This window comes from Manis pentadactyla, chromosome X (genome assembly GCF_030020395.1).
Source record: "Manis pentadactyla isolate mManPen7 chromosome X, mManPen7.hap1, whole genome shotgun sequence".
NCBI lineage: Eukaryota > Metazoa > Chordata > Mammalia > Pholidota > Manidae > Manis > Manis pentadactyla.
Window position 1 is genome coordinate 106881100 of NC_080038.1, and position 107608 is coordinate 106988707.

Here is a 107608-nt window from a genome sequence, read left to right on the forward strand (position 1 = left end):
TCTAGATGTTTCTGGTTTTTAGGATAGCCCTTCTAAAATGCAGCATGCTTAAACTGCATACCCTGTGTGCTTGTTTCAAACTTCTAGACTCCTGTTCAATGAATCGTAATATATGGAGATAGGAAGTGAGACACTGGAATTTGCACTTTTTACAAATTCATCAGGTGATGGATAGATAGTACTGCTGTAGAGAATATAGACTAAAAGAGCAGATAAGATAAACTTGTTTCCTAGACTACCACAGAATTGAGAAGTAATTGCAAATAAATTGTCTAGGGAAATTTGTAGACAGGTTTAGCTATAGACATTTGAGATTGAACAGATGCAGAAAGAAGCCTTCTCAGAACTTCCATTATCTGACTAAAAGATGAAACTTCTGAGAAATGAGGATTGCCATAAATTCCCTCTTTGGGGAGGCTTCTACTCCCAGGACAAAGACCATGAGTTAACCCACCATAAATCTCTCTAGGGGAGTTTCATGGCCATGAGGAAGACAGAAAGACCACTTACAGCTTCATAAACAAAATTATCACAAACTTTCTTATCTCATATTTGTTCTTCTAGAAACTAATTTGTCTTTCCTAAAGAAACCTATTTGTTCTTTCCATAGTAAGTTAGGTATATAAGCTCCCAATTCAAACTACCCCTTTGAGTTGCTCATCACTAAGTACTCCCTCATATATGCACATTGCACGTATAAATAAACTGTTTTTTTCTCTTGCTAATCTATCTTTTGTCAGTTTGATTCACACATCCCCAGACAATTAACCCAAGAGGGTGGAGGAAAAGTTTTCTTCCCGTACACCTGCAAAATGCAATACACTGATATCTATTATTGTATGAACCCACCTTTCTCTTAAAATTCTATGAATAATTGTGAATCACAAAACACATATGTGTTTTGTGAATTCTTACTAAGAAATCACCTAAGAATCACTCATTTTGGGCTCTAAAACCCTAAATTATCCTATGAAAACTCTTCCCTAATTTCTCCATTTTGGGACAGTACTAAGACTGTCATGGTGGCTTTCTCTCATACCACAGTAAGTCTAATAAACTTACCATTGCTTCATCAACAGGTTGTTCTGTAGAAATTGTGGAACACCAAAAAAAAAAGGCAAACTATTACTAGTCCTTTCAATGGAATTCTGATGTTGTCCAGCAGACCCTTAGGGATTATCTGATTCTATTAAGATATATGCTTTTCCCTCTCTGTGGGCTGTTTTAAATTCTCTATGTTATAGAAAAATGATAATAATGCAAACTATTTTTATCCACAAAGATGCAAATGTCTTTTTTTTTCTGATTGGGGATGCAACTGATTGAATAAGAGATGATTCCACACATTACATTTTATTTCCCTGTAACTGTTGTTCAGTTTTGCATCTATTAGGCAATTCATTTAATTACTTAGATAGGTACCTGTTCTTTTCATTCTTGTTTGAACCAGTACTAATATCTTACTTGTTCAATCACTAATCATAGTGAGTTAAATAAAGCCTTTGGTGTGTGTTTATTTTATATTTGTATAAATCATGACTTCAACTTTTTGAAATTATCCTGTAATACTGATGATCTTTTAGGGAGTCAAGAGTCAACCCTACGATGGAACAAATCAAGGGAATGAGACTTGGTTAAAAATCTAGGTGAGAGATATGCCAGAACTAAAGGGTGAATCAAAAGGAAGAGATTTAAGATTTTGTACTTCGGACCATGATAAGTGAAGCAGGCTTTATTAATCAGGGTTCTCCAGGCAAACAGAGAGAGAAATCAATTTGCTTCACATGACTGTGGGGCCTGGCAAATCTGAAATTTGTAGGGCAAGCAGGATTGCTGAAAATTCAGATACAGCTGATGTTGCAGTCTTGAATGTGAAAACTGCAGTGCAGGCCAGTAGGTGGGAAACTCAGGCAGGGTATCCTCTGTGTTGCAGTCTTAAGGCAGAATGGCTTCTTCTATGGGATACCTCAGTTTTGATATGAAGATCATCAACTGATTAAACGAGGCCCATCCACATTATGCAGGGTAATCTGCTTTACTTAAAGTCTATTGATTGTAAATGTTAATCATATCTAAAGGAATACCTTCCAACAACATCTACACTGATGTTGGACCATTTGCTGGGTACCATAGCCTAGCCATGTTGACACATAAAGTTAACCATCATAGACCCCAAACTTCATATACTTACAGTTGAGTAATCATTCTCTTTGTACATTGTCTATAGCAGGGCTTCTCAAGCTTTAATGCACAAAAAAATCACCTATGAATCATGCTTAATACACATTCTGATTCAATAGACCTGAGGTAAGCCCTAACTAGCTTCCAGATGATGCTAATGATGCTGGTCCTTAGGCCACACTTTGAGTAGCAAGGATCTAAACAGGTATTTCACAATAGAAATATTATCCAAGCCACAAATGTGAGCCACATATGTATTATAAAATTTTCTAGTGGCTACATTAAAAATGTAAAAAGAAATAAGTGAAATTCATTTTAATAACTTATTTAGCCCAAAAGACAAAAAAATTACAACATGTAATATAAAAATGTTTAATGAGATATTTTACATTCTTCTTTTTCATACTAAGTCTTTGAAACCAGTATGTATTTTATACTCAGCACATCTCAGTCCATATGGATTGCATTTCATGTATTCAATAGCTACATTCAGCTGTTGGCTATCATAGCGGACAGTGCAGGATTAAGCCTTCCATGTAGGAGCCATAAAGGAGCATCTGGATGAGTATCTGGGACACTTCCTTTACTCACCTTCTTTCTTCTTTCAGATAAGACTTTATTAAATGAGGTTAGTATTCAAGAATCCAAGTACATTTCAGTACTGACATTAACAACATCCAAGCAAAATGGCAGCGTTTGATTCATTTTCTCTAAGAAGTAGAGAAACATCTACATTCAGCAAAAGACATGGTAAGATGTGAAACTATTCCATCATTCCCTGATGGTTGACTGCACAGAGATATTTGCCCAACTTTCTCTTGGTTCTGCAAGCTGACACTAGCATCAATGCAAGGATTCTAGACCATGATTCTGACATTTCAGAAAATCTGATCAAGAAACCTGGCCAAAGATGTCCAAAGGCAACCCCAATCCCATTCCAGTGTCCCAACACTCTCTTATACCCCAGTATTGATGCCTTTCAATATTATATCCCATAGCAGAGCAAAAGATCCCATATGCTGAGAAGAGGAAATAGATCATGAAATGCTTCACTGAGGGGTTGCATTAGAGCTGGCACTAGATAGATTGGCAAAAAGTTTGCAAGAAATGTTGGAAGGAAATAATCCAGAAATAAGGAAAACAATGAACACAGGTATATAAGCTTAGAGGTGAAGAGGAAGGTCTTGAGTTTGAATCTTTGCTCTAACACTTACAAATACTACTGTGACTTCTATCCCATTTACACATCAATGTGAAATTCCTGCCTTAGTCCTTCTAGTTTCTTGATCCCCTGTTAGATAACCCTATACCTATAGCACATGCTTAGTTACCTGTTTGTTTTCTGTCTCTGGGTAGGAAAATTCCCATATGTTATTTTCTCCCTTTCCCTACCACCTCTTATTGCACAGGTGAAGTTACCTATTGGGCAACCATTTTATCTCACTCCCTGGTATACAAAAAAAAAAAAAAGCAACTAGATTTGATTCAGAAGGATTATGTTTACTATCTTTTTTTACTGATGTTGCTTTAGATAATTAATTTAACCTCTTTGAACTATTTTCTTCATTTATGCAACAGTGATAAGAAAGTCTCCATAATTTTGTTAGCATTAAACATAGTATGTTAAGTAGAAATGACTAGCAATTAGTAGATCCTCAATAAATTATTTTGTCACCTTTTAAAAATATGTGTAAGAGAAATTCACAACTTTTGGAAGGCAGGTATCAAAATATGGATCTTAGACCTTTCTGAGATTATCTAAGGATTAAAGGTATATTTCAGTTAATTTTTCTTCAACTTTTTACCTACTGGGAAGATTACTTATATGTATTTACAGTTAATACTTAATTGTAAATAGTCATGTAATAATGCATAATTGTAAATAATAAAAATTAAAATATGTTACATACATCTAAAAATGTAAAAATGGTCATGAGAGTAAATGAAATTGTATGTTGCTGAATTTGTCTTATAATAAGGTGGGATTGGCATGAGATAGAATTGCAAAGTCAACTCTTCAGGAATTTGTCTAGGGTCAAAATGCCAGTGGTGTACAGTGTATTTTATTTACTCAAATTGAAGTTGGGGAATGAGCTGGGTCAAGGAGATAAGACTCGGTCTTGTACTCCAGAAAGACTCATAAACTAAAAGGAAAGAAGTTAATAAAGGGCCAGGCACCCAACTCTGGTCAGGATACTGGTGGTTAAGCATAAATTTCCTGGACATACACATACAGTGATTATTTTTCTAAATAAGTGAAGTTGGCATTGTTCTCTGCTCAAAGCAATTAATTTATTTCACAATATTTTCTTCAAATGAAATTATGTTTTTAATGAAACAGTGTATTATTAGTGTATAGAATATGTATATATGCATGTTCTTTTCCAGTTTGGTAGGATTTACAGGAATTTTAAGTAGATGTTTATAAAATATATATTCTACAGGCTTTCAGCAATTTTATATAAATATACACAGACTCATTTAGCAATTTGCAATATACGGTTCATGACAATGAGAAAAGTTTAGTATGAGAACATTGTAGCTAGAATAGACCCAAAGGAAAATTGGTAATAGAGATACTTTGAGAATACTGAAAGAATGCTATGTTGACCTTCAGCCATGCCATTTAATTTTGATAAGGACAATTACTGAAAATGATATGTGTGAGTTTGGTATAGGGACCAGAGTCATTTAAAGTCTCTGAACATTTGGAGTAACCACTAGAAAAATCATAAGCGAGAAGTTTGATCACCTGTTTACTATTCCTTGGGTCACATTCAATACTCTTGGCCAAAATAGAATCGCTTAATATGATATCCTTGGTTTAAAAAATCTCCATTTGGGAAAATAGGCCCAGCAGCAAATGAAATAATGGTCAACTGAAGTCCAAATCAGGGTTTTTTGGTGATTGTTGTTGTTTTTCCTTCTCCAACAATTTACTATTGAGCTCTCAACCATTAAAGGGAGGGATTACATTTTATGCACTTGAAATTTTGGCAACCAATACAATGCTATTTTCAGGACCACTGAAAAGGACCTTTAGAAGAAAAGGTTTCCAAAGTGGATGTGTACAGGGTGTTCCATAAGACATAGGAAGGAAAACAAGAACTTTTCTTTAGATTTTCAATTTATTTTATTGTTTGCACAGCTTTATTGAGATAACTTACATACAACAAAATTCCCCTGTTTAAAGTATGAAGTCAATGTTTTTTTAGAATATTCACATTTGTGCAACCATCAGCAGAATCTATTTTAAATACTCCAAAATGTTAATACTCCAAAAAGAAACCCCATACCCATTAGCAGTTACCCCCAACCCACCCTTCCACCTTTGTCCCATCTCCAGGAAACCACTAATCTACTCTCTTTATTGATTTCCTGTATAGGACATTTCACATAAATGCAATCATATAATATGTGGTCTTTTATGATGGACTCTTTCACTTAGCATACAGTTTCCAAGGTTTATCCACATTGTATCCTGTATCAATATTTTGTTTTTTTTAAAGCCAAAAAATAAATAGTTATTGCATAAATGCCACATTTTATTTAGCCATTCATCTGTGGATGAAAATTTGGGTTGTTTCCACTTTTTACCTAGTATGAATAATGTTGCTATGAACATTCATGTAGTTCTTGTGCGGACATAACTTTTCAGTTCTCTTGGGTATATACCTAGGAGTGAAATTGTGGATTGTAGGTTATATACTTAACATTTTAAGGAACTGCCAGACTGTTTTACATGGCAGCTGCATCATTTTACGTTTCTTTCAGCAATGTATAAAGGTTCCATTTTCTCTTTCTTGCCAACATGTTATTTTCTGTTTGTTTGATTACAGTTACCTAGTTGTGTGCAGTGGTATCACATTGTGGTTTTGATTTATATTTCACTAATGACATTGTGCACCTTTTCATGTATTTATTGGCCTTTTTGTTTGCCTTTTTTGGAGATATGTCTATTCAAATCCTTTGCCCATTTTCAAATTGGGATGTCTTTTTATTGTTGAATTTTAAGAATTCTTTATATATTCTTGATACCTGTCTCTTCTGTTTGTATTTATTTTTATCTTGTTTTACAATTTCCAATTTTTGAATATGTTTCATAATGAAAATAATAGTACCATAATAAGTGTGTATTATTATAACTAAATTTGGGGGACTACAAAGTATTTTTAATGTTGGAGGCCTGCAAGTAAAAGTCTATAGAGCACTGTGTTAGAGAAAAATAATTTTTTTCCTCCTCCTTCTTTGGGGTTTGCAAGAAGGGAAAGCAGAGTGTGCTAAAGACAAACTTTAGCTTTTACATCTTCTAGTCACTGTCCTATTAAACTGTGCCTGGTAAATACAAAATATTTTAGGTTATGTTAGATGATGAACACTTATAGCTTAAGAAACCCTAAATATAAGAGACGAGGAAGGGTAACTAAAATGTCAGTGCTACTACGTAGTGACTTCTCCAGTAAATATCAGTCAAGGTAAACATGATTATATTGATTCTACAGATTAGGAGATGAAAAACAATGTTAAGTAACATAGACAAGGTCATACAATTCATGAATGGTTAAGGCTGGAATTTGAATTCAAGTTGACTCCAAAGTCCATTGTTTTCTATGTGGCACTGCCTATCAGTCAAATTACAGGTGAGATTTCTGCAATGAGTGGGAAATTGAATAGATGACTTCCCTTCCAATTCTGATCTATGACAACATTTTGATGTAAAGAATCATTCAGGTCTGTGTCAGTGGTGATTATCATAGCTAATAAACATCTAGGGGCAAGAACCATCTTATCATACCGCCCGTGAATAATAGCCAATACAGTGATGTGTTTAAGTGGAATTAATAACTGTCTACAATGGTAAGCCAACATTGACTTAAAGAGAAAACACATATAATTACTATTTATGGAGTTTTAAATCATTACTTATGTAATAATAAATTTTATTTATACTTATTGTATTTAGAATGTGACTTTGTATTTACTATATAAATTGCACTTGTACTTAATCAAAATAGATTCCATAAAAATAAATGTGACAAGGAGGATTCAAGATAGGAGCATGAGAGGTGAGATAGAGAATTCCTCCCAAAACCACAAATAGTTTGAAAATGTAGTTAAATGATACAACTAACCCTAAAACAGCAAAAAGGAAGAAGGCTGAACCAGACTGGATACAGACCTCATGAACAGAAAAGACCTCACGGAACAGGGTAATGTATGAAAGCCTTAATCAGGCAGGACCCAAGCCCTTCCCCAACCCCAGCTCACTGGCGGGAGGAAGAGAAATGGAGCAGGGGAGGGGGTGGAAGCCTAGAACTGCTGAAAGCCCAGCTCTGGAGGTCTGCTTTTGGAGCAGAAACATACACTGTGTGGTGCTCTGGACATCGGAAGCTCAGGTGGAGTGCTTGAGAGACAGATTCTTGCCTTTTGTGGAGGAAGGGATCCACACCCAGCCGCTCTGGGACAAGGGAAAGGCAGGCAGACTGAGAGGCCTTCTAGCAGAGAGAGGGCTGCTGAAGGAGCGGGGTTTGCACGGAGCTTGCTGTGCGGGGGAGGGGAGAGCTGGACAAGGTTGTCTGGGTGCAGTCTGCCCAGCTGGTTGAGAACTTCAGTTGCCCCATTCCCCTGGCTGCCTACTCAGCTCCGAGGCCCCCCACTGTGACATGCAGCCTGCTGGGCCTTCCTCCTAACCTGCCAACACCAGTTCACACACCTGCAGTCACTGTGCTGGCATCAGGTCAGCCAGAGGGAGGCCCACCTACGACAGCTAGAGACACAAAGCACAGAGGCTTACACCTGTGTGCTTGGCCCACTGGCTCTGACACCGGAGACAGGCACTGCAAATGGGAATCAGAAAACAGATCTTTCCTTCCCCCACAGGCACCAGCTCTGCTCCCCTATGATCCCCAACCTTACTCTAGGGGCTGAGAAGCTCCAGAATCTGGAGCTACTGGGCACTAGTGGGCACCACACAGAAATACGAAACATCAAAAGAACATGATTCAGACCAAAATCTCATAAACCCCAGAAAAGGGGTCAAATGAAACTGAACTCACCAATTGGCCTGAAAGAGAGTTCAAAATAAAAATCATAAACATGCTTATGGAGGTACAGAAAAATATTCAAGAACTCAGGAATGAATTTAACTCAGAGACTCAATCATTAAGGAATTCCATACCTGAAATGAAACAACCAATGGAGGGATTTAAAAGCAGATTAGATGTAGTAGAAGAGACAGTAAATGGAATAGAAATTAGAGAAGGAGAATACAAAGAAGCTGAGGCAAAGAGAGAAAAAAATCTCTAAGAATGAAAGAATATTGAGAGAACTGTGTGACCAATCCAAACATTGGAACAATATTTATATTATAGGGGTACCAGAAGAAGAAGAGAGAGAGAAAGGGATAGAAAGTATCATTGAGGAGGAAATTGCTGAAAACATCCCCAATCTGGGGAAGGAGATAGTATCTCAAGCCATGTAGGTGCACAGATCTCCCAACACAAGGGACCCAAGGAAGACAACATCAAGACATATAATAATTAAAATGGCAAAGATCAAGGATAAAGACAGACTTTTAAAAGCAGCTAGAGAGAGAAAAAAGATCACATACAAAGGAAAATCCATCAGGCTATCATCAGACTTCTCAACAGAAACCTTTCAGGCCAGAAGGGAGTGGCATGATATATTTAATGCAATGAAGCAGAAGGGCCTTGAAACAAGAATACTATATCTGGCAAGGTTATCATTTAAATTTGAAGGAGGCATTAAACAATTATCAGATAAGAAAAAGTTGAGAGAATTTACCACCCACAAACCACACTACAGTGCATTTTGGAGGGACTCCTATATATGGAAGTATTCCTAAGGCTAAACAGATGTCACCTGAGGGATAGACAAAGAGTACAGAATATGATTCAAAACATACAAAGAATGGAAGAGGAAGAAAAAGGAGGGAAAAAAAAGAACATTTAGGTTGTGTTTGTAATAGCACACAAAGTGAGTTAAATTAGACTGTTAGATAATAAGAGAATTACCCTTGAACCTTTGGTAACCATGAATCTAAAGCCTGCAATGGCAATAAGTACATACCTATTGATAATCACCCTAAATGTAAATGGTCTGAATGCACCAATCAAAAGGAATAGAGTCACTGAATGGATTAAAAAACAAGACCCGTCTATATGCTGCCTACAAGAGACTCACTTCAAACCCAAAGACATACACAGACTCAAAGTAAGGGATGAAAAAAGATATTTCATGCAACTAATAGGGAGAAAAAAGCAGGAGTTGCAGTACTTGTATCAGACAAAATAGACTTCAAAACAAACAGTCACAAGAGACAAAGAAGGACATTACTTAATGATAAAGGGGTCAATCCAACAAGAGGATATAACTATTATAAATATCTATGTGCCCAACGCAGGATCACCTACATATGTGAAACAAATACTAACAGAATTAAAGGGGGAAATAGAATGCAATGCATTAATTTTGGGAGACTTCAAGACACCACTCACTCCAAAGGACAGATCAACCAGACAGAAAATAAGTAAAGAGACAGAGGCATTGAACAATGTATTAGAACAGATGGACCTAACAGACATCTACAGAACACTCCATCCAAAAGCAACAGGATACACATTCTTCTCAAGTGCACATGGAACATTTTCAAGAATAGGTCATATAGTAGGCCACAAAAAGAACCTGAGCAAATTCTAAAAGATTGAAATTGTACCAACCAGCTTCTCAGATCACAAAGGTATGCAACTAGAAATAAATTGTACAAAGAGAATGAAAAAGCCCACAAACATATGGAGGCTTCACAACATGCTTCTAAATAATCAATGGATCAATGACCAAATAAAAACAGAGATCAAGCAATATATGGAGACAAATTACAATGATAATTCAACAACACAAAATCTGTGGGACACAGCAAAGGCCGTGCTAAGAGGGAAATATATTGCAATACAGGCCTACTTCAGGAAAGAAGAACAATCCCAAATGAATAGTCTAAACTCACAATTAATGAAACTAGAAAAAGAAGAACAAATGAGGCCCAAAGTCAATAGAAGGAGGGACATAAAAAAGATTCAAGCATAAATAAATGAAATTGAGAAGAATAAAACAATAGAAAGAATCAATGAAAGCAAGAGCTGGTTGTACGAGAAAATAAACAAAATAGATAAACCCCTAGCCAGACTTATCAAGAAAAAAAGAGAGCCTACACACATAAACAGAAACAGAAATGAGAAAGAAAAAATCACTACAGACACCACAGAAATACAAAGAATTATGAGAGAATACTATGAAAAATTATATGCCAACAAACTGGATAACCTAGAAGAAATGGACAACTTTCAAGAAAAATACAACCTTCCAAGACTGACCCAGGAAGAAACAGAAAATCTGATAGACCAATTACCAGCAAAGATATTGAATTGGTAATGAAAAAAGTACCTAAGAACAAAACTCCTGGACCAGATGGTTTCACTGCTGAATTTTATCAAACATTTAGTGAAGACCTAATACCCATCCTCCATAAAGTTTTCCAAAAAATAGAAGAGGAGGGAATACTCCCAAACTCATTCTATGAGGCCAATATCACTATAATACCAAAAGCAGGCAAAGACACCACAAAAAAAGAAAATTACAGACCAATATCCCTGATGAACATAGATGCAAAAATACTCAACAAAATATTAGCAAACCAAATTCAAAAATACATCAAAAAGATCATCCATCATGATCAAGTGGGATTCATCCCAGGGATGCAAGGATGGTACAGCATTCAAAAATCCATCAACATAATCCACCACATCAATAAAAAGAAGGACAAAAACCACATGACATCTCCACAGATGCTGAAAAAGCATTTGACAAAATTCAACATCCATTCATGATAAAAACTCTCAGCAAAATGGGTACAGAGGGCAAGTACCTGAACATAATAAAGGCAATATATGACAAACCAACAGGCAAAATTATACTTAACAGCGAGAAGCTGAAAGCTTTTCCTTTAAGATCAGGAATAATACAAGTATGCCCAGTCTCCCCACTTTTATTCAACATAGTTCTGGAGGTCCTAGCCTGGCAATCAGACAACACAAAGAATAAAAGGCATCCAGACTGGCAAGGAAGAAGTCAAACTGTCCCTGTTCGCAGATGACATGACATTGTACATAAAAAACTCTAAAGAATCCACTCCAAAACTACTAGATCTAGTATCTGAATTCAGCAAAGTTGCAGGATACAAAATTAATACACAGAAATCTGTTGCATTCCTATACACTAATGATGAACTAGCAGAAAGAGAAACCAGGAAAACAATTCCATTCACAGTTGCATCAAAAAGAATAAAATACCTAGGAATAAACCTAACCAAGGAAGTGAAAGACCTATGCCCTGAAAACTACAGGACACTCTTAAGAGAAATTAAAGAGGACAGTAATAAATGGAAACTCATCCCATGCTCTTGGCTAGGAAGAATTAATATTGTCAAAATGGCCATCCTGCCTAAAGCAATCTACAGATTCAATGCAGTCCCTATCAAAATACCTACAGCATTCTTCAGTGAACTAGAGCAAATAGTTCTAAAATTCATATGGAACCACCAAAGACCCCAAATAGCCAAAGAAATCCTGGGAAGGAAGAATAAAACCAGGGGAATTATGCTCCCTGACTTCAAGCTCTACTACAAAGCCACATTAATCAAGACAATCTGGTACTGGCACAAGAACAGACCCATAGACCAGTGGAACAGAATAGAGAGTCCAGATATAAACCCAAGCATATATGGTCAGTTAATAGATGATAAAGTAGCCATGGATATACAATGGGGAAATGACAGCCTCTTCAACAGCTGGTGTTGGCAAAACTGGACAGCTACATGTAAGAGAATGAAACTGGATTATTGTCTAACCCCGTACACAAAAGTAAATTTGAAATGGATCAAAGACCTGAATGTAAGTCATGAAACCATAAAACTCTTAGAAAAAAATATAGGTGAAAATCTCTTGTACATAAACATGAGCAGATTCTTCATGAACATATCTCCCCAGGCAAGGGAAACAAAAGGAAAAATGACCAATTGGGTCTATATCAAACTAAAAAGCTTCTGTACAGCAAAGGACACCATCAGTAGAACAAAAAGACATCCTACAGTATGGGAGAATATACTCATAAATGACATATCTGATAAGGGGTTGACATTCAAATTATATAAAGAGCTCACACACCTCAACAAACAAAAAGCAAATAAGCCAATTAAAAAAATGGGCAGAAGAGCTGAACAGACAGTTCTCCAAAGAAGAAATTCAGATGGCCAACAGACACATGAAAAGATGCTCCACATCACTAATCATCAGAGAAATGCAAATTAAAACCACCATGAGATATCACCTTACAGCAGTTAGGATGGCCACCATCCAAAAGACAAACAACAACAAATGTTGGCAAGGTTGTGGAGAAAGGGGAACCCTCCTACACTGCTGGTGGGAATGTAAATTAGTTCAACCATTGTGGAAAGCAGTATGGAGGTTCCTCAAAAAACTCAAAATAGAAATACCATTTGACCCAGTAATTCCACTTCTAGGAATTTACCCTAAGAATGCAGCAGCCCAGTTCAAAAAAGACAGATGCACCTCTATGTTTATCGTAGCACTATTTACAATAGCCAAGAATTGGAAGCAACCTAAGTGTCCATCAGTAGATTAATGGATAAAGAAGATGTGGTACATATACACAATGGAATATTATTCAGCCATAAGAAGAAAACAAATCCTACCATTTGCAAAAACATGGATGGAGCTAGAGGGTATTATGCTCAGAGAAATAAGCCAAACGGAGAAAGACAAATACAGAATGATTCCACTCATATGTGGAGTATAAGAACAAAGGAAAAACTGAAGGAACAAAACAGCAGCAGAATCACTGAACCCAAGAATGGACTAAAAGGTACCATAGGGAAAGGGACTGGGGATGATGAGTGGGTAGTGAGGGATAAGGGGGGGGAGAAGAAAGGGGGTATTATGATTAGCATGCATAATGTGGGGGGTGGGAGAAAGGGGAGGGCTGTGCAACACAGAGAAGACAAGTAGTGATTCTACAACATTTTGCTATGCTGATGGACAGTGACTGTAATGGGGCTTGTGGGGGAGACTTGGTATAGGGGAGAGCCTAGTAAACATAATATTCTTCATGTAATTGTAGATTAATGATAACAAAAAAAAAGAGAAAGAAAAGGGGGATTACTCCCTGATAGGATAAAACTAACTGCAAGTCAATGATTAATGCATGCTTTACATATCCTTAATTTTGATCTTTTAAAGGGTGTCAGACGATCAGCTATGGAAGTACATTTTTCTGATAATATTCCTTTCTCTTAAAAAAAAAGCAGTTCCTGTGTGGTAATCTCCAATAGGTTCTTCACAGTGGTATAAAGGTCATATCAAAGTGTGGGCAAAGGGTTTGTTTGTGTTTATACAGAGGATCAAAGCCTAATTTGGCTACCCAGAAAATGAATTAAGATACAATATGAAGAAGAACTTCCAACATCAACATCCTCTGAAAGTGTCATTCCAGAAGATGATCATCAAAGAACTTCAGCAAAGATCCTGGCGCTGTTGCAGTTGTAGCTGCATTCATCCCACTGGTTCCTGGACTTGCCATTGGAATGAAGAAGGAGATATCTAAGCTGGCCTGTGCATACAGTAAAACAACAAATTTGACTGGATCTATACTGTCGGAACTCAACCAAGAATTAGGAGAAGTGCAAGTTGCAGTGCTCCAGAATCGTCCGACTATAGACTATCTACTGTTAAAAGAACATATGGAATGTGAACAGTTCACAGGAATGTGTTGTTTTAATTTGTCGGATTTTTCTCAAACTATTCAAATTCAGTTAGACAATATCCATCATATCATTGATAAGTTTTCACCAATGCCTAGGGTACCTAACTGGTTTTCTTGATTTCACTGGATATGGCTGGTAATTGTAGGTCTGCTTTTGTTATGTAGCTGTATTCCTATTATGTTAATGTGTGTACGCAATTTAATTAGTAGTTTGTTAAAACCTATACATGCTTATGTTACTCTACAAGAAGATATGTCAAAGAAATAATCAATCTTCCCATGTTTTCTTCCGTCTGCTACTTCTATAGCTTTTCTTCTTCCTTCCTAATTACAATCCTTTAGTAGAATTCGTGCCTCATATTGAAAATTACCGAGTATCATAATTCTTCCAAGTGGTAAAGATACCTCAAGACAAATGCTGGGCATAGAAGCCAGCCACAGGGCATAAATCTGCAAAGAAGTAAAAAGCTAACCTTTTCAAACAATATTGCTTCTCTCTCACTTACCAACTTTACATTTCCCTGTATGGCCCGGGAAGATGACTGGTTAGCCAGAGACGGGTAAGTTTCCTCAAGGGAGGAACAACCTAAGACAGGCACAGTCGCAGGGGGGCCATCAGGTGAGAAATTGGGGATCAACAGAGGTGAGGCTTAGAACCTCACCCCCTCTGTTTTGAGAGAAATCTTCTGCATCCGTGGATGTTTTGTTGCCCTTGTCTATCTAGGATTAATACTTAGTCTATAGGCACAGACCTGATCATCTACATTTGCCCTCTTATAGCACTAAATTATGTTTTCTACCTTTATCTTGCATCTACCTACCACTTCAGCATTTTATTAAAAATAATAATAATAATAATAATAAGGGAGAAATGTGGGATTCACATATAAATCAAGTATAAAAATCAAACGAATAATCATATCTGACTTGACTGTTTATAGTTCATGATGCGTGATCAAAACTGAAAGTTTTTGTGATATGACTGCCCTTGCACTATTCACCATGTAAGAACTTATTCACTATGTAAGAACTTGTTCACCATGTAAGAACTTGTTCATTATGCTTCAGAAGATTGGAGACTGTTGAGAATTAGGCTTGGGGTTGATTAATGATTGTGCATTGAGTCCCCCATAATTTTATTGTTGTTAACAACCATTTGATCAATAAATATGAGAGATGCCCTCAAAAAAAAAAGAAACATATTAAAATAAACATATACACATATCTCTTTGAAACCAATAATTTTTCCCCTAGTGTGCTAAGAGTGGCAGCTCTTTTTCTAGACTTTCTGTACCTGATCTGGTTTTAATGTTTGCAGCTGTTGTCAAAGGACAGCATGCATGAATATATTATACAAAGAAACACATATATTTGGAATGTTAGCTACATAATTCATTCTATTTATATTGCAAGTTGACAAAACAAAAATAAAAATATTTTGTGTGATCTATGTGGGTCACATATAGTAGTTATTTTGCATATGTCTTATATTCAACACTAGATTATGAGCTTCTTGATAAAATGAACAGCATCTTAGACATTTTTATATCCTTTTTCCACAATGCCTATCACAAAGATGTCCTTGTCCTAATCCTTGAACCTGTGAATATGTTACCTTATGTGGTAAAAGGGATTCTGCAGATTTGATTAAGTTAAGGATCTTGAGATGTGGTGATTATTCTTGGTTTTCTGGATAGGCCTAATGTAACCAAAAGGGTTCTTATAACAGGGAGGCAGGAAGATCAAAGTTACAAAAAGGAGATGTAAAAACAGAAGTGGGAGTTGTAGTGATAATCTCTAAAGAAGCAAGAAGGAGCCAGAGCCAAGGAATACAGGTGGCTATGGAAACTAAAAGGCAAGGAAAATGATTCTCCCCTATAGCTTGTAAAGGGAACTAGCTTTGCCAACACCTTGGCTTTAGTGTATTGAAAGTAAATTCAGATTTCTAATTGAAAGAGAATAAATTTGTGTTGTCTTGAGCCACCAAGTTCGGCATACGTTATTATAGTAGCAGTAGGAAACTAATACACCAACCTAGAATTCTATATCAGTTGAACTAACAATCAAATTAGAGCAAGGTATTTACAGACATGCAAAATCTCAGAAAATTTGCCATCTTTGTCATAAAGGTATCAGTGGTATTTGTCCACCAAAATGAGGAAGTTAAAGCAAAAATGAGGGAAAAGTAGGGTCCAGAAAATAGGATAAAACACAAAGGCAAAAAACATTTTCAGGATAAGGATGAGGTGATAACCCAGAAAGACAGCTATTCAGAAAGACTAAACCAGTTCAGATTGGAACAGAGGTATAAAAATCCCCATCGCAGACATCTTTTAAAAAAATGAACATTATAGATAATCTGATGTATTTGAACATACAGAAAGATATATAGAGTTCTTGGGAAGACCTGTTATGGGACGAGCAAGTGATAGATTCTTTTAAGAAAATCCAAAGCAAATAAAAATTAAATAAAATGTGGCAAAACAAAATTTTTATAGGACAGAAAATATAATAATATACTCAATATACGGTTAAACTCTGAATGTTTACAAATTCATAGAAATATAATCACTGAATATTGATTTCACTAAAAATTGTGGAGAAGTGTGTGTTTACTGGTGCATAAGAGAGCTGAATTCCCACCTTTCATGATAGAGATTAAATAGATATTACCTAAAAAGCTAAAAATAATCAAGAAATAGCATATATATAAGCATGTTACATAGAAATATGGTAGTAAATACTATAGGGAACAGCTAAAATTGTTTAAAGTCATTGCCTTTCAGAAATGAGAATCAGGAAAGGAGAGGGATAGGATAAGGGGACTGTTCTTTTTTCCTGTACTGTTTTTTAAAAATCTATGTACATGGTATTAATAAAATTAAAATTTTAATTAAAAAATGAATAATTCCTATGAACAATACATTTTTGTGCTTAATTTCTTCCGTGATGCATTGTGTGCATGTTCTAATGTAGATATCAATTTTTGAAACAAGTGAAAATCCTCATATTTATTTTGGTACATTTGCCTCTAAGTTTTTGAGGAAAACAAATAAAAATCCTTACCATCACCTGTAGGTCTTGTTGAATTCTCCAATCTCATTGCATGCCACTGGTTCTTTTGTGTATTATGCTCTATATACACTGTCCTTTTTCATTTCTCTGTTTAAACAAGGAAAGCACCTTTCCTCATGACCTGCCTGTAATGTATTCACTTTGCTTGGAAGACTGTTCCCCCAGTCTTCTGGTTGGTTCCTTATCATTCAAGCCTCAGCTTATATGTCATTTCTGTAGAGAAGCTTTCTCCAATCATTGAATTTTAAGTAGGTACCCATGCCAAATCCACACTTCCTGTTTTTTTTTGTTGCATTTCTTCTTTTTTTATTGCACTTTATCACAATTTGTAAACACATATGTGTATATCTGTTTTTGTTTTCACTAGACTCTAAATTGTCTAGTGTGTCTGTGTTTAACAGAGGGACTTATATAAAAGTGCTCAATGAACATTTTTAATGAATTTGTTTTTAAGTGATATATCTATGTCTCTGACATTTATAAACAGTGGCATATTCTGTAGTTTTTGCATAAGGCAGCAAAAATTAGTCAAAAAGGGTTAAATAAAAAGAAAGTAATACAATTCAGACCTTTTGAAAACTTGAATTTTTTAACCTTAAAAATAAAAAGTCCCTTATTTTACCAGCAAAAATGGGTTTATACAGGAATAGCAGAGAATTGCAATTCAGGACATGCAAGCAACAGCAAAAGCATACGCAAGTCCACACAACAGAGGGGAATGTTCTTTTATAGAGGAAAGGGCGGACTTGGGAGGGGCTGTTATAAACAAAAAGTTCACTGGAGTAAACTGGGAGCTCTAAGCATAGTGGCTTGTCATTGACTGAGTTGTGACAGTCTCTAATTGGCTAGGATGTTGTTGGGCAGTAAAGTAGTAGCTAAAGCAGTATTGTCTTGCAATGTCCCTTTCTTCTCTTCAGATTGGGTCTGTAATTAAAGACAAGTGATGGGGCCCAGGAGCTCCCCCTGCTGGCTTTTCAACACCGTATCAGTACGGTTTCCCTTTAATTTTCACCAAGTTCTTTTTAAAAAATCCAAGTCTTAACACCTTTGGTCTCATGTAATCATTAGCTCTCTTTTATACAATAGATTATAAGCAATTTCTGGAATTACATTTTACTCTGTAAAGTCTTCTTTAATCAAACATTTTCTCATTTATTTGTAGTTAAGCTGATTATGATAATTTTATACAACAGAGGATTAACAATATCACTGATCAATACAAGAGGCATATATTCATATAATCAGATCACATAAATGTCTTTTCCTTCTTCCTAAAATAATTGGTAATGAGATGTATAACTTAGTCTGGTAGTCATTATAATAAAATTAAATGCTACTTTGGTGCCAGTTTCATGTAAACATGTATGTATGCTAAGTCATGGTGTTCAGTGTATTTCTTACCATGGGTCTCTCTCAAACCCTGGCTCTTTATTCCCAAAATCCTGAAGAAAAGATCTATGTGGGATATCTCAGATGTTAAGAATAGAGTATTTACCCAAATCGAAACAAAAAAAAAGAATTAGATCCTTCATTTAGGTGACCTGTTCCACAATAAATTGGATTTTACTAACAAAAAGCATTTCATAATTATTTTTTTTATATTTATTTTATTTTGGTATCATTACTCTACAATTACATGAAGAACACTATGTTTACTAGGCTCTCCCCCTCACCAAGTCCCCCCCACAAACCTCATTACAGTCACTGTCCATCAGCATAGCAAGATGCTGTAGAATCACCACTCGTCCCCTCCATGTTGTACAGCCCTCCCTATGCCCCTCCACACACCATACAAGCTAATCGCAATGCCCCCTTTCATTTTCCCTGCCCTTATCCCTCCCTTCCCACCCATGCTCCCCAGTCCCTTTCCCTTTGGTAACTGTTAGTGCATTCTTGGGTTCTGTGATTTTGCTGCTGTTTTGTTCCTTCAGTTTTTCTTTGTTCTTATACTCCACATATGAGTGAAATCATTAGGTATTGTGTTTCTCTGCCTGACTTATTTCACTGAGCATAATACCCTCTAGCTCCATCCATGTTGTTGCAAATGGTACGATTTGTTTCCTTATGTCTGAATAATATTCCATTGTGTATATGTACCACATCTTCTTTATCCATTCATCTACTGATGGACACTTAGGTTGCTTCCATTTCTTGGTTGTTGTAAATAGTGCTGTGATAAACATAGGGCTGCATCTGTCTTTTTCAAACTGGGTTGCTGCATTCTGAGGGTAAATTCCTAGAAGTGGAATTCCTGGGTCAAATGGTAAGTCTATTTTGAACATTTTGAGGAACCTCCATACTGCTTTCGACAATGGTTGAACTAATTTACATTCCCACCAGCAGTGTAGGAGGGTTCCCCTTTCTCCACAACCTCACCAACATTTGTTGTTGTTTGTCTTTTGGAAGGTGGCGATCCTTACTGGTGTGAGGTGATATCTCATTGTGGTTTTAATTTGCAATTCTCTGATAACTAGCGATGTGGAGCATCTTTTCATGTGTCTGTTGGCCATCTGAATTTCTTCTTTAGAGAACTGTCTATTCAGCTCCTCTGCCCATTTTTTAATTGGATTATTTGCTTTTTGTTTGTTGAGGTATGTGAGCTCTTTATATATTTTGGATGTCAACCCTTTATTGGATCTGTCATTTATGAATATATTCTCCCATACTGTAGGGTACCTTTTTGTTCTATTGATGGTGTCCTTTGCTGTACAGAAGCTTTTCAGCTTGATATAGTCCCACTTGTTCATTTTTGCTTTTGCTTCCCTTGCCCAGGGAGATATGTTCATGAAGAAGTGACTCATGTTTATGTCTAAGAGATTTTGCCTATGTTTTTTTCTAAGAGTTTTATGGTTTCATGACTTACATTCAGGTCTTTGATCCATTTTGAATTTACTTTTGTGTACAGGGTTAGACGATAATCCAGTTTCATTCTCTTACATGCAGCTGTCCAGTTTTGCCAGCACCATCTGTTGAAGAGACTGTCATTTCTCCATTGTATGTCCATGGCTCCTTTATCATATATTACTTGACCATATATGCTTAGGTTAATATCTGGACTCTCTATTCAGTTCCACTGGTCTGTGGCTCTGTTCTTGTGCCAGTACCAAATTGTCTTGATTACTGTGGTTTTGTAGTAGAGCTTGAAGTTGGGGCTCGAGATCCCCCCCACTTTATTCTTCCTTCTCAGGATTGCTTTGGCTATTTGGGGTCTTTGGTGATTCCATATGAATTTTTGAACTATTTGTTCCAGTTCGTTGAAGAATGCTGTTGGTAATTTGATAGGGATTGCATTGAATCCTTAGATTGCTTTGGGCAGGATGGCCATTTTGACAATATAAATTCTTCCTAGCCAGGAGCATGGGAAGAGTTTCCATTTGTTAGTGTCCTCTTTAATTTCTCTTAAGAGTGTCTTATAGTTTTCAGGGTATAGGTCTTTCACTTCCTTGGTTAGGTTTATTCCTAGGTATTTTATTCTTTTTGATGGTATTGTGAATGGAATTGTTTTCCTGATTTTTCTATCTATTAGTTCATTGTTAGTGTATAGGAAAGCCGCAGATTTGTGTGTGTTATTTTTGTATCCTGCAACTTTGCTGTATTCCGATATTAGTTCTAGTAGTTTTGTAGTGGAGTCTTTAGGGTTTTTTATGTACAATATCATGTCATCTGCAAATAGTGACAGTTTAATTTCTTCTTTACTAATCTAGATTCCTTGTATTTCCTTGTTTTGTCTAATTGCCGTGTCTAGGACCTCCAGTACTATGTTGAATAACAGTGGGGAGAGTGGGCATCCCTGTCTTGTTCCCGATCTCAGAGGAAAAGTTTTCAGCTTCTCGCTGTTCAGTATGATGTTGGCTGTAGGTTTATCATTAATGGCCTTTATTATGTTGAGGTACTTGCCCTCTATACCCATTTTGTTGAGTTTTTATCATGAATGGATGTTGAATTTTGCTGAATGTTTTTTCAGCATCTATGGACATGATCATGTGGTTTTTGTCCTTCTTTTTGTTTATGTGGTGGATGATGTTGATGGATTTTTGAATGTTGTACCATCCTTGCATCCCTAGGATGAATCCCACTTGGTCGTCGTGTATGATCCTTTTGATATATTTTTGAATTCGGTTTGCTAATATTTTATTGAGTATTTTTGCATCTACATTCATCAGAGATATTGGTCTGTAATTTTCTTTTTTGGTGGGGTCTTTGACTGGTTTTGGTATTAGGGTGATGTTGGCTTCATAGAATGAGTTTGGGAGTATTCCCTCCTCTTCTATTTTTTGGAAAACTTTAAGGAAAATGGGTATTATGTCTTCTCTGTATGTCTCATAAAATTCCAAGGTAAATCTGTCTGGCCCAGGGGTTGTGTTCTTGGGTAGTTTTTTGATTACCACTTCAATTTCTTTCCTCGTAATTGATTTGTTTAACTTTGGGTTTCTTCCTTGGTCAATCTTTGAAGGTTGTATTTTTCTAGGAAGTTGTCCATTTCTTCTAGGTTTTCCAGCTTGTTAGCATATAAGTTTTCATAGTAGTCTTTAATAATTCTTTGTATTTATGTGGAGTCTGTCGTGATTTTTCCATTCTCGTTTCTGATTCCGTTGATGTGTATTGATTCTCTTTTTCTCTTAATAAGTTTGGCTAGAGGCTTATCTATTTTGTTTATATTCTCAAAGAACCAGCTCTTGGTTTCATTGATTTCTGCTATTCTTTTATTCTTCTCAATTTTGCTTATTTCTTCTCTGATCTTTATTATGTCCCTCCTTCTAATGACTTTAGGCCTCATTTGTTCTTCTTTCTCCAGTTTCAATAATTGTGATGTTAGACTATTCATTTGGGATTGTTCTTCCTTCTTTAAGTATGACTGGATTGCTATATACTTACCTCGTAAGACTGCTTTCGCTGCGTCTCACAGAAATTGGGTCTTTGTGTTGTTGTTGTCATTTGTTTCCATATATTCCTTGATCTCTATTTTAATTTGTTCATTGATCCATTTATTATTTAGGAGCATGTTGTTAAGCCTCCACGTGTTTGTGAGCCTTTTTGTTGTCTTTGTACAATTTATTTCTAGTTTTATACCTTTGTGGTCTGAAAAGTTGGTTAGTAGAATTTCAATCTTTTTGAATTTACTGAGGCTCTTTTTGTGGCCTAATATGTGGTCTATTCTGGAGAATGTTCCATGTGCACTTGAGAAGAATGTGTATCCTGTTGCTTTTGGATGTAGAGTTCTATAGATGCCTATTAGGTCCCTCTGTTCTAGTGTGTTGTTCAGTGCCTCTGTGTCCTTACTTATTTTCTGTCCGGTGGATCTATCCTTTGGGGTGAGTGGCATGTTCAAGTCTTCTAAAATGAATGCATTGCATTCTATTTCCTCCTTGAGTTCTGTTAGTATTTGTTTCACATGTGCTGGTGCTCCTGTGTTGGGTACATATATATTTATAATGGTTATATCCTCTTGTTGGACTGACCCCTTTATCATTATGTAATGTCCTTCTTTATCTCTTGTTACTTTCTTTGTTTTGAAGTCTATTTTGTCTGATGCTAGTACTGCAACACCTGCTTTTTTCTCCCTATTGTTTGCATGAAATATCTTTTTCCATCCGTTGACTTTTAGTCTGTGCATGTCTTTGGGTTTGAGGTGAGTTTCTTGTAAGCAGCATATAGATGGGTCTTGCTTTTTTATCCATTCTATTACTCTGTGTCTTTTGATTGGTGCATTCAGTCCATTTACATTCAGGGTGACTATTGAAAGATATGTACTTATTGCCATTGCAGGCTTTAGATTCATGGTTACCAAAGGTTCAAGGTTAGATTCTTTAGTATCTTACTGTCTAACTTAACTCACTTATTGAGCTGTTATAAACACTGTCTCGTGATTCTTTACATCTCTCCCTTCTTATTCTTCCTCCTCCATTCTTTATATGTTGGTTGTTTTATTCTGTGCTGTTTTGTGTTTCCTTTAACTGCTTTTGTGTGTAGTTGATTTTATTTTTTGCCTTTAGTTAGTATTTGGTTGGTGTGCTTTCTTTGCTGTGACTTTATTTTCTCTGGTGACATCTGTTTAGTCTTAGGAGTGCTCCCATCTTGAACAGTCCCTCTAAAATACCCTGTAGAGGTGGTTTGTGGGAGGCAAATTCCCTCAACTTTTGCTTGTCCAGGGGTTGTTTAATCCCTCCTTCATATTTAAATGATAATTGTGCTGGATACAGTATTCTTGGCTTAAGGCCCTTCTGTTTCATTGCATTAAATATATCATGCCATTCTCCTCTGGCCTGTAAGGTTTCTGTTGAGAAGTCTGATGATAGCCTGATGGGTTTTCCTTTGAAGGTGACCTTTTTCCTCTCTCTAGCTGCCTTTAAAACTCTGTCCTTGTCCTTGATCTTTGCCATTTTAATTATTATGTGTCTTGGTTTTGTCCTCCTTGGGTCCCTTCTGTTGGGAGTTCTGTGTACTTCCATGGTCTGATTGATTATTTCCTCCCCAGTTTGGGGAAATTTTCAGCAATTATTTCTTCAAAGACACTTTCTATCCCTTTTTCTCTCTCTTCTTCATCTGGTACCCCTATAATGCGGATATTGTTCCTTTTGGATTGGTCACACAGTTCTCTTAATATTGTTTCCTTCCTGGAGATCCTTTTATCTCTCTCTACATCAGGTTCTGTGCATTCCTGTTCTCTGGTTTCTATTCTGTCAGTGGCCTCTTGCATCTTATCCACTCTGCTTATAAATCCTTCCAGAGATTGTTTCCTTTCTGTAATCTCCCTCCAGACGTCATCCCTTAGCTCTTGTATATTTCTCTGCAGCTCCATCAGCATGGTTGTGACCTTTATTTTGAATTCTTTTTCAGGAAGACTGGTTAGGTCTATCTCCTTCTCAGGGGTTGACTCTGTGATTTTGGTCTGCCTCAAATTCTGCCTTTTCATGGCAATAGAGATAGTTTGTGGAGTTTGCGCTTGTGACGGCTGGGAGAACGCCCCGTCTTGTTGGTTTGTGGCTTTCCTCTTCTGGGAGAACAGCAACCTCTAGCGGCTTCTGCTGGGCAGATGCATGCAGACAGGGCTTCTGATTCTTGCCTGGCTGCTATGGAGTTTAGCTCTGTGGTTGTTGTGGGCGTGGCCTGCCTCAGGCTGCTGCTCCGATATGGCGGAGCTGCATTGGAGGGGAAACGGCAAGGATGCTGTTTATCTCTGTGAGGGGCCTCTAAGGTGCGCTGCTGCCCAGGGGGTTAGGGTGTCCGGAGTTCCCTGGGATTCCCAGCTGCTGGGTAAGTGTCCTGGGTCACTTCAGTCCAGCTGTGGGGTCCCTGTCCCTTTAAGACTTTCAAAAAGCATTCGCTTTTCTTTGTCCCCAGGGCACCAGCTGCAGGTACCCGCTCACAGGTCTTACTGTCCTGTTTCCCTAGTTTCAAGCACCCCACACATGCACTGTGTCTGCGCTCTGGTGCGGATGGCTAGGGCTGGCTATTTAGCAGTCCTGGGCTCCCTCTCCCTCCCCGCTCTGACTCCTCTCCTCCTGCCGGGAGCTGGGGTGAGGGGTGCTCAGGTCCCGCGGGGCTGCAGCTTATATCTTACCCCCTTCGCGAGGTGCTGAGTTTTCACAGAAGGATGTAGTCTGGCTGTTGTCCTGTGTCTTCTGGTCTCTCTTTTAGGAAGAGTTGTATTTGTTGTATTTTCAAAAATATATGTGGTTTTGGGAGGAGATTTCCACTGCTCTACTCACCCTGCCATCTTGGCTCCACCGGTAGGTTTGTTAATATTTTGTTGAGTATTTTTGCATCTATGTTCATCAGGGACATTGGTCTGTAATTTTCTTTTTTTGTGGTATCTTTCCCTGGTTTTGCTATTAGAGTGATGCTGGCTTCATAGAATGAGTTTGGGAGTATGCCCTCCTCCTCTATTTTTTGGAAAACTTTAAGGAGAATGAGTATTACGTCTTCTCTGTATGTCTGATAAAATTCTGAGGTAAATCCATCTGGCCCGGGGGGTTTTGTTCTTGGGTAGTTTTTTGATTACCGCTTCAATTTCGTTGCTGGTAATTGGTTCGAATTCATAATTTTTTGTCATTGTTTTTGTAGCCTGAGAAGGAATGTGGAGTGAAAATCAGAAAGGTTCATTTTAATTATTTTAGCAATATTGTAGCTTTAGTATGATTTGGAGAGTAATTTCTTATAAGCAGCAAACTCACATACAGATAGGATTTTTAAAACCTTATAATTTAAGCCTGATATAAAGAGATCAGACATGTAATATGTCTACCACCATGCTTGGCACATTAGGAGTGTTCAGTAAAAATTAGTTTTTTTCCCTGCCTTTAATAACTCAAATAGTGTTGCTGCCGAACAGCTGCGTCTGGAAAGGTCTCTCCCTGTGCACTAGGCAAAGCACTAGGAGAAACCTGAACCTGGAGGGGGGCGAGTGTTTGACTCTGGTCGAGAAAGAATTTTCAAGCAGGTCAGATGAGTGTAGGTAAGGAAGGAATTCATTAAAACAAGAGCAGCAGGGAAGGGCAGCTGCCTTGCAGGCAGCAGAGAACAGGAAAGTGCAGAGGGAAAGTTCTTGGCCTAGGGAAGATTCCCTTGCCAACTCCTGAAGCCAGAGTCATCTGGCATCCTGTGTCCGCTTGGGTCTGCATGGCATGGGGACTAGCCACTACCACTCCAGGATTTGGAGGAGCCATGGAGCACAGGATGGAGTGAGATTATGTTCTGAGAACTTCCCAAAGAAAGGAGATTTCCAGGTCAGCTACCAAGAGCAGATCGCACAGCTGCAGTTTCATCCATCCAGGTCACCCAGGCGACAGAAACATGCAGGTCTAAATCTGAGCTTTCAGCAGCGCCTTCCTACTTAATAGGAGTAAAGTAGAGACAGAGTGACGACTTGGAAATAAAATGAAATAGCAAAGAGACAAATCGCAATAATTTGAGCAGTGAGAAAGCTTTATTTGAAAGTATGCACTTAAAGAAAGGAAAATGCAGGCATTCACAGAGAGGAGGCACACTGAAAGTTTGGGGATTCTGTCTTTTTTACACAACAGGGGGTTAACAATACCATACAAGAGGCATATACTCAAGTAGTGTTGTTGCACTAGGAGAAATCTCAACTTTTACATACCAAACTTTACAAAACTAAGTAAGTTTAAAAGAAATGTAATGGGGCAAAGGGCAGGGGGGTGGTTGTTGGGCATAGGCGTGACTTGCGGTCTCAAGGTGTTTATCTTTGGTGAGAGACACAGTGTCTCCTCCTTTCCTTTATTATCAGTCCTCCAGCTAATTCTGCTAAATAAACCTAACACAAGGGGTTTATTTATCCTGTTCTTCTCCAAGATAGTAGTTACTCTCAAGCAGTGAGGACATATCCGTTAAGACTGCTTGCTCTGCTTTGAGGTAGACTGTGAGGTTATTGTCTAATTACCAGAGAATATGTTAGGAATTTTACTTTTCAACTCTCTGCTTTTGAAAATGGAATATTAGTCTTAAGATGGGGTCACTCCTGTTCTTACTATACTGTTTATATCTCAGCATTTTTCATCATAGCCAGGAAAAGTTAATCATGATGCTTGTCCCATGTCCTTGGCCCTACCTCATTGTTGCGACCAGCTGTCATTCATCACAGCCCATTAAAAACCCAGTTTTATACTTGTATAGTTTTTCAACCTAAGCCTAACACTTGGATCCAATTTATTTGAATTAATTGCTTCTGCTTCTTCATTTATTCTTATATATTTTTAAATATCTTTTTGAATCTTGATTTTATTAGCTCTCTTGAACACTCTTGGGTAAATGAAGTCCTTCATTTTACTCACTAGTATCTTTAAGAAACTAGGTAACCTAGCCTGAACTTTTAAAATACCATTGAAATAAAAATATTGATTAGTAAACCATAGTGGAAAAAATCTGTTTTGGCCCTTTATCTTTCTAGGTTCTCCACCTGGAACCTTGCAAATTTAGACTGGCAAAATACAGATCAACAAAAGAAAAGCAAACAGAAGTTTATTAATATGTGCATTATGCACACACATAGGAGTACTCAATGATGAGTACCTAAAGGAGTAGTTATAACTTGAGCTTATATAAAGCATCTCAACCAAAAATACATTTTAAGAGAAGAGACAAGACAAAGGAAAAGGACTGTGAGTTTCTTGGGTGGCAAATTGTTGGAAGGTAAACAAATGGGAGAAATGGATCCTAAGGGTTAATTAGTAAAGTTTGCTATGTAGATATGTAGAGATTCCTATGGTATTCCTATGTAGAATTATCTCTGGTGGTTAGCTTCTTCCTTCCTGGTAGAGGGGAGGGAACACCTTTATGATAACTTCAAGGCAAATAAAGGTAAGCAGAGTGTTTTTTTCATGTATCTGCTTCTTCCCAATAGCCTTCAGCTTAAAATAATCCTTATGTCAAAGCACCATATTTTGGGGTGGGGTATTTTGCTACCCTTTAAAATTAAACCATTTTCTTTATGGTTCTCCCAAAATTGACTCATAATTTTGTAGTATTATTTTAATCCAAGATTTGACCTGTGTAGCCAAGAAATAATTATTTTGGTGTCCCTAAAAGTAAGATAATTGGCATCAACATTTGTGAAGAGGGGGAGGAAAGGGAGACTCAAATTTTGGCAACTTTTCAAGAACATAATGGACCCACAAACCAGAGATTAAAAACAAATGTTTCACAACATGCAACTTTCTGCCTGGTTATCTGATTCTATAGTGGTTTGTGCATTTTATTGGATTATGAAAGAGCCCTGGAAATGTTGCCTCAGTTCACTGGTATGCTCTGAATGTTATCTAAGTGATATTGTTAAGCAGAAAGACAGAAATGAACAGGATGGAAAGGAGAAAGGGCCCCCCAAAGATGACTCAGGGACTTGATCAAATAGAATCAGAAAGACAAAAATGACACAGAGAGTTAATCAGATGAAGCCATAGGGTCCAAGAGTGACTCAGGAAATGTCCAGTGTCCCCCCAGATAAGAAACATCAGAAGCACAGACACAGCACAGCCCCCATTTCCCAATCAGAACAAGCTTAGAGAGCTGACAGCTCTCAATCACGGACCTCTCTGCCCTGCCAAAACCACATAAAAGAAGCCTCAGAATGAGCACCCCGGCCTGTCTCACCTTAGGCAGGCCTGCTCTGTTACTCTATGCAGAGTGCACTGAAACGTACTTTGCTTTCTTGACTTTGGTCTCTCGCCTCACTATATCTGATTTCCCAGCGACACCGAGCCGATTCCTTTCCTTCCTAACAAACTCATTTCAGAACCCTGAACCCCAAAGTCTATTCTTTGAAGTTCCAATCACTTCAAGTACTTGGTATGGTTCTTTTCTATGAGGTTGAAACTGTTCTTTGTTGAAGATACAAATTCTAGTAGTTTATGGTAGAAGCATCAGGTAAGCTTTAGAGTAAACAAGAACATTAACAGATTTAATGTCTGTAGTTAATTTATTGCTATTGCCAATTCTATCTTAATAGAGAGAAGTTAAATTCAGTATTGGAGTACAGTATATAACAATTTCTTAGGAGTTTTGATGAGGTGAGGGTTGCCCCTGAAGGCAAAACAGTATTACCTCTGAAGGACATGGAGGGCACTGACAAATCATCAGGGACTTCCCATAAAGCATATAATTTCTGAAATGTTAAAGTAATAATATTTTATTACTTAATTAATATTTCAAAATAAACTTAATTTAGGGGAGGTTGAATGTCTCTTGATCTGATAGCTCTTCCCATGCGACATGATAATAGTAATACATTAAACAAACATAATTATTTCCCAATATCTCTTTATAAGGATAGCAAGTCTTGGTGATTCCAGAGGCCCTCTGAGAAGTCTTCATGGTTTTATGTATAAAATTTTTAGTTTTAGGTATAAAGTATACCCTGAAATTTTTATTTGTTCTAAATTTAGGAACTGATTTTGGGAAGGCAAAATTAAGAGTTTCCAGAGATTTGAGCACTTGATTAGACAGGCTCATGAGTGAAAAACCAATTTAATCAAAGCACAGCAGTCCCCCTTACTGGTGGGGGATTCCTAAACCCCAAGTGGGTGCAGGAAACTCTGGACAGTACTAAACCCTATATATACTGTTTTTTCCTGTATTTACATACTCATGATAAAGTTTAACTTATAAATTAGGCACAGTACAGATTAACAATAATTAACAATAACAGAACAATTATAACAATATATTATAATAAAAGTTATGTGAATGTGGTCCCTCTCACAATATCTTATTGTACTGTACTTACCCTTCTTCTTGCGATAAGTGAGGTGATAAAATTCCTATATGATGAGATGAAGTGAGGAGAACAATGTAGGCATAATGCACATATTAATAAACTTCTGTTTGCTTTTCTCTTGTTGATCTGTCTTTTGCCAGTCTAAATTTGCAAGGTTCCAGGTGGAGAACCTAGAAAGATAAAGGGACAAAAAAGATTTTTTCCTCAATGGTTTACTAATCAATATTTTTATTTCAACGGTATTTTAAAAGTTCAGGCTAGGTTACCTAGTCTCTTAAAGATATGTCAGCAAGATAATCTGCTTCTGGACCATACTTAAAAGTGGGTAACAAACTGTAGAAAGTGAAACCATGGATGAGATGGGGATTACTGTACAAATAAAGATTTGAAAAGAAATAGAAGATAACACTATTGTAAGTGAAGAGACTCTGTGCTCTGGGGTTTTTTTCCCCTTAAATTATTAAGGACATGATAAAGGCAACTTTTTAATTTTTATTTTTTATTGAAGTATAGTTGATATACAATATTATATTGGTTTCAAGTATAAAAAATTCAATAGTTACACGCATTAAATCCTCACCCCCCCCCACCGAATACAGTTTTTAACATTGAAAGATGTTACAGAACCAGACTACATTCTCCATGCTGCACTTCCATCCCCATGACCAACTTATATTACAATTGAGATTTGGTGCCCCTTTATCCCCCTCACCCACCCTACCCACTTACCCCAACCCCTCTCCCATGATAACCTCCAGCCACTTCTCAGTGTCTATGAGTCTACTACTGTTTTGTTCATTCTGTTTTGTTTTTAGATTTTAAAGGCAACTTAAATCATAGAAAATTATTCTTGTAAGACATAGAATCTCTATCTAGGCAAGATTACACTTAAAGAATGACCTTTCATACTGTAGGAGGAAACATTCATTACTAAATAAAGGAAACAAGACTATTTAAACTGAGGGAGTACTGTAAACATTTTAATATATTTCATAGCTTTGTTTCAGGCTCAGGTATTATAAACCAAGGTAAATAAAATTTACTTTCTAAACTTTGTCCTTTTTTATACTCTCCTGTATTCTTTTAGAGGATCTGTGAGGTCAAAATGATTTTCATAGTAATACTAAAATGTTATTTGTCTTTTTGACTCTCACCCTTTCATGAGCATACAGTATTTTCCAGAGGCTATGATATTGCAATAGATTAAATGCAGAAGCAGATACAAGGATCCATTTCTCTTCTGTGAGCTCAGATAGTAAAGAGATTTGCAAAAAATGTGAAACAATGCTTTTCTTTTCAGGAAAATTCTGGTTTGAAAATATAGTTATTTTTCATAAAAATTAGGTCATTTAGATTAACATGCAATGTGTTCATCATTGCTACTTTCCAATGAATCAATATTTTTAAACTTTCTCATTTTTAGTCTCATATGGTAAATATCAATAGTTATAACTCACATTATAATCCACATAACCAAGAGCTCTTTGAGGTTCTCAACAATTTTTAAGAGTATAAAGGAGTCTGGAAACCAAAACTCTGCTTTAGAAAAAAAACTTCTTTTTCCTTGAAAAACCAAAGTACATACACATATACTGTTGTAATTCTCTGTCACTGTTACTCCTTGAAGACCCTCAACCACCTATATTAATTCTAAATTTTAACCAAAGTGGCTAACTGTGGGTAAAATTGCAGTATTTCCAGAATCTCTCTCCCCCCCTCCCCCGGCTTTAGTGCATTTCCATATCAACAGGGGTTCCTAAGGGGTGGAGAAAGGTAGTTCATCTCCATATTAATTGGTAATTACCTGGGCAACCCAGGGCTTATCTGAACCTGAGAGGTTGGAGGGAACGGGTATTCGCTGGCTTCTGATGGAGCAGGAGAGAGACGACCCCGGACAGCTGTTTGTAAACAATAAATGGGTTTTAAACTTTTATTTTTCCCTTTGACTGATTTCGGTTTCAGCTAGGTATTTTGCCCCGGGATATCCTCTCCCCGGAGTTACACTAACCTTTATTATTAAAAGACAAGTGCAGGGTAGATAATTGAGAACTGTCTGATTTATGCAAGCATTTTAACAGACGAGCAGAGCTTTAGAATGTACATGACAAAATTTTCTATAGCCATCAAAACTTTTTCATAACTTCTTAAAATGGTGAAAATGAACATATTCCACAACTCCAAGATATAGCTTCTCTATAGCATTTCAAAGTATGAAGCAAAAGGATATCAATTTAGCATTATGCTTAGTATAAACCAGTGTTTCAACATTTTACTTATAAAGTAGCTGTGCAATGATTAACCATTAATTTACTCAATTTAATGTCAGGCCACAACTTTTAGTTGCTTAAAGATTTTGGAAATTATCCTCAAGCTGTTATACTATAAAACAGTTGTTATTGAAATAAAGTTTGTCAGAATACGGATTTAATGTAGTTGAAAACAAATTTCTATTTTTCATAATTATAAACATTTTCAAAGTAACATTAATTTATTTGATCAGTAAGCATGTATGAGTTTAGGAAAAACACCCAAGTAAAATAAAATGCATGCTTGTATTACATTTAACACTAATATAACAGAGAAAAGACTTGCTAAAATTTTCCATTAATTATGTAATCTTGGATTCTTAAAACATTTGTGGATCAGCTTGTGCAATATGTTTTATTAAGTCTAGCACATTTAAATTATAAGTTCAATTTTCCTATTCTCTGGAAATTTAAGTCTATTTGATTTATATATATGTTTATTCACTCTATGAGCTAATTAAACAGTGCTCCTTTAATATTTTTCAGATATATGAAAAGGTCTTACAGACACAAGAGGTAAAGGCCTTTCTGATTTTCCGAATACTTTGGAATATTTGTTGTCTTTATAGTTTAATAAGTACTCATAGTTTATTAGTCTTATTGGGCAGAAAATATAACTATGCTTATGTTTTACTATTTAACCACAGTCTTTCTACATTTGTCATTATGAACCTTAGCTGCACTGCATCATTAGTTCATGAAATTTGGCATCAAGAAAAGGATAGCAAAATACCACTCCTCAAAAAGGCAATTAAACAAGCTACAAGATATATAAAGAATCCAGCAGAAATAGACTTGAGGTTTTTTCAGCATATGTTTTAGCCCTAATTCACCTCCAATCCTCTTTCTCTTTTAAAATAATTTCTTCTCACAGCTTTCTTCCTGTATATGATCAGGCAGGACAAAGCATAAATATGGGTTAAAGGGAGATTTTAATCAGGAAATACTGAAGACATTAGAATGAAAAAGAGCACTTGATGATCTAATGCTAGTAGAAGTCTTGAGAAATCACCTCTCCTGTACTTGGCTACCTGAGTGTAATTATCTGTGCTGTTTATTCATGCTAATATATAACTTTAAATTGCATCATACTTTATCATAACTTTACATTTTAAATGGTTCAATGGATGGGTTCAATGAATTATAGATGTAGGTTTCAGGCCTTAACGCCTCTATTTTACACACAAAACTTGTTAATGGAGTTTGACTCTGCAGCTTCCCAGAGACCCCATAAGGGCTCTGGATTCTTGAGAACCACATTTGTAAGAGACCATTTCCAATGCTTTTGAAATGGCATTTTTTTTTGGAATGCAGTCAACAGACTTGAGGCAAGACCATCACTAAAATGTATATGGGCAAAACATGTTCGCAAATAAAGAATCCCAAACCTTAGTATCATTGAAAAGATTTGTGGTATCCAACCAATTATGTAAACTCTTAGGATAGGGTATGAGGCTTCACTGTTCTTTCTTAACCACGAAGTTTGAAGAGGTAAATTAAGTCTGTCAATTCCCTCCTCCTCCTCCTCGTGACGCTGCCCTGACTTTTACACGCAAAGGGTTGTCATCAGTGGCCGGCTCGTAGGCCATAAGTAATCTTTGACTCCACCCTCCCTGCCTCAAGGATCTGATTTCCATCGCCCTATGGCGGCCGTGGCAGACTTCCGCCTCCCGCACCCCCTGCGGCCACTGCGCGCCTGGATTCTGCTACGTCATATCCGGCCCTTGAGATTCAGGGAACGAACTCACGCGATGAAGTGTCTTTTCGTCACTGTAGGGACCACCAGCTTTGACGACCTCATCGCGTGCGTATCGGCGCACGCCAGTCGGCAAGTGAGTCGGGGAGGCGAGCGGGTGGGCAGCGTCTTTGTTCGGGGCGCTCGTCGCTCGTGGCTTGTAGCTTGCCACCACCAGCCTTACCGCTGGCCTCGGTAACCTTGCCTGACCGCAGCGCTCACTCAGGTGCCGCCGCCCGCTTTGCTAGCTCCTCTCCGCGCCCGGCTGGGCCCTCTTCCGGCTCCTCCGCCCCTCAGGGCCCTCTGCCTCCTCGGATCGCTCCCCCGCCCTTTTCCAGCGCCTTCTCCCCGCCCCCGGCTTTTTTCCTCGGGTTCTCCGCCTCCGCCTCTCTGCCCAATAACTTCGCCCCTTCTTCCGAAGGGCCGGGGCTGCTCTCGCCGGCTCCTCCGCTGGCTCGCTTTGGGCCGCGTGGTGGGCGCCGGCCTACTCCGCGCGCTCCGCTGGGCCTGCCAGGCACGTCGTCCCCCCTCAGCCCCGCCCAGCCGGAGCCGCGGCCGCGCTTGGCCGCCTCAGGCGCCCTCGCGGCCGGCGTTTTTGGGCGCGCGGTGTGCTCTGAGCGCGCCTTCTCTTCAGGGCTCGTGGTTGGCGCAGCCCCATCCGGGAGGCCGAGCGGGCCAATTACTTGGTCTCCTCACTAGTTTTCGACACCCTTTTCAGAGTCTTTGCCTGATCTCATGCCTCTCGAGTGGCCAGTTCGTTCACGGCTTGGTTAGCCAGGTCGCTTACGTCCATTCCGGCTAAGTGAGGTAACTTGTCGGGCCCAGTACAGGGAAAAGTCGTTTTGGAAAACTTCCGTAGGGTTCGTTGTTACTGCTGTTTTCACAGTAGCCTGTTGAAAAAGCCCGTTTTTTTTCTTTTTTCTCTATTTAGATAATCAAGAGACTTGGTTACAACCGGCTTGTCCTGCAAATAGGTAGAGGAAAAGTGGTACCTGAGCCATTCAGTACCGAGTCATTTACTCTGGATGTTTACAGGTACAAGAATTCCTTGAAAGAAGACCTTGAGAAAGCAGATCTTGTTATTAGTCATGCAGGTAAAGTGTTTTAGAATCTTAAAGAGTTTGGTTTTTGGTAGACAGTAACAAATCTTAACTTTTGAGGTAGAGTCAAGTCACTAGAGGAACTCACTGTAGCCCTTTTGAATGTAATGCTCGAATATAACAATTGAGAACATTAGTGGAGAGAATTTGTTTCTGGGTGATAGAAGGATGAGAAAAATTAAATCACTATAACCCAACTTTAAGAAACCCTTAACACAGAGGGGCAAAATAATTTACCTGATGACACATGCAAAGAGTTGTCAAACTTGAAATTGATATTTGGGCTTAAGCTGCAGGAGTGTTCAGCCAGCTAATTGATTGGATTGGTCATGGAGAAATTAGCTTTGAAAGATTTTGTACATTTTTGTTAAAATTGAGTGTGAAATGAATGCTTTCAAAAATGTTCTTTAACAATCACATACTGTGTAACTCATTGCTAGCTTTTTAGAGAACCATCCTGTTGTAGTTAGATTGCTAGTACCTTCAAAAGAACTGTTTTTGGGGAGGATTGCAATTTTGACTGCTGGAAAAGTAAGGGAGTAAGTTTCTTGGTTTTTAAAAAGCCTAGTTTGAAGAGAGGTCTTTCGAAATAGACATTACTGCCAGATTTGGTGATTAGAAATGTATACGATAGTAACAGCTTTTGGTATGGTTTTGCATGCTTTGTGTATATAACTTGTTGAATTCTCCCAAACAGTCCTATGAACTGTAGTGTCTGCATTTCACAGGAAGAAACCGAGACACAGCGGTTAAGTAACTTGTCTAGTCAGTAAATGGTAAACAGTCTGGTGCTAGAGTTTGTTTTAACTACTACCCTAGCGTCATCTAAAGATTTTGCCTAGTCACTTATCAGTCTCTTTGCTCCCATTTAAAATAGCTAAATGATTTTAGATTTCAAAGTTGAATTGACCCAAGTATTGTATATATGCACATTAGTGGAGATTTATTCTTGACTATTTTTAGGGTGGTACCTCACAGGCAGAATCATGAACAGTGTTACAAATTTTTCTTTATTGGTGCGTCTTACTATTGAAGGCTTGCTTTTTCTACTTGTGTTTGAATGGAAGTGCAGTCAGTTTCATGTACAGTGTGTTGAACCTGAGTCTGATTTAGATTCGAGGCTCATACTTAGGGCATAGTACTAGAGGGCAGGTGGCAGAGCACTCAGTCATGGGTCATCAGTGGTAAAGAATATGTTTTTCAAGTCAGTTTTATAACACTTCATTAGAGAGCAACTGATAATTACATTTTTGTCATTTTAAATGTATATAATTAAAAGGCCTGGATTGTAGTGTTGCGACTAAGTTTTTTATCTTTTGAGTCCTAGCTGTAAAGCTTGGTGCAACACCTTAATTTTTTTTAAAACTGTATTAACACATTTGATTTATTTTTGTAGGTGCAGGAAGTTGTTTAGAGACTCTTGAAAAAGGAAAGCCACTTATAGTGGTTGTAAACGAAAAGTTGATGAACAATCATCAGCTGGAATTGGCAAAGCAGCTCCACAAAGACGGGCATCTCCTCTATTGTACCTGCAGGTATGCTAGAGGCTGATGATTTGACCTCTTTAATCTCTCCCTAGCTCTTCTTGCCCACCTGCCTAACCTTTCTGTCTTTTTGACCTCTTACCTTTTCCCACTTCAACTGTCATTTCTGTGTTGTATTTCTTGCAAGTATCTGCGCCTATTTCATTGCATGTGAGTATCTGTGTGTGTGTGTGTGCACATGTATGTATGTTCATCTGGGCATGCAAGTCACAAGAATATAGTTTTTGAATTTGTTTAGATTTTCGTTATTCAAGGAATGCATTTGCTTGTTAATTGAAGTTTTGCTTTCAGTAAATGCACTGGAATCCCTAAGTTAAGTTTTTACTCATTCATTAATTCAACTAAACCTAATAAGTGGCAGCCATTACCTTAGGTGCTATGGGTACAGGGGAAATACAAGAGAAAAAGTCCCTTCTCTCATGGTGCTTATGTTCTAGTTGTGGGAGTTAGTAAACAGTTCATAAATAAGCCATCAAGATAGTTTCACATGGTGAAATGTGTTATGAAGAAAATAAGGCAGGATGATGGAATGGCTGTGGTGAGTGAAGACTAATTAGATAAATTCAGGGAAGCCATGACTGGGTATATCATGTTTGAGCTGATACCTCAGTGACAAGGAAGAACTAGTAATGGGAAGCTCTAGAGGCAGAAAGAACAGCAGCAATTGCAAAAGGCCCTAAGTTAGGATTGAGCTTGGAGTTTGGTGCGTTTGAGGAACAGAGGTAAAGTTAGTGTGACAGAAGTATAGTGAGCAAGGAAGAATGTAGTATAAAAAGAGGTTGGGTGGGGACAGCTCATATAAGAGTAATGATTTTATTCTATGTTTAATGAGAAGCCATTGGAATATTTTAAGCAGAGGCATTACTTTATGGTAAGGAGTATTATTTTCTAGAAGTATATTAGAATTCTGCAAGAACTGATCAGCATCACAATGGAAGGATGAAGAAAATTGCTGGTTTGTTTTCTTACTAATGCTTCTTGAGACAATAGAAGCTTGACAAAGGGTCAGGTCAGTAATTGCCAATTGTTTGAGTTTAAAAGCTATCCTAATTTGATGTTGTAAAAAGTAAAGACCTCAGTGAAGTATTACAAAATAGATAATTTTTAAGTTAAAATAAATTGAAATTAAGATAAATGAATCTTAGAAGAAACTGACTAGAACATATTGAGCTTTTCTTTCAACTTTACTGTGTCTCTTAGGCAATTTAAAATAAAAATAAACAGCTGTTTATCATTAAATATTTATTGGGTGCCTACTATGTGCCAGGCATTATTATAGACACTTAGCATACATCACTGAACAAAACAGATTCCTATTCTCATGGAGAGGAGACAGATTTATTGATTGTTTCAAGAGCAGTTGTTGGTGTCCTATTCCCTATAATGATGGAGAAGAGGGAATGTCAGCGTGGTTTTATAATAATAGAAGCCATTCTAGAAAGGATTGTGAGTCAGGGGAGAAACTAGTTAATCAAAATTATGTGGGCTTCAGATAATGGACATATCTGTCCCTGGGTAGTTGAGATTATTAGTGGTTAACAGGCATTTCTAAAGAGAATAAACTCTCACTTTCCTAATTGGATTATGCAAATCAGTTTTTCCCAGTCACTTTTTTTTTGTTTGTTTGTTTTTGAGAGGGCATCTCTCATATTTATTGATCAAATGGTTGTTAACAACAATAAAATTCTGTATAGGGGACTCAATGCACAATCATTAATCAACCCCAAGCCTAATTCTCAACAGTCTCCAATCTTCTGAAGCATAACGAACAAGTTCTTACATGGTGAACAAGTTCTTACATAGTGAATAAGTTCTTACATGGTGAACAGTGCAAGGGCAGTCATATCACAGAAACTTTCGGTTTTGACCACGCATCATGGACTATAAACAATCAAGTCAGATATGATGATCGTTTGATTTTTATACTTGATTTATATGTGAATCCCACATTTCTCCCTTATTATTATTTTTATTATTTTTTAATAAAATGCTGAAGAGGTAGGTAGATGCAAGATAAAGGTAGAAAACATAATTTAGTGCTATAAGAGGGCAAATGTAGATGATCAGGTCTGTGCCTATAGATTAAGTATTAATCCAAGCTAGAGAAGGGCAACAAAACATCCACGATGCAGAAGATTTCTCTCAAAACAGAGGGGGTGAGGTTCTAAGTCTCACCTCTGTTGATCCCCAATTTCTCACCTGATGGACCCCCTGCGCCCAGTCACTTTTGATGAGTATTTTCATTCTAAATGTTGAATCACCTTTGATTTTATGTCGGTACATTAAAAAAGAGAAAACATTGTTTTCACAAACATATCCTCTTTACTTTGGTTGAAGAGAGGAAGCTATACAAGTCTCCACTTTATTCATTTTTTACAGTTTTTTAGAAGTCTTTTGTTATTTTAATTTCAAGAAAGTCATACACACAAATGCCATAAGAATCAGTAATTGGTTGTATTTTTGTTTTAGGTATATCATTTATTTGCCCCAAATCTGGGCTGGGTGGTTGTACGTCTGTTCTAATTTAAGTGACTGGTTTAATTAAATTTCTGAATAGCTGTATGTTGTGATTTGGGACCTTATTACCAATGTGCATGGTGGCTGTGCATTGCTTAATTGTATATGTATTTATGATAGCAAATTATTGGCAAAAAAAGTTTTTCCACAATCTTCATGCATGGTCTGGTAGTCTCCCCAGCTTATTGTTCTTGTCTGGTAGCTGTTACTTTAAGTTGCATTTATCCTGTTTTCATAAATTAATTTTACTTCTGATTACATATGCCCAGTCCTGAGAAGTGTTCCAAAGCCATGTGACCACATCTTCTATGAAATAACATTTCTGAAATATTTTCAGTTGACATAAGAGAAAAAGTATGTGTTGGATTGATATTGACATATAGTCTCTTCATGCTGCTTTAATCTTAGTATGTATATCTGTAGTATTAAAATACTTTAAAATTCATGTGCAGTTTGAGAAGCATCACAATGTGCTTGGAAGTTAGATTCAGTCATCAAGTGGGTAGCAGATGAATTATGGGATTTTCTCCCATGTTATATAATATTTTTCTTCTTTTGTTTTAGCACACTTCCTGGGCTGTTACAGTCAATGGACTTATCAACACTGAAATGTTTTCCTCCTGGCCAGCCAGAAAAATTTTCTGCATTTTTGGATAAAGTTGTTGGATTACAAAAATAAACACTTAAAACTCTGAACACTTAAAAAACCCCCTCCAAATCCACCCTCCAAATATTATCCCAAAATGTTGAATATTCTAAACGTTCGACTGGGGATGCATTATGTGATGTTTTTGTAGATTTATTTTCCTGATTGTGTTTTACTTAAGCTAATGTTTATTAAAAATAAACTCTTATTAATGGTAGAAGGTGGTGGCTAAGAAGTACTCTGGGTAGCAGGAGGAAGCCAACTTGGATTAAAATTTTGCTGAGAATAAGCTTAAAAGTGAGTAATTTTCATCTATATGGGTAGGAATTCACAGCACCATAATCATAATTGTATAGTATTTTGATGTGCTTATGTTGTAGTAAAGGCCCTATTCAAATATATGGGTTGAATTTGATTTCTGGGCTTCTAAAGTGTTTCTCTAGTTTGAGAAAAACAATTGTGGCTTAAAATTTATGTTTACTCAATCTTTAATCATTTTATGTCATGAAGGACTAACCATAGAGAAACAGGAACAAGTGAAAGGGTTTACTTAAAACATCAGACAGCTAAAAAGCAGCATAGGGCCCCACATCCTTGGCTTTTTTCTTTCCCTAAGAATACATAACCTAGATTCCATTTTTTTGTTTAGCAGAAGCTTAAGCTAATGGTGTCAACTGTGTATAATGACATCCCTTTGATTATATATTTGTGAGAATTATATCAGTTGTGGGGTTTAAAAATCAAAGGATATCTTCGCATCAATTTGATTTGGCGGGAATCCTCAAGATCGTCTAGTCCAATCTCATCTTCTCAGTTGAGAAAGAAGGCTGGAGGTTATGATTTGTCTAACAGCCTTTGGCAGAGCTGCCATTAGAAGCAGCTCCTCAACTCCTACTCCTGTGCTCTTTCTACCATACCATAATATATGGTGTAAGCTTTTTGTTTCTTTATAGTTTTGTTTAGTGTTTAGTTACTTTAATCTTCAGAGGAAACTTGTTCATTTCCAGAAGCTGTTCAGCTCATTTCAGTTGGAATTGAACACTTTGCGTATTTAAGTTTTCTGTTGGTGTATGACAACCTTACCTCAGACTTAGAAATCTGTGATTCCTGAGTGTTTGAAATCTAGCAAGATGCCCTGAGTGGGACTGGTACTAGATTGAATGAGTGAAGGCTTTAAGACAAATAACTAGATTTTTGGAGTTGGAAGAGAATTTTAAATATACCTGATGCAAACCACTCATTTTAAGGAAAGAGGCAAAGATGAATTAATTGCCAAGTTTACATGGCATTGGTCCTTACGAAAAAATTGATAATCAAAATTCTATTAGAAATAATTTGCTCAGTGGAGTAAAATCAGTTTGGTGTTATTACAAGACAGAGCTTCAGGTTCTTGAAAGCAATGAGTAAGTGGAGTGCACTTTATTTAATAGCAGCTTTCTGCTGCATGTATTTCGAGTTCCAGGAATAAGGAAGCAATAGAGAAAGGTTAGTATTTTGAGAAATTTGCATCATGGATAGGTTCAGAGGTGGAAAAGTAATAGAAAGTTGATGTTGGAGTAGATAAAAGATGATGTGAAGTTATAGGATGATAGGAAGGATTTTAGATTACTGTGCTTACAATTTGGGAGGAAAAGTAAGAGCTAGTAGGATTTGGTGGTAGTTAAGAAAGTATATGAAAGTACTATCAGGTGTTTTTAATTTCAGGCACCTTAGAGCACTACTTTGTACGCCTTTAATGGCAAATCATGCAGACACAGGGCAGTGTAAAAATATGTTCACTCTTATATTTTTAGTCTTAGAAACTCCTCCTTAGACTAAGTCATTAATGACTAGCAGTGATCTAGATAATTTTCTTGGCCCTTTATTATGGTATAAGCACTTAATCTCAGTGATTTGTTCACATATAAAATTTGCAGAGATGACCAAAAATCTTTACACAGTCTGAGAAATGAGATGTATCGGTGAATTATTGGAAATTAATTTTTGAGAACAATTTGGAATGGGTAGTCCTGATAGCTATGCAGTAATCAATTTTCTGCTGTATAATTAGTTTCACATTTCTGTGGGGGAGTAGGGAATGAAAAATAATGCCTGTTGTGTGCTTAGTAATATATCAGGTACTATTCAGAGCACTTTACACATATGAGTTCATTTAATCTTTACAATAACCCTATGAAATAGTTACTATTGTCCCATTTTACAAATAAGGAGAATGGGCTCAGAGCATAATGTGAAAAAGGAGTTTCATGTTAAATGAAGTGTCCAAAAGATGGCTTTGGAATTGTAATTGGAACACTGAATTATATTTCCATCATTTATGGGGATAAGAAGAGAATATTTGAAATCAGAAGACTACTACAAGAAATTTTGATTGTATGATAGTCACAGATACTTAATATACTTCAATTTTTACATTGCCATTTAAAATCATAAAATTCATGTGGAGAAATTATCCCGGTAGGTTTACCTGGTTAGAAGTTCTTTACTGGTTCTTTTGTTTTCTCTTTCAATATTTGTGTTTTAGGTTCTATTTTTGTTCTTTAATGTACTTATTTTTCCTTGGTGTTTTTATCACTTCCACAGCTTCTACTACTGATTGCCCTATCTATAGTCCTCCATTCTGATTTGATTTTCTGAGTGGTATTTCCAGTTGCCTGTTGGTGTTGTTTGTCTGTTAACTCTCTAGGCACCTTAAACTTGATGTGCCCCAAACTAAAATCATATTTCTCCTTTTCATCCTTCTGAGATCCTTATCACCATTTAGTGGTAATAATGGTGTCACTATTTAGTCAGTCCACCACGCTTTAACTCTTAATCCCCAACTCTGTATTGGTCACCATGTATTCTGAGCTTTACTTCCTAAGTGTCTCACACCCATTTATTTCCTCATTTAGTCTTTTAACAAAAATGCATAGTAAGACTTTACTTTTTGTATCACAGGACTCAAGACAGGATTCCTGCCCTGGAGGAACACTCATACAGTGTAGTTGAGGATGAACTATGTTTTATTCATTCTTGAAGCCTCTGCCTGAAACACTGTAGGCTTTCCATAAATAAGTGTACTTTTGTAACTTAATATTCTTTTCTCATTATCTTGCTTAGGAGTAGGTACTGGTTTTAGAAAATACTGTCATCATGCACATACTTATTTCATACAGTCTTTGACTTGACTCCGAAGTATTATGTCTCTTGTTCAGGAGGAAGATGTGTCCCTCACATTGTATGGTGAGTTTGTAGGATCAAGCATTTACAGGAGTAGCATCTAAAACATAGCAGTGCTGATCCTGTGTAATGTCTTAATGGTATTTAAGGGTCTGTCATAATGGTGCTTATTGGAGATATTTTGGTAAAACGTGGTGTAAATTCGGTTTATTAAAAGCAGTAGCTATAGTGTTTTCCAGTAAAAGATTATGTGGAGAAAGGTTAAGGATAACTGTTGAATGACATTTAATTTGGTTCCCTGTTAGTTGGTTAATTCCTGGAATATTTTAGCGCAATCTTAATATTGTATGGTCTTTTAATTCTTATAATTTTTGTAGGTGACTAGACAAAAGGCGAGCAAATCTAGTTAGCTTCCAAAAGGAATGTAGAATATATGCTTCTTGATTGATACTAATCCCTGAAAAATATTTTGAGAGGTTTATATATTGTTATATACCATCTATTTTAATATTTCAGAAACTTTTAGATCTTTATTGTCTTTATGAATTTTTACCACATTCTGGTCAAAATTATTTATTATGATTGACACTGATTTTATTTTAATGGCTACAGTCCTATTCTTTAAGGCAGTAGTTCTTAAGCTTCCTTGGGTTGTGCAGTCCTTCAAAATATTTAAAACTATTGCTTTTCTCCCTACTGACACATATACACATTTTGCAGTGAATGAAATTTCAGGGAGTTTAAAGGTGCCTTGAGGCCCTAAGTAAAGAATCCTTAGACTAAGGCCCACTTCAGTAACTTCATTCCTGATTGTAGGAATTATAGGTCATTGCTTATTATAATTATTATGCTCCTTTATAATTAAATTCTTTCATTAAGTACATTTAAGTTTAGTAATTCCCAGTTTTTAAAATAATACAGCAAATTATAAACTTTTCTCATTAAGTTTAACACATAAGCAAATAACATGTTTTGAAATTAACCTTCATATTATTAACCCAGTATTTATAACCTATAATGGCTTGTGTAGCACTGTTCCTAATTGGTAAAAGGAACTAAATGGAATTTAGTAATTAGTTTTAGGGTATACTGAATTAGGCTATTTGGTAAACCTGTACAGTAATTGACTTATTAACTGTCAAGTGTGCTTCTAAAGTATTTGTTTCCTGAGCTCGTAGTCACTGTTGGAGCTGTCTGTGAGAAGCCACATAGTGCATCTTTTTCACTGTTCATTTTCCCTTTTGTACAGAACGTACTGGTTGTTTCTCCACTGCCAGTGTGAAGTGGGTGGATAATAAGTGCACCAAATTTAGGAGTGAAAAATATTCCTAAATCCTTAGCCTAAGTAATATTCTGGATCTCAGTTTCCCCATTTGTGAATTAGTAAAACTAACTTCCTTCACTGGTGATTTCTAAGACATAAAACCAATTATGTGGAATGTTTGAAAATAAATGTCAAAATAAGACATTTTCTCTTGGTTAAGAGTTTTTGTTTTAAGAAATAGGAATAGTCTTAGAGATATTTCCCTAGAATTCACAGTAGACAGTCCTAAGTAATACAGAAAGCAAAGTCCTCATTGACACTGAATTTCATATTTAAATTCATATTCAGTCTCTGGTTGGGGTTATAGAAAATTGAAGTGAATGGGTATTTGTAGTGCATCAAAACAAAAGAATGGTCTGGTCTTTATTCTCCCTTTCCTCAGTGCTCCGTCTGTCTATAGAGTGATGACACATTGCAAATAACATAAATCAAAAATGAAACCAAAACAAAAATCCTCAGTATTTCTGTGTAAATATGATATATTTTTAAACAAGTACCGTTTTCCTTTTTTTCTTATCTATATTAGCATGCTTCAGGTAGAAGTGGGGAGGAGAAGAAAATGAAAGCAAGTAGTTCTTGGTAATGTTTCTTCTGTTTTGTATATCTGAGAAGGATCACTGCTTTACTGGAAATCAATTCTTCCTTGTCTTTATTGTCTTCATAAAACCTGAGGAGAAGGTTGAATAGGGCTGTGTGGCCATATTTTGTTGCAGAACCATTGTGTTCCCTTACAAATAGTGCCTTACTAATTCTGTTTAAATGTCTACCATGAAAGAAAGTGATGGGTTCTAGTTGAGGGTGCTGTTAAAAAGTGTTTTTAAAAAACTTTACCATCATATTTTTAATTAATGAAAGACATTAAAAAGAAGTTATCTAGAGTAGACGTATTCCCTGAATTGGCCCCATATTTTTTGGTGCTAAAAATAATTGAAATAAATGATTTACTATTAGTTTCTAAAATACCGATTGTCTTTTCAGCACGTTCTGCCGCAAGTTGTTATATACATGTGTCTGTTATCTCTATTTTTTCCAGTTTTATTTAGATACAATTGACATAATACAATTGACTTATATACTTGTATTTAAGGTGTACAACAAAATGTTTTGGTATATGTATATATTGCAAAAAGATTACCATAGTAAGTTTAGTTAATACCCATCACCCCACAGTTACAAGTTTTGTTGTCTTTTTAAAAATCTAGGTCTATTTCTTTCATTTAGTAATGCAAGATTTATTACTCATTTTTATGTGGGCGAGACAAACCTACATTTTGCTAAAATGTTAATTCCTCTATAGGCTATTTTCATGGTTAATGTGGATCATTAATTTGACCATCTAAATCTATTATCCATCATTGAATCACAGAATCAGAGTTCCTTAGACTTGAAGGGGTGCTTAGAGATCATGCAGCCCATCTCCTTTATTTTACAAATGAGGAAGCTGACCCAGAGAGATTAAAGTGGTATAATCAAGTTCATAACACTCTTTTCATGGTACCATGTTGCCTCTCAGAAACTAAATAACTAAAGAGCATCATGTCCCGTATACATTTACAACTATACTTTGTATATTACAGGTAATACATGCTTTAGAAATATTCCAAGCATATACCTCATTTGTTTGAAATGTGAAGGAGTGTTCTTAGAGTTAAAATGCTAGTATTCATATGATGTACTACAAAGAAGAAACAGTTTTAGAAATTAAAACAAATTACATTTTTAAAAATTTTGGTATCATTACTCTACAATTACATGAGGAACATTGTTTACTAGACTCCCCCCATCACCAAGTTCCCCCCACATTCCCCATTGTAGTCATTGTCCATCAGCGTTGTAAGATGTTGTAGAATCACTACTTGTCTTCTCTGTGTTGTACAACCCTCCCCGTGCAACCCCCTGCCACATTATACATGCTAATAATAATGCCCCCTTTCTCCCCTGCTCCCCCTTATCCCTCCCTTCCCACCCATCTTCCCTGGTCCTTTTCCCTTAAGTAACTGTTAGTCCATTCTTGGGTTCTGTGAGTCTTCTGGTGTTTTGCTCCTTCAGTTTTTCCTTTGTACTTATACTCCACAGATGAGTGAAATCATTTGATGCTTGTCTTTCTCCATCTGGCTTATTTCATTGAGCATAATACCCTCTAGCTCCATCCATGTTGTTGCAAATGGTAGAATTTGTTTTCTTCTTATGGCTGAATAACATTCCATTGTGTATATGTACCACATGTTCTTTATCCATTCATCTACTGATGGACACTTAGGTTGCTTCCATTTCTTGGCTATTGTGAATAGTGCTGCGATAAACATAGGGGTGCATTTGTCTTTTTCAAATGGGGCTCCTGCGTTCTTAGGGTAAATTCCTAGGAGTGGAATTCCTGGGTCAAATGATATTTCTATTGAGTTTTTTGAGGAATGTCCATACTGCTTTCCACAATGGTTGAACTAGTTTACATTCCCACCAGCAGTGTAGGAGGGTTCCCCTTTCTCCACATCCTTGCCAACATTTGTTGTTGTTTGTCTTTTGGATGGTGGTGATCCTAACTGGTGTGAGGTGATACCTCATTGTGGATTTAATTTGCATTACTCTGGTGACTAGTGATGTGGAGCATCTTTTCATGTGTCTCTTTGCCATCTGAATTTCTTCTTTAGAGAAGTGTCTGTTCATATCCTGTGTCCATTTTTTAATTGGATGATTTGCTTTTTGTTTGTTGAGGTGCATGAGCCCTTTATATATTTTGGATGTCAACCCTTTATCGGGTCTGTCATTTATGAATATATTCTCCCATACTGTAGGATGCCTTTTTGTTCTATTGGTGGCGTCCTTTGCTATACAGAAGCTTTTCATTTTGGTGTAGTCCCACTTGTTCATTTTTGCTTTTGTTTCCCTTGCCAGGGGAGATAAGTTCATGGAGAAGTTGCTCATGTTTATGTGCAAGAGAATTTTGCCTAAGTTTTTTTCTAAGAGTTTTATGGTTTCATGACTCACATTCAGGTCTTTGATCCATTTCGAATTTACTTTTGTGTATGGGGTTAGACAATGATCCAGTTTTATTCTCTTACATGTAGCGTCCAGTTTTGTCAACACCAGCTGTTGAAGAGGCTGTCATTTCCACATTGTATGTCCAGGCTCCTTTATCATGTATTAACTGACCGTATATGTTTGGGTTAATATCTGGACACTCTATTCTGTTCCACTGGTCTGTGGTTCTGTTCTTGTGCCAGTACCAAATTGTCTTGATTACTGTGGCTTTGTAGTAGAGCTTGAAGTTGGGAGCGAGATCCCCCCATTTTATTTTTTCTTCTCAGGATTGCTTTGGCCATTCGGGGTCTTTGTGGTTCCATATGAATTTTAAAACAATTTGTTCCAGTTCGTTGAAGAATGCTGTTGGTATTTTGATAGGCATTGCATTGAATCTGAAGATTGCTTTAGGCAGGATGGCCATTTTGACTATTAATTTTTCCTAGCCAAGAGCATGGGATGAGTTTCTATTTGTTAGTGTCCTCTTTAATTTCTCTTAAGAGTGTCTTATAGTTTTCAGGGTATAGGTCTTTTACTTCCTTGGTTTGGTTTATTCCTAGGTAGTTTATTCTTTTTGATGCAATTGTGAATGGAATTGTTTTCCTGATTTCTCTTTCTGCTAGTTCATCATTAGTGTATATGAAAGCAACAGATTTCTGTGTATTAATTTTGTATCCTGCAACTTTGCTGAATTCAGATGTTAGTTCTAGTTGTTTTGGAGTGGAGTCGTTAGGGTTTTTTATGTAGAATATCATGTCATCTGCAAATAGTGACAGTTTGACTTCTTCTTTACCAATCTGGATTCCTTGTATTTCTTTGTTTTGTCTGATTGCCGTGGCTAGGACCTCCAGTACTATGTTAAATAACAGTGGGGAGAGTGGGCATCCCTGTCTTGTTCCCCATCTCACAGGAAAAGCTTTCAGCTTCTCGCTGTTCAGTATGATGTTGGCTGTGGGTTTTTCATATATGGCCTTTATTATGTTGAGGTACTTGCCCTCTATACCCATTTTGCTGAGAGTTTTTATCATAAATGCATGTTGACTTTTGTCGAATGCTTTTTCAGCATCTATGGAGATGATCATGTGTTTTTTGTCCTTCTTTTTGTTGATGTGGTGGATGATGTTGATGGATTTTCGAATGTTCTACCATCCTTGCATCCCTGAAATGAGTCCCACTTGGTCATGGTATATGATCCTCCTGATGTATTTTTGAATTCGGTTTGCTAATATTTTGTTGAGTATTTTTGCATCTATGTTCATCAGGGATATTGGTCTGTAATTTTCTTTTTCGGTGGGTCTTTGCCTGTTTTTGGTATTAGAGTGATGCTGGCTTCATAGAATGAATTTGGAAGTATTCCCACCTCTTCTGTTTTTCGGAAAACTTTAAGGAGAATGGGTTTTATGTCTTCTCTATATGTCTGATGAAATTCAGCGGTGAATCCATCTGGCCCAGGGGTTTTGTTCTTGGGTAGTTTTTTGATTATCACTTCAATTTCATTGCTGGTAATTGATCTGTTTAGATTTTCTGTTTCTTCCTTGGTCAGTCTTGGAAGGTTGTATTTTTCTAGGAAGTTATCCATTTCTTCTAGGTTTTCCAGCTTGTTAGCATATCAATTTTCATAGTATTCTCTAATAATTTTTTGTATTTCTGTTGGGTCTGTCCTGTTTTTACCTTTTTCATTTCTGATTCTGTTGATGTGTGTAGTTCTCCTTTCTCTTAATAAGTCTGGCTAGTGGCTTACATATTTTGTTTATTTTCTCAAAGAACCAGCTCTTAGTTTCATTGATTTTTTTTGTATTGTTTTATTCTTCTCAGTTTTATTTATTTATTCTCTGATATTTATTATGTCCCTCCTTCTGCTGACTTTGGGCCTCATTTGTTCTTCTTTTTCCAGTTTCAATAATTGTGACTTTAGAGTATTCATTGGGATTGTTTTTCCTTCTTTAAATAGGTCTGGATTGCTATATACTTTCCTCTTAAAACTGTCTTCACTTTGTCCCACTGAAGTTGGGCCCTTGAGCATTTGTCTCCATATATTGCTTGATCTCTCTTTTAATTTAGTCATTGATCCATTGATTATTTAGGAGCACGTAGTTAAGCCTCCATGTGTTTGTGAGCCTTTTTGTTTTTTTTGTACAATTTATTTCTAGTTTTATGCATTTGTGGTCTGAGAAGTTGGTTGGTAGAATTTCAATCTTTTTGAATTTACTGAGGCTCTATTTGTGGCCTAGTACGTAGTCTATTGTGGAAAATGTTCCATGTGCACTTGAGAAGAATGTGTATCCTGCTGCTTTTGGGTGTAGAGTTCGGTGGATGTCTGTTAGGTCCATCTGTTCTAGTGTGTTGTTCAGTGCCTTTGTGTCCTTACATATTTTCTGTCTGGTAGATCTGTCTTTTGGAGTGAGTGGTGTGTTGAAGTCTCCTAAAATGAATGCATTGCATTCTATTTCCTCCTTTAATTCTATTAGTATTTGTTTCACATATGTTGGTGCTCCTGTATTGGGTGCATATATATTTATAATGGTTATATCCTCTTGTTGGACTGAGCCCTTTATCATTATGTAATGTCCTTCTTTATCTCTTGTTACTTTCTTTGTTTTGAAGTCTATTTTGTCTGATGCTAGTACTGCAACACCTGCTTTTTTCTCCCTATTGTTTGCGTGAAATATCTTTTTCCATCCCTTGGCTTTTAGTCTGTGTATGTCTTTGGGTTTGAGGTGGGTCTCTTGTAAGCAGCATATAGATGGGTCTTGCTTTTTTATCCATTCTATTACTCTGTGTCTTTTGATTGGTGCATTCAGTCCATTTACATTTAGGGTGATTATTGAAAGATATGTACTTATTGCCATTGCAGGCTTTAGATTTGTGCTTACCAAAGGTTCTTTACTATCTAACTGTCTAACTTAACTCGCTTATTAAGCTTTTATAAACACAGTCTGATGATTCTTTATTTTTCTCCCTTCTTAATCCTCCTCCTCCATTCTTTATATGTTAGGTGTTTTGTTTTGTTCTCTTTTGTGTTTCCTTTGACTGCTTCTGTGAGTAGTTGATTTTATTTTTTGCCTTTAGTTAGTATTTGGTTGGTGTGCTTTCTTTGCTGTGATTTTATTTTCTCTGGTGACATCTATTTAGCCTTAGGAGTGCTTCCATCTACAGCAGTCTCTTTAAAATTCCTTGTAGAGGTGGTTTCTGGGAGCAAATTCCCTCAACTTTTGCTTGTCTGGGAATTGTTTAATCCCTCCTTTATATTTAAATGATAATCGTGCTGGATACAGTATCTTTGGTTCAAGGCCCTTCTGTTTCATTGCATTAAATATATCATGCCATTCTCTTCTGGCCTGTAAGGTTTCTGTTGAGAAGTCTGATGATAGCCTGATGGGTTTTCCTTTGTAGGTGAACTTTTTTCTCTCTCTGGCTGCCTTTAATACTCTGTCCTTGTCCTTGATCTTTGCCATTTTAATTATTATGTGTCTTGGGGTTGTCCTCCTTGAGTCCCTTGTCTTGTGAGATCTGTGGCCATTGTCTGAGAGACTATTTCCTCCCCCAGTTTGGGGAAGTTTTCAGCAATTATTTCTTCAAAGACACTTTTTATCGCTTTTTCTCTCTCTCCTTCTGGTATCCCTATAATGCGAATATTGTTCCGTTTTGATTGGTCACACAGTTCTCTTAGTGTTCTTTCATTCCTGGAGATCCTTTTATCTCTCTCTGCCTCAGCTTCTCTGTGTTCCTGTTCTCTGATTTCTATTCCATTAACGGCCTCTTGCACCTCATCCAGTCTGCTCTTAAGTCCTTCCAGAGATTGTTTTTCTTCTGTATTCTCCCTCCTAACTTGATGCTTTAGCTTTTGCATATTTCTCTGCAGGTCCTTCAGCATGATTATGGCTTTTATTTTGAATTCTTTTTTAGGAAGATTGGTTAAATCTGTCTCCCTAGGCTCCCTCTCAGGGGTTGTCTTGGTGATTCTGGACTGGATCAGATTCTTCTGCCTTTTCATGGCTATAGAGGTAGTCATGGGCAGTTTGCACGTGTGTTAGCTGCGAGAACAAAGTCCCTTCCTGCTTGCTGGTCACCTTGCCCTCCTCGCTGCCTCTGCTCGTTACCCACCCACAGATAGCAGCTTCTGGTTTTATTTCCTGAGCTGCCACAGGCGGGGCAGCCATTGGGGCAGCTCAGAGCCCCATGGGGAGTGGCAGGCACGCTGGGTACACTCTGCTGCCAGAACTGTGACCTTTAGTGCCTTGTCTCGTCTTCCTCTGTCTGTGCGTGTTGGCGGGGCCTCTGAGTCTGGCCCGGGTGGCTACAGAGGATTCTCTGGGCCGTTGCTGTGGGCGCAGCTGCTCTCCGGCTGCTCCCCTGCTATGGCAGGGCCGCACTGGAGGGGGAATGGGCGGGAGCCTGTTTATCGCCGTGAGGGGCTTCAGAGCTGCGCTGCCTCCCAGGGGGCTGGAGCACCTAAATTTTCCCTGGATTCCCAGCTGCTGGGCTTAATGTGCTGGGATGCTTCCATCCAGCTGTGAGGCCCCTGTCTCTTTAAGACTTTTAAAAAGCATTCGCTTTTCTTTTGTCCCAGGGGAGCCGGCTGCAGTCACCCGCTTGCAGCTTTTACTGTTCTGTTTCCCTAATATCCAGCACACCACACAACGTGTGTCTGTGCTCCCAGTATGGATGACTAGGGCTGGGTATTTAGTAGTCCTAGGCTTCTACTCCCTTCCTGCTCCAACTCCTCTCCTCCCACAGGGGAGCTGGGATAGGGGTTGGGGGGTGCTCGGGTTCTGCCAGGTCGCGGCTTGTATCTTACCCCCTTCGTGAGGCACTGAGTTCTTGCAGGTGAAGATGTAGCCTGGCTGTTGTACTGTATCTTCTGGTCTCTCTTTTAAGAATAGTTGTATTTGTTGTATTTTCAAAAATATATATGGTTTTAGGAGATTTCTGCTGCCCTACTCATGCCGCCATCTTGGCTCCTGTTGTATTTATTTTTCAATTTAAATATAACAAAAGTATTTTTCTTTTACAGTTCGGTAAGATTTTACAAATGTGTAATCGTGTAACCACTACTATAGTCAAGGTACATAACTCCGTATGTTCTTTCTGCCATCCCTTTGTAGTCAGCCCTTCCCTGCAGTCCTAACTAGTGACAACTGATCTGTTTTCCCTTCTTGTAGTTTTGTCTTTTCCAATATATCATAAAAATGTCATAAAGTGTGTAGCCTTTTGAATCTGTCTTCTTTCACTTGCCACATGCATTTGAGATTCATGCATGTTCTTGTGTATATCCTTACCTAACTTTTTATTGCTAAGGAGTATTCTGTTGTATGAATTCCATGGTTTGTCCATTTACCAGTTTAAGTATGTTTGGATTGTTTACAGTTTTAGGGGAATCATGGTTATGAATAAAGCTGCTATAAACACTGATGCATGGGTTTTTGTGTGGACTTAAGTTTTCTATTTCTCCTGAACAGATAGCCAGAAAAGGGATTGCTGGGTCATATGGTAACTCTCTCTTTATAAGAATTGCCAAACTATTTTTCCAGAGTTCCTGTACTGTTTTATATATAGTCTTAACAGCAACATATGAGAGTTCCAGTTGCTCTGCATCCTTGGCAACACTTCACTTGGTACTATCAGTTTTTTAAAAAATGTGTTTTAGTCATTCTAAGATGTATGTAGTGGTATCTCATTAAAGATATGCAGATGGCCAATAGGTACATGAAGTGATGCTCAACAATATTAGCCATAGAGAAATGCAAAACAAAACCACAAAGAGATGCCACTTCATATCTACTAGGGTGGCTTAAGAGATAACAGTAAGTGTTGGTAGGATGTGGAGAAATGGGAACCCTCAAAATGCTGGTAAGAATGTAAAATGGTGAAGCTGCTGTGGGAAACAGTCTGATAGTTCCTTGAACAGTTAAATGTATAGTTATGTAATTCAGCAACTCCATTCCTAGGTATTACCCAAGAAAATGGAAACATGTCCAAACAATAACTTGTATATGACTTTATAATAGCATTAGTCATAATAGGCAAAAAGTAGAAGGAACCCAAATGTCCATCAACTGATAAATAGATAAGTAAATATAGTTTATACAAAGGGTTTAGATAATGGTAAATGCCACAGCATGGGTGAGCCTTGAAACTTCATGCCAAGTGAAAGAATCTAGTTACACAGGACCAAGTACTGTGTGATTCTATTTGAAATACCCAGAATAGGCATATAGAGACAAAGTAGATAGTGGTTGCCTGGAATTGGTAGGGATAGGGGGATTAAAGGTTAACGGTAATGGGTGTGTGGGGTTTCCTTTTGGGGTAATGAGAATGTTCTAAAATTGTGGTGGTGAATGCACAACTCTTAAGTATCCATTACATGCTTCGAATTGTATGGTTTGTGATTTTCAAAGCTGTTAAAAATTACTAGTTTTAAATGTACAATTCAATTTTTAGTAAATATATATAGAATTGTGCAAACATTACCACAAAACAGTTTTCGAATATTTCTATCACACCAAAAGATCCTTTGTTCCTGTTTGTAGTTAATAACTATTTCCATCCCACACCAGGCAACCAGAGATTTTCTGCCTCTACAGATTGGTCTGGTATATTTCATATGAATGAAATCATGTATCTTTTGGAATCATACTCCTTTTGCCTCTGGCTTCTTTTACTAAGGTTTCAGTTTCTGCATGTCCGTGCTAACACTTGTACTGTTTGTATTTATTATAGCCATCCTAGTGGGTGTGTAGTGATGTCTTATTGTGGTTTTAATTTGAATTTTCTTACTGACTAATGTTGAATATATTTTTACATGCTTATTAGCCACTCCTATATCTTTGGTAAAATGTGTGGTAAAATTGCCCATTTAAAAAATTGTTATTGTTGACTTTTGAGAGTTTCTTATATATTTTGGCACAAACTTTTTTTTGTCAGATATGTGATATACAAATGTTTTCTTCCAGCTGTGGCTTGTATTTTCATTCTAACAATGTAATTTGCAGAGCAGTTTTTAATTTTGACAAAGTCCAATCAATTTTTTATTACATTGTATTGAGGAAATCTGCCTAACTCAAGGTCCACAAGATTTTCTTCTGTGCTTGTGTTTAAAAGTTTCAAAGTTCTACAGCTAGTTCTTTGATCCATGTTGAGTTAATTATTGTACAGGACATGAGGTGCAGGTTGAAGATCATTTTTTTCTTTTGCATATAGATGTCAATTGTTCTAGCACATTTGATGAAACTACTATCATCTCTTATTGAACTGCTCTTGCACCTTTGTTAAAAATCAATTGACAGTATTTGTGTGGGTCTCTTTGTGCTTTCTCTGTGTTTTCCTCTTTTTGTCTGCTTGTCTTTTTCTTCTCTTTGTTCCCTTCTCTCCTATTAGACTCTCCCTCTCCCAGTTTTCCTTATTATCTTCCTCATGGTGAACTATATTGATTAGTATTAATTGAAATTTTATATATATACAGCTATAAATATGCAGAATTGTATTTTTCTCTTCACGTAAAAAAAAAATGCCAGAAATGATTAACTTCTTATTATAACCCTTAGTTTTTCTCAGTGAATTTGTGGCCTTAAAGAAAGATGGTGGTCCCTCTTCCCAAACCATGTTTCAGAACTTTTGCAAAAAGAGTCATTTTCCCATTGTTACAGTTCCTTTAAAAAAGAAATTAGTTAAGGTAATTTCAAATTGGTATGCTGAAGGGAGTCAAGAATTCACTCTTTTTTCTAAAATGCTTTTAGTTCATCCCTAAATTATAAGGTTGATTACTGATGCTTCTCCCATAGGCTGCAGTCATGATTACTACTGGATCCACAGATACTAGAAAAAGTTTTCAAAAAGCTTAATTTTGTAACTTCTCCAAAGCCAGCTTTGATCTATATTTTTTAACACTTAAACCAATAAAGGAGTTAGAATTTTGTATTTAAATAAAAACGAGAGACTTGACAATGAAATCAAGTAATACAAGTGACCAGTCCTGGCTTTGAACTTTACAAAGAACAGTCATGTTTTATTTTGGTTTTCTCAGAATCTAGTTTTTCTGAAAAGTGCCCTGTATACATTGAAACATGTCTCTTATGTAGTTTCTTAGAAAGTTTGTGGGCAAGATGTTCCTTTCATGCTGCTTCAGTTGAAGTTTTCATTGTTTCCATTTGTTTGGAAACTCTTTTTTTTGTATTTACTCTTTTTGTTAATGCTATACAATAGTTTGGAGATACTAGTTCAAAATTCTATCAGCATTTTCTAGCATAATTAAGGGATTTAATTTCTGTGATGCTAACAGAGGGTTATTATTACCTGGGATAATGAAATGAGATTACATAAACCCCATACCTGAAATCTCCAGCTACTTGCTTTTGGCACTTTGCTTGAACTGTGATTTCTGCCTCTTCAGGTTAAGAGAGCCTTTCCCCCAACCACACTCAGTTTCTCTGTTTTTTAAGATGTTCTTAATATTAAAGCTTACTAGTTCATTAGGTTCAGATTTTTTTTCTCATCTCCATGAAACTATAGATAGAGCAGGGAACTTGGCAGAGACTGTTGTGGAAAATTTGGGCAGAGATCTTAAAGCAATATAATGTGGGCCAGGCTGCGTCATAACACACCTGAGCCTTATTGCAGACCTTTGCCGCCTCGTGCAGCAGTTGCCTTGAGTTAAGAAGCAAACTCGGCTTCTTTTTGGTCCAAGCTCAGCTGTTTATGCATATTTCTCAACCTTGGGCTGATTGGATTAATTCTGCCCTTCCCCAAAAAGGTAGCTCTGCAAGTACCTTCCCCCTCCCACATCTTCTCAAGTCTAATTCTCTATACCTAGGAGCTTTGGCTCTTCCTCTTCTTTTCACAGGGTCGGGACTTGTCCTGGGCAAGCCAGCCCTTTGCTTCTCCTGCTCCTGAGAAGTGCCAAGATTCTACAGCGCTGACTCCCAACTGCCTTCTCGTACCTAGACTTTGGGCTGCTTTCCAGATACCTGCATAAGCAAGCCCTTGTCACTACCACCCATTCCTACCTGCACCCTTTTTCCTCTTTGCCACCGTGTTCCTTAATCCTTCCCTCCCACCTCCACCCTCTCGTGCACAATGTATAAAGGATGGAAAAAGTACTACGGCCCGAAGTCTCTGAATGAGGCATCAATGGATGAATATTTAGGCAGCTTAGGGCTGTTTCGGAAGCTGACTGCCAAGGATGCCTCTTGCCTCTTTCGGGCTGTTTCGGAGCAGGTAAAAGGAAAACAAATGTGTCTTCCCTATACTGAGTTTTCAAAGTTTGAGACATGGCATGGTACTGTAGCTAGAAGACCTATAGCCCACCAAAACAAAATTCCCTTATCCCTTCCCTAGTAAAAACATCAGGTCTATATGCTACTTATTACCTTGCTGTGTGCCTTTACTCATTAGTCCAAATGTATTGCTTGCTTTTGCTATCTTAACTTTTCTAAGTGCCACTTTGGAATGTGAGAAAGGTAATGGGGTTAAACAATATTTTGAAGTGTATCTTGATCCTTTTTAAGCAATGCTCCACTTCTAAATTTTATGCCTAAGGAAAAATTTATAGGCTGTTCCCCGATGGAGTAGAAAAGCAGGGGGGCATTGACAGAATCATCTCCCCTCATTCTCACTAAAGGAATGTAAAAACAGATTTTAGTGAGGACTTAATTTCCTAATTTCCTATGTATGTTCTGATTAAGGGAGACTTAAGTGTCCAGTTCATAGGCTTAATTTAGAAGCTTCTGTGTCAAATTACTGCTGACAGTGAGCTGGTCTTTCTCTTTTTTTAGTTGTTTTGCAGCCAGGTCCATCATTTGGAAATCAGGAAGGCTTGTGTTTCATATATGAGAGAAAATCAACAAACTTTTGAGTCTGTAAGTAGAATACATACCCAAGGGAGAGTTGTGGATAGAGTATATAGCAGGTGGGAAATGAATTTTGAGCTTCTATATATGAAAATTATATCATTCTCTCAATAGCAAATATTTAATTTCCAGCTGGCTTCCTTCCCCCTGGCTAGCCATGCTTCTGAACCTCCTTCTGTAATTAGACTGTTTTGTACTCCAATTAAAAATTGAGAAAAAAAGTTTGTATACTTCCAACTACTTTCTCCCCCACACCAAAAATTCCCCAAAAGTTAACATTTTGACTGCTGTTTTTTATTATCCATACCACTGTTTTCTTGAACAATTAATCATAGTTCACAAAGGTTTGGCTATGTAAGTGTATATTTAAATATATGTACAAATACGAACCTCCTCTGCCTTAATTCTGTGCACAATGCTCTTCAGCCAGACAACTTAATCTTATAAAACTTACTTGTAAGGAAACAAATTAGGAAACCTATTTTCATGTGACAAATTGGTAATTGGAGCACTGTCGCTAATGATTGACTTTAAAACAACTTAGAAGACATCTTTGTACGTTGAAGCGTTTGAACTCTTGAAACAAAATAAGGTTTTATTAAGGTGTTTTTGAAGTGTGTCTTTTGTGTGTTGTGTTTTTTTTTTTTTTTTTACTGTGTTTAGCTTTTCCAGTACTATTTGTTTTCTTCTGGCTATATTTTGGGTATTTGCCTGCTGTTTGAGGTTTACTCTTAATTTTCTCAACAGGTTTTGGTGAATTTTAAAACTATGTAAAGACTTTTTTACTTTAAAGCTTATTACCTTGAAATTAATTACAATCTTCACCCCACCTGGGAAAGGATTATTCGTGAAATTACTTTAAATGCAAGACTATGGTGTAAAGCAGTGCATCTCAAGTACTTTCATGCATACAAATCACCTGGGGATTTTGTTAAAATACAGATTCTGATTCAGTAGGTCTGAGCAGGGCCCATAATTTCTTCATAGTTAAACTCCCAAGTGATGTTTGCTGTTGTTTGTACATGACATTTTGAGTAACAGATGTGTGTAAAATTTTAAAACTGTGAGGATGAATCTCTGAATAATTATGCCAAGTGGAAGAAGCCAGAACTACCCTCCCACCAAAGTACATACCACACGATTTCCTTTATATAAAACTCTAGAAAATGCAAACCAATCTATTGTGACAGAAAGCAGATCAGTGATTGCTTGTGGGTCAGTGGGGCTAAAGAGGGGCACAAGGAAACTTGATATTCACTATCAAGATAATCATGGTGGTTTCATGACTGCATACATATGTCAAAACTTAACTGCATTTAAATATTTGCAGTTTATATGTCAGTTGTACTTCAAAAAGCTGTTAAAAGGGTTTGAGGAAAAATTAAAATTTGATTTTACATCTAGTGATATATTTGCATGGAACCAGTCATATAGTCCTTGAATTTTTATTTTTATTTAGGTACTTTACATACAGTAAAATTGGCCATTTTAAGTTGAGTGTTACTAGTTTTGGCAATAATATGCAGTCATATAACTGCCACTGTAATCAAGATACAGAACAATTCCATCACCCCAGAAAGTTGCCTTGTGCCCTGGGCTTTTTAAAAATAAATTTCCTTTAAGATTCCTCAGTTTAACTTGGTAAGTGCATGTCTCCTGTCAAGTATGAAATTATTCTAATTATTGGGCTTGCTCGATTCATGAAAATTGTCAGGTTTCTTAAATAGGAATTTCAAAACTAAAAGGCATACTATTGGATGAAATGCACGGGTAAGTGGATAAGCCAGGACCAGTTCCTAAGATAATTGTATAGTCTAGCTTTTCTTCACTCAAAACTTTTGTGTATGTGCAAATCTTCTTGAGATGCTGTGCAAAGTAGTAATTTAGTACTGAAATTGTTGAGTTGAACAAAAATCCATTGGAGGATAATATTGCAGAATATAATCAGATTTCGGTAATATGTAATTGGTTAAGTCAAGTTTTTTTTTATTTTTGAAGTATGTAGAGGGATCTTTTGAGAAATACCTGGAACGGTTGGCAGATCCCAAGGTAAGATCAAATATGGGGGTTTACTCTTTTCAGAGTATTTGGAATAGTAACATAAATATTCATTCAGCTGTGTCACTTTAGCTAGACTCAACCTATTTTCTTAAGTAGCCAGCTGAGTTGAATCAAATAGTTCTTGCAAAAGTTTAGAGGCTGGCTACGGACCTATTGTTTTGTGTTAAATAATGAGAATTGTGTGTTAAGAATTTTATCATCCATAGACTAGTAAAAGAGTACACACTGGGAACAGAACAAGCCTAAGCCTTTTCACTCTAATGGGGGAGGGGGAATGGTAATGAATGTTATTAGGAGGTTGTTACTTAGAACTCTTCTGATTTGTAGTTATCCTTTTATGTGGGAGTAAGATCCATAAACACATTTATTTAAAAATAATTTATGTGATTAGTTCCATAGTTGTGGACTTAAAACACTTGTACTAAATACCCTGCTGACTTCATATTCTTATGCTAATTCCATTTTTATTGTGCCTTTTAAATCTTCCATATTAATTGTCCTTGTTAATAACTAACTAAGGTTGTCTTTAGGTCTATTTTTTTCAGACTAAGTTTATGTTAATGATTAACTATCACAATATCCCAAGCCTCAAAGCAAGTTATAGAAGTTCTTCATCTAAAGTAGTGCTAAGTATCTAAAAAAACAATTGTTAAACTTGCAAAAACTACCTCCTAGCTGCAGAACGTTTTTAAAACTTTATGCACTATTTATATTTAGGAAAGTGCTGGCCAGCTGGAAATAAGAGCTCTTTCTCTAATTTATAAGTAAGTTGAACCTCCTTTTTTCAAAAAGAGAAAGTGTGTGTATGTGTGTGTAAGATTTCTATTAAAGTCCCTTTAGTATTGGGAAAATTTGAGATTTGATGTATTGATATATAAAATGAAGAGATCTAAGGAAAGTCAGTTGGTACAATTTTGGGGTGGAGAACCTCTAGCATTTGTGTACATTTGAATGGAAGAATAAAGGACTTTAAGAACTGCTGGTATTATTCCTGTCAAAAATCAGAATATTTATCTTAGAGTTTTTGTGTATTTAGCTTTGTGCCTCTTTTGCTTGTATCCTCCATGGAACAATATCACTTCTAAAAGAAATTGGTTCTTAAGGACAAAAATATTAGATATTACAATGATGGTTTGTGGTTCTTCAAAGGATTACAATACATAAATGTACAGTGTATCTGGTATTAAAATTTCATAGGGAAATTAAGAAAAGCCTAAAAAGGCTTTTTAGGGAGGTGATAATGGGAAATTTGAGAAACACTGGTCTACTGCTTTTGCAAGTTCTATTTTGGTCTTTAGAACTGTAAAAGCATTTTTGAAAGCTGTGCGATTTTGAAAAATAGCTACATAATGTAGGTTAGAGGTGTGGAAATCTTGTTCATTTGAGAAGTTTAATCTGTATTGACTCCTTAACAATTTTTAAGATGGTGAGATGGCATAAACCTTGGTAGGGTCAGAACCCTCTTGTGGGGAGTTGTTCAAGTTAGTATTTTGCAATCTGCTCCTTAGTAAGTCCAGCAATAAGTCGTATTGAAGAGGCATTGGGCAGGCTGATATCAGTTGTTGGCTTTTTAACTCACTGGCACCCAGCTTGTAAATTAGCCTGCTTCTGTTTTTGTGTGACCCTCAGGCTAAGAATGCTTAAAAAATTTTTGTAAATGGTTAAGAAATCAGAAGACTATTTCATGGCATGTTAAAATTACATGAAATTCAAATTTCAGTCTGCATAAATAAAGTTTTATTGGAACACAGTTATCTGCATTTGTTTGTGCATTGTCTATGGCTGCTTTCAGCGCTACAATGTCAAAGTTAAACCATATGGCATGCAAAAACTGAAATGCTTAGTATCTGGTCTTTACCAAGAAAAATTTGTCAACCCCTATTTTAAATAAATGGGAGCCCCCCAAACTCAAAAACATACATACAATTGTTAATCTATCTTTGCTCTTTCTCCCATGTTAAGATACATATATTAAGCAATCCATTGGACTTGACCTACCTTAATTTATCATTCTTTAGTCTTTTAAACATTTGGATTATTTTATGTAAATGAAGTATGCAGTTTAAAAACACAAATACTTGTTCTTACAAGTTTCTCATTTATATACCAAATTACCTGTTCTCGCCCACCTTTGTTTTCTATTCATGTAGACGGGATTTCATTGTTTATCGCTATCCCAGAAAGCCTCCAATTTACGTCACAGATAACGGCTATGAAGACAAGGTAAGAAGATGAGTGAGTGTTTACTAAAATAAACTGAATGATACTGCTGGCTTACCAGGGCATAGGAAATCCTTTTTTTTTTTTTTTACCTAATTAATGGAAAAGATAAGCATAGTCTAAATGAGAATTTTCTCTGCCATCAGCCTTTTCCTCTCCAGTCAGTCCTCCAACCTTAGTATACCATGCTTCCAGATAGTTTTCCTTTGTATCTCAAATGTCAATTCTTTTGAAACTTTCCCAGCTTCCCTGGAATTATTTCCTCCCTTTGTGTTCCTCTAACATGATCTGAAGTAATTATAATATTTATCACATTGTATTGTTTTCATTTCTCCTTTCTCATAAGTCTGAAGAGTGTGCTACTACTGCCCAGTAGGGTGCTTGGAAAATAGTAGGTTGTTCTGTTGGTTGAGAACTCTTAACAGGTAAACAAATTGTTCTTCAGCATACAGTTTTTATTTCAAGAAGATTTTAAGAGAAGCCTTTTATCCTGATTATTTGATTAGTGAATATAGACTGCACAGTATTTGAGTTTTGTAAGTTGTTTCGTTCCATGGAGCAAAATTCAGGCAAGTTTTTATTATGGTGAGAGAAGATTAGACACTGGGAGAACTGTTAAGATGTTTAAGTAATCTAGATAAAAGATGTGAACTTCACAATTGGCATTAGGAATAGGGGAAGACCAAGTGGGTGGCAAGAGATAATTTGGAAAATAAGTATAAATTAGGGCACATTGTTTTACTAATGGTACTTCCATCTGTTTTACTCAGCAAACATTAATCCTCTGTAGTGTACCGGACACTTTACTGGGCTTTGGGGATACCAAAGTAAATACAACAAAATCCTTGCCAGGGGTCTTAAGGGGTTATCAAGACAGACATGTAATAGTTAACTACAGCAAAGTAATACATTTTATAAAGAAGTATGTACAAAGAGCATAGGAAAAAAAGCCCTTCACTCTGCTTGAGTTTGAAAGTTTCATGGTGGTAGTGACATTTATGGGGAATACCAAAAAATGAGTCCAACAAGTATGAAGGCAATCTATTTAGAGGAAACATATGCAAAGGGATGGAAGCAAGAAATCCTTTGGGACTCAAATAATTGGGTGGGGAGAGGTCAATGCTGAAAAGACAGGCTAGAGTTACATGAGGGGTGTTAGTAGGCCATCTTAAGAATTTGGCTTTTCATTGTACAGAATAGTCAATTGAAGTTTTCTTCTACTATTTTATTATTAAGCTTTTAAAACATACAGAAAACCTAAAAGGATTTTACAGTGAGCATCCATATACTCACCACCTAGTCTGCTGTCAGTATTTATTGTCCTTGTTTTATCATATATCTATCCCATCTCTGTTTACCAGTCCATCTTAATTTTTGGTGTCTGAAATGTACTTTGAAATACATCAGTACAAGTGCCCCTAAACAAAGTTTTTAAACAAAGGTGTGACATAGTCTGAATTGTTTGAAGAAGAGGAGTGTTAGCTTTTGTATTTTAGCGATTTTACACAGCATTGCCTGAGGAGATTTAGACATTTAGATCTTTATTAGGACTCTTTAGACCTGCAATTCATTTTTTTTTCCTGGACTTTTTATTCTGAAAATTTTCATATAGAGAAAAGTTTTGAAAGAGTTGAGTAGTGAATATCCATATACCCAGCCCTTAGTTCCTACAGTTACACAGCTCCATTTTCAAATGAGTCCTATACATCTTAGAGATATTATTAAACTAATTAAGGGGAAAGCATCATACATTGGGAGCCATGATATTACAAAAATGTAAGGTCTTTTGAGTGTGCAGCCATGAGAATAGCATGTATAAATCTCATCCTTGAGCTGATGAGACTCTTATTAGCTTATATAGAGAGCTAATATTTAGCAGCAGTTGTGTGTTTACATGCAAAGGATTGTGTATATATGTCTAATTTGGGAGTGTATAAGTGTGTTCATACTGAAACTTAAGAATGGAAAAGCCAGGTGGCAGCAGAGTATTTTTGTTAGGTGACACCTTGATTTGCCTTAAACTTATACTGTATCTCATTTTAGGCTCTTAAGATTTGTATTTGAATTGTTTGAGTTTTCAAAAATGACTATCATAAACAGCATTATCAATGAGTCTTCCATAAAATATATTTTAGAGCAAATTCTCAAATAAATGCCTAATTGTCACCTTGGTTCCTTTCATCATCTATATTGACTTAACTCTGTATTTTACATATATCCAGTATCAGAGAAAATGCTACTGGAAACTAGCCATCTTCACTCAGCCCATTGGTCTATCTAGAAAGAATAGAAATAAATTAATATATTAAAAACAAAATAAAACTTAAACCTGGGCATGTAGAGTAAAAAATCAAGTCCCCGTTCATGCTCTTCAATCTCATGCTTTAAACTAGTTTGGGTGGGTATCCCTCTGTATCGTTCTCTTTGCATTTATTTTCTAAATGTAGATGGGCTCAACTTAACATTCTGTTACTTGTTCTTTTCAAATATCTATCCTCATCAATAATATGGATCTACTTCATTTTTTCACTACTTTATTGCCATTACATCCCACCTGCCTACCTGCAACAGACAGACCACCCACAAGTTTATATGAAAGAATTATTTTATGTTGGGATACCACCAAGAACATGAAAGCCATCATGCCTAGTTTTGCCTCTTCAGTCAAAATGGAACTCATTGCTACTTGAATAGAGAAATTGTACAGTCATCTTTCTTCTTTCCTGCTTGTTCATCAGTTTTGGTTAGCTGGGTACCTTTTCAACTACTCCTTAACAACTACCTTTAGTTATTAACCTTTCTTAGTTTGAGTTCCCAGTTCTAGTCCAAAATACAGAGGCTTCTCTGCTCAAATCTGCTTACTGTTCCTTGTGGATTAAAAAACTCCTCTTAAATGTAAATACCCGTTGGGGTGGGTAAAACTTAGAAAGTTTAACTTTTCTGTGAGTAACTTTAGCTTGATACTTGGCCCTCAGTTCTCTGAATTGGATTATACTGATGGGATTAAAGTTGCGATTTCAAACAAAAGGCTAGGGAAGAATAAGAAATCTAGAATCAGAGAATTTGATTATTGGGAGAAGTTTGTCCAGGGTAGTGTAAGAAGGTAGAAAAAAAGTAAAAAATAAAAATAAAAGAGTAAAAAAGAAAAAAGATAATTTTCTGCCAAGGAGCTTTGGTGGCAACATCTTCCCATAGAATCACATTTGGTACTTCAGGTTGCTGATAACCAGAGATATCTTCAAATTAGGCTTCATCACTAGGGATTACATCTCTTACACAAGACACAGGGTTTTGAACAAAAATTCAAAAAGGTTTTGGAGCAGTTTATAAACATATTTCTTCACATGAAACCAGGGAGCATTTTTACTGAAATAATTTGGTTAGTGAACATGGCCTTTGAATTGGTGTTTGGGAAAACTAGAAGTCAAAGGAATCAACTAAGAAATTAACTCATTCTTTAGCCATCTCAGTGCCTTAATTCATTAAGGAAGTCTCTTTAGTAGTATTGATAGCTTGGTATATTGCTATTTGGTACAGTGGAAAACATATTTAATAAAATTGAAGTCCCTTCCCAATCCCCCATACTCTGGGTTTGGGGTATTTGAGTATTTGACCTAATTTTTCCAGTCATTTTTAGAAGTTAAGCTAGGTCTTTTAACTTCTGGTAGGCTTTCTGTTATATTTACTCAATTTGTAGAAGTTCCCATGTTTTGCAAATCTGTACATCAATACTTGTTTCTTGTATTTACAAGAATGTGATTGAGGCTTACGGTGAAGTCTTAGTAGTGGTTTTACTTTTAACCTCGGCATTGAAAAGTCACTGTCAAGAAAATCTCTGAGGTATAGCTTGCATTTATCTGTATATAAATTTTAAAAATCACTTTTCTCCAGCTTTATTGAGACACAATTCCCACATTATGCTGAATGAAATAAGAGACAAACACTGTATGATATCACTCATATGTATAATTTAGAAATCACTGTTTTTAAAAAGACAACAGTTTCTGATTAGCAACTTAATTTCAAGTAGTTCATGGTTGTAAGATGTGTAACATTCACTTAATTGTTCTGTGTGTGGTTTTTCTTCAGATTCTACTCTGCTATTCAAGTAATGGACATTATGATTTAGTACACTCAAAAGAGTTTCAGTCAAGTGCTGCTGTTTGTCAAGGTACTTGAAGACTTTATAAATGTTTTGGTGTGATTTCAGGTGATTTGTTGGCCGTCTTTAAATTGAAGGACCCACAATGAATAGCTCTTTTAAAACCCTGTTGATACCTATTGAATTTGTATACTGGGTTATAGTTGTTTACATTGTTATAAAACCACCTTATTTTGACAATTTGCATTTTGGTCATTTCTTCCTTTAGCTGTATTGTATGAAATTCTCTATAAAGATGTGTTTGGTGTGGATGAAGAAGAGTTGAAGACTGCAGTTCAGTTGTTTCGAAGTAGTTCCAAAAAGAACAGAAACAATGTGACTGGCAGTGAGGATAACCTTACTGACTCCAAGAGTTCAACTCAGGATAGGTAATAAAGGGAAAGGGGAAGTCAATCACAAGATCGTTGTGTTCATGTCTCTATGCATCATCATTTGAAAGTGGAAGGGACCTGGAAGCTTATGACTTAGACTACACATATGCATGTATGTATATGTGTATTTATAAGGATATACATTTTTTTAATGGGGAAAGAGAAGTTTTACCAAAAAGATAGCCTGTATTGTGAGTTGCTCAGGCTTTGGGGGGGGTTCGGTGCAAGTTTGAATCTAGTTTTTTTATTGCTAGAAGAGACTTTAGAACTATCTAATCCCATGATTCTCAAACTTCAGTTGTATACAAATTGTTTAGGGTGCTTGTTAGAAAGGCAGATTCTTGGGCCTACCTTCACAAAATTTGATGTCAGAGTGGAGTTAAGAATCTGCTTCTTTAACAAGTACACCCAAGTATTCAGATGTAGGTAAGCTGTCGACCACACATGGACAAAAAACCAGTTCAGAACCAGCACCATCGTTCTGTAGAAGGTAACTGAGGTTCAGAGTGGTTACTTGACACACATCCGGCTAGTAAAGAATCTCTCAGGCTAAGACTAGTTTTAGAAGCCTTTGAGTGTCTGCCTTTGGTACTCCCTAAGTATGTAGATTGTGGCAGCTATTAAACAGATTTAGTCAAAAACTTACGTTTAAAATTGTAGTTTTAGATTCTTGATTCCTAGTTCTGTCTGGAAATTCAGATGGGTTTGGTTCCAGTCAGGTATCACATTGTCTTTTTGTCATGCAGTTCTATTTCTTGGATGTTTAATGCTTGCGATTATTTTCTTTTTTTGGTAGAAGAGGGTTTTTTTGGATTTTTTTTTTAAAGCTTACATGGGAATGCAGGAGGTTGCTGCCTTATATCAGGGTAAAAGTTTCTTTACTCTTCACTGATTGTCTTAAGGGCTTCAGGCTTACAGAAACTACAGTAGTAGGAAGGCAAGGTATATTAGTTATCTATTGCATAACAATATTACCACAAACTCAGCAGCTTAGAATAACACACTTATCTCTCAATTTATGTGGGTTAGGAGTCTAGGTATAGCTTAGCTGGATTTTCTGCTTAGGGTCTCATTCTAGTCTGCAATGAGGATGTTAAGTATTGAGTTCTTACCTGGAGTTTTGACTGGGGAAGGATCCACTTCCCTACTCACATGGTTCTTGGCAGCATTCAGTTCCTTTCAGCTGTAGGACTGAGACTTTTTTGCTGGCTGTCAGCTAGAGGTAACCCTCAGCTCTTTACTACGTGGGGCTGGAGAACATGGCTGTTTGTTTCCTTAGTCATAGAGCTACCAGCAACATAGTCATTACAGTCTTACGTTAATGTAATGATCCACATCCTATTGGTTAGAAGAAAACTTAGGGAGAGGGGAATCACACAAGGGCATGATTATAGGGACCATCTTTAGAGTGTTTCCCCGCAGGAGGTATGAAATATAGGAGGTAATCTGCTGAGTACACTTTCAAAAAGGAAGCATAAATGTAAATGTTGGGATGAAAAAGTATTTGCCTCATTTTTAGAACTGAGCTACTTTAACCACTAGGTGGTGGTACAAATGTCAGGCTTAAGACTTCTTAGCTTCTGCATTTATATAAAGCTCTTTGTTCTAAATCTTTTTAATTAGGACTGAAGAGTTAGGTGCCTGCTGCGATGCTGAAAATATACCAGAGGAGTACAATGAAGGAACAGATGAAGCAAAGGTTTGAGATTTTCTAGGGCAAAGAAATTTCATACTCTTGGCATGTGGCATCATAACTTAAACTAATTAAGGTCAAATAAGTCCGTTCTAGTTAAATGGGGTGGTGGAGGAGTTGATGTTTTCCTTTGTAGAAGTCTTAATCCGAAAATGTAAAATACATGCTTAATGTTCTCTCTATTTCTATTCTTAAGGAATTGTAGATTTTTTTTCCAAAACCTTGAGAAATTTCAGTAAACCAAACCCTTGAGAAATTTCAGCTCTTTTCAAGTTATATTACAAACCCAATAGATAATTCGTTTGTGATCAGTCTTCTAATGCTAAGGTTTCTTTTTGTCATTAAAAAGTATAATACCCCTGTTCTGCAAAGAAAATAGTTGATAATCATGGTTGAAGAAACAGGAGAAATTTTACCATCTGTATAGGCATAAAATCAAGCCAGACCTTCCATTTGAAGCTAGCTATGTAGGACATTATTACAGTAATCACTGTGTATGCTTCAAGTGCTGATAATTTTGGGAAAGTATTGAACATAGTGAAATTCTCGGAAGTAGAAGAAGAAGGTAATTCCTTTGGAAATCGTAACAAATTTTGACCAAAGCAAACTTTTCAGATTTTTTCCCAGTGATTTTAGGGTATAGAAACACTTGCACCTCTGTGTGCATATCAAGATGAGACTCATTGAATATTTGTGACTGAATCTTTAATGCTGGTCTGTATTGCATTGATTTATATGTGTCATGTCTCGAGTTGTTGGCTGCTTTAGACAAAATTTCCCTTCTGCCATCTTTTTAGATCATTTGTAAATTGCTTCTTTAGTCTCCTCACCTTTCAGATGCAATAAATAAAATTTATTTTGGCATACATTCATTCTTTTAGTAAAGAAGGAAAGGGAGCCATATGTACATAATTTTTTAAAAAAAGAAAAGGAAGAAAAAGAACCCTAATTCTTCCTTCTTCATAGAAGGAAGACTTAAGCTAAGGATGGGGAGTTTGTAGCATGATTACTTTTATTTTAGTCTCCAGGAAACCAATCAAAGATGCCCTTCCCCTATAAGGTGCTCAAAGCCCTGGATCCGGAAATCTATCGTAATGTAGAATTTGATGTTTGGTTGGACAGCAGAAAAGGTAATGACATGTCAACAGGATACTTTTGAATCCTGACAGATCCAGGAGAATAATTTTGCAGATTGTTTCTAACAAGAGATGTTATTAGATGTCAATGTACTTTTATGTTAAAAAAAAAAACCAGCCTGGTACTTTTTAGCTTAATATATGGTTTAAATCTAAAGGAGGAAACAAATAGGCTTAGAAGTTGAGGAGGGATCTTAGAATCTGATGTTTATCTGGGACTTCAACTTTGCAAAGACTGTGTGGTGATAGCGTGTAGATAGCTAAGACTACCAGAAACTTAAAACTGGAAATAAGCTTATTTAAATTAAGACTTCCCTCATTGATAATACATCAGATGTCTGCAAACCATGGCCTGTGGACCAAATCTGACCTGCCACCTGTTTTTCTATGTTCCATGAGCTAAGAATGGTCTCTATATTTTTAAATGGCAGAAAAACTTGAAAGAACAGTGTATTGTGACACATGAAAATTACATGAAATTCAGATTTCAGTATCCAAATTTCAGTGACGGAGTTGAGTAGCTGGAACAGTCTTTGTGGTCCTCAAAGGTTAAAACATTTACTATCTGGCTCTTTACAGAGAAAGGTTGCCGACCCTTAAAATAGGTCATTGTTTCCTCCTTTTTAGGTAACTAAGTTGATCAAAGTAAGCCTTAAGTTCTGCCTTCAGGGTAGCCCTTAATGTTTAATATTCAACTCCTTGAACTTTGTTGAACCTAGGTATAGTTAACAATCTAGAATGAGGTTATGGCCTCATGGAACACAAAAAGTTGTGAACAATAATAGACTACTTTGAGGAAGCTGTGTAGTGATAGTTTTTTTCCCTTTTTTCTTTTTTTTTTTTAAATTGAGGTGTGTTACTTTTAAATGGTACCTTATTGGTGTTTGACCAATTCTAAGATTACAACCTCCGGTTTTCACCTATTTGTGTTTTGTAGAACAAAAATATTCTGGCAGGTCTCCTTAAATTGATTAGAGAAAACCCATGAAGAGGGATAGAATGACTCATTAAAACTTTTTAAAAGAAACTTAGCTTATAGTGGTAGCATTATCAAAGACACTGATAAAATTTAGAATGATATAGAACACTTGAGCTTGAATCTTCATTTTCTCTTAATAGAACTTCAAAAATCTAATTACATGGAGTATGCTGGGAGACAGTACTATTTGGGAGACAAGTGTCAGGTTAGTTCTTTAAATAATTAGTAATATGTTTTTCCAAATAATTTGTGGCTTTAGTTATTAATATAAAGTTTAGAAAACTAATTTACGAAGTGCTAGAAAAATGTTCTTTCTAATGTTTGTGTTAAATTTTAATTACAAACTTTTGTGATTAGATATAAGGCTCTTTCAGCATGTGCTGCCTCCATTGAACCAGACTGCCAGTGTTGATTATCAACTGGTTTAATAAGTACACATCTGAATTCCATTTGGGAGAAGTGATCTTTTTGTTTGGCAGAAGCCAGATAATGTCTGTCAACCTGAGACTAGATATATTCTTACTGTCTCTTCCCATTTCAGGTTCACTTGGATTCAGGTGGAAGATACTATAATGCTCATATTCAGGAAGTTGGAAATGAGAATAATTCAGTAACAGTCTTCATTGAAGAATTGGCAGAAAAGTGAGAATTTAATAAGTTGTTGAATTACCAAAATCTTTGGCTCTTGATGCTTTTTTGTTGAGAATTACCAGCATGCTAGTAAAAGAACCAAAGTTATATCTGGTAGCAGCTTAAGATAACTTACCTCAAATTGTAAAAGCATATGCTGAAGTATGATGTTTCAGTATACTTACTTGTATAAAAGTTTCCAAATCCTAGGCATTAGCAAACTTATTAGGAATATTAAATACAACAGAATTCTGGTATAAAACTGTTCAGATGAATTAGAAAGCTGCTTTGTTAACTGAGTCTCTGCCAGTTGAGAACATTAAACTAGGTTATGCTGTCCTACCAACCAAAGAAATCTCAGGCTTAAACCAATAATGTTCATTTCTTGTTTAGCATGTTTACAGTCTGTCAGCAAAGAGGACTCAGTCGAGCAAAGGCTCTATCTAGGTGTAAGTTTCCATGATCACAGTTAGGGAATGAGACCATGACAAATCATGTGCAGGTTCTTCAAGTATCTGCTCACATTTTATAGGCCAAAGTGGGTTACACAGATGAGCCTGAAGTCAGTGGGGGTGGGAAAATATAATCCTCTTCCAAGGAGAGGGAACAAGTATTTGTAAACTTGTCTACCACAATCTCCTATGGAACAGGATACATGCTATAAATAGCTATGAAATTGTACAAACTATTGTTAGATTTTCTAATCTGAATAGAAAACCTTAACGGATAGCTAGCGTCAATGGTTTAAGTAGAATACACTTGAAAATGAAGCAGGAGGGGTTGGGGTATGTGTATCTAATAAGAATCGAGTCTGTGTTGCAATGGCTTCATGGCGACATCTTTAAAACTTTAAGGCATGTTGTTCCACTGGCTAACTTAAAACCAGTTACCCAAGTGTCATCTGTTCCTGTCTGGAATCCTGTGCCTGTTCAGAAAGGAAGAGGTTACCAGAAAACTTCGGGGATCTATGGCCCAGAAATGGGTTTGTATGCTGAAGGTTTTATTATTTTCCCCTTCTTGTACTTATCTATATTGTATTTTTTTTAAAGGTATAACGTAAGTCTTGTTCTAAGATTTTCTCAACTTTAGCACTGCTGACATTTTGGGACAGCTATACTTTGTTTTGGGACGTGGTCCTATGCATTGTAGGGAGTTTACCTGCATCTCTGGCCTCTGTCCATTGAATACTGGTAGCATCTTCTCCCCCAGTTGTGCCAACCAGAAATGCTTCCAGACATTGCCAAATATGCCCCAAGTAGGGAAGGGGCAAATTTGTCCCTGGTTGAAAATCAGGTTCTAGGGGATTTTGTATAAAGTTAAGCTGAAATAGATTTTAGAGACAAGATTTCTCAAAAGAATGAGGAAAAATACCTCACAGAAGCAGCCAGGGATATTAATAGGCATAATTTCTTGGATAATAGTAATGTAAGCGATGAGAATGACTTTTTTGAGGACCAAAGTTGCCTATACAAAAGATAGAGTTGAGAGGTCCATTGATAGAGATTACTTGCTGGTTTTGCTCTTCCAAATGGAAGATGTAGTACACCCTTAAGAAATACAAAATTTCCCTCCCTGTATTTATTTGGTTTGTTAAAAAAAAAATCCAAGAATTTTAGGCATTTGTGGGAGTTGGGAGGAGACACTAGATCTTTTGCTTTGGTTATGAAGTTTATTTGCTGCTGCTTGGTTTGCCTGAAGCTACGTCAGACGTGAACATGAAGCAACGGAAGAAGATGTTCAAGAAAGTTAGAGGAAAAGAGATTTATATGACTATGGCTTACAGCAAGGGAGACACTTCCTTCCCACCAAGACTTCAGCAGAGTATGCGTTATGGGCGTGGCCACTCACAGACAGCTGGCAATACTATGTCTAGTGAACATTCTCATCCTCAGCATTCATCTCAGAGACTCAGTTGGGTATATGGGATGCCCAGGTAAGGCTTTACTGACCTTAAAGATAATGTACACCTCTGTTTAAATACTGTAAATCATTCCTGGACAGAATTACTGTAGAATTTAGAAATATCTTAGTAGTTTAGATTTCTCTTATAATATCTGCCTAAAGGGAGCATAGAGGATAGAAGTTATGTATACTTAAATTCTTGTCTAATAGATGTATTGGAAGATATGTATTCTCAGAGTCTAGAGAAATACGGAGCAGTTGGAAGAGATGCTAGGTGATAGAATGCTATCAAGGTGAGTGCCATAAATGTGGCATTATATTCTTGGATGATGGATAGACCTAATACCAGTAGTGAGGAGAGCAAAGCTGTATTTGGATGATTTTAGAAAGATGTTGTTAATTTTGTTTAACTACAAGAACTGACTTCTCAAGCACTACTAAATAAAGAATTCTGTTTTCCCTTCCCTCTGTTCTTAGGGATTCATCTCGCTTTATGAACATGCACAATATGGAGGGCCCGAAAGTTGGTTTTTACCCTGGCCCAGGTAAAAAGTGCTGCCAGAGCTATGATAACTTCTCCTATAGATCTCGGTAAGTGAATATTCAGTGTTGAAAGAGAAAATGGGTAAGTCTGGCTTTATTGCTAAGTAACAAATATGTGATCTAAATTTTTTTGAAGTTTCAACATTGAGATGTTTGAATTGTTATTTAGAAATTAGAAACAAGTTACTACCATGTTCTGTCATTTTTTTCTCCTTCTCATACTCTGAAATACTTAAGTTCCTTTAGGCGTAGTCAACGCCAAATGCATTGTGTGAATAAGGAGTGCGCGTATAGCTTTGCTCCCCAGAATGGGCAGATGCCCAGGGGCTTGGAAGAAACCATTACTTTTTATGAAGTTGAAGAAGGGAGTGAGACTGCTTATCCAACTATACCTGTAAGTAGGTCAAAGCTTTACTCAAAAAGCTGTTTACCTTTCCCTTTTCCTTTTTTTAAAAATAAAGGCTATGTGGATAAATTTTAGCTTTTTACACAACCAACCAAATAAAGCCCTTCTGAAAAACATGAGTTTGCATTTTAGAGCTTTTAAAGGTGGAAAACTTTTTTAAGCTGTTCTTAGAGATTTGTTGATAGAGGTGGACAAATAATTTGGGCAATATTTTCTGTTTTCTTGATTATTATTTCTTCATTTTTCTAATGTCAAGTACATTTAAAATATTCATAGCTCTTTTTTTCTGACTACAAAGGGAGAGAACTGCATGTGTATGTATATGTGTGTGTGTGTGTCTTTGGTACAGAATCATGGAGGACCCTCTACAATGGTTCCTGTTCCTTCGAGATACTATGTTGCAAGGCAAGGACATAGCTCAGGCACACAGACTTTGAATTCAGAGGAGGGCAATGACCAGAATAACAATGGTGAGTCAGTTACAATTAAATAAATGTTTTTTTCTGAAGATGATTCTGTGGCATTAACACATCAGAGCTGTGAAGTAGATTCAAAGTTTTGGGGGTATCTTCTGGTTTTTGAAAGTTACCAGTTCTTGTCTTAGAGCTTGTTAGGTTTTTGAAGATGTTTTGGTATTTCTCAGAAGAACAGACTTCTATTTCTGTAGGCCACTAAATTGTTATAACTTACTTTCAGCTCTCTGCATATGTCTTTAGTGAATTTGATTTGGTGGGACTTCAGTATGGAAAATAACTATTCCTTATTAGTAAAACACTATTCATATTGTCCTCACAATTTGTATAACTACTTTAGGCTTTTCACATGACTAGCTATTATTTTATGAGACTTCTGTGAAATAACTCTTTCATCCGAAGTAATTTACTTTGTTTATGAACATTACTATTCATTGAATCCTATTGACCATCCACTGTACTAAGTAATTATATTGATAATTTAATAAAATACTTTATCCCTCTGAGGGATGTGGTGTCCTTATTTTGTATATGAGGAAACTGAGATAGAAAGGGTAAGTGACATGGCCAAAGTCATACCCTTGGTAAGTGACAGAGATTTATATTTTTAATAATTGCTTTATTTAGATATCTGCATACCACACAATTCACCTATTTAAAGCATATAATTCAGTGGTGTTTAGTATAGTCAGTGTTGCATAACTATCATCAGCACAATCAATTTTAGAACATTTTAATCATCCCAAAAAGAAACCCTGTACTCATTAGCAGCTACTCCCCATTTTCCCCCCATCTGCCTCCACCCAGCCCTAGGAAACCACCAGTCTGCTTTCTGTCTTAATGGATTTGTCTATTCTGGACAGTTCATGTAAATGGAATCATGTAATATGTGGTTCTTTGTGACTGGCAGAGATAATTTTGAATTTAGGTTTGTCTGGCTCTAAAATGTATATATATGCCCTTAACAGTTGTTACAGTGCCTCTCACCACAAGTGTGCTTATTTTTACCATTTTACTGTAAGGTGGCATGCCAGCTGAAGCATTTCTGGAGGAATTGGGTGATTAAAGAGGCGCGAAGCAGTCTGAATGACTTAACAGTCAAGTTGCTTATTTTCTTGTGATGCTCCTCTTTCTGTTACTTATGTAGAAGAAAATAGATATTTCTAGAAATTTAATAAGGAAACATCTAGCACAGGATCAATCTGTGAAGACTTTGTAGGTGCATGTGCTTAAGGATGTGTACTCTCTGCTCTTTTACTCAGCATGGTCCTTTTGTCTTCTCTCTTTAGCCTGGTGGGTACCTTCAGATGTACTGCTCACTTGTAGTGACATAATCGCAGTCTTTGTTTCTCACCTTAAATCCTAATGTTTGGAGTGGTTGCATGCATGCGTGTTTGATAAGTGATGTGTTTAAGAATCAAATCCAGTTTTGACCTGTGGGGTTTTGTTTGGTGGAAAACTGTCCAGTTGAAGATTGACTTTCTCTGCATTTCATTGGCATAGCAATCTTAAAGCAAAGTACCTGAGTCAGTACCTGAGTCCACTAAGCCATCCTTTGAGAACAAACCGAATTTAAATGTATTATTTACCTGAAACAGGTGGAAAAAGCAGATGAGGCATGACATATCTGTAATGTTTAACCGTAGCAAACTATGGGTTATACTCAGATTACTTTGTACACCATTTACTCTTATGTCAAGCGCCATGTCCTTTTCACTCATCCCCACCTATTGATGAGCCTAGGTACTGTTATCCATGTCTTACGGTGAAGAAATTGAGATACAAACTAAGTAACCTGCCTAAAGTAATATAGTTAATCAGGATTCAAATCTAGACAGTCCTAACTCTAGAGCAATGAACTTAATCACTGGAAAAATTGGACATAGCTGGGTTTTTTTAACCTCTGCCTGACCTCTAAGAACTAAGGGAATTTTCAGAGGAGAAATTTGTATTGTTTACAGCCAATTTCTGGCTGTAATATCTCAAATCACTTGTTTCAAGGATGTATACATTTTGGCTTTGAACACGTATCAATAAAACTTGAGAAAAAGCAAGTTTTATTTGGCCATTTGGCTCTGCTGAGCTAAAAAGCCCTACATGAACATCCTTCTTCTGTCTTTTTTTCTAGGGAGATATGAAGAATATATTTATCCTTCAGGTCAGTGAGATCTAGATGTAATCTGACATTAATCATTATTTTATAAAATTTCAAACTCTAAAATAATGCTCACTTTTTACTTTACTTTGGCTATATTCTCTAGAACCAGACTATGAAACTTCAGATGTTTATAGCACAACTGAATCTACGGCAAACTTGGTAGGTATTTAATAATAATGGCCAGCACCTATAGCTCCTATTGTGTACTAGGGCACTGTTCTAACAGCTATACATCTAAATATATTTTAATCTTAACAATCCTATAAGGTATTTAGGGTGTCATTCCCATCTTACAGATGAAGACACTGAGATCCAGAAATTAAGTAACTCATTCACGATCACACCCCTTTTCTGAAATTAATCTGTTTAGAGATATTCCTAATACATGTCAATACAAGAGGAAATTAAAACATCAAGCGTGATATTTTAGAGGATTTTATCATGCTTTTTGTATTAGTAGGAATGGTCCATAATCTCACTTAATATAACGAAAGTTTGCTTCTTGGTTATGCTGCATGTCCAGTGGAGGTCTACAGGAGGGCTCTGCTCAGGGACTCAGGCTGATGGAAGCTCCATCCATGATTGCCAAGGCAGGAAACAAAAGGTAGTGAATGGTGCACTGACTCTTACAGCTTCCGCCTGGAGATGATATGAGTCACTTTCTTTGCCTTTCTTTTTCATCAGCCAGAGTATGTCCCACTGAAGAATCTAACTTCTCTGTGCCTGGAAGTCAAAAAGTTGGAAATATTTTAAAAGCACTTAAGGATTAAGACAGTTCAGCTCAAACTCCCTCCTATAGGCAGAATACTTGATTCACTTCAAGGGTGACAACCCCAAAATCCTGTTCAGTGTAATTAAACTCAGCCCAAGGTTTCTGGGAAATGTGTAGTACTTTCTGTTTTGTGTCCAGATGTGGCTCCTCTTGATTTGGAAGCCTAAAATTAAAGAGACAAAGTAATTTACCTCTTACACACCCAGGTTATAACAGAGGAGTGGGGACTGAAAAATTGCAGTAAAAATTCCCACTTGGGGAAAACGGGAGAAACATTACCTGCTTGTAACAAGTTTGTTATGATAGATAGACATTGTGAGGACCCTCAGCTGAGGCCTGGGGACTGCTCCCCAGAGGGGCTCCCTGGTTCACTGTTTTCTAGGACTCTTGGTTACTCAACCTACTTCTTACTTATAGGAAATTGGGGGCCCAAGGGACATTTTATCTCAGTTGCACAGTTTTAGTTGTCATAGTTTCTTTGACTGATTTACTATGCTGCTGCTTTGGTTCCTGTTAGTTTCAAGTGCTAGTAGCCATACTGCCAGTTCTTTTTTTTTTAATAGATATACTACTTAGATTTGCTATAATTCTTTGCTTTCTTATTCCTGTCTGTCTCTACCTAACTGCAGATACCTTGAGCTTATCAGGAATTGAATGGAAGAGCCATCTTTGGATGCTTTTTCATGAGCCATTTTGGCCAAGTTCAAGATTCATTGGGTGCTATATCCTTAGTTGGATTCTTGCTTTGAAGCCAAGTTTTAACTGTTCTTTGTTGTTCAGAGCATTTATCAATTTAACTGTATAGTTTTGTGTTGAAGCAATTGCTTCAACCCTACAAGTTCCTGTATTCAAGGACTCTCTATTCCCTTTCATTTTTGCCTGCAAACTACTTTTCTATACATGTCTGTCTTAGGATACCTTATTAAACTCGTCTACTAGTAATCAAAATATGAAACTAACATTGTTTTCTAAATCTCTTCCCGTAATGGCTTCAAGTTCATAATCTTCTCAAGTTAGGTTTTTGTTACAGCAGCACCCTACTTCTAGTTACCAACTACTGTTTAGTCAGGTTAGCTGTAGTACCAACCTCTAAAAATCTCAGCAGCTTCAGACAGGATAGTTTTCTTGCTAATATTGTATGTCCATTGCAGGTTAGTTGCAGGCCTTTGTTCATCATAGTCACTCAGGGCCCCAAACTGTTGGACTTGGGCTTTCACAGTCACCTTGGCAGGGCTAAAAACAGGAAATTGAACACTGGCTCTTAATATTTCTGCTCGTATTTCATTGGTCAAGCAAGTCGCATGATCATACCTCACTTTAGATGAGGCCGAAGAGCAACCTACCATGTACCCAGGAGAACTGAAATATTTGTGGAGAACTTGAATAACTACCCTCTGTTCTCTAACTTTGATTAATTTTAACTTTGATAGCTTCAGGTACAAGATTTTTGTTTTTACTGTTTAGGCCATCTTAGGAAGGTGAAAACTATGATGTTTAAGTCTTTTCCCCTTACTTCTCCTTTCCTTCCTTTGCCCCATCTAGAGAAATAGGTTTTTCCCCCTCCATCATTACTAGTCTCATATCACGTATCTCTTAAAATAGCCTTTCACTTAAAATAGTGAATTGCACAAAAAAGTGAAAAAAACAAGTAAAAATCTTAACATCAGGGATAATAAGAGTAGACATTTCTTTCTGTTCACTTAATTTCACTTGCCACATGTTCTCTTTTGTTCTGAACTTACTTTATCATACATTACCAGTAGCTTTCAGTCTCTTCATAATGTGCTCCACTTCTACCCTCTAGTCACCAAATCCATAGCAAATTCCTAAGTAATTTTTTCACAGCATTCTGAGGGGAGAGGACCAATGCAGGACTTAGAGATTTCTGGGCACAGAACTTCTGAAGAACCATGAACATTTATTCTTACATCTTATTTCCATGCCCAGTTCTCAACTAAATCTTTTCCTAGAGTTTAACATTGATACTGGATCTTCAGAGCCAGGGCTAAAGATTTCTTTTTGGCAGGTGCTTTGGCTGTAGTTGAACAGACTTTAGAAACATGCAATCTTATGTCCATGTAAGTTAGGCTTTCCTTTGTCACAGTGTGATTCCTCTTGTTTCCTGTGATTACTTCCCTTGATTCCCTCTGCGTTATCATTATTACCAATTTCCGCTGCTAGTTTTTCTTTCTGTCATGACAATTTGTCATGCATAGCTCTGAGCATTTTAAAATCATTTTACTTTGACAAAGACAAGGTCTTGAACCAGAGGGGAGCAGTGTTTGCACTATACTACATCCTGCTTGAATAGGATGTGGCTGAACAACCAGATACCTACCTTTGTCTTAAGTTACATCTTCAAATGGCATGCTTTCTTTTAGCAAAACTACTGCTGGTCCTACTGATGTTGAAGCTTTTAAGGCAAGGAAGGCCACTAAGAAAGTGTTTATATTACAATCCTCCATTATATTTTAGTATCTACATTGGGACTAGAGTTGCATGTGATCAGGATCTCTGTAGATCGGAAATAGAGCAGTCACCTCAGTCAGGCAACAGATTGATACCTTCTGGAATTTTACCTTAGTAGTCACTTCCAAATTTGAATATTTTGAGGATATACCATTTTCACTTAATTTTAGGAGATGTTGAAACACAGCAGATTTTATTATTGATATGTTGTTTGGTTTCTTGATTTCCCTTTATTTAACTATATTTCTGTATTCATTAAAGTCTCTTCAGGACAGAGGACCATGTTCTATGTCTTCTCAGGACACAGTTACCTCATACAACTACCCCCAGAAGGTAATCTTCATAGTGTTATCAAGCAGTTGCAATGGTCTGAACAGATGAAAATGAATTTTTTCTTCTTGTTCTCTTTGCCCTTCATCATACTTTCAAGAAGCTGCTTATATTTCTATATTAAGTATTGTACTTTGTGGTGCCTGGCACAATGAGTAGTAAATTCATTCAACAAATTGAGCATCTATTGTGATCAAGACGCTGTTCTGTGTGCTGGCATTAGACTACTCATATTTTACTCTGGATCTCTTGTATAATGTGTAAGCTAATACAAATTACCTGTCAAGTCTATGTCATTTACTAAAACTTCCCAAAACTTCCTTCCCATACAGGGTTCACATAAAGATTGACTTCTCGATGTTTTAGTTGTCACAATACTGTTTCATGAAATTTAGGTTAAGAGACTAATATTGTTTGAAAAATTGAACTTAGAGTTTTAAACTTTCTTCCACACTTACAGGTGATGGTAAATTCTGCAGCAATTGCAGCTTCCTGTGCCAATAATGTTCCAGCTTCAGTCTTACCAAACTGTGCAGCAGCTAATCAAGCTAGTAATACCACTTCAGTTCCCTCAGAGAATGTTATGCAGCCTCTATTTGTATCTCCACCTACACAAGGCAGGCCAGGTAGGTTATCAGTGGTTGCTACTTTGGAAACCTCTTTTGCTATTCATGAACATGCACATACAACAATTCTAGTGATTAGGTAGGATTACTTTAATATCCAGTATTAAATTTAAGCTAGTTAATAAAGTATGTTCCATAGTTTAGGAATCCATAATATTAAGAGCCAGGGTTTCAGTTTTTTTCTTGCAAATTTGGCTTTGATATGATTTTGTAGCTATTTTGCTACTCCACTGAGAGTTTAGAGGACTTTACAAGTTTCTTAAACTTTGAGTCAAGTTTTATTGTACAGGAATTAGAGATGTTTCACCCTTCACAGATAATTCCTAAAAAGTTTGCTATAAAATACTTTCCATATAATCATTTTCCCATGAATGTTGTAATAAAGAATTATGGGCTCCAGAATTTAAGAAATCTAGGCTTGAATCTTGGTTTTACAACTTAGTAGCTATGTAATTTTGGTACGTGTTTGAACCTTTCTGATCTGTGAGTTTGGGGGTACTGATAGTAACAACTTACCAATGTAGAATTCCAGTGAGTCAATTAAAGTTCTCAGAATTCTGGAAAGGTGATGTCAACAGCATAGATTTTCGATCTGAGTCCCCAAATAAAAATGGAAATAGCAAAACCAAACCATGGACAATACTTACAACAAAACTAGGTGACCAGGGTATCATCATGAACCCCCAGATTTAAGCAGGTAGGGACAAACCACCAGTCACAAGACTTGAATGCTATCAGGTCTATGTGGGTGCAAGAAAACAGAAGCATTGGGGCTGTTGTCTGATGGACCTGTGACCAGAAGAGCCACAAAAGAGCTAGTAATTCATGGGAAAGTGAAGCAGCCAATTTGGAAGGAGCAGCTAAGACTGGGAAGGGATTTGACCTCTCCAATACTGGGTGAGTGCTTTGGGTACATGGTAAAGGAATTGAAGGGCTTGGAACAATTCAGCCCCTAAGAACACTCAAAACTGACATGCCATGGAGAAACTGCTGGGAGTGCAATCAAAATCGATCAGTATAGTAAAAAGAGCAGGTCCTGATTAAAGTTGAGAACAGAGTCAAGGCATCCTAGAAAGCATTCATGGTTTTTAATACTGCACAAGAAAATCGAGTCCTATGAAGTTAGAAAAGCTTTCCTGTACTCATTCTAAAGTTCATAAAAAATAATTTCACTTAAAAATGAATGGAAGAAAAGTGCAAAGGTCAAATTCTATACAAAGATATTTTGAGGGGAAAAAAAATAATATCCCTAAAGACATGTGGGATGTCAGAAATATGCCTACTAAATTAACTATTTCAAAATGAGCTAAAGACATTAATAAAATGGTATAAAAAAATAGCAAATGAGTTAGAAAAACTCGTATGTGACAACTCAGGAAAGCATTAGAAATGGAAGAAAGTCATTTCAGTAATGAAGACAAAACTATAACAAACATGACCAAATATATACAACAGATAATGCTTTAAGAGAAAGATGTAAGAAAGAAGGGAAATCTAAAATGAAGAAAAGGAAGATTAAAAAAATCAAAAGTGATGTATTAAAGTTAGGCAGAGGAGACCAAACACTGTAGAAGTCCTCCCTGAAGAAGAAAACCAAAGTAAGAAAAAAGAACAAATGATAACACCTCTAATTCAGAAAACTTTTATGAAATTGAAAAAGCTTTAAAACTGTATACTGAAATACCACTCTGCATACCTGAGAATATTGACCCGGAGCAAGCAACACCAGAACATTCTAGTAAAATGGACTTTAAAGAAAAAGTCCTTTTGTAATCTAGATGAAAGGGCCTATGGGACATAAAAGAAATGAAATGCTATTCGTCAAACTTGATAGCTTCTGCCAGAAGAAAATGGAGTAACACTTGAGATAATAAATAAGAATGTAAACCAAAGATTTTATATCTAACTGAACTGATTTTCAAGCCTAAAGGCAGCTGTAAGAATTAAGAGAATCTTATTTGCATGAGCCCTTCCTGAAGAATCTACTAAAGCCATGCCATCAAGCAGGGTAATCACTAGCCACATGTGACAATTTAAATTTCAGTTAATTATAGTTGAATAAGCTTTCAGTTGCTCAGTCACCAACCACATGCCAACTGCTCAAAGTCACATGGAGATAGAGGCAACTATATTGGACAGCCCAGAAATGTTATTTCTACCATCACAGAAAGTTGTATTGAATGGACATCAGTGTACTAGAGAATGAGCTTTGACTTTAAGACTTCTAAAATAATTAGAAACATCAGCATAAGATCTGATGGTATTAAATACATAATTACTGGAAGAATTAAACAGGTTAGAGGTTGAGAATTTACTATGTAATAGCAATAGCCTTATATTTAGACATTGTAGATACAGCATAGCTATTTTTTAAAACGGTAGAGTTGAGAGACCATGTGCTAAGCATTTTTTAATGCTTTCAGGAATCATATCAAGTTCACTCAGATTGTTATTCTGAAACGAATGTTGGCTAAAACAAGAGTGGGTATGGGATATTCTAATTTTATCCCCTCATGTCCTTGCAAACCAGGAGTCTCAATATGGAAGAAAGGTAATACAGATGTGATAGGCTGAGTAAAAGCTTCTGTGTTCCTAAATTTGAAAGTATCAATATAAACTTGAGGTATTTTATCTTTAAATATATGTGTATATTTCTTAGCTTTGTCCACAGAAAAGGCCTAGAAATGATGAATAACCTTACCGCTCAATTTGTAGTCTTGAAATACTATTTCTCACTTAAAAAAAGGTGGGGGCTTTGTGGAGAAATGGCTGCAGGAAATGTTCAAGATGAGCCTGGATCATTTTGTCATGGCAGATAGCTAGGAAGAGTTACTGGGGTCATGTCAAAAGGACTTAGGAGCCGTCTTGAACAGGTTCCCACTGGCCAAAAATGGAATAATTTAAGCCTCAGCAATGATAATTACAGTAGATTAGAACACATAAAATGTGTTAAATTTTAAAGTTCTTAATGTTTTTAAAATTGGTTACCTTAAGAGGATGATAGGAAACCAGTTCATTTTCTTGAACACTGCAAAATTAAGTGAAAGAAGCATTTATCCTGCTTACCTTATATGAACTGAACCAATGTGTAACCAAATAGTAGATGAGGGCAAATGTTTGTGTGTGTATATATATATATATGTATATATATATATATATACATATATATATATATATAGTTAGAATACTAATATACGTGCATATATATATATATTATCAGTGAATAAAAAGGGCAGAATACAATCATTTTGCAGTCCTTACTGAATGGATGAGTATTAAGCACAAATAGCTGCTGAGATTGCAGAGGCAGTCACATGTTACTTATGGAAGCACCAAGGGAATTAATCCTGAGTCTGATCCGGCCTCCTGGAACCAGCTGCCCAATTGCAGGAAATGTGGAAGAACATGTTGAAATGCACCAAGGGTATGTGATCAGCAAAATCCAGACTGGGAAATTTAACAGGTCCAAGGGCCCAGATTCTTCAAAAAAAAAACCTGAAAGGAAATGACAGAGGTAGAGACAGGATCAACAGACTTAAAAGAGATTCAAGACATAAACTTAAAAAAACTATCTAGGGATAGATATTTGGGTAACAAAACCCTTAAGACCATAAGGAAATGATACTATGAAAGGATAACAGTTAATTATGGTGGGAAAGGGAGGGTGATTGGGATGGGGCACATGGAATTTTTCTTGAATGGCTGGCAAAGTTTTACTTGACCTTCATAGTGTCCACTTTAAAATAATTCATTTGATGTGTTTTTCTTTGATTTATAACTTAAAAATTAACTGTTTAGCGCAGTGCCTGGAACAAAACCATGCAGTATATGTTAATTACCATAGAAAAATTTCACTGCAAATGTTAATGTGGACCCTGTTTTACTACTTTGTGCTAATTGTAAGGGAAAACCGCTCTGTTTCTAGCAGATGCCTGAGCTTAAAAAAAAAAATGAAGTAACAGCTGAATTAAACATTGTAATGCCTCACAGTCATCCAACGCTTACTCTTTAAATGCCAAGTTGTGTTCTATGTAGATATTTTTAAAAATGTATACTGCCTTCATTTATTTTACTTTTTGTTTTTTGAGTCACTTAGGAACCTCAACTGTAAGTCTACTAGTTCATGGCTGCTTTTTAGTTATTCTTTATCATTCCCGTCAGTCCTCTAGATGAAACAACTCGTATTTCCCATTGTGTTATGTGTTTCTCTGGCACCCCATTCCATCCTGTTTTAAGCCACTTACCTACTTGCTATGATTGCCTTTAACATGAGTCTCCTCATAAGCATTAAATCCTGTCACCTGAGTTTTGGTAACTTCGAAGGTGCTTGTCAGAGCTGCGACTAGTGACTCATTTGCCTTGGATGCAAGATTTAAGGAAGTGCCAAAAACCCACAATAATCAAGATAGTACTTTAATGCACTATTTAAAAAATAAAGATTAATGCAGAAAATATCCATGATAAAGAATTGAAACTTTAAATATAAAATCTGTGTGCCAGGCTTACAGTGAGTTGAATGAGACATTCATTCTTGGGGGTCATGCAGGTGCAAGCTTGGATCCTGTCTTAATTTAGAATTTTGATATTTTACTTACCATGGGTTATTTTGAGTGTTAACTTGGTGGCCCCTTCAGTTTTGCACCTCACTACACCTAGATCCAGGCCTGATCTGTAAGAAGCCGAATCTTACTATGCATATTCATATTCTCCCCTGAAATGTCCTGAAGCAGACTGCAGCTACAAAGACAAGGGAGAATAAGCATTTTTAGTACATTACATTGGCTTCCATTAATACTTTAGAAAAGTTCCATTGTCGTGGAGTTACCTCTTGAATTATATACCCTTTAAGTCTATAGAGCCCTATTAAAACTGTGAATGAGAATGCTCATGTATCTCTAGAGAGTAGCTGGAAATTATAAAAGCTTTTTCTTGGGGGGTTTATTACAATATGTATTTACAAGTAAGGTGAGTTCAGATAAAGTTAACCTCCAAATCTCTTCTGCCCTTGATTCTCTCAGGCCCATGAGAACTTACTTAGCTACCTCTGTGTCTAATAGTTGGTTTTTATTTAGTGATCATCATCACATTCTGTCTTCAGCTGAGTGAACTTCATTTGCTTTTTTAAAATGGTGCGATTTGACTGCTAGTTTAAGAGGAATAAGAGTAAACAAATCCATGAGGTCTTCAGAGCATTTGGAGATGTTCTAAAAATTAGATTCCTTTTCCAAAACTGTAGAAGTGGATATTTCTATATGTATGACAAAACTCGAAAACAGTTGAGCAAGTTTTTAAAGTTTAACTTAGATACAATAAAGCTTGTCTTTTGGTGCCCAGTTGTATAAGTTTTGACAGTGCATAGAGTTGTATAACACCACAACCAAAAAAAGAAGTTTAATCACCCCAAAGAGCTGTTTATCAAGTTTTATATTACCCTAAGACACAGATTTCCTATTACTATTAGCCTGTAACTGTATAAAGAGTATAGATAAGTGTGTTATTAATATTTATGTCAGTGAATGAAAACAGTGTGGTTTACTTCTAATACTTGGCCTTACTCCTCTCGTTAAATTACTAGGATAACAAGTTCAGCTTGTGTGGACTGTTCTGTACTGAACTAAGTGTTCTAAAATTGAATTTAAACCTTTATTGAAGAACGAGACTAACTTTTCTATACTTTTCAGGATTAAAATTAAAGTGCAGGTAACGATGATAAAATTTAGTACTTGACTTTCTAAGTCAGCTAAAATGATTCAGTTTAACTTGAAAGGTTGTATCACTCACCTTTTGTCAAAAATGTAATACATTTTCTGGCATACTATGTATATATAGGGATATTTTTACTAGGTTGGAACTGCATTGTTTCCTTTATCATCATAGAGAAATGTATTAATATTTGAACATATTTGTATTTTAATTGTCAAAAACTGACTCCTATATGAATATTTTTAAACTGTAGTAACAGGTGTACAAAGTTAAAGGGATAAGGTATTTCAGCTAGCCTGTTTTAGATTCTGTACATGCTTAGAAATTGAAATATGATTTAGAGTTCCTTATGTTACTCTAATGCTTCAAGTAGAAACCTTCAAGGATTACTTAATCTGTGATCTGTGCAATTTAGTCTGTCTTACTAGCTTCTTAGTGATCTAAGAGTGTCAGATGGCTGAAAACATCCTTAATTTTGTATTAAGCTAAGTAAAAATTTTGCTTTAATGGTATTTTATTTATGTACCTGTTAGCTAATGTTTAAAGTCTTTGGTAGTCAAAGTTCTTCAGTTTCCAGATTTTTGTCCTCTTAATTTCAAGTAATTTACATAACTAAAACTAATCTGTAATAAATCCTAGTTTTTAACTGGCTTGTCTAAGAGAATATGGGCAACTTACCTTCCAAGTTTTTGTTTTTAAGTCAAAACATAAGAATTAGAGTTGTTTGACCATATTGGGGGTGGAAGAGTAGTAGACAATGAGCTATTGCTTGTAAGGTATTAAGGTTGTGCATTGCTACTTTTTGTTTCTTTTTTAGTGATCACCTCACCATCCTGTCCATACCTCTCTGCTCCTATTCCTGCTGCCTATCTACCACCACCACCTCTTTTTCCTCCTCTTCCTTCTTCTCCTCGTCCTCCTCCTCCTTCCTCTTCTCTTTATCCTCTTGAGGTGGGAGAGGCTTCAAATTTACCACCTCCACCTCTACCTCTTCCACCTCCACCTCCACCTCCACCTTATTCCTGTGATCCAAGTGGCAGTGATCTGCCTCAAGGTAAGTAGATTTTGAGACTTGGGTGAGGGTTATTTAGGTCTGAGATGTTTGTTCCTGAAGAAGAATGTCAACTGGATATCTTTGCTTTCTCAACTGTTTTTCTTGAAAAGCAGGAGTCGATAACAAAATTTTCTTCGTTTCTTAAATTCCTACCATAAGTGTATGAAATTGTTGTAATCTTTGGTATTTAGGATTCCAACTTAATTTCAAAGATTTGGAGAATGTTTTTGTTTGGAGGAATTGGGGGTCTGATTTGTCGTGGATTTCAGCCATGTGTTGTTTCCTCCTTTAAAGTAAAGAGCAGTTTCCCATAGGAAATTCTTTGTTTTACACCTCTGTTTGGCAGTGTTTCTCAAAAGAGAATTGTAATTGAAAATTGTAGCTTATTTATACTTTATTTACTGTAACTTTATCTTGATTTTTTAAGCTGCTTCTCTGTTCTGTTTTTTTTTTCTTCCTAGCCCCTATGGTAGTTACCAAGATCATCTTCACCTCCATTCTGTCCTTTTTCTTTACCTTAAAACTTCATTATCACCTTTATATAGATGGTTCTTAAATCTGGCTAGCCCTAGCCTCTGAAGTTTCAGGTACTTGTGTCTAGCCACTTGCTACATTTGGCTTTCTTACTTTCAAACTCAGTCTGTCTATAATGAAATTCATTGTTATCTCCCTCCTTTCTTCTCTCCAGGCCATGTAAAACATTGACTCTTCTTGGTTTCCTGTTTTGTTAATAATGTGTCATTTCCATCTAATTTACCCAGTATCTAAACTCTTACTCCTTCCTTTCACTTACCTACCCCTGCCCAAGATCTACTCAGTTGGCACATAATGCTAATTATACATATTCCAGCATTTTATGAAAATGTTCAAACATACATGAATGTTGAATTTTAAAATAAATATCGATATATCCACTACCTAGATTTTATCATTAACATTTAACTGTACTTCATGTATCCATCTTTCCCTGCAGCCATGTCTCTGCCCTTCAATCCTTATTTTTGGTGCATTTCAAAGTAAATTGTAGACTTCAACGTTCTATTGCATAAAAACTTCAGCATACATATCTTTAACTAGTTTGGTATTTATTTTTTCTTCTGATGTGAAGTTTACATATAATGAAATGCACAAATCTTAAATGTACACTTGCTGAGTTTTGACAAATAAATACTTGCACCTCTGTAACCTAAATCCTGGTCAAGATAGAAAATACTACCATTATCCCACAAAGTTCCCTTATGCCCCTTTCTAGTCATTCCCCACCCCTAGCTCCACTTCTTTAAGAGGCAATCACTGTTCTTTTTTTTTCTGCCTGTTTTACCTGTTTTAGAATTTCATATAAATATAATCATACAGTATGTACCCTTTGTGGAAGGCTGCTTAAACTCAGCATTATGCTTTTGAGGTTTTTCCATGTTGCTGCATATGTACTAGTGGTTGTCCATTGCTTAGCAGTATAATTTAATTGTATGGATATTCCACAGGTTGTCCATTCTATTGATGGACATCTGGGCTATTTCCAGTTTGGGGCTTTTATGAATAAACCTTCCATGAACATTCTCATAAAAGTCTTTGCGAGCATGTTTTCATTTCCTTTGGGTAAATACCTAGGAGTGGAATTGATGGGTCATAGATAGGTGTTTGTTTAGTTTTGTATAAAATAGTTGAACCTTATCTCCTCCTACTTTTTTTCCCCCAAACTTGAACCTTATCATCTACTTTACAAGAACTCTGTTCACCTGGTTTTCTGCTTCTGAAATGGTGATTCCACTGAAATTCTCTCCATCCACTCAGTCATTTTCATGATAATCCCCCATTGCATTTCAAAATGATTTTTTTGAATATTTATAGTCCTTACTGTGCCACTTTTTTTAACAGCTTGAGCTATAATTCACATACCATATAAGTCTCCCAGTTAAAATTTACAACTCAGTGGTCTTTAACACATTCACAAATATGTGCAACTATCACTAATTCCAGAATGTTTTTATCACCCCAAAAAGAAACCCTATCCGCATTATTAGTCACTCCTCATTCTCGTCCCTGGCAGCCACTATTCTACTTTCTGTCTCCATAGATTTGCCTGTTTTGGACATCTCATGTAAGTAGAATCATACAATATGGGGTCTCTTGAGGTTGGCTTTTTTGACAGTATAGTGTTTTCAAAGGTCATCCATGATTGTAGCATGTATCCATTCTTCATTCTTTTCTGTGGCTGAATAATCCATTGTATGGATATGCTGCATTTTTATCTATTAGTTTATTGACATTTGGGTTTCCACTTTTTTGCTATTGTGAATAATACTGCTCATGATATTTTTTTTAAAGTATCATAGATATACCATCTTATGAAGGTTCCACATGAACAACATTGTGGTTTCAACATTCACCTGTATTATCAAGTCCACACCACCCCCCACCATTGCAGTCACTGTCTATCAGCATAAGATGCTATAGAGTCATTGCTTGTCTTTTCCGTGCTGTACTGCCTTTCCCGTGACCTACCTATATTGTGACTGTGAATTATAGTGCCCCTTAATTCCCTTCTCCCTCTCCACCCACTCTCCACAACCCCTCCTTTTTAAAAAGGTAACCCCCTAGTCCTTTATCAGAGTCTGTGAGTCTGCTGCTGTTTTGTTCCTTCAGTTTTGCTTTGTTGTTATATTCCACAAATGAGGGAAATCATTTGGTACTTGTCTTTCTCTGCCTGGCTTATTTCACTGAGCATAATACCCTCCAGCTCCATCCATGTTGTTGCAAATGGTAGGATTCCTTTTCTTCTATGGCTGAAAGATATTCCATTGTGTATATGCCACATCTTTTTTATCCATTCATCTGCTGATGGACACTTAGGTTGTTTCCATATCTTGGCTATTGTAAATAGTGCTGTGATAAACATAGGGATGCATATGTCTTTTTGAATCAGGGATCTTGTTTTCTTTGGGTCAATTCCTGAGGTGGAATTACTGGGTTCAGTGGTATTTCTATTTTTAGTGTTTTGAGGAACCTCCATACTGCTTTCCACAATGGTTGAACTAATTTATATTCCCACCAGCAGTGTAGGAGGATTCCCCTTTCTCCTCATCCTCGCCAGCGTTTTTTGTTTATTGTCTTTTGGATGTTGGCTATCCTAACTGGGGTGAGGTGATACCTCATTGTGGTTTTAATTTGCATTTCCCTGATAATTAGCGATGTGGGGCATCTTTTCGTGTGCCTGTTGGCCATCTGAATTTCGTCTTTGGAGAAGTGTCTGTTCAGATCCTCTGCCCATTTTTTAATCAGGTTATTTATTATTTGGGTGTTGAGGCATGCTAGCTCTTCATATATTTTGGATGTTAACCCCTTGTCGGATAAGTCATTTACAAATATATTCTCCCACAGTGTAGGATGCCTTTTTGTTCTGCTGATGGTGTCCTTTGCCATACAGAAGCTTTTTACTTTGATGTAGTCCCACTTGTTCATTTTTTATTTTGTTTCTGCTGAGGATATTTGTATACAAGTTCTGTGTGGCTGTATATATATGCTGAGGAGTAGAATCTCATGCCATTTGTGAATTTCCTGCTATTATCTTTTCGTATTTTTTTGCTAGAGCATTAGGCTTTATACTATACTCCCACAAAATACAAGCTGATTCTTCAAAGTGGTGTTACGTATATTTTTACTTAGAATTTCCAACTTAAGAAAGCTGTTTTCTGAGAGTTCATTTGTTAGTGGAACACATTACCTTATTTATGAGAACGTATATGTATCCCAGGTCAGTAAGTGAAGATAAATATAGAGAACGGGAATGCTATGACTGTTTCCCCTCCTACCATACTTCTACTTTTTGTTCACTTGTGAAATATTTTAAGTTCTGTGTCTGGAAAAATTTTATCACCTTAGGGTATAACTTTTTTTGAGTTACCTTCTTAATTGCCTCCTCTTTTTGGAGTTCTAGGGGTTGTAAATTGGTCATGTTAAATAAAAGCAAGATGAATTGTTTCATACACTTATCTCAATAGGCATCACTAATCTTAGCATTGGTAGAGCATTCATTTGTACAGTGTAGTAGCTCCATTAATAGAGGACCAATATGATTGCTTATGTAGTAGATTTGTATTAAAGTAAAATTTTAGTCTTGAGACAAGCAAGAAAATTCCTCTACTGGATTCTTTCTAAATATTAGCCAAAGTGGCATTCCTGTAATGTCTGCCTAATATTAAGAATAGAAATAAAATATGTATTTGGTAAATTAAACTTTGGATCAGAAAATGGTCTCTATAGTGATAGGTAAGTAGTCATTTACTATAAGGGAGAATTGAGGGTGATGTTATGTGTTGATAAAGTATCTGCCTTAATATTCAAAGAAAAGCTTTTAAGTGTTCTAATTGCTTATGTCATGTAATCACTAAAATTAAAATTTTATTTTTAGATACAAAAGTTCTGCAGTACTATTTCAATCTGGGATTGCAGGTAAGAGTCATGTTAAAATTGCTTTGATAAAGTCTATATTAAAAATGAAGTTGTTTTGATAATCAGACTCTTGAACTTTAAAAGCCAAGAATACTATCAGGGGCCTAAAAGTTTTATCCCTGTCTTTAATAAGGTATCTCTGAAGGTGATACAGGTCAGTTTTCTACTTTAGCCTCATAGTGCTTCAGTTTCTCTTAAAAGTAGATGTTAAATTATGGTGAGTGCGGGCTCTAAGCACCACAGCTTTAGCATATATTGGCCTCCACATTTAACATATGCCAATCCTTCATTATGTTTTTCTGTCTCAAAATAATAAATGGATTATTTATCCATACTTAAAACATTTTTATGACTTTCTGCATTTCATTGGAAAAGTAATCAGACTAATTCAAAGACATTTAAAGAGCTATATTATTTTTAAAGCGCTCATGTACATAGGTATTTGCCAAACACTGATTTCACTACTCTGAATTGTTGAAGGGGAAACTACTGACAGATATGTTAATGTCACTGACAGGTGTCTCTGATTTCAGTAAAGACCTCTTTTATCATTTCAGCCATCATTTTATCCCTGAAATACACTTGACTTCTGATACAACAAGATGGCATACTTCCTGAAAAGGAATAATACATCTTAAGGTCTGGTGAATGATCCAGTCTCCTGGATAATGCTCAGAATAATTCATATTCCCAGACACGGATTTCTCTAAAACCTTGGACATACCATTTCCAGAAAACTATATTCTTCGACTGTCACACATTTTTAGATTGAGTAGTAGAGTGTGTTTTGTTTTTCAAGACTGTATTTCTTATCAAGAATTGAAAAATAAACTATTTTCCCCTTCAGTTATGTTAGTTTATTATAGTCACATATGGAAATGTAAGTCATTCCACAAGGTATGGCATTTTAAAATATTCTGCATTTTACATCATGGGAATGCAAATAAATGCAGAATAGATATTTTAATGATTTTTCATATTAAAAGTAATAGCATTCATTGTCATAAATCTCAATGCTAAAACAAAGCCAAATTATAACTACTGTACACTGATATGTTTCCTTACAGCTTATATACTTACTTTACAAAATGTGTACTGCTATATAATCTTATAAACTTTTAATTTAACAATGTGAGCATTTTTTTCTATTGACAGCATTTTCATATTGCCTCTATTTGATTTCATCATTCTGTTCCCTGTTGTCAAATAGTTGGGTTGTTCTTTTTTTTTTTTTGCTTTTAAAAATAATGCTATAAAAGACATCTTTGCATACAGGTCATTGTGTATATCTCTAATTAGGATGCTTTCTTAAAAGAATTTCTAGGTCCAACTATGAGATAGGGATACTGGAAAATGTCCTAAAAGTTATAATAGAGAATAGATTTACTAAATGTCATATCTTTTAGGTCAAAAAAGTCATTGCTACCCCACCTAAAAATCATGGCCCATCTTTTTTTTAAGTGGGTAACCATACTATTTTAAGAAAAGGTAACAGTAAAGTATGTGTTTTCCCTCTCTTATCTAAGTGCTATCACCACAACTACTGGCACTCCGTGGTCTGTGTGCCATATATGCACCAGGAGCAGCAGCTTCATGTAGAGAATTATCCAGGCTCTACTGAGACACCTTCTCTGGCAGACCAAACCAGTTCTCAGTTGTACAGTGAGGTGGAGAGTCAAGATGGCACACAGGCAGAAGCATCAGCAAGTGGTGAGTATATAGTAAGATTGCCTGCAAGAAAGACAATTAGATTTTATTGTAAATAATAGTCTTCAGGTATTTCATTAGGTCTATATACTAGACCAGTGTTTCTCAAAGCATGCTATGTGTGTCCTTTAGGGTCTCTGAGACCCTTTTAAGGGATCCATGAGGCCCAAAGTATTCATCATCATACACAGATTTTAATTGTCTCTTTCACTGTGTTATATTTGCACTGAGGGTGCAAAAATCAGTGGTGGGTAAAACTGCTTGTGCCTAAGCCCCAAATTAAGGCAGGAGCAATGAAACTGTGTGCTAGTAATCAGTATCTTGTTCATTCCCACACCCACAATACAAAAAAATGCCAGGTTTATTTTTTGTTTCATCAAAGATACTCCTATTTCTATTAAATCTTTATCATTGAATAATTGTACTTACTCTGTGTAACAAAATGGTAAGTAGTAATAAGCACTCTGCATATTGATGACTAACTTAAGAGGATTTGTGAGATTGAGTTCTGAGCTGAACTAGCTTTTTTCATAGAACACTATTTTTACTTGAAAAAATGATGGACTGACTATGGTTATTCAGACTTGGGGATCTGGCAGACATTTTCTCAAATGAACAATGTGAGCCTGTCATTTCAAGTAAAACTACTGGTAGTATTTGTTGTCCAACGTAACAATTACAGTTTTTGAATAAAAATTAAAATTTTTGAAAATTTGTCTGCCACTATGAGTTTGACAGCTTCCTAGTTCTTAACTTTCATAATAAGATAGATGGGTCTATTAATGAATGTTGTTTTTTTACATTGTATAATGAAGTGTGTCAACATTTGGGAGATCTGTATATCTCAGTGAAGTAATATTTTCTCTGTTACCAATGTATAATGTCACCTGTGCATGATTTTGTAACATTTATCAAAAGTACAAAATAAAACTGTATTTTAATACTGACAGTACAAAAAGTCCACATTGCTACCGACCTTTAAAAAGCTACCACTTTTGGGTGTAGTGTCAGAAGTTATCTACAATTATCTGGAAAGGCTAGTTATTTGAAAGACTTCCCTTCTTTCCAACTACAAATATGTATGAGGCCAGATTTTCTTCATATACTCCAACCAAAACAACATTATCATGATAGATTAAATGCAGAAGCAGATAAGAGAATCCAGCTGTCTATATTCAGCCATACATTAGAGAGTTGCACAAGTGTAAAATGCCACTTGCCTCAATTTTTGTTTTGGAAAATCGTTTTCTGTAAAAATTTTGTGTTACCAGTAGTGGGCTTATTTTTACATGAATTAAATATTCTTAACTTTCTTAGTTTATTTCCCTAATACAGTAAATATTGATAGTTATAACCCACATAAAAGCTATTTCAGATCCTCAATTTTTAAGTATGTAAAGGAGTCCTCAGACTGTTGTACCACACCATAAAGATGGTTGCTCTGTCCAAGAGTTCACAGTATAACGTGAGGAGGCATTTTGAAGGATTTAGAACAGGATCTTTGGACTATCCTTGGAAAGAGTCAGCAGGAGGTGGAAGAAAGGATGTAGACTAACCTAACTGAATCTGTTTCCCATCCAGCACTGCTCACTTGATGGTTGCGATCTTGGCTGAGTTACTTAACCTCCCTCATTATCTGTAAAATGGGAAATACTTGACTTGCCAGGATTGTTCTAAGAACTAAATGAGATAGATACACTGTATTTATATACTAAATGCGTAAGTATACTGTGTCGGGGGCATGTGAGGAATATGAATTTCCTTTCCTCCCTTTTTATTATAAAACCTATTAATGGTTTTGGAACATTAGCCTTATGGAATCTTATCCCTAGTCTGGTGGTGTGATGTGGCCTGTGGTAATAAAAATTAAAAAGTTTTCAACCTTTAATGTATTTTTTGTACCATGTACCTTTTATAAATTTTTAATTGTAGTAAACCATGAGACAGTGGCAGTCTTAATTTCACAGAATGAGCTAATCTATGTTATCCCAAGTAATGAAGGCCTCCTTTTTGTTTACTATTTATATAGTCACTATAGCAGGGTGAGAACAGCGTCTATGTCCACTAAAACTGACTTAAGGTAGCTAAAGTGCTATAAGACTAAAATTATGCTAATATCTTAATGACATTCAAGACATGACACTTAAATTGTTGGTCTTTTAGGATGCTCTTTAGACCTTTGCCTTCAAGTATAGGCTAGATGGTATAGACACCCGAGTTTTTTTTTATTAAGGTATCATTAATATATACTCTTATGAAGGTTTCACGTGAAAAACAATGTGGTTACTACATTCACCCATTTTATCAAGTCCCCCCCATACCCCATTGCAGTCACTGTCCATCAGTGTAGTAAGATGCCACAGAGTCACTACTTTAGACACCTGAATTTTTAATTGCTTAAGAAATACAGAATAGTTATTTGGATGATATGTGTTACACTGAAAGCTATTGGATAACTTAATTGCAACTGACTCTTAAAATAATTTAATTGACTAGAAGGACTCTAGAGAATGTAGCATCTAATCTGTACTTAAATCATCCCAGAGAGATAGTTGTCTCTAGGTAGAATATATTTGACACATTATATACACACAACACACACTTTTTTTTAAGGAAATTTTCATACAATCTTCTGATAATCTGTCTTAAATTACCAACGTTGATATCTAAAGTGCTCCCACCATAATTGCTGTAATCTTTCCTATAATTAGTGCTAAATTTTATTTTTACCTGAGATCACCCATGTATGTTGGTGTTTTGTGTATCTTTGTATATAAAGCATACTGTATACATTCTGTATTTCAGATACTTTTCCAAATGCTGACCCTGCATCTGTGCCTCATGGAGCAGTCTATTATCCAGTGATGTCAGATCCTTTGGGGCAGCCATCTTTGCTGGGTTTTGAATCCTGTCTTCCTGTTGTGCCTGATTATCCCTATGGTGTCCCTTGGCATCCAGTTGGTGCAGCATGTGGTGGTTCTTGTCATATTCATGGTACTATGAGACCTGGCCCAGTTGGCTATATTGCTTCACCTCCATTAGCTTCTCATCATGTACCTCAGAATATGTAAGATTCAGCAGTATGAAGCATTCTTAACACTGCCATTTTTCTTGCTGTTTTGTTTTTTAAAAATTGTTTTATGTTAGTGTTTGAGTTAGGTGGTTAGAGTGGTTACTATTATATTTGTCTTTAAAATTATTTTATCTTCTGGGTTAAAATAGTACTTTAAAATAAAGGAGTATTACTCTGGGTTGTGGATAAGGAAATTGAGGTGGATGTGCAGCTAGCCCCATACTCAGCATACTTCATTGTATTCAACTGTTTTCCTATCAGCAGGCTTGTCAACTTTGTATTAACTGATGGTACCAACTGACAAAAAGAATAAATCACATGAACTATATCCTTGGTTCAGATATTACATACCATATTAAACCATGAAAAGTGCAACAACTGCTTTTTTAAGAAACCAAGAGCATTTGCTTCTGGGTAACTAGCAGTATTGAATTCTTTCTTAATTGTCTGAACTGAGTTGTGTTCTGTGATAACCATTTTGAAGGTACATGGTGCTCTGCTTTAGATTTATCCCATATGCTCTGTTTAATACTGGATTTATGTAAAGGTTTTACTGCACAGTACTGAATTGGTGTTCTTTGCAGTTAGCAGTGAATAAAATTTGCATTTAAAATTGCTAAAATTAGTGGGATTTTCTTTTCGCTTTTTCCTGGCAGCAAAGAGTAACAGACATTTGATTGTTCCAGTATGTTTTCTTCCACTGGTACTTTGGTTGCAAAACAACAAATTTATAACAAGAATTGATGGGACCAGTTGAAATATTATTGGATCGTAAGATACTGCAATGCATGTACTACCATATCTAGTTGTTTTCCCTTGAGAATGTTTCTTTTTAGGTTACATTTTTTTAAGTCTGTTTACTTCCTTGTGGAACTTTGATCTAGACTTACTTTCTCATTGTCCTGTACTTCTAGTTGTTGTTGTATCTTTCAGTTTTTGTTTTTAGACTTGTATCTCTCCAGGCCTGCCTTGTCTCTGACTTTGTGAGACGTATTTCATCAGCCTTTCTGCCTTCTCCCTTTCATCTACCTGAAGACCACAAGATTCTTCTGAATCATTTCTCAGGACTAATTGATGATGAATGCTTTGCTGTTTCTCACCTGACAAACATCTATTTAAAGTGTATTCTTTGGTTGCCACAAAAATTATTTATATTGCCTTAATATTTATAAAGTCTTTATATTAAGATGATTAATGCTTGTGAATCAGTCTGTCCTTTCCCACCTTGAGTTACACCCCAGGCAAAAAATATTTGAGACTTTGGGAGTTGAGGTGCTGTAACAGCTGAAAGAACTGGACTGGAATCCATTGCAAAAAAGGTATCGTATCTTCAATGTGCTGTTCTCGAGACGATTGATATTAATGAGTTCCAAATCAGTGACCTAGTTAAGGCTTCTGCTTCATAAGACATGGAACTCGTTGTGTTTTGTTTTTGCATCCTTGATCTTAAATCCTTGTTCTACAAGTATGTGACAACTTTAGTAAAGAAAGGTGGAAGGCAGTGAGTGTACTGGCTTCATAACAATCTGTCTATTAGTGTTTTAGCTTCTCTGCTAATCTCCTGTTTTATACAGTTACAAATTATTTTATGTTTTAAGGGAAGATTTACTTTAGTCAAGCTTAAAACATGGAGCAGTCCCTCTCTAACATTTTTCTATGCTAATGTTTCTGAAATACACATGATTCTCAACAAGTGAATTGTCCTGTACCTTCAACTGTCAGTGATTCACTAAATTAGCTTCTAAGGGGTGTTTTAGATGGTTGTAGTCTGTCTTGAGAATGTGGGCCTGGAAACTGGTTTTAAGACAGGCACACTTGTCTTAGGCTTCCAGTTGGTTTGTTTTTATTTTTAAACTTGTAGGTTGCTGTGGTCCGTTACTAATTAATGCAATTTGATGAGATGCTTGTTAAATTAAAAACCAGGGATCAGTGGTGTCTACTAGATCAGCTTAATTGTTACTGTCACCTCTGTTGAAGTCACCAGTATTTATGGTCTGTTTAAATCATACATGTATAGTCTACACTTGTTTATGTATTACAGTCTTCTCAGAGAAATAATCAAGGAGTATACGCTGATCCTTTTATTGTTTTGGGGGTAGGGAAGATGCAGGTAACCTGTTGTCTTGCCAGTGGGTTTCAGCCCCAGGCAAGTTCGCTATGGATTCAGTGTGACCGAAGAAAGTGACAGCAAAACGTTCTTTGGGGTGAAAGGGTTTATAACCTGGTTTGTTCTCCGGCGGTAGGTCGAGCACTAGCGTCTCTGCCTCCGCCCAGAGCACTGGGCCGAGCTCTCTATATAGTGCAATAATAGCTTACTGCCTAAAGTTGTGGAAGCGGCAGCCCAGCAACAGGCCAGTTACATCATCAGGTGGTTTCAATACTAAAAAATTAAGCATAAAATTTTAGAGAGGGTGATATGAAATGTCTATAGGTAGGTACCTTGTTAAGATATCTGGGGGTTAAGGCAACCCTATACTGTAGGCAGCTATTGTTAAATTCTGTAATTCTCAAGAATATTCACTAGCTACATGTAGAAATTAACTTTTTTTAATCCATGACATTTATTTGTAGTTAAAACTAATTGAAGTGAGCAAACCATTTTAGGTTTTACTGTTTCATTGTGTTTTCTAATCACCACCACTCTGAGTTCACTTTTCTCCTAATGTTGCCAGACTAGAGCTTGGAAACCAAGAAATCCTTTACTGTTGAACAGCTATTTGTTTTTTTAATTTTAACTCTTTCCTGGTAGGTGGCTCTTGCCACTGGCTAAACCTTTTGTGAAAATGGAGTGATTTCAACAATATTAAAGTTAAACTGAATCAATTCTTATGAATTCAGGCTAGTCAATAAAAATGTTAAGATCTATTTTAGCCAGATATTACTGATTAACAGTATTGATTTATTGGTGTTATGTGAGTGGTAAGTCCTTGTACCTAATCAACAGGCAAATCTTTTCTTGGAGACCTTTTGGCTTTTTCAAACTATATAATACAGGCTTTTCACATTGTTTACAGAATTATAGAAAAGTTTCTGTTCTAGTAATGGGGTAGTAAAGTTTTAGACTCAAAAAGAAAAAAAAACAAATGTGTTTTGCAACACCATGGATGAATCTAGAGGGTATTATGCTCGGTTAAATAAGCCAGGTAGAGGAAGACAGATACCACAGGATTTCACTTACTTGTGGAGTATAACAACAAAGCAAAGCAGAAGAAACAAAATACCAGTAGGCTCATAGACACCAAGAAGGGACTAGTGGTTACCAAAGGGGAGGGGTTGGGGAGCATGGGGGTGTGGTTGGAGGAAGGGGACAAAGGGGCACAATAGTTCACAATCATAATATAGGTTGGTCACGGGAACAGTAGTAAAGTATGGAGAATACAATTAATGATTCTGTAACATCTTTCAGTGTTGATAAATAGCGACTGCACTAGAGGGGGATGAGGACTTGATAACATGGGTAAATGTTGAACCACTGTGTTGTGTATTTGAAACCAACATAAGATTTTGTATATCAATGATACTTTAATAAACAAAAAAAACTAATGTTTTGTTTCCTTGTTGGTATATTAGCCTGATCAAAGTGACTATTTTTATCCTGATAATTTTCAGTTATGTAAGATGAATAAATTCTAGAGATCTGCTGTACAACTTTGTGTCTATAGATAACAATACTGTATTGCACTTCAAAATCTGTTGAGGGTAGCTCTCATTGTAAGTGTTCTTACCACAATAAAATAAAGTTCTATCACATGTATAGCCCTACAAAAAAGAACTCCACCATTTTATATTCAGTTGTTTTGCTTGCTTCTGCAGTTGAACGTTGTTTCAATTTTCTTTCATTCCTTTAGCTCTGCTGAAATAGTTTCAGCTACCCAAAAAGTTTTCCTCCTAGTTTTTTTGAAGCATAATGTAGATTTGGCTTTTGTTAACCTAGTTCTTTTCCTTTGCTCACTGCTTATTTTTCCAGTGTTTTATTTTGAAAAAATTTAAACATAATAGGAAGTTGAAATAATTGTGCAATGAGCATCTGTAGATCCACCACCTAGATTCTACAATTAACATTTACTATACCTGCATCTATAAATCCTTATTTTTGGTGCATTACAAAGAAAACTGCAAACTTAAGTACAGTTCACCCTTAAATATTTCAGCATGCGTCTTGTTAACTAGAAGTCAGTGTTAAAAGGTTTTTATTTTTTTTTGCTCTTGTAAAGTTTCCATGCAATGCACAAATAGGTGTTTGATGCAGTGAATTTTGACAAATGACACATCTGTGAAACCCAAGCTCTTATCAGGGTAACATTTTCATAACCCAAGAAAATTCCCCCATGCTCCTTCCCAATCCCTGCTTCTCTGATCTCCACCCCTATGCAACCACTGTTCTTCTGATATTTCCCCCATCATAGATTAGTTTATATTTTTCACAGTGTATGTAAATGAATCAGTATGTGTTCATTTGTATAAGGCTTCTTTCAGCATAATGTATATGGAATCCATCAATGTTGTGTCAGTATTTCTCTTTTATTACTGAGCAGCATTCATTGTAAAGATATGCCATTGTTTATCCATTCTGTTGATGGACACCTGGGCCATGTCCAGTTTTTAGATATGAATAAAACTGAACCTTTTTGTACAAGTCTTTATTAGCATTTGTTTTCATTCCTCTTGGAATGGAACTGCTTGGTCATTAAGTTAGGTGTATATTTAGTTTTTTAAGGAACTGCAGAATATTCTTCTGAAGTGGTTGTGCTAGTTTACACTCCCACCAGCAATGTATGAGAGTTCCACTTTTCATCCTGGTCAAGATTTGGTGGTGTCAGTTTTTTTGGTTTTAGCCATTCTGGTGGGTGTGTAGTAAGTGATATCTTGTTATGGTTTTAATTTGCATTTCCCTGATTGTGTTTAGCACTTCTTCACTTGTTTATTTGCTAGTTGTATGTATTCCCTTTTGAAGTATTTCAAATTGTGTTCTATTATTGAGTGATAGGAGTTCTTTGTGTATGTTGGTTGCAGAGCTTTTTCAGATATTAATTTTTAATTGTCCTGAATTATCTAACCAATATATAAATGTTACCCAATCATGCTTAAAAGAAATTAGGCCAGGACTTGGAAGTGAGTTATTTGACTGAAAGGGAAATAAGCTATAAAAGTTAATGTTGATTAGTAAAAGAAAAGACAGTAAAACTTAAGGGATCTAAATTAATTAGGGGAAAGCTAATTGCTGAAAAGTCTATTACTACAAAATCTTAAAAAGAAATGTCAACTGATACTTGAGGAAATATTGCCCAAATGTACCCAGATTATACTAGTTTAATAATGATCAGCTTGATCCAGTTTATGTGTGTTCTCACCCACAGATTCAAACTGTTCTGTATAACATGTGTCATACTTGGGGTACTTGAATAAGAAATTTCCAGGAGAAGGCCTGTACGTTTTCTCAGTGTTGTAAGCTATAGCTTTATAGCTGTATTGGTCCTGTCATGTCATCATCTCCAAGTTCTTTATAAATGCTTATTCAATTCTTAAATATTTAATAGTCACAGCTTGGTTTAATGGGAAATACAAGTTAGAATGATACTTATTTTCAATCATCTATTTTTCCAAATATATTGGACTGGGGAGGTCTCCTTTAAGTGTTTCTGCTGTTTCAATGATAGTGTAAAATGCATTGTTTGTAAGTGTTTATTAATAATAGGTGGCTATAAATGATTACATTGGAAAAGGAACAAAACACCTTAATCTGAGCAGCCATACATTTCAGGGGAAAAAATGAAATGCTTTATTTCTGTTTATACTGAAGCTAAAAATACACAAAATCATTTTATTGAACAAGATTTTAACACATTTAAGGATGACACTGAATTTGTACTTCTTACAGAAAGTATTTAAAGTTACAGTTACTCAAGGATGTTTTAGTTTTTAAAATGGTATTCTGCAAAGCCAAAGTGTGATTTACACAAACACATTTGAAATTCTCCGTGTTCATGGTTAAGCTCAGGAGATACAATTTTAACCTTAAGTTTGATGCAAACATTTTCTTTATGGTGATTTGTGATTGAGGTCTCCAACAAGGCTAAGAAAGTGAATGAAACACCACAGGTTTTCTACTGTTCTTTATCATCTATCAAATGTTACCTCCAAACTACATTGTTTGTTTCAAATAGGAAGAAACTCTTCATCCTCAATTTCAACCCTATTAAATATTTGAAACAATCCTGTGAAAAGTTTAAATACTGATATTTTCTTGAATACTACCACTAGTGCACATTCTTATAAGAAGGACAAAATGCTTTCACTTGAGAAGGTGTGTTTGTTTATCCTTATCTGAATTAAAATGTCCTTGAAAAAGTCTGTGTTTAGGTTGAAATAAGAGAACATATGGGTTTACTTTTACTATCCTAAAAGAGTAATTTGAGCAGTTAAAGTTTTTTAAATGATGATTTGTCAAGTTGGATTGCCTTTAACATTAAAACCACAGACTAATGTGTTAACCCTTTGGGTTTAGAGGTTTCCTCATGAATTGATACAACATTCATTTTAAGTGCCATTGGTTCCATTGGTCCTATCAGACACTTGAGAATTCTGCTTCTCTTGACCAAGTATACTAAATACAGTTACCACTCTGCTTATTGGACTACAGGCTACATTGCTTTGGCTATTTAAATTGATCACTTAATATATGTTGTAAAAGGAAATCCTACAAGGTATGACCACAAAGTGATCAAGCTGTACTTTAATGTGACTAGATCTTATACAGGAAATACCTAGTCCAAACATGTGATTTTCAAATGACCTGAAAATTCAGCTGCTGCCATCCTCCTACTAGAGTAGCAATCTACTTCTGCTACCAAAGCTTCCTGCGTCCAAAACTCTCCCTTCCATTTTTCTATGACAGCTGGGCTTTTATTCCTGCTGGAGCCTAGTTACACAGTGTCATTGCTTATGGATCAAATAAGCTGTGGGTTGCCAATTCTGGGTTTGTTTACAACATAAGCCTTTGAAACTGGGAATGTGTTTTACTGTTTAAACACAGATGTTTCAAGGATTCAACTCAGGGTCTTTCCCAAATCAGTGGAGATTCTATACCTAAATACCATGTTCTCTCATGTCTCCTCCTTGGGAGGCTATAAACTTACTCTAGTAAGGCTCCCGCTGTTCAAGCATGTTTTATACTAGCTAGATTCCAGACTGCAAAGAAGAACAAGGACTCTTGGGGTGTTGGAAATTTTTGTATTGTGATTTTGGTGGTGATCCCAGGGATATATATATATATATATATATATATATATATATATATATATATATATATAAAACTGAAAATTCACTGAATTATACACTTTTAAATGGGTAAAGGTAATTGTAACCAGTAAAGTTAAATAAGTTGATTTCTCAATATTAAGTTGAGAAAAAAAGGACTGGATGTCTCACTATTTTATAGTTGTGCCTATCAAAATGACTTTTGTATATTATCACTTGAGCCAGAAAAAGTAGAACTCATTTTGATCACCCAATTTTTTACCTAATATGGATCTAAAATTACTTTTGACCATTTCTAGAAATTTAATCTTATAAGATGATGATTTTCTACCATGGAGGATATTCAGAGGTTGTATTGTGGATTTTGAAAGTCCTCCCAAAAGCAGAAGTCCATGGTGATTTGACTAATGCCAGAATTTGAATATGGGTACAGCTTAAGGTAAACTGCTCTGAAGAACAGCGTTCATTTGGGTGTGTAAATTCTGGCATGTTTATGAAAATATCAGTCTCATTTATACTCACTTCATATGTTTATTTCAAATTTGGGAGGCTAAAATATGACACCAGATGTAGAATCTAGATTTCTTTCATACCAACCAATTTTACCTTTTGTTTCTCTCATAGAGTTTTGGCAAATTCATTTATTAGATAAAACTTGGGAGAAATCAATCCTTCCAGTAATTGCTCAAATGTGCATTTATAAAAGCTAGTCAATATTGCATAGTTTAAAATGTAATCGTATTATGTGTCTGATGTGTTCAACTAAGGAATATGTGATCACTAGGGGAGAACTTGCTATGATCTGAAATTCAACCTAAATATTTACAATTCATAGCTAGTTTTCATATACTGTTGCACTTCTGGGTTTTGTTGAGGGGGAAAATTATGTTGATAATGTTTTAATCCAGAAACATTTTTTCCCCTTGAGAAGGTCCATCTCATTTTGGTCAGCTAAAATGTTTGACAATTCGGTGGCCTTATGTTTTAAAGTGCCTATCCATACTTGTCCTTACTTTGAAAGCTTTTCTGTTTCTTTACTACCACCACCTAAGTGCCTCAAGTTCACCCCACAAACATCCAAAGCCTCTTTTTTATCTTGTCTTCCAAAGGTTAGCTTTAAAGGTTGAATAAGACCAGAGAACTGCCAAGAGGGTTTCTAGGTTGGAAGGCAACCAGTGGCAGTGAGTATTTTGGGAACATATTGAACTTTGTGGGAAAAGACATAAAATGGCCCAGCCTTTCTTAAATGTATGTGCAAATGGTTGGCCACTTAATGCTAAAATAAAAGTCACACTGCCCATATACTCATTCAAGTGCCACTAAGGGCGATGCCTTCGTGTGTGTGTGTGTGTGTGTGTGTGTGTGTGTGTGCATGTGCTGAGGTACAGCTGGGATGTTAGGTTGCCCTGAAAACTGCTCATAGATAAAGGGCAAAATATGCTGCATGCACATTGGTGAAAATGACCTTCACACTGCAGGCCATTCTTACCTCTTCATTTCATCTTTTTTGGCTCTGCAAGGTTGTTTGGAGTTGTAAAGTCTTTTTGACAGTAAGTGATGAGGGTAAGGCAGATGTGCAACAATCATGGATTTGTGAAGGTTGATTATAATGGTCAAAAGTTGCAGGCTTGTTCTGTTATTACATAAATTGCCCTTCATTTGTGTAATAACAGGAAGCTTCTACAGAGCTTTCACAATTTTTCACATCAGGTGAGAAGACTACCTTTTGGTATAAGGGCATTTCACTTAACTTTATATTTAAACATAATTAGTAATATGTTCATGTCTCTCAAGTACCATAAGCACTGATGGTATAGCTTCAGAAAAAGACCACAACTTACAATAAATGAAAACATGTACAAATCCACTCCAGAGTGGGAATAAAACAAATACACTGAGCTTAAAAATCCTAGAACATAGAGGAGCCAAGATGGCGGCATAAGTAGGGCAGTGGAAATCTCCTCCCAAAACCATATATATATTTGAAAATAAAACAAATACAACCATTCCTAAAAGAGACACCAGAGGATACAGACAACAGCCAGGCTACATCTACATCTGTGAGAACTTGGCATCTCATGAAGCGGGTAATATACAAGCCGTGGCCTGGTGGGACCCGAGCGCTCCCCCAACCCCAGCTCACCGGTGGGAGGAGAGGAGTCAGAGCGGGGAGGGAGTGGAAGCCCAGGACTGCTAAATAACCAGCCCTAGTAATCCGCACCGGGAGCACAGACACACATTGCATGGTGCGCTGGATATTAGGGAAATGGAAAAGTAAAATCTGTGTGTGGGTCCCTGCAGCTGGATCCCCTGGGACAAAAGAAAAGCAAGTGCTTTTTGAAAGTCTTAAAGGGACAGGAGCCTCACAGCCAGATGCAATTGTCATGGCATACTCGGCCCAGCAGGCTGGGAATCCGGAGGAACTCCAGGCACCCCAGCACCCTGGGTGGCAACACAGCCCTGAAGCCCCTCACTGCAAAAGCAGCCTGCTGTTCATTCCCTGTCCGGCGTGGCCCTGCCACAGCAGCTGAGCAGCCTGAGAGCAGCTGCACCCACAGCAGCTGCCCAGGCCAGTCCCGGGGCTGCCAGTGGCGAGCAGCTGCTCGGCATAGACAGAGGCACGAAGGGCCGCCGTTCTTGCAGGAGAGCACACCCGGCACACCTGCCTCTCCCTGCAGGGCTCTGGGCTACCCCCAGAGGGCTGCTCCCAGTGTGTGGGGAACCGACACAGGCAGCAGAGAGGGGCAGGGCGACTAGCAAGCAGGAACAGACTTTGTTCTCCCAGCTAACACACGTGCTACCTGCCTATGACTACCTCTATCGCCATGAAAATGCAGAAGAATTTGGTCCAGTCCAGAATCACCCAGACAACCCCTGAGAGAGGAGGGTCTGAGGAGACAGATATAACCAATCTTCCTGAAAAAGAATTCAAAATGAAGGTCATAACCATGCTGATGGACCTACAGAGAAATATGCAAGAGCTAAAGGATCAAGTTTGAAGGGAGAATACAGAAATAAAACAGTCTCTGGAAGGACTTTTAAGAGCAGACTGGATGAGGTGCAAGAGACCATTAATGGAATATAAATCAGAGAACCAGGAATACAGAGAATCTGAGGCAGAGAGAGATAAAAGGATCTCTAGGAATGAAAGAATATTAAGAGAACTGTGTGACCAATCAAAATGGAACAATATTCACATTATAGGGGTACCAGAAGAAGAAGAGAGAAAAAGGGATAGAAAGTGTCTCTGAAGAAATAATTGCTGAAAACTTCCCCAAACTGGGGGAGGAAATAGTCTCTCAGACAATGGAAGCCCACAGATCTCCCAACCAAAGGACCCAAGGAGGACAACACCAAGACATATAATAATTAAAATGGCAAAGATCAAAGACAAGGAAAGGGTATTATAGGCAGCCAGAGAGAGAAAAAAGTTCAGCTACAAAGGAAAACCCATCAGGCTATCATCAGACTTCTCAGCAGAAACCTTACAGGCCAGAAGAGAATGGCATGATATATTTAATGCAATGAAACAGAAGAGCGTTGAACCAAGGATACTGTATCCAGCACGGTTATCATTTAAATATGAAGGAGGGATTAAACAGTTCCCAGACTAGCAAAAGTTGAGGGAATTTGCCTCCCACAAACCACCTCTACAGGGTATTTTAAAGTGACTGCTTAGATGGAAGCACTCCTAAGGCTAAATAGATGTCACCAGAGAAAATAAAATCACAGCAAAGAAAGCAGACCAACCAAATACTAACTAAAGGCAAAAAAATAAAATCAACTATTCACAAAAGCAGTCAAAGGAAACACAAAAGAGTACAGAATAAAACACCTAACATATAAATAATGGAGGAGGAGGATTAAGAAGGGAGAAAAATAATCATCAGACTGTGTTTATAACAGCTTAATAAGTGAGTTAAGTTAGACAGTTAGATAGTAAAGAAGCTACCCTTGAACCTTTGGTAAGCACGAATCTAAAGCCTGCAATGGCAATAAGTACATATCTTTCAATAATCACCCTAAATGTAAATGGACTGAATGCACCAATCAAAAGACAGTAATAGAATGGATAAAAAAGCAAGACCCGTCTATATGCTGCTTACAAGAAACCCACCTCAAACCCAAAGACATACACAGACTAAAAGTCAAGGGGTGGAAAATGATATTTCATGCAAACAATAGGGAGAAAACAGGTGTTGCAGTACTAGTATCAGACAAAATAGACTTCCAAACAAAGAAAGTAATGAGATAAAGAAGGACATTACATAATGATAAAGGGTTCAGTCCAACAAGGGGATATAATCATTATAAATATATATGCACACAATACAGGAGCACTAACATATGTGAACAGAACTAAAGGAAGAAACAATGCAATGCATTCGTTCTAGGAGAGTTCAACACACCACTCACTCCAAAGGATAGATCCACCAGACAGAAAATAAGTAAGGACACAGAGGCACTGAACAACACACTAGGACAGATGGACCTAACAGACATCTACAGAACTCTACACCCAAAAGCAGTAGGATACACATTCTTCTCAAGTGCGCATGGAACATTTTCCTGAATAGACCACATACTAGGCCACAAAAAGAGCCTCAGTAAATTCAGAAAGATTGAAATTCTACCAACCAACTTCTCAGACCACAAAGGTATGAAACTAGGAATAAATTGTGCAAAGAAAACAAAAACGCTCACAAACACGTGGAGGCTTAACAACATGCTCCTAAATAATCAATGGATCAATGACCAAATTAACAGAGATAAAACAATATATAGAGACAAATGACAACCACAGCACAAAGCCCCAACTTCTGTGGGATGGCAGTGAAGGCAGTTCTAAGAGGAAAGTATATAGCAATCCAGGACTATTTAAAGAAAGAAGAACAA

The 107608-nt window shown here is 36.5% G+C and overlaps 1 protein-coding gene across 7 annotated transcripts; it reads left to right on the forward strand.

The window, feature by feature from the left end:
• The first annotated feature begins 33336 nt into the window (after positions 1–33336).
• On the forward strand, positions 33337–96650 carry ALG13 (ALG13 UDP-N-acetylglucosaminyltransferase subunit). 7 transcript variants are annotated; one of them, XM_036912618.2, is made up of 26 exons: positions 33374–33476; positions 35876–36014; positions 56461–56544; positions 58534–58584; positions 59314–59360; positions 60747–60819; positions 64906–64987; positions 65187–65346; positions 66973–67048; positions 68064–68172; positions 69298–69362; positions 69699–69799; positions 70642–70769; positions 71486–71720; positions 72167–72280; positions 72470–72626; positions 72988–73108; positions 75240–75269; positions 75373–75428; positions 75793–75873; positions 78772–78843; positions 79301–79466; positions 85987–86223; positions 90635–90675; positions 92202–92385; positions 95188–96650. In XM_036912618.2, exons 3-26 carry the CDS (start codon positions 56515–56517, stop codon positions 95451–95453), a joined length of 2682 nt encoding a protein of 893 aa, XP_036768513.1. In that variant the 5' UTR covers positions 33374–33476; positions 35876–36014; positions 56461–56514; the 3' UTR covers positions 95454–96650. The 7 variants fall into 7 exon arrangements, 5 of the variants coding, with proteins under 5 accessions (XP_057352013.1, XP_036768515.1, XP_036768514.1 ...); XM_036912617.2 differs by lacking the exons at positions 33374–33476; positions 35876–36014 and adding an exon at positions 55606–55903; XR_005030344.2 differs by lacking the exons at positions 64906–64987; positions 65187–65346; positions 66973–67048; ... (15 more) ...; positions 92202–92385; positions 95188–96650 and adding an exon at positions 34311–34473 and having other exon boundaries at positions 33337–33476; positions 60747–61082.
• Positions 96651–107608: the final 10958 nt, after the last annotated feature.

Bases quoted from the DNA above. Each gene is read 5' to 3' on its own strand.
- ALG13 (XM_036912617.2), top strand. From the start codon at position 55,763: ATGTATAAAGGATGGAAAAAGTACTACGGCCCGAAGTCTCTGAATGAG. The intron at 72,627-72,987 runs GTAAGTAGGTCA...TCTTTGGTACAG, and splicing joins CTGCTTATCCAACTATACCT to AATCATGGAGGACCCTCTAC. The intron at 79,467-85,986 runs GTAGGTTATCAG...TTTCTTTTTTAG, and splicing joins ACCTACACAAGGCAGGCCAG to TGATCACCTCACCATCCTGT.